Raw genomic sequence first — 131,924 nt, 5'->3', positions numbered from 1 at the left:
ACAATCGCGACAGAGAGAAGTTTGTGTGTTTATTTGGCAACCTGAGAGGAGGGGGGATGAAGGGGGGCTCGCTCGCGTTTACGGTCCCCTTCTCTCAGGTTGCCAAACAAACACACAAACTTTCTGTCTTACACAGACACAAACACGCACACTCAAAAACACTGCAGGCACTAAGACCCAGCAGGGGAGACGATAGGTCTCGGCTTTACAGCTCCCCTTCTCTCAGGTTGCCAAATAAACACACAAACTCTTCTCTGTCGCGACTGTTTTCAAAGGTGAGGAGCTGTTCAATTTTTGTTGTTGTTGTTTTACTTTACAGTAGTAATCCCGTTAGTATGCACTTACGCGAGTGTGACTAGCGATGTTCCTTGCTAATTTTTAAGGGTTTTAAAAACGGTCTCTCCGTTAATGTGTGTGCGCGCGCACACGCACGTCTCACACACACACACACACACACACACACACACACAGCGCGTGTGTGTATTCACCCAGCAGGAGAGACGATTACCTACAATTCTGCTGCAAGAGAGAGAAAAACCGTTGGCTCACTTGTGATAACGTAACGCTCGTTGTTAAAACAAGAAGCGCATGCATGAAACATGATACTCGGTGCTCGTTAACTAAGACAATGCTCGTTTTTCAAGTAAAAAATTATTAAAAATTGTTGCTCGTCTTGCAAAACACTCGTAAACCACGTTACTCGTAATCCGAGGTTCCACTGTACTTCAGGTTAAAGCCCACGTACATGTCTGTCTTTCTGTAGAGCAGATCTCTTTGAATAACTTATTAATACAGTGGAACCTTGGATTACGAGCATAATTCGTTCCGTTTTAAGTAAAAATAAAAAAAATAACCTACACTTTACCGTTAAAAAAAGTAAAAATAAATCCCGACAGATAAGTGTTTCTGTTTATGCGTGCAGGCGCTGTTTGTGTGTGTGTGTTTGTGTAAAGCCCCTCCAGTCCCGAGAGAGTGTGTGAAACGGCACGGTCAAAATATGCGCACACACATAACAGAGGCTGAGGGAGAAAATGGATTTTTAACTTTCCAATAAACCTTTTTTACCCAGTAAACCTTTCTTATTTGAATTTCACATAAACACACATTAATGGAAAGACTGTTTTGTCGGAAAAATTAGCAAAGAAAATAGTTAATGACACTCATGTGAGCGCAGACTAACGAAATCACTGCTGTAACAGGAAACAAACAAACAAATAAACCTGCACTTTACCTTTAAAAAATATTCGCGACAGAGCAGTGTTTCTGTGAAAACCAGAGAGTGTGTGTTTTTTTTGTGTGTGTGTAAAGCAGAGAGGGGGTGCTTCTTAAGGCGAGAGAGAGAAAGAGTGTGTGAGCCCCGGCATGGTGTCAAATTACGTGTGCGCACACACAAGCTCACACAGGCTGAAACAGAGAGGCTGATGGAGAAAATGGGTTTTTAACCTCTGAGACTTTCTTTTGCTTTACACGCGCGCACACACGTGTGTTATAAAAAACTGTACACACGCGCTTACAAACACAAAATAAAATATGTTTTACACAAACACATGGTCACAGTGTTATAGTAAACAATACACACGTGCACAGATGTGGATTATACCAATGAGAAACGCGCACTAGGACCCAGCAGGGGAGATGATTACCCCCAATTCCGCAGCGCAAGAGGTAAAAAAACTGTTGGCTCAGTTGTGATCACGTGACGCTAGGCATCAAAACAAGAAGCGCATGCATGATCCATGATACTCAGCACTCGCAAACTAAGACTTGCTTGTTTTTCAAGTGAAAATTTATTAAAAATCTTTGCCCGTCTTGCAGAACACTCGTAAGCTGCGTTACTCGTAATCCGAGGTTTCACTGTACAAAGAAATACAATTTTGTATAATGTTGAGTATGTTACACCTTGTTTACGCCAAGTTATACCTCTTTTATCGTCAGCTAAATACACTCCCTGTTTGTTAATTAGAAAGTGAACCACAGATGAGAAATTAAATAAGAAGATCGGATAAAGATTAAGTTTTGTCTTAAAACCACTAGAGCATGTTAAAATTCACTTATACAACATCAGTACTGTTATTTTAGTGTTGAAAGAATTAAATAATACCAGTAAAGAATATAGTGAGCAAGTTTCTTATTTTAAAGTAGATTATTATATCTGGCACATACTGTAACTGTTCATAACATCGCTTTTGCTCAACATGTTGATTTTATTGCTTAACACTGCATTCTAAGGTCGGGTATTTTACACGCCCTTACCTCGAACTGATATTGTCCAATTATTTTTGAAGGTTTAGTTTTCATAGTCTACTAGCCTTTTTTTTAAGTAAGCCATGCTGTATTTAATACAGTATATCCACGCCCATTTCCCTTAGAGGGATAAGATGCTATATGCTGTGACATAATTTGGCACATAACTGCTCATAACATCCCTTTTACGTACTCTGAAATCAAAATCCGGCTGGACAGACATATAGACATACATTTTTCAGGTTTTGGGTCCTGTAATGTATAAAACATAAAGATATCATTGAAAGAGCGTGTTCTGACCACTGTGTTATTTCATGGTATTTCTGGCATGTGTAAATATTTTTACACCATTCCAGTTATGTTAGAAATTAATAAACTTATTAGGTCTTAATTGACTCATTAAAAATAATTAGGACTCTCACATGATAAAATAATAGTAAAATTAATTTTTAGGGTTAGTACATTCTCTTCGAACCCTATGCTAACACTTAACAACCACAGGCTTCTCCGAAAAGCTGACTGAGGACCTAAAAATGAGGCTAATTGATACCTACAAAGTAGTGGAATGCTATAAAAAATATCACAGCGCTTCTAGCGCACAATTTCCACTGTCAGAAATGTCAATATGAATAGGCAGTTAAGGAGAAATGTGGCATTCAAGGCAAGAACTGCAAGCCGAGGAAATATTTCAGATAGAACTGCATGTATGCAACTCAACTGCCTCAAATTGCAGCAAGGACCCACTGGAGGGTTTGGCTTTCACAGGAGCAGTGGAGCTTCTGTGCAGAATCGCTTGCACAAATATGATCTGCATGGAAGAGTCGTCACAACTCATAAAACAAGAACATCTGATGTATGCAACACAATATCTAGACAAGCCAAAGGCATTTTGAAAACAAGTGCTGTGGACTGAAACACGAACTGTGTATTGATATTTGCAAAAAGCTTTATTTTAAACATTATTTTATTTTAAATAGGTTGCTGCACAGGTTGTCTTTGCCCTTTCCCATTTCAACTACATATGAATTATTTAGTAAATATATAAATGTACCTTTTTTCCTATTTTCAGCTAAATATTAAAAATGGACACAAATTTATATTCATTGATCTTCAGCAACTGTTTTATCCTGGTCAGGGCTGCAGTGGAATGGAAGCGGTTTCGGAGTTGTTTTTTTCTCCAAGGTTATTGCATTGCTTTTCTTAGAATTTCTATGATAATTTTACCTGCACAGTAGCCATTACAAGCAGTCTGTAAACACTTTGATACAAAAAGAAGGCATGATGGTGTTTTTATAAGGTTCTGTTCTAGGATGCTATTATACCCTACCTGGCACACTCCAAAATTTCATTCAGCCACCTTTAGCTTTGATTACAGTGCATCTGGAGGATAATTCACATGTGAAAATGATTCCTATGCTCCCAGAACCATTTCTTTCACAACTTATGTCCTGGAACATTACTGTGCCATCAATAAATTAGAATATCATTGAAAAGTTGATTTATTTCAGTAATTGAATAAAAAAAAATTAAATTCATATATAGATTAATTACATTTTTATTTCTTTTAATTCTGATGATTATGGCTTATAGCTAATGAAAACCCAAAATTGAGTATTTCAGAAAACTAGAATATTATAAAAAAGTGCAATATTGGAGACTCGTCATGCCACACTCTAATCAGCTAATTAACTCAAAACACCTGCAAATATTTCCTGAGGCTTTAAATGGTCACTCAGTCTGGTTCAGTAGGCTGGCTGTGTTATACAATAGAGTGCCGTATCCAAGGACATTAATGGAAAGTTGAATGGAGGTAAAAAAATAGGTGGTAGAAAAAAGTGCACAAGCGACAGTGATAACTGCAGCCTTGAGAGGACTGTAAAATGATACCATTCAAGAATTTAGGGGAGTCAGTGCTTAAAGAGCCACCATGCACAGATGTATCCAGGACATGGGCTGGACTGTCGCATTCCTAGTGTCAAGCCACTCTTGAACCATAGACAACATTAAAAGGTGTCTTCCCTGGGCTAAGGACAAAAAGGCCTGTACTGTTGCTCAGTGGCCATAATTTTGCATTTCATTTGGAAATCAAGGTCCCAGAATCTGGCGGAAGACAGGAGAGGAACAAAATCCAAGTTGCTTGAGGTCCAGTGTAAAGTTTGCACAGTCAGTGGCGGGATGGGGAGCCATGTCATCTGCTGGTGTTTTATCAGGTTGAAGGTCAGCCAGCTGTCTACCAGGAAGTTTTAGAGCACTTTATGCTTCCCTCTGCTGACCAGCTTTATGAAGATAATGATTTCATTTTGCAGCAGGAGTTGTGGAACAGGCACCTGCTCACACTGCAAAAAGTACTAATACCTGGTTTAAGGATCATGGTACCCTTTGCTTGATTGGCCAGAAAACTTGCCCAAACTAAACCCCATAGAGAATCTGCATATAGAGTGTGTGTATACATTTTTTTGGCTGACTCAGTAGATTCTGAACAAATTGGCTGTTAAGCAGTATATCATTACTTGCCGTTTTAAAAAGTCTATTTCTTCTGAATCTATCAGCTTTATGATTGCTTTGCATATAGTCTACAACTCCTGAACTGCCATAAGATATATATGCCATATGATTTTGCTAAGATATCCCAGTTGACAAGCATACTTGTGCCTTTCTGCTTGGTAAGCTAATACGAGATGGACCTGTGCTATAGAGGAGAGCAGATGGTGTGGCAAAGGTGCCAAAATCAGCTCCAAGATGGTCATAGCAGTGCATGCTTTCCCTGATTCAACTCATTAGCTAATTAACGAGCCCTTGATGATCTGAATCAGTTATGTTACAAGAAAGAAGAATAGGGAAGGGGTCACTCAGGACAAGAACTGACAGAAACCATGCAGGCTTTGTATTCCAGAGAAATTCGGTTTCAGATCTTTTATATACTGCGTTTCATAACAGTGGACACAAAGCACGTCTAGACTCCAGTGAGCATACCAAAGGCAGCAGTGCCAAGGACTAGCCATTAATTAAATCCAGAGAATGTCAGTTTTCTTTTGATCAGAACCAAATAAAAAAATACAGGGGGAAGTGAGTGAAACCGAAAAGGATTGGTTGCGAGAAAAGTCACAAAGAGGAAATTTATCAGGGCTGTGACCAGGATAAAAATTTTAGTGCCGTCCAGAGTTGATACATCACAATGCTGGATGTGCTCTTTATCAGGTTCCCTTTTCAAACCTTCCTCATCTTCCCTAAGTTGCCCTGACTTCATTTTTTGGAGCTAAGTATTTAAGCAACATTACACGAGAGGGAGTGCTGATATTCATCACTACAGCAGAACCACAACTGTGATACTGATTTATACAACAGTTCCGCAAAAGCTGTTTATATTCATCCGATTAAGATTTGTTTGAGTATTAAACTAGTTATTTTGCTCCACCAACACATATCCTGGTGGCTGATAGTCAGTGTAATTGACATAGGGTGAAAATAGTTTTAAACCAGTACTATGTAGGCAAAAACTGAGGAGACCATTCATTAAACCATGAAGATGGTGAACAGTCCTGAGAAACCCATGAGATTTACTCTTTTTCACTCATTCCGCTTTAAAATATCAGCTAACGATTGGGTTGCGGTGTAAAATCAAAAATGGCGTTAAATGGAAAGCTAAGGCATTTGTGTATACGATCACTTGAATACAGTTCCATGCACCTATTAGTGCCCTATTAGGGATTAGAGAGGGATTTGGAATTCAGCCTTGTGTTAGAAGCTTGTTAGCTTTGAGGCAAATGCTAAGGAGTCATAGTGTTGTTTAAGATAATGTCAGAGGTGGAAAGTAACAAATTACATTTACTTGCGTAGTTTTTTTTGTACTTCTACTTTTTAAAGTTGTTTTGGTAAAATCTGTAATTTTACTTTTACTTAATTATGTTTTGTTTGAAGTATTGTACTTCGCTACATTTGAAATTATATTTGCTACTGAGTAAAAAATACATGAATAAAAAACAATAAAAATAATGCAACCGGGAAGGAAAAAAATTGCACCCCAGAAACCGCTGCACTGATTGATTGATGGGCGGGGAGAACAAACACGTTAAACTCACAAGAACGATGGAGACAAAAAATGTCTTATGAAGCAAACCCCTGGCCATTGTAAAGGCCACTTATATGTTGTATACCACATTATGTATGTATGTACAGTATGTGTGCGCTGCGGAGGTGTGTGTGCGTGGGAAGGAGAGAATGGAGTAGGACCTCAGGTGTGCTGCTCACCCCCAAAACGCTCTATTCTTTTACCTTTACTTTTACTTTATAACGCTAAAAGAGTCCGATGAAGTTTTTGTGCTGAACGTTATTCTTGGCTCTGAGCTCTTTTCCCCTCGGCTATACGGCGCAAAGCGTCACACCATATGTAAGCGACCACTTTGATTTCAAGCACAAGAACGGCAACAGCTTTATTATGCAAAGGCGTTCCTTCAATTAAAAACAACTAATTAGAGATTTATATCCGCTTCTCTTTTTTAAACTACACTAGACTCTGCATAATGTTATCAGATGTATTTTCCTGCTGAAAGTGCTTCTGTGACTGGTTTTGAATGTGGTTTTGGCAGGCAGCTGCTCTCACCTCCTACCAGTACTGTGGACTAAACCGACCTACTTCCACCAATACTGGTGACTGACAGTGTAATTAACGATTATTACAACACCTGTGAAGCGGACTGAGATATGTACTGTAGTTAAACGTCCCAGTGCTGTGATGCTCTACTTTGAAGAATGGTTCATCAAATTGCTGGGTCTGAACTAACTCGTGTACATTTTACAGGACAGCTTAAGCTGCCTGTTTATTTCAGACTTCAAACATAGGTTTCACTATATGTTAGTGCTTTTTTTTTTTTTAAGTTTGCTTTATTATGTCCTAAAAAATAAAAAAAGACACTGAATTGAACCTTTTAATCAGGATTAAAACATACCACTTACTTATAGGGCAATTTTTTATGTTTCTTTGCATATCCAGGGAATTGCTTTCATATTAAAGAACAATAGAGTAAAGTAGAGCTTTTACTATTAATAAATCATCCAAAAACTGGGGGATTTGCATATTATAACCAATTTCCATACAAACGGGCTGTTTTTTTCTTCTTCTTCTTTTTTTTAAACTTAAATTAGCATTCTATTCTAGGGAAAAGATTCTACTTTATGAAATATGTTAATTATTGAAAAAGTAAAGTATGCCAATGTAAAACAGGTAAGCCCAGTTTTAGCAGCTTAACTACAAAGAAAAGCCAGAAGGTAGCACAGGCATGAGAGCACCCTGAGACGTTAGCTCATCTCTCCTCCGCCATCAACAGTTTCAAGTAAGCATGTAAGAGTGATGTGCACTGAAGTCTCTGTTATTCCACTCTAGCACCTTCATACTCTATGCTCATGAACTCTGAGATACACACCTTTTTATTTAAAATAACATAGGTTTTTAGCTTGTAGTTCTAAAAATGAAAACTAGGACACGTAGCAGGGGGTTTTGTACAAGAAAAAATGGTTCCCTATACTAAAGTTTTCAAAATGTGTGGGTACTGATAGCAAGCATGAAGTTAAAGGTTTTAATGTACACTTTTTTATATACTCTATGGCAAAACCCACTGAAACCTATTTGGATCAGTAGCAGTATTTGTAATCAACACCAGAAGCCAATGTAATGTTGATTGCTTAGGAATGGTATAATCAGAGTTTCTTGTTCTAGTAATGGCTGTGGGTACCGCCTTCTAGACTACACTGAGTTCATTTAGATTCTTACTGAAACATCCAGACACAAAGCGGTCAATAATTAGCCAATAGATAAAAGAAATCAGTCCCAGTAATGTGACTTCAGAATTTGGGGTAAATATTGGCATTTGAAGCAAACAGTAATTATTCTAGATATATTATACAAGAGTTAGTTTAGATCAAGTAATCTAATTGGACAAGTCATTCCACGAGTGGTGATAATACACTATATTGCCAAAGGTATTTGCTCGTTATGAACTTGTGTAACATCCAATTCTTAATCTATAGGGTTTAATATGATGTTGGCCCACCCTCTGCAGCTATACCAGTTTCATCTCATTTTTAACCATTCTTCCAGAAATGCATTTGTGAAGTCAGACACTGATGGTAAACAAGAAGGCCTGGCTCACAGTCTCCACTCTAATTCATCCCAAAGGTGTTCTATCTGTTTGAGATCAGGACTCTGTGCAGGCCAGTCAAGTTCTTCCACACCAAACATGTTTTTATGGATCTTGCTTTGTGCTCTGCTATGCAGTCATGTTGGAACAGGTGTGGGGAAGTCTTAATGCCTTAGCATACCAAGACAATTTAGACAAGTTCATGCTCCCAACTTTGTGGGAACCGGTTGGCGATGGCCTCTTACTGTTCCAACATGACCATCCACCAGCTTGGCAATCCAATAATTCAAACCAAACACAGAAGAACATTTAGCAAGAAAGCACATCTGATAATGTTATATCGTCTTAAACATCACTTTTCTCCTTAGTAATTGCTTCTAAATTGCCTTTAAATTGTCTGTGTTGTTTTATTTACTCCTAAGGCAAACTACAAAGTTAACTAGCTTGTAACACAAGTGGAAATATAAAGTAAATCTTTTAAGTTTCTCAGGATTGTTTACCACCTTCATGGATTATTCTCCTCAGCTTCTGTCTACAAAGTACTAGTAAGAATTTAAAACTACTTGCATCACAGCCGTGGTAATATTCCTTACAACAGTACTCCCTCTTGTGTGATATTGCATTTCCGACAGCATTTCTAGCAGCCACAGTACTGTTTAAAATTATGTGAAGAGCATCTTAACATCCACAAACCTATCGGGGTGGTGTTTGTCTTATTTGGACGATGCATACAGGGGTGTTTCATCAGCATATGACAGAATACTCTGTTTTGAGGATAACTGCTCCCAGGAAGCATTTGTAATGAAAATATAATTGGTCCCATACCAGCAGCTTGTGGGACACCATTATTTTAATTTCATACAAATAAATGAAAGTAAAGTTAATCATCATGTAGATTTAGACAACAACTAATAAGCAACCAGTCTCTACCTGGAAAATGGCATTGCTGTGATTTAAATAAGCTTTTTAAGCCTGTCCACTAGGAAATCAGGTAATTATGAAGAATAACTGCAGAGCTACTGTGGAGTTTAGAGCTCAGATATATAGCAAGTGTGCATTTGAGCTATACCAGCAAAATTGAGTGTTTTTTTAAATAAAAGGTTTAATATATGCAAAGCTGAAAGCATTAAGAAAGTAATTAAAAAAAAGTTCCAGCTGAAAAAGTTCCAGCTGTGTAATGGTCAGTAACAGGTATGGTGCAAGGTTTAAATGCCTGAAGCTGAATGACAACTAGTCTGACGTACAGTATAATGACTGTCAGACTACCTTTTAACATAAAGTCCTTGCAGATTATTATTAACACAAAAAACACTTCACCTTTTTGACATCTAAGACTCACATCTGTAATTTAATTTTAGAATGGAGATTGATTTGTTTAAAAAAAACATATATTTTAACATTATTCATATTGTATATTTTTTGTACGTATGTACCAGTCAAAAGTTTGGACACATTTTTTTCAAAAGTATTTTTCTTTGTTTTTATTAACCACATTGTACATTAATACCAAAGACATCTAAACTATGAAATATCACATATTGAATTATAAAGAAAACTAAAAAGTGTTAAACAACCCAGAATATGTTTTATATTTTATATTTTCAAAGTAGCTACATTTAGCTTTGTTGACAGCTGATGGCATTTTCTGATCAGATTCATAAAATAGTCACCTGGAATGGTTTTCAATTCACAGGTGTCCTCCTACCTTACCTGGTAAAGTGCTCGCCCTATCATCCGGAGATCGTGAGTTCCCGGGTGATGCTTTTTCACAGGGAAGGGATGAGACGTACTTAGTGCTCCCAAATGAATCCTGGCTCTACTGTACATCCAATCAGGGGCGTCTGTGAGTTCATGCAAGCGGAAGGAGCAGATAGCACTGTCCTCCGAGTGTGTTATACTGCGCCCAATGGTGAGTGAGTGAGTAGGTTTTAAAAGGAGCAATTAGTTGGCATCACATGGTTTCAGAGGAAACACGTGATGGTTTTTCGGCCCTCCCAACTGAGTGGTAGTAGTAGCTTAACTGTGGGAGCCCCCTAGTGACGGGAATTGGATTCGACTAAATTAGAGAAAAAATAGGGGAAAAATCCAAAAAAGATAGGTAGACATGCTGTTTAATTGTGTCTTCAAGTTTGACTAAGTCACCAACAGTGTCAACAGCAAAGCACCCCCACATCCTCACACCTCCTCCTGCATCCTTCACAGTGGGAACAACACATTCAGGAACCGTCAATTCACCTGCTCTACATCTACAAAGACACAGTAATTAGAACCAAAAATCTCAAATTTGGGCTCATCAGACTAAAGGACAGTTTTCCACTGATCTAATGTCCGTTCCTTGTCTTTCTTGGCCCAGGCAAGTCTTTCTACTTATTGTTCTTCCAAAGTAATGGTTCCTTTGCCGTAATTCGACCATGAAGGCCTGACACACGCAGTCTCCTCTGAACAGTGGATGTTGAAATATGTCTGCTGCTTGTACTCTGAGAAGCATTTATGTGGGCTCTAATCTGTGGTGCTGTAAATTGAGCTGTTTCTGAGGCTGGTCATTCTAATAACTTATCCTAGCAGAGGTAGCTCCTGGTCTTCCTTTCTCGGTACGATCGTCATGAGGGCCAGATTCATTATACTGTAGAATTTGATGGCTTCGCTGACTCCGCTTGGGGATATTGGACATATTATGGGTTGTCTAACACTTTTTAGTTTACTACATCATTGTACAGTATATGTTTTTCCATAGGTTGGACGTAATAAAATAAAAAAAAGAAATAAAAATAAAGAAAAACCACTGAGGGAAAAAATGTGTCCAAACATTTTACCAGTACAGTATATATGTATAGCAAGTAAATCTGATGTATGTTAAAAATAGTAATATGGAAATTCATCTATAATTTTAGACATTTCTACAATTCATTATTTTATCTTGATGTTAATTTTTTTTTTTTTTTTTTTTTTTTTACCAAGCTTTGAAAAGCTGCAATCAGCTTTTAAGATCTGCCTGATAAAGCTGGACCTCTTATCTAGATCCCCTCTGATCAGCAAAATGGACTCTCATGGTATCAGTCCAAAGCGATTCAGCTTTCCTTATGTATGAGTCACACAGTTTCATTATATAATTATAATTTAACTGACCTTACATATGACCTGTTTTGTTCTTTAGTTCATCCAGGATAGTATATAAATTTCTGAAAGTCAATCTAATCAGATTATAGTCTAGATTTTAAAACTAATATAGTCCACTTATTTTATATCAAAAATGATATAAAACAGAAGTATATATAAATATATTTTAATTTTGACATAATATTCATTTACACAGTGTTGTTGTTGCCTCATATTAACGAGAATCTCAGACTGGTACAGTCCCTGGGGCATTATAGTTGTTTTATGACTATGTAGTAATGTAGTAATAATATTTTTATTATATAAGTGAAGAATGCAATAATGTTTGCTATATTTGTATTAGTTTGTTTTATAACAGATATAAAAAGGTTTTGTATAATTTCTTAAGATGGTATAATTTTATAATTCTCTCTCTCTCTCTCTCTCTCTCTCTCTCTCTCTCTCTCTCTCTCTCTCTCTCTCTCTCCCCTGCAGCCAAAGGCCATCTGTGGCCCTGAAATAGATCTGGAGCGTCAGCTCAGCCGGTACACCCACGCAATCTCATGCCACATCTTTTCTTCAAAATTTGACAAGAGTATACATGAACATATATGCTCATCGCCTCAAGGGAAGGTTTGCTGTCATGTATCTTCTCCAATTATTCATGATCTAAGCTTTATCTCTCTCTTTCTGGTATCCCTGACTGCCAGATGAAAATGAATATTCCTTCTCCGCCCCCTGTCAGCTTCACATCCCATGCTGTTCGGCTTCCGGGGAGGGGCGAGGGACATTCCGGAGGTTTTGGATGGAAATCGGAAGTGTGAGAGTGCAAGGAGGAAGGAGGAGCTGGAGGGAGATCAGACACTGAGGGAGAAGTGAGTGGGAAGCGCTGGTCTATATAAAGCTTCTCTAGAAGAGCTGCTGGTTACAAGCATCCAAGACAGAGACTGAACAGCAAGGACTGAAACTCACAGTTTTTTTCTGCCTCCAATGATTTAAAGACTTAGAACTGGCTTTTTGTCAGACCTTCTGGACTTTCTACGCCAAGGGAAAAAGGATCTGCAAGGATTTTCAGTGACTACCACAGACTCAGGATCTAAGGCCTCACTGGAGATGACAAAACTCAATGGTTTGCCTGATCACCTGGTAGCGTTGGCCATGGAGGAGTTCCCTCAACCCGTGGGAACTCAGAGGGCCTTGGAGTGTGAAAATGGCCGACCTGGATGGCATCACAAGACCCGCTTCGTCTGCAGTAAGATCGCTGAGGACGTGGCTGAGGAGGGGACTCTGGATGAGGATAGAGCACATCGAACCTTTCAACAGTCCCTGGAGCATCTGCGCAGATGCACTCAGACACGACGGTGGCTTGCGTATCAGGACTCCTCCAGCATCTCCGCACAAAGCAGCGTGGACTCTAGTGACCCTGAGACAGCATGAAAGAACTGAGAACCGACCACAGAAACTCTGTAGAGTGATATTAGTTAATAGGGAGCGTCAGGGTAGTTGCTTCACAGTGAAGCCAGACTGACCGCCCCCGAAAATGTTCGTCTGTGTATTTATGTTAGCATTTGACAATTTTTGCACAAGACTGGTATTGTATACAGTATCTTCTGAAAATGCTTGATGAATGTGTAGCATGTTGCTTAGCAGTGCTGAATGCTCAACAGACAAGCTCTTTGCCATGGCAATGCCAATGGCGTCCCATCTCACTGATCTGCCCTGAACAGGATAAAGTGCTCACTGAAATGTATAAACGAATGAACAAATGGATGAAAAAAGTCATGCTCATGAACCCTTTTGTACATTTTCTGACCTGTTTGAATAAATCAACACTGTCTGAAATGATACATCTTTTAACTTGTCATCCTTGTAATGCGATAACTGCTGTCTTTTTTTTTTTTTTTTCCTTTTCTTTCCCCCCTTAGCAGTTATTTCTGTGGGGTAACTTTGAAAAAGCACATTAGATTGTTGATTATAATAAGCACCTTCATATAGTACACGCCTACTCATGCATGTTTCTTTCGGGCCTCGGCTGGTGGAGAAAGTGCGATGCTGACGGAAGATGAGTAATCGTATTGCTCAGCACCGAAACGCAGGGAAATGCTCCAGATTCTGCTGTGTAGGTGGGCTCTCCTGTGTGGGAGGATCAGGATGTGTGTGTGTGTAATAAACAGGGTAGACAGGGATAGATCACATTCGATTGGTTTTATATAGTATGTTAGTGACAATGCACAGCGTTGAAAGAAATACCAGTTTTTTTTTTTTCCCTTCTCCTTTGCTGTAGTCTCGCAGACCGTCTTCACTGACAACAGTGAGTTGGAGTGCTTTAGGGATCTGAAATGTTCTTAATTTACTTCTCAGCAGGCATCCAGAGCGATCGTTTCCCCCGAACATCAAGAAGAGAAAGCGACCATCACTACATCTTTTGTCCAACACAGCAGATGGTTGATATTTGAGAGTCTGAGCCATGTTTTATTGGCATAGATCTCTCCTCATGCTTTTTTTTTTCCCCCTGTCTGATTCCAGATTTGCTTCAGCTTATGACACCACACGGTGATTAACTCTCGCCGCCTCTTTTGATCTGTGGAGAAAATGTCAGATAATTACACCCTTTTGAAATTTGCCAGAACTCTGAGAATGAGTAAATATTAAACTTTAGAGAAAACAAACACGAACGCACACACACACGAATGCACACACACACACACACACACACACACAAACACAAACACAAATCACCTGGGAGTCTCCAGCAATTTTTATAAAAGCAGTATTACCCCTTTAGCATGATAAATCTTTAAATACCTTGTGTCCATGTTGTTCACGCGGCTTTAGCACGGCACGGCTGGACCCTTGCAAGATCCTTACTCTTACGAATGGTAAATACATGCCATTTTTTTTTCATACTGTAAGTTTCACTAAAGATGCTGAATAATTCATAGTAGTTACTGAATAACACGCTTTCGGATGAATATTTAATCATAAGCCCGGAGTGTAAAGGGTTGCCAGAGCTGTTTTTCATTTCAAACTGCAATGTGCTGACCTGTAGCATGGGTCATTTCAGAAACGTGTCAAGCACCCACACACACACACGAACACAAACTGTGGATTTGCACAGCACAACATGAAGGCACAAGGCGGAAAATGGCTTAATTATTCATGCAAGGCAGGTGCGTTGAAAGCTACTGCACTGCGATGATAAAACAGGGCTTATGGAGGGGGTGCTAGTATTCGCCTGTGCATTATTAATGTACTTCACAACAACCTGTTAATGACTGTGGTATGTCAAAGCTTGTCATCAGTGTGCTTGTAAATATATTTTCAGTCTGCTATTCAGAATCACAGCATGCTTTTTTTTTTTTTTTTTTACATTCCATCTCCTTTCAAGGGAAAAGAGAAAAAAAAAATTTGCATCGTTGATTGAATATGTAATTCCTTGTCGCTGTAAGAATACCTGTTTGTTTTCTTATTCAACCCAGGTGTCCTCGGTATGAAACTTTTCCTCCTTTTTTAATCTGCTTTCACACCTGTTGAGAGGAGCGTTTCTTTCCATTGGGTGTCACTGTTGTCTCGTCAGAATTCCCATCCAGCTCTTCACAAGCGTTCTGGTCCATGTGTTGCTATGACAAAGACCTTCAAAATCAGCTGTGATGTATCATCTCTGTGAAGAAGAAGAAGAAGGGGGAAAAAAAACAAAAACAAACCGAAGTCTGAGTTCATTTGGCTTGGGTTATACTGGTCTGAACCATCTGACACAGAAACATGGCAAAGCATCATCACGGTCGATGCAGAAATTGTAAAAAATAGACGACTACAGTGGTACATGGAGCCCTTTTGATATGCTGCCAAAATCTGCACAAAGCTTTACCCTTATATGCCTTACTGAAGCTAATCCGTGTAAAACATTGATTGATAGCTTTGATCACACGGGGGGATCATTATGAGGCTGAAGAGAGAGGTTAATCTACTCATTATTATGGGTCATCCCCCATTAGGACCTCCAACCCTCTATGCTCAGTGTACGAGAATTATCAACAGAAGTATTCCTACTTGCCTCGAGCTTGGCTTAGGGTCCGGTTAACGGATGGGCGAAGACAGGGGAGATATATAATGCATTTTGAATAAGCAGTACACTCATACTTGAATACGTGTAAATAAATCCTTTCATTTAAATGGGTATCAAAACCAGCCGGACAAAAGAAATTATGCCTCAGCAGTGCATCTCTTAAATAAACCCTAAATAGACTGTATTCTTTAAAACGAGCCATTAATAAACCCCATGCTTCATCTACAGGGATGATATCGAAAGTCTTCAATTATGACGCCTCTATGGTATGCGTTTATTTAATCCATTAGCACATACACTCCTCCACTGACCACGCATATCCTTGGGGCAGAATAAAACGCTTCACAATACTCAGCTGTCATTTTTTTTTTTCTTCTAATATTATTATTATTATTATTTTTTTTCCTATTACAATTCACCTAGTTTAATCTGAGTCCTGAGCATATTGGCAGGGACATTTGAGAATAAATTGAGTGTGAAGATTGAAAGGAATTAATGTGTACTTGACTATGAACAGAATGCTCAGTGCTGTAGAGTGAAAAGGCTCGGTGACAAGGACAGGGCTTGTACGGTGATTTGTACATTAAAGGTTGACTTAGCAAAGTCAATAATTGCTCCCTACTCTGGGGACGTCTCTGTCTCCAAGCAATCAACTGCCTTTGTTCGATAGAAAAGACCAGAAGACAATTTCCAAAACAAATAATCTCCCAGAAGCCCTTTCTTGACCACCATCAAATTTCATAGACTGTCAGGCATTAGCTGAAGTGATGCCCTATTTTCCTATTCAGAAGCCTTAGTTATGACTTAGCTGGCAAATCGACCGGAGAACTGAAGCGAGGGTACGTGAGCAGGTTATGGCTGCGTGTCCGTGTAATAAGTTTAGAAGCCTGGTCAGGCAACATATCTCTCGAAGTTCTTCGGAGCTCGTTATAACATAGTGCCTGCGTGTTATACATTATACGTTATACTGTACATATATAACGTGTGCCTACATATCATACATAGTAACTCGGGAATGGTTGCGAAAGTATATCATATGAATAAGTCGAATAAATCTTTTTAATAGTCTATGATATTGATATAGGAAATGAATAAAACATGTGATTAGTGGTATCAGGAAGCACAGTGGGTCTGCCTCATAGCTCTAGTTTGATCCTGAACTCTGGTTACTTTCTGCATGGAGTTTTGCATGTTCCCCCTGTGTACACTTCTCCAAGGCTGTCCGGTTTCTTTCCACCTCCGAAAATGAGGCTTGTAGATGGATTGGCCATGCCAAGTTACCCTTTAAATGTGTGACTGTTTGTATGTGCGTGCACAGTACCCTGTGATGGACTGGCGTACCATTCAGGTTATATTCCTGCCTCATTCCTAGACCTTGGATCCTGACCAGAATAAACCAGTTACTAAAGATGAATAAAAATGTATAGATATATAAAATATAATGAATGAATAGATATATAAAATATAATCTGCATAATGGAGATATATATATATATATATATATATATATATATATATATATATATATATATATATATATATATATATATATATATATATATGCTGTAAGAAAACTTTACAAAAACATATCCCAAAGTGGTGTTAATACCTCTAATTATTTTAAATTATTAATTGACTAATTAATCCACTGTTTAGAGTTAAATGTAACATAATGAAATATCTGCAAAACAAGCTTGTTCCTTTTATCAGCTATACACAGTTGTTCCCTCTGCACTCTCTCCTGTTTTCTCTCTCTTGAAGTTAATGAGACACAGCTTGTCAAGTGACTGAGAACCTGGAAAATGCAAACCTCCCCGTCCTGACTTTCACGTGTCAGGATACTTACAAAGTGCTGACATCAGAGACTCTTTCTATAATAGACACGTTAACATTTCCCAACCAAAAAAAACAACTACATTGATGATAATATAACAGTTACTGTATAGTAGGTAGAGAGGCATTCCTCGGGTGGGTTTATAGAGCACTGGGACGTTTAACTCTATGTATCACTCATTGTCAAAGGTGATCTAATAATCAGTAATTATACTAACTGTCAGTCGCCTGCGTGGGTAAAATAGGTTAGTACTGTATAGTCTCAGTGCTGGAAAGATGAGAGAGCAGCTGCCTGCCAAAACACACACATTCAACACCAGTCCCAGCAGCATTTACAGCAAGAAAAGACATTTGATCATGTTCTTAATGCTTCTAAGTTATTTCGGATTGCTCCTCTGCATGATTCGTTGTTTTGGTTTATGGTTAATGCGAACTACAAAAGCTAACTATCTTCTAACACAAGGCTGAATCCCAAATCTCTCTCTAATCCTTGATACTTGGTGTGTCGAACATTGGGATTGTACACCCTACATGGCACACTAGCTTTTAATTTAATGCTATTTGGGATTTAACCCTGAAAAATCTTGTAAGTTTATTCGAACCGTCCACCACCTTCATGATGGAGAACATCGTATTCCAGTACATCTCAATGCACACTCCTATCTAGTGCTGCTAATATCCTGAATGGCATCTACGCTAATTCTTTTCCACCGGTTCTTTTCTTGCCACTTGCAACCCTTGGCTTGCTCATCAGGGACAATCTCATTATTGTCTAGACACATGTATAAATAAAATTGAATTGAATTGAAGTTATTCCCATTTTAATTTGTAAAGGAACCCAAACAAACATTTTTGAATACTATTTCCTGCAGAAAAGTTTTTGCGTTTTTGATATGCTTAGGGTTGTGCATGAAGACTGTTTAATTCAGGCAACATGTCTAAACCTAAAGACTGATTGCAAGTCAGTTTCTGCAACTGTGTTTTCTATATAACATTTCTGTTATTTTGATACTATATATTTGTTATATATATTGTTTTATTTGCTTACAAATGTAATATTTTCTGCGGTTGTTGGAGTGAAAAATTATAATTATTGCACGTATTGTCCCAATTTCAGCCCCATTCCGTGGACAGGTGCCAATACTTCTATTTTTGACGGCATGGAAAACTAATGGAGAGATCTAGTACTAGTGTTTTGAGGTCGTATCACAGGTGATGAGCTATAGAGGCTTTCTGCTGATGGGCTTGTCACAAACGTTTAGCCATCAGTGCAGAAAGGACTTGGTTTCATCTTGTGAAATCAACACCCTGGATGGCTTCATGAATAAATACACCTGCATAATAGGAAAGCGAATCTCAAAGCAGTCCCGGTTCTCACACATCTTCAATCATATGCTGGTTAGGCTGCCAACTATCATGTCTTTGTATTTTAATATCAAGGAAATGTGTTTCTGTAGATTTTTCCTCTCTTTTTTGTACTCTTTTCATCTTGAAATTGCTGACATAGCAAATCCGCAGTATTGTTTGGGTGGGAGATGAGATTCTATGGGATGACTGATAAGGGACATTATGATCAGAGGTGTCAGAACTGCACAGGAAATTAGGCAGTGAAGCTTATCAGATTTCTATCTTTGCCTTTCAACAAATGATGGAGCATTATCTGGGGCAGTAAGGGGGCTGGAGGATGGGGGCGGATTGGGGAACACACCCTCAATATTATTATGATGCCCTGTAATAGAAAACAGAAAGAGCTGGCGTGTACAGTAGGAGCTGTCGTGTGTGATATTTAGAATTTAAATTCACAATTGAATTTATGAAGAATAAAAACGCAAGATGCACATCACAAAGTGTTTTATTCCACCTATGCCATAGCAACTTGCCAATGACTAGCCTACATGTGGTCCATAATTTTTCATACGATTCTTATTTTGTCTCCACCCTTGTACTCTCATTGGTTTGGCCATCCGAGGGTGTTCACCTGTCCTATGTGAGCCCTAGAATAATCCGTCAGTATGTACCATGTATACTCTGTATCGTGGCAGATTTTGTTGTTTAAACCTTTTTTTGTGTTTCATTGTACTTCCTGGTTCTGACCCTCCCCTGTTGTCTCTTGAATATGGAGTAGGCTTTTCGGATGCGTTTTGAAATCCAGCCTCCCAAAGCATGCATTTTTTATTGTTTACAGAACAAAAGTCATAACTTTTTTATGGATATAAAAACGATAGTTTGTTATGAACTACAGTTAGTAATGAACACTATAGCAGCTACTTTTGGGACCTTTGCACAGATGAAGCTTCTTTCCTTCCTAAGAGGTTTTTCATAGACTACACTGACAACCAAAGAACTCTCCATCAATCTATATTTAACTTTTTTTTTTCTCTCATCAAGCCGCCATATCCTAATTCATAAAGTTAATGAGTCAAAAAAACAAAAAAAAAAGCTTGTTGGGTTACTGCGAATGTAATATGGTGGCACAGTGGGTTAGTGGTTAGCATCGTCATACAGGGTTGGGGGTTTGAACCTCACCTCTGCTCTGCTCTGCTCTGTTCTATCCAGGTACTCCTGTTTCCACTTACAGTCCCCGGACATGCACTGTAAGCTGATTGGAATTTCTAATTTGCCCATAGTGAATGTGTGTGTGTGTGTGTCTTGGATTGTGATGGATTGGCACCTCATCCAGGGTGTACTCTGCCTTGTGCGCTAAGTTTCCTTGGATAGGTTCCAGGATAAGCTGTATAGATAATGGATGGGTGAGTAGATGGATAAATGTGATGTACTATACCTTTGCCTTTTTTTTTTTTTTTCTTCCTGACACTTATTTTCTCTATGACTCTATTACTGAAGATAGCAATACAGCATATAATCTTTGTCTCTGTGGTCATATGCAGTGACCGAAATCGTTCAAACACTGTAATATGAAATGTAAATGTGACATTCTCCGTTATTGAAAATACACTGAAGGCTCATTGTTTGGTCCGTTCCAAAGTTCTTCCATCCCATTGCAATGGTTCAACACAAGGGCACCCGCTCCTCTTTTTCATTAGCTTCCTTTATTATGCATCAGGTTTGCCAGTTGACACGGTATTCTGTGTGTAATGAAATCACAAGACCTCTCATGATTAGTTTCCTCACACCCCTGGGGAACTAGCAAAACAGGAAATACATTAATCTACATGCGTAAACACTGATGAAGTACCTCTCTTTACAACTAGCAGAGCACATTTCACACTGAGGTAATCTGAGCTCTAATCACCATTGGATAGCAAAAGCATTCGTCTGCTTAGAATTCAGTGTGAGTGCGGGGGTGCTTGTCAAGCTCCATCTCACCAAAATGCATACGGAAATAAGTACTTCGAGCTCCACTACTTCTTTTGTGGAAGCAACATTTCTTTCTTGCACTTTTCAAACGCGCATATACCTTCGCTTCAGGAAGTGTTACTGTACACAACTTTATTTCCAGGCCTGTGAGTAAAATATTTTTAGATGGGAATGATTGACAGAGAAAATGTCTCACCGTACTGTAGATCTATCCTGGGTTATCCATCTTCAAATTACTGCCGTTAAGTTCAGATAATGTCATCTCATGTCTAATCAGCTAATGGAACCCAAATCCTTTTTTTTTTTTAAGGAGAGTTTGTCTTTCTGTCTTACACCAACACAAACACAAAAATCATTCATATTAAAGGCAATATAGATAATTAATAATTAGATATGGTTTATAGCCACATCTCATCCAACAAAGCTGAAACAAATGCAAAAACAAAATGGAACAAGACAAGTACATACACACACACAAAATTTCTTTTTTGAAAATGAGAATAAAAAAAATCTAACTTAATCATATAGTCTAAATTAATTATATATAACAATATATATATATATATATATATATATATATATATATATATATATATATATATATATATATATTGGTTTTATTCTTCTAAAGTTAATCAAAAAGGATTTACAACACAGAATTTCTGAAACATGACGTCTATGTATGCACACAATACTTGTTTGGTGCTGCTTGAGCAGGAATTACTGTCTCAGTGTGTCATGGTATGGAGACGGTTAGCCTGTGGCACTTCTCAGGTGTTAATAAAGACCAGGTTGCTTTAATAGCAGCCTTTGGCTCATCAGTATTGTTGGGTCAGGAGTTCCTCTAGCAAACCAGTTAGTTATAGTTTTGGCACAGTTCTATTGTTAAAGGAAATCAGCATCTTTGTAAAGCTTGTCAGCGGAAGGAAGCATGAAGACAGCTGTGTTGACTGTGGACCAACATTACCAGATGCACACCAAATCATCACAGACTGTGGAAAGTTCACACTGGACTTTAAGGAACTTGGATTCTGTGCCTCTTCACAGTTTCTACAGACTCTGGAACCCTGATTTTCTAATTAAATGCACCATTTACTTTCATCTGAAAAGAAGACTTTGGATCACTAAACGTTGGTCATTTCTTTTTCTTCTTAGCCAAGCTAAGATGATTCTGATGTTGTCTCTGGTTTAGGAGTGACCTAACACTAGGAATGCAACAGTTTTAACCCATTTCCTAAAGATGTCTGTTCACTGTGGCTCTTGATGCACTGACTCCAGCCTCACTCCACTTACTTAATAATTTTTTTAAAGACTTCCGTCATTCCTGTTGCTTATGCACCTTTTATACCACACTGTTCCCTTCTAGTTTTTAGCCATAAATATGCTTAAATAAAGCACCTTCTGGGGCTTCAGCAGTCTTTCCCATTCGTATATTAAACTAGACAGAAAGATATTTATGAACATTATGCCAGTAGATCCTTTATGTGCTGTAAGTTGGAAAATGGATCAGACTTGTTTGAGCAAGCACATGACATTGATGCTCAAACAGATTGAGATCTGGGGAACTTGAGGCGACAGATCAACCACCTTGACTCTTTGGCGGTTAAGATGCATACAGAGCGAGCTGTGAGTTTTGATACCTTACTATCATAGCATTGGATTTTCTGTCACCAGTTTACTGATATATAATTCATTATTGATGCATGTGGTGTTAATGTTATGGCTGGACATATATGTGAAATATGCATTGTTTCACACAACTACCAAAAACTTTTACACAGTATATAAATGTGAAGTATGTGTGTGTGCAGTACTGTGTACAAGATTTAGGCAGGTGTGAAAAAAATGCTGTAAGGTAAGAATGCTCTCAAAAATAGTGTCAATAGTTTATTTTTATCAGTTAATAAAAAGTAAATGAACCGGAAAGAAATCCAAATTCAATCAGAACATGGCATGACCACCCTTTGCCTTTGCCTGCAAAATCAGAATCAGTTTTTTTTTTTTAGAAACTCGGCAGGAAGGCTGTTCCAACTATCTTGGAGAACTAAACACAGATTTTCTGTGGATGTAGGCTGCCTTCAATCCTTCTGTCTCCTCATGTAATCCCAGACAGTCTTGATGATTTTGAGATCAGGACTTTGTAGGGGACATCACTTCCAGCACTTCCTGTTCTTCTCTATGCTGAAGATAGTTTCTAATGACATTGCAATCAGTAATCTTGATAAATCTTAAACTTTAAATTGCAGAAATTTTGCAAGGAATCGCAACCATGCTTCACTGTAGCCTCATTATTCACTAATTTCTGTACTGCTCTCCAGCCCTTCGGCAAACAACCTGCTCCAGCCAAATGTTTTACATTTTGACTCATCAGTCCAGAGCACCTGCACTTTTTTGCACCCAGTTCCTACGTTTTCGTGCATAGTTGAGTCGCTTAGCTTTGTTCCCTTGTCTGTGGTATGACTTTTGGGCCGCAATTCCTCCATGAACACTTCTGGCTAGACTTTTCTGGACAGAACATGGGTGTACCTGGGTCCAAGTAGTTCCTGCCAGTTCTTTGCTGATGGAACTACTGGACATCTTCCAATATAAATGGGAAGTGAGCATGATAATGGTTTCTTGGCTGAATGGTTTTTATGACTGCATCTATGGTCCTCAAATGTTGCCTGTTTCTTTATGCCTCTTTAAAAATGTTTGAACAGCACATATTGAAACCACAGTCGGCTTTGAAACAATTGCCTGGAAGAGACCTTGCTGATGCAGTTTAACTACCTTGTGTCTCGTTGCTGTGCTCAGCCTTGCCATGGTGTATGACCTGTGACCTGACATGAAGGTGACATTTCAAGCTTCTTACACAGGTTATAATTGGTTAATCTTACACCTGACTCTGATCCTACAAAATTCCTGACTTTTTTTTTTTGAAAGTGTGCATGTTTAAGAATTGATGCTGGTTTAAAGCCAAAGGGTGGTCACACCAAATATTGGTTGGATTTTATTTCTGGTCACTTACTTTGCATTTTCTAAATTCATGAAAAAAAAAGAAAAAATGAAACATTAAAAAAATATATAGATTTGAAAATGTTCTTACTTTACAGCATTTTTGTATGACAGTGGTGGCCAAAAGAATTAAGAAAACCTACAGTATGCCATGTATTGTAGTTCTCCCTGTGAACAAAAACGGGTGATGTCACTCATTAGTTCTTGCCTATCTGGCTGAGGATTTGTGCTAATAAGAATCAGCTGGTTTAGTTAATGGATGGAACAAATATGTGGCGGAAATGGACTTTTACTTTCTCAAGTGAACTTCTGTGCCAAATTTCTGCACATGATCTCAGGAAGCAATCAAGCAGGTGTGGATTAAAGAAACCAAAGTATTGCAGAGGTCTTATTGAATAAAGAACTCCATACTAAATATTGTTTGTTGTACAGCAATGTCATCACATAAAATAACAAATTATTCTTGTCATTATTAAAAAAAAATAAGGATATCATTAAAACATTGAATTTCATGTTTGTCTCAATGAAAGTCACTGTATGCTGTATATCTGTTACATTAAGTCACTCTCTCTCTCTCTCCTGAAATTGATGATACACACAAACAAAACTCTAAGTACTTCATATTGTACTTGAGATCTAATTGTTTTTCCATTTTTAAAAACTTACTGATCGTTACAAAGTGCTGACATTTTATCAACATCTCCTTGAAGAATGCTTTACCATATAAACGATGGTACGCTTTTCTGCGTTAACCCCGAACATATGTGTAATCTGTTTATTTTTAGCCTTACTTGACATGATGTGCCCGCTGTGCACGTCCCCATGAGTAAGTTGTTACTATAGAAACGATTAGGATGAATGCATTACCATTTACATCTGTCATTTAAATTACAATCTGTGCTAATGTCAGTGCTGCTCTTACACAAAATTAATCAACCAGGATTTGAGAATTCAACAAATTTAAGCAATGATAATAGATATTCTTTGCCTGTTTTGTCTTTGTTTAGAAAAAAAAAGAGTGTTTCATGATTTAAATTTGATTACTTTCTGGAATTAAGCAGAATATGAATTTCTTCGCTGTAGATTCCTCACATGCTTCTTTAAAACATGCCGAGCACAGTGACAGTTCTTGCCACAAGCCTGTAGAGCGTAATTAGCCTTATCAATGTTAACAAACGTGAAGATCCAAGAATAGGCTGGTGACTAAAGTGCTTATTAATAGCAGGCATGCAGGCGAATGCCAGCACAGGGAAGGTTTCGTCAGTCCAGATGTTTAATTCCCGCTGGTTTTCCCCTTCTGTCAGACAGGGTTAGAAAATGAGAAAAACACACAACCAGTAAGCCCCATTAAAATGATATCTTTCATACACTTGTTGTTAAAATATCTCAAGATACACTTACTTTCCGAAGATTTTACGCTGTTTGATCAGATCAACCAGTGTGACTAGATATGACACAGTGTGGCTAAGGTTGCATTTGCATGTTCCACATGAACAGGGATATGACAGGAAGCTAATAAACAAAGCTAAAAGTCACTTTTGGCACCCAATTGTTCATGATGAAGCTGCTCCCCTCAGATAGCACTAATCATGCCCTTTAGGTAAAGATATCTCTTCCGGTATGTTCCTGCAGTTTGGCTGATTTGAATTGTAAATTGACGATCGCTGCTGCTCTGGGCAGCTCAAGTTTGCGCTGTTTCATAATTTTGTCTTTGTGCTTTACTGGATGTGTGCGAAAACGTTGGACGTTTCAGCGAAATGCAAAGCGAGTAGTTTTACTCGTGTATGCAGAGCATACTAATACACCTTGTCAACAGTTTCCCAACCATCTTTTTTTGAGCTACACTGACCTTTGACTAGGTCTTATCTAACATGCAGATCCAGCAACTCCAAAACACATGTAATACTTGGTGCAGTATTTGTACAGAATTGAATAATATTCCGGTAAAAGGCTGAGTGTTTGGCACAGCATGTGTGTGTGTGTGTGTGTGTGTGTGTGTTTTTTCCCCCTCCTTCTCATCTGTTCTAAAAACTAGCAATGGCTCAAGTGTTCTGTCCTGAGGTGCCTCTGTGTCTCCTGGATTCGGTCCATGCGTTGCTTTCATGGTCATTTCATTTAGCGAAGCAGGTGCCAAACACTTTTAGCTAATAGCTAAGCCCCGAAGAGGCTTAGCTATTAGCGAAGAGGGTGTATCTTATAATCCAGCTCGTAAGTGAGCATATCTTTACAACAGTGCTTATCTGTTCTTATCACACTATAAATTATATATTGGACAAAAATGGATTCAGAGGGAAGAATGTGTTAAAATGAATTATTAAGACACACGAGAAGCGTTAAGATTAACTTCTCTTATCTTATTCACCACTTTTGAGCGAGGGCTAAAAGAATTATACTTAGCAGGGATAATCTTCTTAGAAAACCTGAAGAAAAGTGACTCTGATTGTGATCAAGACATTTTATTTGCTATAGGCAAACTGAATTTTTTTTAATATCACTTTTAAGGTACTGCAGGGATGGGACAGCACATTATTTAAAGAGCGTTTAGTTGGATTAGCAGATCTTCTTCCATGCCCTCCTTGCTTCTCTCGCTCCTCAAATTGAGTGCTAGGCCGACTCGTTTTCCACTAAGGCGACAAGATAATGAAATGCATAGCGGGTAATTTAGTGACCGAATGACCTTTCTCCGGCCCCGATAATTAGAGTGACAGATAAGGAAAGTACGAGAGCGTGGAAAGCTGAATAGCGGCCCTATGCATGAAAATGGGCCACATCACAACAGCCTGTCAGAGGTTCACTTTCGCTTGGAAGTGACTGGTAATGGCCCGGACTCCCTTCGCTTCTCTCTGGGCGCTAAAGTTGACAGAAGTGGCCGCGGGTTTGAGTGGTATCATATTGCCTCCAAAATTATTGCCTCTGACAAGGATCCTGACAGCTATTTGATATGCATGAGCAGAACCGAGCAGTAATGGTGCTTTTTTTTTTAATTATTATTATTTTCTTTGGTAGATCCAACTTTTCACAGTCTGAACCTCCCACTTCTTTTATTGAGAATATGAATCATTAATAAATGGCCTCATATTTTAAAAATACAACTCTCTCATATTTATGCAAATGAAGAGTAGCAAGTGTCATTAATTGCTAAGTTTGCTGGTTTTTTACTTCATTTGCCTTCACATGTTGTAGCAGTTGCGAACGGTTTGTTGTCCAGAGAACGGAATATAAATATTCGAGGAGAAATTAAAACGCGGATGTCACGAGTCTGTTGGAACGCAGGATAATTCAATCGAAAAAGCGGGAAAAATAGATATGCAGGCTTAAAATGGCATTATGCAAGCATCAGCTCATTACACTAGTGTTATATATCAAATTACTGTCAGTGTCAGTTATGTAATTAGGTTGTATCATGCACCCCTTAAAACGGCTCTATCTTCAGTATCATTTCGGTTTACTCCATGAGAACGTTCATGCCAAATCAGGATTTGCCTTCACTGAATATTTATTTCACACTCCCTCTCATGCATCCTGACAGCCCTGCTATTCACTGTTTATCAACTTAAAGTCACACCCCTAAGGTGAAAATCACATCTGACTCAAATTACCGAAAGCCTGACTGCGCGAGTCTTCAGAGCTTATTGATGCTGATGCTGAGCTGCTTTCAGCTTGAAAATAGGATGGGCTCGTTTCATGCAATCGCTATCAGTGTACGCTTTGCAGTTGTAAATTCTCTAGCTTGCTTGAAGAAATCTGCCTGTTGCAGTATTGATTCGACTTGTGTTTTAATTTAAAGCCTATTTGGCTCAGAACTAGATTGTGTTAAGGCTGCGGAGCATTACCGAGCTGAAAGAAAGAAAGAAAGAAAGAGAGGAAAAAAAAAATAAAGCTGTTTCTGAAATGAAAAAAGTGTTGCTCATCCTTGATCCACTGCGCCGGTAGTAATTTGAATTCATTTCTATTTGGAATTAATACAATAGGCATCTGACTGATGCTCATACGAATATAAAAGGAAGCCATGATGTTAATTAATTTAATAATCTTTTTTTTGTTTTTTTTTGTTTTAAATGCATTGAATCTCTTTGCACATGTGTTTGTTCTATCTTAAAACAGCAGAAACTTCACCAAAGACTTAAAAAACAATTTTTTTCCAAAAAAACTACCTTGTAAAACTGTAATCCCCTGGCCTGCTGCAGATTAATGACTCGGCGTAATTGACTACCGGATACGAAGCCAGACCCCCAAATAGATATTCTGTAATATGTTGTTATCGCTCTGACGATGAATCAAGCTTTGTGTCATGTCAGATTACAACCCAAACATGCTGAATCTGGTTGTACGTGCATCGGCTAAAATGTTTTCATCCTATTAAGCATCAGTTGTAAAAATCCCGAGTACAAGCTTGATCTGGATGAAACGCTCAGTGTGAAGCCTATAACCATCACAGCACTTCACAACCATGACTGCAGATCTGACTCGGGTGCTTTCTAGTTTTGTTAACATGCCAGAAGCCGGGCCCACACACACGTCATACTGGCACACACATGCACATGCATAGATGCACGCGCACACACACACACACACAAACACACTTGAGTGGATGCCAGCTCTTCAACCACCCACCCATCTACTTTTACCCTAACATCTCGACTCTACTCTTGTTCTCAACTCCGGCCATATCTGATCTCTTTCTCTCTCTCTTTTACTCATGATTCCTCTCTCATCCTTGACTATTAGCCAGAAATCCTTTCACTCTTTAACATCACGCTTGTAATCCTTTTATATCCATTGCTGCGAGCGTAGCATCGCTCCTGAAGCTGTATATCTTTTTTTTTTTTTTTTTTTGGTGTGCGAGTGCATGAGAGTGCGTTAGCTTTCTCTTGGTGAAGTTACATTGTACTCCCCGCGAGCGAGATGAAAATTATGTTTCTATGGCAACAAGTGCAGAAATTTTTTGGAGGTCAGAGACAAATACAAGGAGGACAGACATTAGGGTATTAAAAAAGAATGACAAAAAAGGCAGGTTTGCTCATGAATAACACATGAGCCATTATGAAATCACTCAGTAGGTATTCTTTTAATTTGCTCTAACTAATTTGGAATATCTAGTATTTAAGCTGGAAGGCACAAACACAAGGAGCAGCAGAGGGATTTCTGGTCATCTCTGGCTTCACAGAGAGATTTTCCTAACTGTAGTGTCTGGGATGATTGATGCCACGCTGTGCCTATAATCACACATTTTGCTATCAGACATATCTCTATCTCTGTATAAGTGTGTGTGCAGAGCAGTAGCTATTAGCCCGGCTCTGCTCAGCCTTATTCCTGGATCCGATGGAGGCTGCGCCAGCTACATCAATATCAATGCTGAGCAGTGGCAATAACAAAAGCTCTTTTGACACCGGCATTAGTCTTCTAAATCACCCATCCTGCCCCTCAGCATAAGGGTGTAATGTTTGTGATTTCACGACAGCACAATTTAACACCCACAGTTCACACAAGGCCACTGCCCACAGGACCGAACACGGTCGAGCGACCTCCTCAAGCCATTAACGCATCGAGAAAAGAAGTGAAAAATGAATTTGATTTAAAAAGAAATTAGGTAATCCACACAAGAAAAAATAAATAAATAAAAGCAAAAACAGCGAGTACAGACCAGCACCTATTAATGATCTGATGTGACTGGAATACAATTTTTTTTAAAGGTGGTACACAATTTGTCTCAGAGAAACACCGGACTCCGATTCCGTCCTCATTTTTATTCCCGAACAGGCCTGTTTAAGAGGCAGGATGTTATCTGACTAATGTTATCTCACAGCTGCTGATTATTACAGTCCGACATTTGAAGGGAGCCTCCTACCTCCATCTGAGATGAATCAACGTGTAACGTACACCGAATCTCTCATCCTTTTCACGTCACAGTGCAAACGCATTGATTCGAGCTCGGTAACACCTGTTGTTGTCAGATCAGAGGCGGAGATAATGCTGAACCTGATGCTGCTGTTTTTCATCCTGCTAGAAATACAGGACATGTTTAACCCATGCCTCCTGAGAGCTCCCGGTTTGGTCATTTCTGTCAAATCTACATGAAAAGGGAACGTACAGGACGGTTTAACCATAAATTGTAATGCTTGTTTTAAATAAATATCTGTTAGGGTTTGTGCAAATTTCCCGTGCCTCTATCTCTTTGATCTGTAATATGCTTGTGAAGCAACCTCCTCACTGGGCTTCCTCAATTCCTTACATGGTAAGACTTCCTATGGCTCACCAGGGCGCTTTTGTTTCTTTACAATTTGCGAATGACCTTGATGTACAGTAGTAGACTCTGGAAACAGATTAATGCTTATACACCTCTTTTTTTATGAATAAACTAGAGAGAACATTCAGACACTATTATGTACACGTGTATGAGTGTGCATGTGTCTCTTTCCAAGGCATCAAGTGCGTCATAAGCATACTGAGGTATGGTAGACACTTCAAGCAATGAATACAAGATAAAGCGGTATAGAAGATGAGTTAAAGTGAGTGAGAGTAAAACTTAAATGTCATAAAAATAATCATAAAAAAATCTTATTTTTGTATTTTTTCATTTTTTTTCATGTATTAATGCAAAAATTCTTTTTGGAAAATGAGCAAATCCATCCCTATAAAATATTTATATTTGACATAAAGTCGCATCTTGTAAGTATTGAAGGTCATGAGAAGAAGAAAAGTAAATCCTATTTATTTTCCCTTTTCTTTTTAGAGTTGCTAATTCCTAAAAGAATAATAAAAAAAATCCTCAAAAGAAAAATTGCCAGCAACCTTGTATAAAAAAACCCGTACCCCAAGACGAGTGATTATAATTTCAAATGGTTGAATGAACGAATATCTAAATTGCTCCTCAAGTACCTCTGATTTAACCACTTTGGATTACAAATTGAAATAGTTTCTTCCCAATGGGAAAAACCCCCACCTGTTATAAACGACAATAGAATTGTCTAAGCACTGTGTAATGAGAATTCAGCAGCACCGTGAGAAAAAAAAAGCCTTATCCAGACAGGTACATAAGTATTAACCCCCTTAAATTTCTTGAACCTATTATACAGTATAAGCAAGTTAAGACTTGCAATATGTTTTTTTTTACTTGATACATTCCACCTTAATATTTAACGTAAATAACGTCTATAGTACATCCAGAGTTAGTGCTAAAAAATATGCATCATGAATTGCAACTGAATTAAAAGCATAAACTGTAAAGGATAAAAAAAAAAAGATGTATTCGATAAACATTTGTTGGCTGGCTTCTTTTTTACAATAGGAGGTCATTTAGATGTAAGTTTGCTGGTCAATATGTCTTTATGCAGTCGAGTGAAGCCACAAATTACAACTCGTTGTGAAAAAAGAGAAGATGTAGCAAGGAGACCCATTTTTATCCTTGGCACTGCCCATAGACTATTTTAAGTAGGGCGTTAAATACCATCATATGCTAAGTAGATCTTTTTTTTGGTATATCGCTAGTGCTAAAATAACAAATAAATTAGCAATACTGTTAGAAATGCACTTTACACAAGTTCAGGTTTTTGCCATGTTGGCATTTAATTTTCACAAATTACACGAGATGTCATGCTCCCTGAGACGTGTTCGGGTTCGAATTTCAGGTCAGCTCTGGTCAGGGTGTGTGTATGTGTGTGTGTGTGTGTGTGTGTCCTTTCTGACTGGCTTCATCACACTGGTAACAGGGTGGAGGGAGGCAGTTACTGTGATACCCCAGGGTTTTTGCTTTGCTCATCTCTGCACACAATTGCTGTCCCTTCAGCATGTCACCTCACACCATTCTATTAAACTGTCACATCTTTCCAAATGACTTTTCTTCATCCGCAGAAAAGAGACGATTTTAGTTCAGAAAGAAGCTTGAGCCAGAAACCGGGCAAATTCACCATGCAGAGGGATTAGCACAATTGGGGTAGAAATGGGGTGAAAACCCATTACTTTAAAAGGTAAAAATAAGGGGATATGCAAATGTGCTGCACTTTGAGTCCTCCCTTTTTTCTTTTTTTTTTTGCATCACTTGCCGTGTTATAAATGAGCTCCTGCCAGCATTGTTTCTGCCTTTTATTAGAAATGCAGGGGCGTCCTTGTTGTAGCAGGTTGGAGTGCAGTCAACCCAGAGTGTAGAGCTTCAAAACAATAGAGGAGTGCTATCAGAAAGATGCCAGGGTGACGAGGCTGCAGGAATCCCATTCTTCCTTCTCTGCTTGTCCTTCAAGCTGAGAATAATTAGACCCTTTCATCTTAGCACTGGGTAATACTCGTCACCCGCCTGAAAGCAATTATTCTGAGAGGACCAATCAGATCATGGTCAGCTGTGTCGAACAAAAGCCGTTGCTCGTTCTTTCGGCTTGCATTTTACACCTCGATCTGTCACTCAAAATGTACCGGCGTGGGTGGTGAGGTGGCGTGATGTGGCCTGATGTGAGAAATGAAGTTACTGTTAAAAACCATAATGTTGATTATTTTTCAATAACAGGCTGCCATGAAGTGTTTCCGTCCTCTTCCACCGTAGCAATTTATTTTTTGTTTTTGAATGATTAATGAACGGTTTCGTCTGGGTATGACGGTTTCCTCCCTGGGTCCAAACTAGGCATTTTTAAAAGTGTGCATGTGCATGAATGTGTGTGTGTGTGTGTGTGTGTGTGTGTGTGCGCGCGCGATAGATTAGCACCTTGTCTAGGGTAGGGAGTACCTCACCCAGCGCCTCGAGTTCCCTTGGGATAGGCTCCAGCCTACACCCCATCCCCCACCCACCCCCCACACAGGATACAGGACTTACAGGATAAGCGGTATAGAAAATGAAGGAATGAATGAGTTATTAGTAAACATTTTACCAGTTACAAGTTAGTTCTTATCACTTATGCTACAGCAATAGTATTTTTTTTGCAGTCGTCTTCACTTCTCTATTGGTAGCAGCATTTCTTGTTTCCTCATTTATTATGCAGAAGATGAACTTTATTAGTGTCATGCCACCAAACCAGCAGGGGTCACTATGGCATAGGGCACATAGGGCAGGAAGTGTGCTTATATAGTGTGTCCTGAGAAACAAAGACATGCACATGAAGATTTTATGTCAGTATTAGCAATAAACACCTTTCAGCTGATATGCACCAACTCAGCCTGAGTTCATTTCACATGGAAACTAAAGCAGTCCAATTGCTGAATGGGTGATTTATTATAACATGGCTGGTTTGCTAACTGATAAAAAGTATGGAATTCCATTTATGGATGTCATTACCATGCTAAATGTGCGGACTAATCTGAAATAGACCATTGGCTACTCACATAAAATACCTTATTACACATTTCGGCAGAAAGCCCACAAGAATGGAAGCCACTGTGATATAATTTATATGAACTCTCAAAGCAAGGTTATTATAACTTTACAAAACTTAAAAAGTGAAATAATAAAGAGTTTCTTAGTTATTGCAATCTGATTATGCATCAAATTTATATTTATTTGACGTATATTATCATTTTCTGCTCCTATCCTAGATAGATATTATGTTGATTAATGAGTTTATTAAGAGGTACCTGTGTCAAAAAAAAAAAACATTTGTCATTGTCAAAATACACTTTTTTTCATTTAAAAATAAATAAAAAGATCATTTTCATAAAGTAATGATCTAAAATATTTTCACACAAATACATTTTACATTTCTGAATGTCTCTAGGGGATATCGCATAAATGTATTTCTTAAATAACAGACATGTCTCATGGCTATATTAATTTATAAATAACTCCAAGGAGCATTTCTCATGGGGATTTCCCTTGAGTATGTCTTTCCTTTTAGAGATTTTATCTGTTCAGGATAATGAAAATCCTTAGGTTTTTATGTGCACTCCATGTTGCTGGCATGGAAGGAGTGCATTCACGGAGATATAGCCAAATAGTCAATTTGCCTGTGAGCTCAAATCACACAGTAATGTCATTTTATAGAGTTCAGGTCTCTTTCTAATGCTTTAAAGGGTTCCATTGAAATATTAAAGACTTTTCCCGTGAGTGTAACAGCCTTGGCTGTGCCCAGTATACGAAAGGTTCAGATGATTGTGTTAGATTTTTTTTTTCAGCTTGAATGCTGAGAGTGTAAAGTGTAAACTAAATTCCATGGCTGAAATATGATTTTTATTGATGAAAATAGGTGCCCTGGATTTTCTGCTGACACAGATAAATAATAAAAAAAAAAAGGAAAAAAGGAAGCCTCTTATTCTACGTTTAAGCTCTGAGATTTGATCTGATGTTCATGGGCTTACAACGTTTTTTTAAAAGACAAAAAGTAATGTTGAGTTTAGAAAAAATAATTTGTCTACTAATAGAGAATCTATGTAAAATTGATTGGGGGAAATAAAAAATCAAACCAACTTGATGCATGTTGTATCTGCATTCCCTGTCAGAGCGGGACAGTAAATGAATTGAACTTACAGTATGCTGCGTTATTCATAAACTGATTATGAATCACCCAGCACCTTCTGAACACAGTTTTTGCTTGTTCATTTATTTTGCTGGTACACACTTCCTATAGCGAGGGAGTGATGAGAATGCAGAAATTCAGAATTGGGGTATCCATTTCAAATGACAATATGGGACGAGCTGCAGGAGACTTTTATTCCTTCTCTGCCTCTGAAAGCCAGTGGAGGGAGAAAATGATTAACAAGCTTTTCCCAGCCAGTACCTTTTCACTCAACTGCTGCACATTTGTTTTGCATTGTTGTATGGATGAACATTTCTTTTACACTTTTTTAAATTACATTTCACCATCCCTCCCATCCCCCGCCCCCGATTTTATTCTTCAATTTGGTCATGCCAATACACAAAAATATTTCCTGTGCTTTATGCCTCTGTTTAACCTTTCTGACCAGATTTGTGCAAAACCTGGAGCACTATGTTTGACCACATCCATTGGAATGTCATCTGCACACATGCTTCAAAGGAATGAAAAAGCCTTAATAAATGCCTAATCTATTGTACAAAGGAGATAACACAGTCAATTTAGTCAATTTAAATGTAAATAGCAACCTAGATATAATGCTGAAGCTGTTAAAGATATTGAACACTTCCTTTTTTTTAAGCAAAATGCTAAAATCTAATTTTTTTCCTGTCTCCAAGCCCATACGTATATATCTTATGCGAACAGCCCAGTGTTTCTAAAAATATATATATTGTGCATCTTGACTGGATTTCTAAAGAATGATGAAACTTCAGGGTTTTCTTTTGAACTTAGGGATTTTAGAGCCAGAAAAGTCCCAGTGCAAATCCTAAAAGAAAATAATAAAATGCAAAAAATCACTGAGAGAAGAAAAAAAGAAATATATTTCCTTAATAAAAGGGCAGTTGATGCCTGGAAGAAAAAAAAAAAAAAAACCAGATGATTTACTGCAAGTGTAGGTTATTAAGAGATTGACAGTGCATAAATAAACAGTCGTTTATTTGTACATGTTACTCCAGCTCTCCTGGGACTCATCATTCAGTTGAAATATTATAGACATCACATTAATATTCATTTTTAATTATGTTTTTTCTTCTTTGCCTTTCCTTTAAATGAAAATCAAGGAATCTGTGACATCTCTTGGCAGGTCAGGCATGACAGGCAGTGAGTGGTGCAGCAAGCTTCCCACTGATTTCCCCTGTGCTGATGGTCCTTTCTCTAACTCTGCCACCTCCATATGTCCAACAAGCTGCCTGCATAACAAAGCCTTAGTAACTTGGCTATCTATCAGGATGTTTATACATCAGTGGCTGAAGCTTCAGAGACAGGGTAGAGACATTGCTTAAAAGGTGCAAAGGTGCGGCTGTGATTGAAACGACTCTTTATCTATATAGAGGATGCCAGTTCTGAGAATTTTCATCATCTGAAATGCTTTCAAAGAGATGCTATCTAGGAGTTGTCGGCTCCATTTGAATGTCCAGCGGAACCATTGACGGATTTACCCTTTACTGCCGGTAATTACAGCCGGTTTCTCAGATAACAGACCAGACAGTCACTAAAACAACATTTGTTAAGTAATCATTAATAGAATTTATTATTACTTAACATTTCATCCTGAACATAGTTTTTTTAAGCCGGTAGAAAAAGTTTATTTATGGTATTGCTACAGCAAACATTACATGTATTTTTTTTTTGTAATTTTGGGCTAAATCTCTTAGGTTCAAGTAAACACAACTAAATCTTAACTAGAAATTACAAGCAAGGCTTTAATTTATTAGCCTTTTGTTGAGGATTAATAGTGATTAGTGTAGTTAGCTAAAATAGCTAATATTCCAAACCAATTGTCTGAAAAAACAAAATCCTTGACTTTTTTTTTTTTTTTTTTTTTTAAATATATATACAGATGTTCTGGAATGTTCCTGATTTCCCATCTGCCCAGTATAACACTTACCCTTAGAACTGTTTGTTTTTGTTCCTTTACTAGAATGTTCTAGTTATTTCAGTGTTGTTGCAGCAGCATTGCAAAACTGTATGAAATTCTCAAATAAAGAACAAGTTGTAAAGTAAAGCAAACAACTAACTCTATTACTTATGTTTTCAAAATAAATGTGGTTGAATAAATATCCACCACCGTTGGACCATATACGCTCATATATATTGACCATATTTATTGATGGATTTACCCTTTACTGCCCGTAATTACAGCCGGTTTCACAGATAACAAACCAGACAGTCATTGAAACAGATTTTATTAAGCAATTATTAAGATGAGTTATTATTACTTAACATTTCACCATAAACATAGATTTTTTTTTTTTATGCTAGTAGTAATATGTTTGGATTACTGCTATATAGACAGGGATTGCACATTTCATTTTCTGTTATTTATTTGTCAGAATTAAGCACAAACAACACAATCTTAACAGAAAATTACAAGCAAGGCTTTCATCTTATAGACTTTTGTTGAGGATTATAGTGATTAGTGTGTTGCAGCATTGCGAAAGTGTATGACATTCTCAAATGAAGAGACAAGACAAAGCAAACAACTGAACTTTATAACTTTATGTTTTCAAATTCAATGGTGTGGTTCTTGTAATATATTACATAATGTATATGTTCTTTTCAAAGAGAAAAGGTTTATGCCTGGCAACCCCTCCGAACAAACCGTTCAATCTTCTTTTATTTGTGCTGTTATGGACTTGAACATTTAACATACTCAGTGGGCATGTAGGATTTGAGATGCAGATCATGTCTTTTTTTGTGCTCGGATGTCCATTTCTGTGAAGATTGGTAAATGTCTTGAATGCTGTTCACTTGTAAATATTTTTCTTACTGTAGAACGTTGAATTCCAAATGGTTTTAAAACCCTTTACAGATTGATATGTAACAAATTCTGTGAGGTCATTGCTTTCCCTCTTGGCATTGTGTTATCACACACCTGAATGCGCCAGACCAGCAAATTGCCAAAATGGTCAAGACTGCTTTTATAGAGATCTGCACACCTGATGATGATCAATAAGTGAAGGACTGATGAATAGCTGCACCTGGCTGCAACCCTCTTAAATCCTGTGGAAACAGTAAGAAGTACTTCGTAGAATTTAAACCTGTGTGCATATTTCTCATACATACAGTAACAACACTGTCAATGCCTTTATGAAGCCACTTTAACATAAATTTGGCCACTCACTTTTTAAATTTTAGATGTTTGCATTAACTTGTGAACCTATTTATCATGTCATGTTTGAAACACCCTGTACCTCAGGGGTGTAACACCCCTCCTTAAAAAATGCAGTGAAACTTTTTCTCACAACATTTAGTTAACAGACCTAAAACCCACTCCCCTATACCATTTATAGAATATGTTTTCCTGAAGCTTATAAAAAGAAGAAACTAAGCTCTCTTCTTTTACTCTTTATTTTCAGTGATTATGTGATCTTGAATGAAAGTGCATTGAAAGTACAAACCCCTTCAAGTAAGTCATTAACAAAAAAGAAAAATCATTAAAGCATTAATTCTACTTAACTACAAATGTGTGTTTTTGCTAATTCCGTGCTAACACAGTGGTGTTATTCATTTAAAAGCAAAATCTAATCATCGTCAGTAAAGAAAGCTTGACAGATTGAGAAAATGTAACAGACTTTTAAATGGTTAAATGAATCTTTTCTTATATTCAGTTAGGCTGTAAAGCATTCATACCATTGTTTACGTAAGATATTTGGAATTCGTGAAAATCATTTAAATTCTGTAAAACTCATAATCTTTGTAAATTCTAACACACTGGGAGTTATTGCCATATTACCTGTACAGTACTGACCTCTCTCCAAACCATTTGTACATGTTTGGGCCATTATAGGAGTTCCTGGGAGTCCAGCGTTTTATGAAACAGATAGTCCGATGATGGCTCTGGCATACTGGGAAAACTTTCTACCTTAATCGTATCATAGTGAAACACTGGGATACGAGTATTTATAGATTTTAAAGTATTTTGAGGCAAAAAAAAAAATACTTTGTACTTTACAAGTGTTTAACATACTGTATGCACACAAATATGAAGAAAATAAGTGCTTCCAAAAATTTTGCACACAACATTAATAAAAGAGGGATAAATGAGTGAATTTAGTCGTCAAGGTTCAATGTGTTGTCACTTCCTGATGTGTTTCACTACCTGTATAGAGTTGGTATAACTTTAACTGGAGAATTGTAATACATGAAACTTACAACAAACTAAGGTCCTCTTATCTTAGACATAACACATATCTGGAAATATCACACAGTTACATTTAAGTATGATGATGATGATGATGATTGCTTCAATTTTCTTCCAAGTTGCTCGCCGCAGTCAGGAATCATGAATTGCCTGACCAACCTAAAACTAAGGGTAACATTACCCTGTAGGTGGGCCATAATAAAGCAAATTGGGGTAATTAAAGCGCACCATCGTGTTGAGTTACTCTACCAGTAACCCAAATGTGTGTTGAGATTAACCCAGTGTGTCTTGCATTATAGTGACCCGGTGCTGTGTAAAGGAAGGACTCAAATTGGTATACATTTAGCCCCTTTTAATCGACAGCAACATTTTGATGCCATAGGTATCCATACAGTAGGTATACACTGTATATTGTGCTTGAGAGACCATGTTATCAACAATTTCCGAGCCTGTCTGTACTTGAACACTGGCTAGAATCTCTTTCTTTTCCAATAAGCCTGTTTTCTAGAGATGTATCAAAATGGTATAATGAGACCTTTGAGGGAGGCAGAGCTTTCCCATTATCCCATGCTGTATCTGAGACACTACATACCTCTAATGATCTACCAGCCCTCATTCCCCTCGATTTAATCATCAGAGATTCAGTAAAGGAGGAAAAAAAAGCCAGCTTAAGCGATTGAGTGCAGCACAGCAGCCATGCCCGGGCTTTAAAGGTCTGATTTGATAAGTGTGCTTCTCCCATTTAGAAATGCTGCCGCACCCTAATTTGTCAACACACTCAGGTCGTATTTTGCTCAAGCCAGGAAACTGGAACAAAATAAATTACCAGCGTTTAGTATTTCAGGAACTGACATACAATTGATAATAAAACAATCTAATCTACCCATTGTTACTCTCAGGAATTAAATCCATTTAATTTGATACTTTTGTTATCCTGGTGTGTTACATGTGTGCCGTGCATGTCATAAAATAGGAAGACGATTCAGTACAGGTGGTTAGGTTTCAAGGATTTCTCTCTCTCTCTCTCTCTCTTTTGTGTGTGTGTGTGTGTGTGTGTGTGTGTATTCCCAAGTGCTGGAGCAATTGAGCTACTGTCTGGATGCTCAAGATGTGAGTGACTCATGACTTTAAAGAAAATCATGTTACTTATCCACCTATAGCCATGGGCCCCCTATAACCAATACACTATTGTTTAAGGCTGTGCCCGGCTTACCAGAATGTCATGAATTTATGCCTTGGCATAGTGAAGCTGGCATAGTGAATATCTTTACCAAAGCTCTTATCCCTCTCTGCTCCAGGGTGCTGTATTATGGCTGAATCTGCAGTCTGTAGGGTCCTGTTGTGATTCCCATTGGTTTTGCTTTCTAGCTATGTTAATAATAATAATAATAATAATAATAATAATAAAAGTAATGATTATTATTATAATTGTTGTCTCTAATTAATATATTTGTCCTTCAAGTATACACTGCTATATGTAAGCTGATAGCACACAAAGGTGGGTAGAGTAGGAAAAAAATGTACTCATGGAAGAGTAGCTGTACTTCAAAATAATATTACTCAAGTAAAAAGTAGTCATCCACAATATTACTCAAGAAAGAGAAAAAATTTATTCGTTGCAATATTCAATAGAAATTTCCGTTTTTTTAAATTATGATATATATTATTATTATTAATAATATTATATATACAGTATTTTTATATATATATATATATATATATATATATATATGTGTGTGTGTGTGTGTGTATATATATATATATATATATATATATACAGTGTATATATATATATATATATATACACACACACACACACACACACAGTATATACTGTGTATGCTGAAGTGTGTGTCTGTCTGACACTGCAGTATGAAGCTGTTCTTTTGCAAGTGAAACATACTTTGTATATGACAGATATATATATGTATATATATCAGGGATGTAGCGTGGAACTTTTGTTCGCGCATGCGCAGTGAGCGTATGTAGGACGGATTCACATGTAGGATGAATTTATGGAACACCTGCTGAAGATGTGGTTATTGCGGCTGATTGGTCAAACGGAGTCATGTGATCATTGTTGCTGCGTCTGATTGGTGAAACAGTCATGTGGTAGATCTATCGGCTGCATGCGTAGAATAAACGGTTAGAAAAGTAACGGAGTCGAATAAGAGTCGCGTTTCTTCTTCACAAAGTAAAAGCAAAGTCTGGTGCAGTAAAATTACTCACTGAAGTACATAAAAAAAGAGACTCAAGTCAATGTAACAGAGTGAATGTAACTGGTTACAACCCACTTCTGATAGCACACAGTACCTGGACTCCTGTGAGATAGTGAGTGACCTGTGAAACCCAGGGGTAAGTAGTGTGCCATATATTTAGGCAACTTACTGTATAGACTAAATTATACTTGTAAGAGTAGTTTTACTAATATTTCACTATTAACCTCCTGAGATCTGGACTCTACTGTTGCGTACAGTACATGGCAATATTTCCTCATGGTTTCCTATTATCAGCTCTTGAGCTTAATCAATATGTACAGTATATATACCAGTGATGGTATTGAGACAAAAGTGAAATTCAAGGACAAAGTTTAATGACATTGTCAAATAAAAAATTAATTTCAATGTAAAATAATACCAATAAGAGTTATTAATATTTTATGTAAAAAATCCCTACAACAAACAGTATTTAGTATGAAAATCCTTTACGCTTCAAAACCTGCTTTATCCAGCTGGAAATAGAGTCAAAAAGACGTCTGCAGTACTGCAGTGTCACTCACTTGATCCATGCCTGCCTGATTGCTTCCTAAGCATCGAGTTCACAATTTATTTGAGAACTCCCTAGTTTTAGGCTTTTTTTTTGTGCAAAGGTGAACACCCTGGCTTCGGAAAGTAAAAGTCCATATCCGCCACATATTTGTTTCATCCATTAACCAAACCAGTTGATTCTAATTATCAGAACTCAAACTTATTAGTGACATCACATGAAGAACTATAATATTCGCTCAAGAAAAACTATGTTGCTTTAATACTTTGGCTACTAGTGTATATACTGTATATTCTCTGGTTTCCTCCTACTGTCCAATGACATCTACATGCAACAATGGGGTTTCTGCATGAAGATCTCAAAGGAGGTTCATGTCTGTGTATAATGTCTAAACCTGAAACAAAATCCTTTGTTTACAAGTAAATAAATAAATAATTTTATCTAATTACAATGAATCAAATTTTCATTTATTTGAATTGTTTTGATTTCAATCAATTTATCGCTGCTCAGGATCTCACTGCTCAAGATTTCCCCGCTTGCTCTGAAATGGAAAATAATCCTGTTTAACTAGTAGTAAGATGCTTCCTGAATAGTTTAATTACAAGATATTGTCTCAGTCTTGCTCATATTTTCACAGGTATGACTTTTGATTAATTATTTAAGTAACTGAACACATTTCTTTTGTACCCGTAATTTGCCATAAGCAGAAGTTGCCATAGGAAATATTATTATAATATTAAACACAGAATGTGACCTAATATACAATGCATATAATATAATATAATATAATATAATATAATATAATATAATATAATATAATATTTTAAAACTCCCAGTACATTCCCTTTTTGTAGTGTAGCATTTTTGCTTTTCAACATTTTTACAGCACCTTTAGAAGACGTTGCACCATTTTCTATTTAAAACTGGCTGCAACTGATGAGTGCACTCGGTGATTTATAAAGGCTTTTGTACATCCTCTGAGTATGAATGGATGGCTCTCTCTTTCGCAGTTTGAACATATTAACTGACTACTACTTTATGGAGTTGTTGTGCTCTGTAGATGGGGTCATCGTGGAGGGAACAACTCCCATCATGATGGAAATTGTAGAACAAAGATGATCCATCAGATAAACTTTGTATTGATTTGTAGTGATGCGTTCATGTAAGTCGACAAGTGAGCCCAGCAACAATGTGCATTTGGCATAAAAGAGCAACTTTGCCTTTAATGAAGGTTTGGTCCAGGGTCCTACTAGACTTAGCCATGTCATAAATTTCTAACACATTGAGCAGATAATAGCTTCACAGTGGAAAACAAAATGTGTAGGGTGGATCGTTAATTTTTGTACAAGCACAATTTAGTTCCAGATGATACTTACTTGTGAACATCTGTAATTGATTTCATTGCTGAATTCTGAAATCAGATTGATCTGAAGGTGTTGATTAATTTTCTATAATAGCAACTCTGACAATAATGGCCAGATATAATTAAAAGCAAAATGTTTTATGCTTGTTCAGATATGCTATTGTTTTTATAATAACCTCTCATTCAGAGAGACATTTTTTGGCAGATGCTTTGTGTAATTTTACCCCTTAATGAATGGATTCAAACGCCTTGTCATTTAATGAAGATGAACATATAATCATTGATACGGTGAAGATTCCTGTAATACTATTTAGTGCCTGCGCTTTGAGACTCTTCAAAGGAATGTGTGCTTTCTGACTTATCTCATTTCTCATTTTTTACTCCCTACATAATGCCACAATGGTTTCTCTAGTTACCTTTTCATTTTATTTTTTTTAAGTTGTGATTATAGTTTTTCATTTCTTTGGAACTATTTTAGTTAGCTTCTGTGTGTTAATTTTCATAGCATGTTTTTTTTTTCTTTTTTCTTCATTGTTCTGACATCTTTTTGGTCCACGAGAAACTTGACCATGATTATATAAAACAGAATAAAGGCTGTACTTACATGCATTTCTGGCTCTCATTACATGACCTTAACCCTGTTCTATTGTGCAAGCCTTCTTGCTCTGTGGCAGACAGGAAATATAACTGACATTTTTTTCTGTTACGTTTGGCAATGTTATTTGTATTACACAGTAGGAAGCACTCTGATTATCCCACTTTTTGGCAGGTGTTGGGTGATTTTTTTTAATTTTTTTTTCTTATTTTTTTATGAGACCTCAATAAGAGGTGCTTGCTGGATCCGAAGCATAATTTACTTATTATCATTAACTATTGGTGTCTGTCCACTGGGAACATGAAAATTTCAGCATGCAATCGTTAGTTTAAAACATACCTTATAAGGCTGTGCAAATTGCTCTTTAATTTACTGAATATTTAAAAAAGCAGCATTCAATGGACATTGCTTAAACAAAAATGAAGAAAATGGGGGTCTGCTCTGTACCTATATTCCTCTGGGTCCTATACTGTAGAACAGTCATAACATTAACATCACTGGCAGGTGAGTTAAATAGTATTGATTATCACTTATATACCAGTAATCTGACAACAGTATCATGGGCACCAGAGGCCCATCTACACCCATGTGGACCAAAATCTAGCCTGTATGTCCTGATCCCACAGAAAAAAGTCAAGGCTGACATCACAGCCTGCCTCTTACAGGGCCCAGCAGGCAGTGTTCAAGGTTGTTGACCTCCAAATTCCCCAGATCCTAATCCGATCGAGCATCCCATCAGCTGCCCCAGCGGCACAAGGGAAGCTAAAACCTAGGTGATTTTCAGGTTAATGGTTTTAAAGTCATGGCTGATCTGTTTTGTTGTTTGTTTTTGTGCAAAATTTGCAACCAAATTTGAATACTAGATGCATAATGTTCATAAGGCAAACTGCACCACTGTGTCTGCAAGGATGGCAGAGCTATTTCATGAGTTCAGTATGATCAGTGATTCATCATGATGTTCAACATAAATCTAAATACCAGAAGCAGGTGCCACTGTATTGGTGTCGCTGAACGTGTTTGCTTTTGTTGTTTTTACAGAGATTAATGACATGCAGTGTGTGATATCCTCCGCAATCTGTTAGCTCGCATACTGCATGGACAGGCACAGGTGACAAATGCTGTGGATGCAGCCCTCCATTACTCACGCCCATATCACATATCCATCTCTTGTAGTGTGGACTCTCACCCAGAGAAATGTCAGTGTGACAGCACCCTCATTGTATTCATGTCCGACACGTCCCTTTGAACTGAACCGGAGTGCTAAGGTGGACCTGTCCCACACGTCTCAAGCTCAAATTGGATTTTTTCCCTCCCATCCCCCATCTTCTGTCCTATTATAGCTATGTGGGTTGTCAGGCATTAAGATTGCAAGCAAAATGATGTCTGTACCACTGTAGGTCCTGCTGCTTGTCATCTGTGATATGGATTTATTGAGAAATTGGATGCTAATTTGGTGTCGTTGATTGAACCAACCTGTTCCTTATCAGTCAGTGTTTTTGCTCGGCTCCTCAAAGGCTGTTGTGCTAGGCTAAGGCCTTGTAGAGTATTTGATGTGGCGTATTATTTCAGTCCCTTATTTGCAAAGCTCTTATGCAAAATGCATTTTAAAAGGATGAATGCATAAATAAGTGACAATAAATGAAAACAGAATTACCATGCCAAACCATCACAATGCTCACTCCTTTCTTTTTTTTTTTTTTTAATAAAGCAATTAAAATTCAAAGCGCCATCATTATGTTTTTGTTGCAGTGATGAGCTCTGAAAATATGTTACAATGCTGGTTTGGTGAGAAGGTGACTTTATAATTACATCAGATGGTCTGAACTACAGCTATGCTTACAATAATGCAGTCATTATAAAATGTACTTAATATGAATTTGTGCAAATTAATGTCAGTTCTAGTGTTAAACAGTTAAGCTGAAAATTACATGCTTTCGCACATTTGCCCTTAGATGTACAGTACTGTACAAGTTGACTTCCTGCGTCTCAGAGCATCGGAAACAGATGACCAAGTTGGGAAGAAAACGGGGAAAAGTTACATACTTTAATTATATGTTTAGCAATACGTCAAGTGTGTAACACAGTGTGTTAACAAAAACTATTTGTATAATAGCAAGTGTCAGCTGGATTGAAACTTTCTCAAAAGGTCTTGGATGGACACCATAAATTAATAAATGATTTTGCAAATTAACTTCCTGGCCAAAACAAACAAATAAACAGAACAAAAAACATTGCAGACTCTAATTGTGAAATGTCGCAACACTTTTTTTTTTTTTTTTTTGGCCAAGTTTTTGCATTGATGAGAGTACTTGCTCTGTAAAGTCTTCTCCAGCACAATGGGGTGAGGATCAGGACTCTCTGCTGCCAATTCATCTGTGAAAATGTTTCTGCATTCCATCATAATCAGAGCCAGTGCCATCAGGGAAGGAAAAAGAAATCATTGACAGCAAACCCTGGGCATAATGTACGTTAAATTCAGGTGTTCAGCTGACTTCATTTTATTGCCACATAGTGTTGCTCAGTCTAGACCTAACTAACTGTAGCAACCCCAGATCATACAGTAACACTGCCTCCGGAGACTTGTACAGTGGCCACTATGACCACATGACCTTTTTTTCAGTGTTGCTTTTTTTTAATTCCAAGTCCAATCTTTCATCTAGCCTTGGTAACAAGTGATTGTCTTATAGACACACAGCTATTTAGTCTAAATTATGTAAGTTCTTATCACCTTTGTATGTATGGAAATGTTTAACTATTAAACATAGCTGTCATTTCTACTGTCTTTCCCTCTCATAATGCAAATTCACCAAGTGTTTAAGTGATCTCCAGCAGAGGTCATTCATGATTTTTTTTCCCCTCATCACGTTTTAATAATGTATTGGACAGCTTATAGCGTAGGGTCCGTAGTAGCTCAGCTGGTTAAGGCTCTAGGTTTTTGTTTCGGGGATCTGTGAAGCTGGGTTTGAGCCCTGGTAATAGTGGTTACAACATTCCATACTAGACAGCCACTGGATGGACCGGAGTACTGGTTCCAATTGAGGAAAGAAAAAGAAGGGTTGTGTCAGGAAGAGCACCTGTTCTAAGTTGTGTGTGGATCACATGGTCTGCTGTGTCGACCCCTAGATGGGAGCGGCTGAAAGAAAATTGTTGTTGGACAGTTCAATTTCAACCATCAGCTCTTTTCTTTGCTCGATGCAGGCCAGTAATTTGACCCTTCTGAAACACGATCTTTTCCATCATTTTCATTTGTCTTATGACACAGTTGGTCAAGAAATGAGAAGCTGCATCAGGTATGCATCAGATAGGGTTCAAAAAGTATTGTCAGTTGAAACATCAACTGTTAATCACTGCTGTCATAATCTAAGGATAATAATAAAAAATGTCTATTTAAATACTATGGTGATCTTTTTTTTTCTTTAGCCAGCACAATACTGTAAAACACTTGTGTCTTTGTTGAAGAATGTAAATCTAAAATTCGAAAGAAGCATCTTGTTCTGAATGCTGTTGAGTTGACGGGTGTGTCTAAGTTATTGATAAGATTAATGCTCGATGGAAACCATAATAGTGAATAGTGCAAATAATAAAGTGACAAAATAAATGTCATTTCAACGACCGTGATGAATTATTGCCGGTGGATTTTACAATTCACATCAGCAAATTCCTACCTTTGGTCTGAATATGAGGGAAAAAAAAAACGTTTGTTGACTACTATCTTTGAAAATTTATGATTGTATGATTTATGACATTTAAATAAAAGACCACAGTGTGGGAGTGCTGCTAAAATGTTTTGATGGAAAGATTTTCAATAGAGCCAATTATACTTTGTCATCGCATTTAGTAACATTAATTTTTACTTACAGCATGCTATGTATTTCTGATGCTTCTTTGTCCGTAATTATCCCTCTATTCATGTCAGCAGCTTGTGCTCAGTGCAGTAGCATTATTCAGATCTTCCCCTTAAAATTCCTATAATATATATTTATTATATTATTTGATAAGGAAAGCAGTATATGCTGGAGCGATTCAATAATAAATAGGTATTGCATGCATGGCCATGATGCATTCCAATCTGAATATGTTGGTTGGTAATTTTCTACCAACCAGCACAAAACAAGCACCAAAAAAATTTATAGTTTTCGTTACTGACGTTACAAATACATATAATGCGAAGCCTTCTTCTATATTATACAGAGCAGGTGTTTCTCCTCTACAGATGGCAAACACCCACCTGTTTCTTTTTTTCTTGGCAAGAGCATTAAAAAAATGCTCAAAGCATACCAAATTAGGTGCCAGCATATCATCAGGAACTAAAAACCGACGCTCATCGTGTGGCAATAACTCAAAAAAATGTGGTTGCATCACCCTCGTTCCTGCCTTGTAGTTCCAGAGCAAATTTGTTGCAAAATTATTTGCATCAATCCTACCCTGGCTGCTAGGTAGACGATCCGTTCGCGGGGGGATTCACACACACACAAACTGAACTGTGGCTTGATGCTGTTGTTTGCCATCTGTGACAGGGGAAAAGTAATTAAAATGTGATTAGAGTAGTGAAACAAACAAGGACACAAAGGTCTGTGCAGAATGTGCAGCTGGAAAACAGCAGAAGTGCCAAATCAAACATCGGCAAGAGAGAGAGAACCACGTCGTCATGTGGCATCCGTAGAATAAATACAAAAACTCTTTTGGCTCAGCGCATAGCAAAGTAGCTCCGGCCATATGCAGCACCAGGATGCTTAGTTCAAATTGGTTGATCTGGCTTGGCAGAAGATGAGATTCAAATGGAAGGAGCTTTGTGAACTGAGTTGAGCGAGGATGAATAGCACATTGGATCTGCATGACCACATTTAATGAGAAGTGCAAAGGCCCCTCTCTGTATGGACAACTTGACAAGCCATGTGGTGAAAACAGCATACAAGTTAATGTCCTGTTCCAACCCCAGACTTGAGATAGGAACGATGTATGTGCAGTGTTTTTTTTTCTCCTAAATTTCTACAGCATACAGTAAGTTCGTTCCCAGATGAGCTTAATGCGTCCCCTTGACGATTGAGCAGCGCTGTTGTTTTTGGGGTTGATTTTAACACTTGTCTCCCTGAGGGTTTTTAGTAAATTAGCTAGTGGAGACCTCTGGAGGATATCTAGCCAGGAAAGACCTGAATAATATTACACCAGCAGATCCCAATATATTATTACTGATTCCGAGATAGATTCCTGTAGAGGCAAAGAGGATGAAAAAAATATCCTGAAACGAAAATATATAAACTCCTCAAGTAACTTAAACGCCTTAAGCTCTTCAAAATACTTCATGAAAGTGTTCCAAGTGTTTCTCTTTTCACCGTGTTGATCTTTCCAGTGCCGTGCCGCTTTTATGCACAATCCAGCTCGATGTGACTCTTCATTTCTGTGAATAGGGGCGGTACTGGCAATTACTTCAATTTGTACCCAAACTGGTAAACCTGAAAGGAAGGTTGAATGTTTAGCTGAATGTTTTTTTTTTAACTTCTTCTTTTTTTTTGCGAGTTCTCGAGAACACTATAGTATCAAAACCAAACAAACTGCTCTCATCATACTTTTTTCAGACGGCTGAGTGAGGAATGCTAATTACTCTGAACGCCCCCTTGGAGTAATGGGACTTGTAATTACAGTTTAGCAGCAGACAGACTCCTCATGCTCGCTGTTAATTATTCTTTGCCAAAGATGAAGAGACTTAAGATAAGCATTACAATCACAGCTGCCATTTGCAGGGGGATGCTACGACTTCAGAGTGCACGGAACATCAGTTCCCCAAAATGGCTACCCCCTGGGTGGAAGAGCAATCTCTGTGGATGTTTCAGGGTGACCCCTGCCTTCAAAGCACAAACACCCGAGCAGACGAACTCGGCATGGGGCCCGCACAAATTAGCCATATCAAATTGCGGTCGCAAATTGCCAGCCACTTACTCAAAGGCAGGATAAGCAGGTCTTTGATTTCACACAACCACAATGCTGAAAGCTGTTTTTGTTGTTGTTGTTGTTGTTGTTTTGGAGCTGATATTTTGGACGGGTTAAATATGCATTTTTTTGTGTAGGTAGTAGGCGATCATTTAAAAGTACAGTAAAGCTCTTGCCTTATGAGCTGAGACAGTTAGGAAGTAAACGTTGGATTTTTTTTTTGACTCCATGCAAATGAATGCAAATGAAGAACGATGAAGCAAATGGAAAATATAAATATTGATCTCGGGTTTGATATTTTTATTTATTTATTTTTTTTTAACATGGATAACCAACTGCATTAATTTCATGTTGCTAACCGGCAGTGCAGGCTGGGCTGCACTTGGCAGGCTTCTCCTCTCTCAGAGGATGAAGATTAATTAATTTGACACCTAAATGCTTCAGCTGGGAGTAAAGTGTACGCACTTACTGGCTGCATCGGCTTGCTGTATTTCATCTTCCATGATGCCAAATTGCAATATACAATTATAACTTAGCGCTATTTCGGAAATAACTATATTACCAAAATAATGGGATCCGGTCCCTAATTGATGATGGAATTCTCATTTCCATTTATTTTGATTATCTACAGATAGATAGACGTATAGATAAAAAAAATAGAAAGATAGATAGATATATAGATAGATGGTGCTACTTCAAAATATGACTTGTGCCGATTCCAGCTTGTGCCAACTGCTGATTGCATTGCATTGCATTCATTATATCTGGTGCGTGTGAGTGCTAGGATAGGCAGACAATCTGATGGCACATGCCTGCAATCCCTCCACCTTCTCTCAGTGCCTGGTGTGGCTAATGGCATTGTCCAGGCAAAATTAATTAACTGATGTACTTCCGTCTGTCAGTGCCCCCGCACAATTAATCACATAGCGAATGAGACAATGTGGGGTGCCTATAAATTTTATTCACAAGTGTCTGGTTTCATCGAGACTTCAGCTTAAGCCCTATGGATTAGATGTCAAGCATCTCATAATTCAACAGGAGGTGCTGTAAAATCAAGTCCATCTTAAGCCAAGATGCGTCTGTTCATGTCTAGAGGTCACTCGTCTTTCGCCGTGGTGCAGTGGGGTGCCAAAATGAACGATGAGGCTATGTATGTGTGAGAAGAATATTTTCCCACCATCTAGGTGAAATAATGACTTGTGATGGCTTGTTTTTGTCATCGAAAGAGAAGCTGACTCATGGAACCCGACGATGGAGTCGAAGCCGTCTTCCCGATTCTTTATCCCACACCAGGACTGCGGCGATTCCTTTCCCATATATTTCCACTAACACACCTGTGTTGACTCTTACTCTTTACTCAACAGATGCATTAGCTGTATGCAATAAAAGCGGGGCACATATGTCGAGCTTATAATTAATTGATGCACTTTGATGCCCTTCCCAAAGCCATTTCCGACTTGTCAAGGTCCCCTTGGGGTTTTAATTCACTCGAGCTGCCATTCTTCAAGACATACAAGCTAAATTGAGCCCCGCACGGACAATCAGGGAACAGATGCTGAATAGCTTGTATGCGTGGGATTAACTACTTCCTAGAATTACTGCTGATTCACATGGTCATGAGTCATGTTGCTATTTGCTTCATAAGGCATATAATGCGTATCTCTTTGTGAACTGTCTCTTGCTCTGATTACACCAGTTAATTGGTTTAAATGAATCATCGAATCAGCAGGAACGATGAATAAATCTAATCAATCAGTCATGAATCAGTGATTATACATCTTGTTTTTTGGAGGGAATATTTATGAGATATCAGAGCGAAATTTGTGTATCATAATTCCAACATAATGGGAGAGAGAGAATTCAATTATATATTTAACATTTATACAATCCAGCTGCAAGAAATGTCCAAATGCTAACCCCGCCCCCTAATAATACCTTTTAAACCTTTTTTAACTTGAATTATGTACATTATGTACATTGCTATACATTATTACAGTACATACAGTATAAATATATATATATATATATATATATATATATATATATATATATATATATTATGTATATACCTACCGTGGGAAGTATATACATAATATACATGCTCACACGGATACCCGTGATTTCAAATGTGTTACTGTGATGGACAGGGGAATGAGAGGATGTGTCTTCAAAAACTATCCAGCATCACTTAGCCAAATAATTGCATATTTGCACAGCATCATTACAAAAACTCCTGAATAAATACTATACGGATAATAAATAATAAATAATAAATGATTGTTCCTGGAATAAAAGAATGCCTTTAAAGTAGAGTTTATACATGTAGTGTAGTGCTCCAGCACTGATCATCCCTTCGGGGATTCCCTGTGAGAGTTTATACCAAATATTACTCTGGCTCTGGAGAAGTTTATTACAGGTTCAAGGTGGGGTGAGTTAAGCATCCAGCCCGGCTGAGATGAGCTAATATTCAAGATTCACAGCCTTTTTTTTCCGGCTAAAAAATTGTGAACAGTTTGCACATATTACATTATATAAAACTATATGAGACGTTTATGTTTATGAGTGCCAAAGGTCATCGAGACATAGTTTAATAAACATTTTCTCAAAACAAATATTTTAGCAAGATTAATAAATCAAAGACCCAACACTTAAAAAAACAGTTTATTTACATTTACAGCATGTACTGTATGAACTACAATCTCTGGTATTAATAAATGTGTTTTTTTTTTTTCTTTAATGGTTAACCTTCAAATAAGCATATCCCGATATTATCACTGACTGATTCGCATATGGACTTCGAGATGTTGCTGTTAACGCTTGAACAGTCCGTGTAGAAATCTTCTTCTACTGGAGGAGCACATATTCTCTCGCTCGAAAAAGAGATAAAACACCAGGATTCTTCACTTCAATTCATCATAGAAATCTAAAATGAGTTACCAATAACAAACAAATCACAACAAGAAAACATAACGGAAAAAAAAATAAAGAATTCTGCTTAATGCCATAGATACACGGTGAGAGTCACGTATGCCAGGATGGTTTAGACTCGGTAGCTGTCACTGCTGATCATGAGCACTGGAGCAGATTGAGGAAAGTCATTTTTTGTCACTCAGGAACACACAGTCACTCTTTTTTTTTTTTCTTTTTTTTTTCTTTAAATGGCCAAAGCATAGTTCATTTCTGTACACACTGACTGTAGATCCTATTTGAGTTTATCTTTGAAAACAACAAATTGACTGGAAGATAAGCAGTGGGTTCTCATTAGTTTCCACATATCAACATATACAGTATGAATTCTTATAAGCCCTGCAAAGAATTTTTGACTTCGATGGAAATAAGAGTAAAAGCCATGAACAAACAGGTTACAGTACATACTGTAAATAAGTATAGGACTTAATATATAGTACACATGAGGAATTCATGAAATCTTCAACTGTTTCTGAATCTGTCTCTCTCTTTTTTCTGAAGAAGCTGATACACCAGTGGCAGTAAATGTTTTCGAACAAATGTTTCATACAAAACAGTTATAAAATAAAATCAAGATTACAAAAAATTAATCTATTTTTGGCCTGCTTTAATGTTTATTATGGTAAACTCTTAAAAGACCTTAAAAAAAAAAACTATTTATCCTCGGGTTGGTAGTCTTATTGTTAAACTGATGATTTAACATGTAATAATCCTGAAAATCCTCCTGAAGCTCAAGCTGGCAAACTGAAGACTTTCTCTTTAATCTCTGAATTAGTATTCTGACTCACATTTCAAAGTTACTTAATGTGTATGATAATGAGGTGGATATTTCCATCATTTTCACAAGTCGTAAAAGAGTGAAAACAAATTTTTCGACGCCCGCACACACTCCAAGCTCATCATCGCTCGATTCCATCGTTCAGGCAAAAAGGAAAAAGGGACGAGCGGCAGAGCATGTGAGCGAGATAGTGCTTGCTAATTGAAAGTGTTATTAAATGAATGGCAATTAATATTCCTAAATGATAGTAATTACATCGCACACGTGTACACGCCAAACACAAACCTCGACAAAATCCCTTCCTTATGCCATCTAACAGCACGAGTGATATAGCGTAAGATCCTTACTAGCACTGGGAAGTAACCCAATATCCTACCTGCAAGGTAAGGAGTTTCCACAGAAATGGAAATGCGCTACATGCAAGATTAAACAAAGAATTGTGCTTTCTCTTGCAAAGTATGACACTGCTGTTTATCATGGCAGCTAAGCATTTTATTATTATTTATTTCTTTTTTTTGTGTGTGTGTGTGTGATTCAGTTTTTAAATGTGGGCGGTATTTCTTTGTCATTTGATCTGACCTCTCTAGGGATTTATAGCAACTTGACCAACTTGATTTATAACAACTTGACCAAGGGCGAATGACGAAAAGCAAGTTCAGGATGAGATCTGCCGTACCGGAGGCCTCAATCTCATTTCCAAAAGGTGTTATGAGGGTCATTAAATGGATTAGAATACTAAAACCTTACCAGTAACCCATCTGAAAGGGCAACATTTAATGCTTTATCCATATAAGTCAGCATTCCTTTATACCTTTGTCCAGTTATTACACTCATATGTTGTATGCTCAGGGAATTAAGTACCTGCGAAATGTACAGAGAACATCATTTGCCACCACATCATCTAAACCATTGTATTGAAGGCTTTTCTTTTATGCTCCTGCACGACATACAGTATGCTCATATTGTGGGGAATGGAAACAATTGATTTTCCCTCTCTAAATTTTCTGCATCCAGAACCAGATGGGTTTATCACATCTACTTACACTAAATTATTTACAATCTTAAATCCTTAGTGGCCATCTTTTTTTTTTTTTTTGCACTCATTTCACTAGAATGTGAAAAGATGAAGTGAAATGCTTCAGCATGCCCACGGATACAACAAATATGTCATTATTATGATTGCAATACCTCGTAGTTTGTTCACTGGAGGCTGCCAAAAGCATGTTATTTTACCTTGAATTCACAAGTGTGTTGTTTTTCAGCAGACCATTCATCCATTAAATCCCAAATTCAAAGAAAATTAGGAGGAGGAAAATGATATGAACTTTTTTTTTTTTTTTGATTTCTTAATTCAGCCACTAGACATATCTTTAAATAAATAATTTTTGCTTGTAAACACGTTTGTTAAAATAATACATTACATCCTCAGTGACATGTCTTCGTCCCATCTTCGTTGTCATGAAATGTCTGCCACCAAAGCCAATAACATTGTTAGTACAGATCAACTTTTCCTGTTCAAAGCAAGGAAATTCAAATTTGTGTCTCTTGCACGTTATCTTTTGAGCTGGCCTGAATTAGTAAAGGTTCATGCGCGGAGCTATGCAGTGAGCCGAGCGTCGAGGCGTGGTTGTAAGCGCTCTTGTATGAGTTGTAGTGGTTATAGTGCTCATGCTCCAGTGGAGGAAGAGTGAGATGGCTCTCCATCGCAGGAACCCCTGTCAGTTCGTCATCTACGTTGATGATCTCAATTGTGCGAGTCGGCCCGTTGTGATCTTGCTGGTGGTGCTGCTTTCTCATCTTGTAGAATATGATGAGCATGACGGCAGCCATAAGTGTGATGGCCACGAAGCAGCCGATGATGATCTTGGTCGTTTTCATTACCTCCTCCAAACCATTGATAGCTCCCTCACTGTCTATACCCGTCACAGGGATGGTATAGGCTTTCTCTGTGGAAATTGGGGTCGCTCTGGTAGTAGATGATGCCACCCAGCCAAAGGAAGGCTGTTCGGGTGTTCGGCTCATGCCGTCAACTGGGGACTCGATGGTCTCAACTGTGACTGTGGTGAAGTAACTGACCCCACTGTTATCTATGGAGGTCACGTTTAGCACTGCAGAAGCTGAAATGTTTCCCAGCATGTTGCTGACCATGCAGGTGTAATTCCCCGTATCGTGCATTGTAACAGTGGTGAAGTTTAGTGTTCCGTCATTCTGCACCATGACACGGGCCTGGGATACCCCATGAGTCATGATGGAGCCATTTGGTGTTAGCCAACTGACTGAGGTCAAAGAATTTGTCCGACATTTAAGCTCCGCTGCTATCCCCTCAGTAACATTGAGGTCTGCAGGAGGCTCAACGATGACAGGTGCATAACACTGAAAATAGCTCTGGTCTAGCTCACCGATGTAGCGCCCCTTGAGACTTGGAGGAGAGTTACAGCGGGCGCAGCAGCTGGTGTTAGTTGGTACGGTTTCCCTTAGCCACCAGCTTAACCACAGGATGTCACAGTTGCAATTCCAGGGGTTGTGATGTATGTGTACTCTCTGCAAATGGCGCAGAGGAGTGAAAAGGTCATGGGGCACAAATGTGAGGTTATTGTGAGCGAGGTTCAGCTCACTTAATGACTGAAGATCATCAAAAGAGTTCCTTTCAATTGTCTGGATCTGGGAATGCATCATCCACAGCTTCTGGAGGTGGATAAGACCCTTAAACGAACCAGGCTGGATGACCGTCAGCTGGTTGCCTGACATCTCCAGCTCGTCTAAGCGAACTAAGGGCCTAATGTTGGGAACCTCCTTAAGGTTACACATTCCCATGTTCAGGTAGCGCAAGTTACTTAAGCCCTCAAATGCTCCATCTGAGATATAGGAGAGACGCTTGAGCTCCCCCAAGTCCAGCCTTCTTAAGGATGGTAAACGATTAAAAGCATAGGATGGTATACTCTCAATTGGGTTATTTCGAAGCCATAGTTCTTTAAGCTTGGAGAGATATTCAAAAGCTCCATTCGGGATGGTTGTGAGGCGATTGTCAAAGAGCTCCAGGGTGTTGAGGCTAGTGAGCCCATTGAAGGCGCCGATCTCAATGTTACGGATATGATTTTTGCTAAGTTGTAGGATCTCTAAATGACGCAGATGCTTGAAGCTGTCCACTTTGATGACCTGGATGAGATTGTCCTGAAGGTTCAAGTAGCGTGTGTTGGTGGAGATGCCGTCAGGGACTTCCCTGAGTCCTCTGCGTGTGCATATGACCTTGCTAAATTGGTTGCTACAAGAACACACAGAGGGACACGTCTGGGCCCTTACTAATCCTGCCACTGCGAGCAACTGCAGAGCCAAAAGCAGAAGGAAGAAGGGGTCGAACCAAGCCCCTTTCCATCTAGGACCTCTCATCATCTGATGCTGATGGTAAGAGGTCATCTTGTTCAACATTCATAATTTATTGTCTGCTGGTTCCATCTTCTCAAATGAAGCAGCCTGGAAAGCAGAAAATAGTTGCATGTTAGTTATGTTGTGATTGAGATTAAGGGTTTTTAAAATAGTATGCACCACTGATGATCAGTATCACCTCTGAGACAACAACCGTAGTTCTTGCTTCAATTAAAGCTCCCAAGTACATCATCATCATCATCATATATATTTAAGAATCCTTAAGGACCATTTTACAATTATGGACCTAATATGTAAGGTACTAAAAGAACTTCTTTACAAAATTAAGAGAATCACAGTCTATACTCCCAGATACTTAACTAAATAAAACCTTTCAAAATGACATTTCTATATACAGTATGTGCATTTGTAATGTTAAACAAGTAGTACGATGACCACCAAAATTATTATGGTTTACATCCTCTCCAGTATATTTTTAAAACTATTTTAGCGAATGAAACAGAACTTAAGTACAGTCCAACAGTCTGTGAGGAAAAAATAATAAACATATGGAAATCTTGAAATAACAGACTGCCAGATAAGTGGAAGAAGCACACAAGCCCCTGAGGAGTGTTCCACTTCTGGGTTTCTCTACATACAGGATGCGACTGGCCTAATGCACCATTCAAACCTACTAGAAATTTGTCATTACTGGAGAACAGAAACATGATTTTGTACGAGTGTTCTCATGGAAAAAATCTGATTATTACTTGTCATTTTTAAAAGTATGTGCTAACATCACTCAAAATTAAATTGATAGTGGTGGAGTGTTTATATGAGCGAGAACAAGCGACAGAAACAAACAGACATGAGGAAAACATTATGAGATCTGGCACACCGGTCACTAACCCAAACGCTGTGTAAGTAGAGTGTGCTGTTAATTACAGGTTTAAATTAAAGACCAAAAATGTTCATATTTGCACTGTACAGAGCATCAAATTAACACTTATTAAATCAAGTGGGCTTTTTAGTGCAACATTTTCAACGCAATAATAAACCTGTCCATAATTTAGGCTAGAGGCTGCACCGTGCTTTTGTTTAGCCGCATTTGAGAAACACACGAGTCTATCAGCTCAGGAAGCGCAGAAATGCTGAAATGTGATTGAATTAACTGTGTAGAGACATACATGATTAATCTCTGCATTCAGCAGCGAGTGTTAGTTAGCAGCAGTATAATTGACACAGCACTGTGAGCTGCTGAGAGGTCTTCCAGGGGACATATTCTTAATGGGATGCACGATGTAATCAGGCCACATCCTAGCAGGAGCTCGCGTATTAATACCAAAAATACCCGATGAATATCGGAGTGAACTTAAATGTTCTCAGATGTATGGTCTGACTGCGGAACCGGAGCCTATATCCGAAAACCAACGGTTCCATCTCAGCATCAAGTCTCACATTTGTTAGATACTAAAAACAAAACTAGACTAATAGTCCATAAATAGAGATTAGTGCACACCAAGTTTCCGTCTACCCACACAAGCCTGATATAGACTGCGTGAGACATCTCCTGCTGTTCCTGCATATACTGTATGGATCTCAAGCAAAGCTAACAAACATCGATCTAAGAATCACAGCTGCATTGCTTATATAACATAACAACTCATTTTTAAAATAAACCCTATCGCATTTCTATGCGGCATACCAATATTTATGTATAAATAAGTGTCATTTTATTATTGAGTATGATAAAACAATTATTAGTTTATGCAACTGTTATCTGCTTTATATCACTATACATCACTATTTACCATTCTATCAATATTCATCAACATTCTTAGTGATAAAAACAAGCCAAAAAAATCCTCATAGCCTCATCAGCAGTCCTGCAAAAAAAAAAAAAAAAAAAAAAAGTAATTAAAGGAAGAGTGGTAAATGTCAGTTGAAGCTGATAAACTTGAGCCAAGGGAGAGAAATAAATCAGGGCCTGACATATTTCGCAATTAAAGCAACCTTTTAATCAAATGCTTTTGATTTTAATAATAATAATAATAATAATAATAATAATAATAATAATAATAAAATATAAATATATTGTAATTTAGTTTTTTCATGCATATTTTAATTAAATAATTTTTAGCAATTGCTAGGTATACAGATTATGTATAAATAATTATAAATAATAATATATATATATTACTATTATTATTATTACTTCAAACAAATATATTAGTGCATTCAACAAGCCATGCCATGAGTCTCTCCAAGGACCTGCTGTCTGCTTCCTAAGTCAGACTGGTTCGTTCAGTCATTCAATTACCCAAGAATGTCTGACAGTAAAAAGCCCTATTGATCTGCAGGAGTGGCTGCGGAGGACAGCATCTCTGATAGAATGGCTATAACGCTATATCAATCATCCACCACATTTTACTTCACAATCAATGCCTGACATGGTCTTTTCACTGCACTCTTGGACATTGGAAAAACGTGTCATTTTGATTGGAAGACAAAAAACTTAACAAGAGGACGGTGGCAGAAACCTTCATTCTTTGCACTTTTGGACTGCTGTTGAATGTCAGGTGTCTTTTCAGGTATTGAATTTGTCGTACTATCCATTGTAAAAAAAAAAATATATATATAGTACACTGATATGCATGTTGCATTTAATAATTATTGAATTTTTATTTTCTGTCATGGTTTATTCTCTAGGAATTTGACGCTCCATTCTTGTGCAATTCGTAATTAAACAGGTGATTTTCTTTTTCACTGGTTCCTGTAGAGGACAAATAGACCAATTTGCAACCACAATATGCAATATAATCACTAATTAATAAGTCGTCGAATTCAAGGTCATAATTCAAGTCACGATCCGTGAATATATTAATCTCCATTTAGAGAACAACTAGCCTCCAAACACAATCTCATACCTACAGTAATTGAAGATAATTTTTTTATTTATTTTTAATTTTCTTTCTTCCATTCTCCAATAATCTCTTCTCACAATAATAAATTATTTTGTGGTCATATATTTATCCTCCTTTTATGCAAACACTTCAAAATTAAGGTGCTCACACTCACCCACACACACACACACACACACACACAGCGCAAAAATTTCCTAAGCTGATATTACCTCGACTGAATCACTCAGTCGTAATTTTGGAAAGCACTCAGCTTTGTTTGCCCTACAACTATGAAAGGACAAACACCACACAAAAGCAAGTTCTCAGGAGACGTTGTGTTTGGACGGAACCGTCGGCTTACACAGAGGTTTGGCTGCTGACAGGCTGACTGCCAAGGTCTTTACTGAAATTGGGAGCATTTGCAGCAGCCAGAAGAGAGGCTTTACAAAAGGAGGGAAGATCTGTAGAATTTACAAAGACTGAAATGTAAGTGTAAGTGCATTCTGTTTGCCCTGAGTGGAGGATAATTCTAATAACCGGAAAAAGACGGATTTATACTGAATCATACACCTACCGTACGCACGCTTGAATGAGCATTATAGGCGCTATTTCCAGTCTTTAGCTTGGTTCCTTCTCGTTACCGCATCACAGAGCTCCTGTTTCAATGAAAGGGGAATTCGTGAATGGTGTTTAATTACAATTGGTTTTAAATCCAGTTTGATGGTCGGGTCATTCCAGTCTATCCGATGCAATTTAAATAGAGAATTATGCCGCAAATACGGCGATGAACATTGCATAACCCTGCCACTCAACGCTGAGGGCTGAGTACCTCTTTGCTGTTGTGCTGAAACATGTAAAAATCAATACTTTACTTGCCTTCCAGAAGAGCTCTTCAAGCTGTTTATTCTAAGAAAATAGGCACAACTCTAAGAAGTAATGCACATTCCCCATCCTCTGGAGCCCTGTTCTTGCACGTCAAGTAGGGGTCCTGCTCTAGCGGACTAGTTCAGCGTCATGCTCCATCCCCTCAGTGCCTGGGGCTAGGTATAATCCGTATAATCATCAGATTGTGCTAAACTAACTTTGTGCTACCTCCATTATCATAATGATAATCAGACAAAATGGCCACAATCAGGCGTTTTTTTCTTTCTTTCTTTTTTCCCCCTTTTGTCGGCTGTGGTCGTGTCAGGTGGCCGTGGGTGGATTAGTCTGCAGGGAACGCCAGTCTCACGCTCCTAATGTTCCTGCTGATTAGCTCCTAATGTCTGGCCTTCTCAACATACTGGACCCATGCAGAGTTGTGCAGAGCCTCAGGTGAGAGTGTAACCTCAACGCAGGACACACTCATTAATGTAGGTGTCAACACAAATGGCGGAGGCAGAGCCCAATCCGTCGGCTCACGGGAATCTGGCTGCGATCTGATAACTAAAGTTAAATATGAAGCACAAACAGATCATCTTGGCCGGTTGAATCTGTTGCATTTTTGTTAATAGGTTACAACGGCCCGTGAGTGAAAAATGCAGTAATAAACTGCAAACGCATAAACGAAACTTGAAACAAATGATTATTGTTATGATTATAGTTGAACATCACATGTTCATTGGAATGGAATGATATAATGGAATGATGTAATACTAAAAAAAAAGCATTTGCTCCCGCTCTTTCACACACATTTTCTATACCGCTTATGTTGTGGGAAGCCTGGAGCCTATTCCAGGATACGCGGGGCACTAGGCAGGGTGTGCCCTGGATGGGGTGCCAATCCATCACAGGGCACACAAGCACACACACACACAAACACACTACAGGCAACACCAGTTAGCTTAATCTGCATGCCTTTTGGACATGCCTTTGGACTACCAAATACGGGGAGAACATGCAAACTCCATGCACACAGACCTTAGGAGGGATTCGAACCCCGACCCTGGTGGTGGTTAAACACTAAGCCATAGTGGCGCTATAATGAATGGTCTAATTAAGATAACACAGTAATAAATTCATCTTTCCATCCTTTCTCACTTTCATTGCACATTTTATGCACACAGACCGAAGGAGGTAATCGAACCCTGACCATGGTGGCCACAGTGCTAACCAATGGACGATACAAAAAGAGTATTATACAAATAGTAAAGACCCAAGAAATGTGGATTATTTACTCCTCAATATAACAACATGCTGGAAGTAAGCATGTAATAAAATGTTTTTGCTAGACTAATGAGATAACAGCCTAGAACCATTGCTTGTAATAGATAAAAGCCATATCCAGTAGATAAGGACCTACCCTTTCGCTTTTGTTTTTATGTTGTGGTTTTTTTTTTTGCTGCTGTGATTTTGGCTTGTTTTGCACTTGCGCTGCTGTATTGTACATGATCCCAGGTTTTTCTTTCTCTGGTTCCTGGATTCTTATAACTGAACACAGCATTTTAAAAATGAGCCCACATGCTCCTGACAACACAAGCTTACAAATTAGCAGGGTGAACACAATAATGTAAAAAAAAAAAGAAGAAGAAAAAAAGTAAAGTAAAAAAGAAAAAAAAAAAAGGAGTATTTTGTAAATTGAATATTTATATTCATCATGTTATACTTGATCAAGTGTAAGATTTATTATTTACTATTACATGCAGTTACCAGGACAGTAATAATATTTATGTGTGCTGGTATCCACCGTAATTTAGCTCTTAATCATATTCTGGCTGCATGTTTATTAAATCTCTCTCTCATCTTCATTAGCTCAGCTTCTGTGCTCCTTCCATCTCGGAGTGGCTCTCGGCATTGGAAATAAAATATAAAGCTTGTACAGCTTTATAATGAATTGATTCTTTCGTTTATTAAATTAAGCAAATAAAGTTAGTGGGACTTGCAGAACCTACAGCTAATTAATATAATCAAACTATATTCCGAACAGACCGGAGGAGTCGAAAAAAAACAACAAAAAAAAACAAAACTATTCGATTACATACGTGTACCCACAAGATGCATAAAATCCCAGTACGGATTGGGTGCAGCTGTTCGTCTGGCATCTCCAGTTCAAGCAAAAACAAATGGTTTTTCATGAAATCTTTTATGCACAGTGAATAAACTATTGCTGAACAGACTTGCTGAGTGGCAGTTTTACAGACTCACAATGGCTTTAGATATAGACATCAGTCACTGAGTCATGACACTGTGCAACATGCAGAGATCTTCTGCAGGAGCTGCTCAGTCAAGCGCGGGTGTAGATGTGGAGCAGGCAGCTGTGCCACTGCATCCGCCATGTGCTCGTCTCAGACTCAGGCACACACCGCTGGGAGGAATACAGGAGCTATGCATGAGGGTAATTTATCGCCCGTGGGTCGGTGTACCCCCATGTTTTGGAACTGTGTGAAACCCTTGTTAGTGAAAATACCGGTTCACTTTTAAACTGTCAGGATCAGTGCCAAACTGCAGCCCACGACACTGCAGGTGAGGATAAAAAGTGGATTAGTGAGCAATCAATCACAGACTCGCTGCTCTGTCCTGCACATCCCAAGCTGCAGCCGGAATACCACTGGGAGCAAAATTAAACGTGAGCATGTATACTGTAGCGATATGCAGTCGGTAAACACTGCGGCGGAAAGCTTCGCTCCTTACAAATTAACGCCGGCCCTGTAGACGGTGCTTCGGAATTTCCGTCAGGTTATTCCGAGCGTGGAGTTGAGCACAAGACCTCATCAGATTTGCGGCTTGTGTAATGCTATTAGTCATCTTCGCAACAATGGACCTTAACACCATTGTAGCAGATAATCTGTCCATGGGGAAGTGTTCGTGTGCTGCTCTTCTACCACATCCCACAGAGAAAATCTATAACATAATGGGGAAAGAGCTTGAGGAGGAATACAATTACTAGACAAAAGCTCTTCAGTCGCTGCTTTGGCAGCCGCTCTTCTTGCTGGAAATACACAGCTCGCGAGAAGGCAATCTTGCATGTTCTTATTGTTGACTGGCGGAATTTTTAGCAAGGCGTTCTCACCCTCTGTTATTTTGCCGCGCGAGTCGACACAAAAGAGCTGAAAAACATTATTCCGCACCACAACAAATCACTTCACCCGAGCAAAGCGGCAACAACCAGGCACATATTGTAAAAAAACACTTTCTCTTCTTTTTCCCCTCTCCCTCCGGAAACAGTCACAAAGCGAAACGCATCTAATCTATGGGAGCATCCAGGCGAGATAGGCTCTTCATCAAGATGATCCAAGTAAAGAGTGATCTCGCTGGCCTAGACCCTTCGGTTCACTATCGCTATTCAGATAAAGAGAATGAAAGAGGCAGGATGCTGACTGGGTGAAAACACATAGCAGACGGCGCGGTCGACCTTAAGACCCGCGCCCGATTTAATTCAGCCCCCACGTGGGATCCAAAGCGTGTCGTGTGCACCTCGAAGAATGAAAAGTAGTACACTTCATTCGAAACTAAATGATATTTTACACAATTTGAAGACGACATAATCTTGTAGCAAAGCGTAACCGTTCTCTGCATGTTTCATATGGAACGCCGGGAGTCCTCGCAGATCGGGAATGCTTCATCTCGGTGGGATTCCTGCAGCATGCCGAGACGAACCATTCATAAATGTTTATCAAATCTGAATCAAGGGCATTTATATTCTCAGGCTGATGTCAGAATTTTAAAATAGACCTGCTTGGTTGCTGACAAGGAATGGCTCATTGATCATCACTTTCATATCATCCTTTTTTGTCATCCCAAACCTTTCGGACCTACGGCAAGAGAGGCTGCGATAAATCCTCCAAACATGCACTCTCAATGACAGGGCTGCACATATGTTTTAGTGGTTTTTAATCCTAGCACCTGCTCGGTGCCCTCTGGACAAGATGGCGAGGGACGTCTCGGAGTAAATTCAGCCTAAATATTATGGTCCTCTTGAAAACTGTGCTGTGAGCTGCTGCTGGGAGGCCTTTGCCTTTCAGGTTGCTGTGTTTCTAATTCAGAGAACGGACCTCACATTGTGTCCAGACTGTTGCACAGCGGTGGTGACTCAGTGCTCTATATACATGTGTTACACCCCTACTATTTCTCTCTGTCTCTCTCTCTCTCTCTCACATGCACACATACACATACAGAGACACACACTGCCTGCTTAGAAATAATTCATGCTTTTGCATTAGAGTCACTTTTAAACATTTGCTGTAGCAAATGGATACAGCATTTATAGTGTCAGGACAAAACCGTGCCCGTTTTAAGCACATCAACATACCACCAAGCTTAATTCCCCATTAAATAACTAAACGGTGCCCCTTTTTAGAAACTCCACAGATGGCCAATCATAGGTTGCTCTAGCAACTGCACTATAGCATTATAGTGCACACGGAACAAGAATCCTTTCTCTGTATGCTGAGAAGAGTGAAAACGTTTCATCTTGCAAAGCTCAAAGCCGCATTCTCTTATATCCGAACTCCCCAAGCCGATTGTTACCATGTGACAGCTTTCTCTCCCTACACACACACACACACACTACAGATATAACCCATTTGGTTGTCTGACCTCCTATTGCTTGGCAATTGCATCTCGAGGTCAAACTCAGCTGAGCTTTGGTTCCTGAGCTTCTCACTGCAGTCCGGCTAACAATTTTAACCATTATCGCCCTCTAATGATATGAAAACATTGACACGGTTAAACCTAGATGGTATACTGAACTAAGGACACTGTCGATCGTGCACCATGTAGAGATGAAATGAGGAGTTGGAGCACTGCATTAAAAGTCTGCGCACATCGAGCATAGAGTCACATTCATTATTCATTAACTAAGTCACTGTGCATTGTAATTAAACGCGAAATCTAAACCCGAGATTGCTTTTGTCGACAACTCCTTGTCGAACCCTAGTCAGAGATACTGTAGGGTCGGCCATCATTCGAAAACGAGACAAAAAATTCTGCACAGACTGTTGACTTTCACAATGTCTGCACAGAGAGACAGAAATACCCATCATAAAAAAAAAAGAAAAGAAATTCGAATTCTAAAAAAAAATCAGTCACGCTGTCCGTAAGCAGCTCAGGGCTGCTCAAGTTAAGGGTTGCTATGAAAACTTCGTGTTGTGACATGCAGTTTTATCTGAGATAATGAAGAGCGCACTGCTAGCATGCAGGAGGAGAATAGGGAGGAAAAGCAGGGAAGAGAGGGATGGAGTGACCCTCCTGCATGGGCACAAATGAGGGAGCCACAGCTTGCACGGCACTCATCCCCTGCATACAGATTGCATTACACAGCCAATCCTCTGAAAGAGCCTTTGCTGCTCAAAACGCACTGACATGCTTCAGTGTGTGGAGGTAGCCAGCCTCATATTCAGCCAAGTAACCTCTTAAGGGCAATTAATACAAGGAACATTACTTTATTCATCTGCCACCATGCTCGATATAATACACAACATGTTAGCAAAACTATTTGCCTTCATTATCACACTTACTAATGGGTCATGTTTGGCGATGTCCTGCGGAGAGGATGATACCGCATCCGATGTTCTGCATACTGACTCTTCAGGGCCTGCATTCAGGATTTCAAATGAGAAGGCTCCCTGGTGATGGCAATCAATCTGATTGAGTGATGCACCCAATGGAGCGATGTATGGAATGCCCTCCCGCTGGCCCATGGATTACTTGACTGGACATTTCGCTCCCATTTCCTGACCTTCAGATTATACAGTTCCGTCTCGGGATATCGGGCATCAAGTTTTGACAAAGCAGCTGGCGGTGTAATACATTTATAGGCCCTACACCTCAATTGTGCTTTAAAATGCTGAGACATTTAGAAAGTCAATTTATGACCAGGTGTCAAATAAGACTTTATCATTCTGTAGGACTGAATGGTGCCTGGTTTTATAAGGTTCTGTCACTGCATTTTTGATTAAACTTGCCTCAGTGTGAATAGACAGATTTAAAACTTTGCAGTCCCTAAGACTACATATCATTTCATTACATTTCATTTTGTGGATTATCCCTTACTCCTTAAGCATCATACAGTAAGTCCTTACTTTGTTAGCTACCACAGATAAACTCACTACACACATTATGGTGGCTGTTTCTTTTTGTTTTGTACTACACATCAAGTAAATATTTATTATTTAAATATTTAAATGCTTTCTTTTTTACAATCTATGTTCCAAAGTCACAGCACACACCTAGAATTTACATTTAGCAGACACTCTTATCCAGAGCCACTTACATTTTTTATCATTATACATCTGAGCACTTGAGGTTTGAGGGCCTCACTCAAGGTCCCAACAGTGGCAACTTGGTGGTCATGGGTTTTGGACCTGGGACCTTCCGAACCGTAGGCTAATGCCTTAACCACTGAGCTACCCCTGACCCCTTACTCTCAACCACCAGATTATTTAATTGTGAATTATCTAATTACCTGAATTATGTTGGAAATGTACCAGTAACTTAGTATTTGTAAATATAGCTTACATGTGGGACAAGCAATAGTGACCAGTGACTAGACACTGGGAAATCTGTTATTTAGTCTTTGGGGGCAACAGTGATCAGTGATTGGTTGTTAGAAGTGACTGGGAACAATGGTGTTGAGTTGTTGGAACAGTGGTGTCCAGTAACTGATCATTTTTTTAACAATGGCCCTCAGAAAAAGGTGTAATTAGTAATTGGTTCTTGGAAACAATGCTGATGAGTAATCGTCCATTGGGAACAATGGTGTTGAGGTTTTGGTCTTTATAAACAGTAGTGGTCAGTGATTGTTTGTATGGAGCAATGGTAATTAGAAACTGGTGATTGGGAACAATGGTGTTGAGTTATTAGTCTTCAGAATCAGTGGTGCTCAGTGATTGGGAGCAATTTTAGGAGCAACGGTGATAAGTAATTAGCCACTGGAAACAACGGTGTTGAGTTATTGGTTGTTGGAACAGTGGTGTTCAGTAACTGATTGTTGGGAACAATGGTCCCTAAGAAACAGGTGTGATTAGTAATTGGTCATTACGAACAGTGGTGATCAGTGATTGGTTGTAGGAAGCAATGGTGATGAGAAATCAGCCATTGGGAACAATGGTGTTGAGTTTTTAGTTGTTGGAACAGTGGTGTTCAGTAACTGGTTATTATTTGGTCTTTAGTAACAAGTGGGATCAGTAATTGATCATTAGGAACAGTGGTGATTAGTGATTGGTTCTTGGTAACAATGCAGATGAGTACTCAGCCATTGGGAGTTATTGGTCTTTAGAAACAGTGGTGGTCAGTGATTGGATGTAGGGAGTAATGGTAATGAGAAATTGGAATTGGGAACAATGGTATTGGGAGCAATGTTAAGGGCAATGGTGATAAGTAATCAGCATTTGGGAACAATGGTGTTGGGTTATTGGTCTTTAGGAACAGTGGTGGTCAGTGATTGGATGTAGGGAGTAATGGTAATGAGAAATTGGAATTGGGAACAATGGTATTGGGAGCAATGTTAAGGGCAATGGTGATAAGTAATCAGCATTTGGGAACAATGGTGTTGGGTTATTGGTCTTTAGGAACAGTGGTGTTCAGTAATCCATCATTGGGAACAATGGTCCCTTACAAACAAGTGTGATCAGTAATTGGTCATTAGGAACAGTGGTGATCAGTGATTGGTTCTTGGGAACAATGGTGTTGAGTTATTGGTTGGCAATAATGTTTAATCAGTGACTGATCATTATTAACAATGGTGTTGAGTCATTGGTCACTGGGAACAGTGGTGTTCAGCAACTGCTCATTGGGAACAATTGTGCTTAGGAACAGGTGTCATCAGTAATTAATTGGCCATTAGAAATAGTGATGATGAATGATTGGTCATTGGAAATAAGGAAAATCAGAACAATGGTGATCAGTGATTATTATTTGAATAAACTTGTGAGAAATAGTAATAAGCTATTGATCCTTAGGAAAAATTGTGATCATTACTTGGTCACCGGGAACAATGGCAATCAGTGGTCAATGGTGGTCAGTGATCGGGCATTAACAAAAAGTAGTAATCACTAACTGGTTATAGGGAACAACAGCGATCAGTGATTGATCACTGGCAAACAACAGTGAGCATGATTATTCATTGGGAACACAGGCTTGCACAAGCAGAATTTAGTCCGGCTTTATACTCTAGTGAATCAATCAGACCTGCTATCTCAGCTTGTATAAGCAGCAACTGTGAGTGAGTTGGAGCATGGACTTTTCACTCTTATTTTTAATTAACGTTGTTTAAGTTGTTTAAGTCTATTGACAAATTACTAAATTTGCAATGAAGCTTTGTTGTAAATTGGTTGGCTCCTCCCTTTCTGACATGCAAAGCAAATACTTTCCAGGATTCTCCACATTATTGAGCAGTTCATGTATAATCATATATGTATTAATATTAAACCTAAAATCTGCTGTCCTGTTGGGACCATTATAATGTAACAAAAAATAGATAGAAGTATGCCATTTGAAATGTATTTACTGCTTTTCTGACATGACGTGGATAATCGTGATTAGGCTTCATCTGTATCCATCACCAAGTCACACTGGATCCTGATTACTTGGCTGTGAAGGAGCCCGCCTTTTAAAATTACCCCCTAAACAAGAATAACACCAATGGAACATGAAATATGTACCAATGAAGTTTACATGCTGAATCCATTCTCCTGCAAAATGCCAAACAGACCCTCATAACGCTAAGATCACAAAGCGTGGAGATGAGGTGCCGCCGAAGTGCTGCCTCAGCTGGTCCATCCATCACGCCTGGTGTCCGACAGGAAAGAAAATAAATAAATAACACGCATGAATTATAACGCAAACCTCAGTGACTAGAGGGGGGTTCTACTAAGCACTGAGCATTTACATTCATGCACAAGTGATGCTCTAAAGAACCCTGATATCATCTTGCTTCACCGGTCTGGTGGACAAAACAGCGTAAAATGCATTCTGCTCGGTTTCCCTCGTCACTACCGCATTGTATCTATTCATCCCTCAGCCGATATTTTGCACACCTACATGTTGCTACGGGCTGCCTGCATTTTCCACAGTTCAAAACAAATACATCTGAGTAGTCATTAGCCTTAATGACTATATAATACAGACAATACAGCATGGAGATGAAAAGGGGCAGACCATGGTAACCATTACTTTCCTTGCCTGAGATGACAATAGAAGGGGTTGGGGCCTCAGAGCTATAATCATACTGTGGCCATATAGTCTCCTCAGTCATTAGTATTGACTCAGTATGAAGCCAAGCCAATTGAAGCACTCAGCTGCTTGCAGGCTGCACATATAAATTCTGTGTGTTTGGGGCCTCGACGGGGTTTTCTGTGGATCATATCTATTCATCCTGCTCACTTACACTCTGTATGTGCTAAAATACTGGATTTTTCGTTCTGCCACCAGCATCCAAGCCTAAGTGGTGCAGAGGAAAAAAAAGTCATTCTAATTGCTGAGCAAAAGACACAAAAACAAGTCAATAACAATTTCAGTGAATAAACACAAACACACCACACAGTAACCGCTTAAAACATTGCCATATTAGCAGAAGGTTTGTAGAGCTTAAGCTTGTTTTTTGACGGTACGATTTTAGCAGGCTTATAAGATTACTTCTCAGCACACAAGACAAAATATTAATAGAATCTTAGCTGAATTTTATACCAGTTTTTGTCAGTCTTCCGGCTGCTCCTGTTGAGGGGTCGCCATAGCGCCCCGTCCATTCCACACAGCTTTTACGCTGGATGCCCTTCCTGACGCTACCCTTCCATTTTATCCGGGCTTGGGACCGGCACTGCCGGGTTTGGGCACTAGATTGGGAATCAAACCCCGGGCTTTCCGCACTGAGACACTAATGCCCATCCTGATTGTTAGATAATTCCACAGACTGTATTATGTTCTCCTTGTTACTGTATACAATAAAGTTGCTCTAATGATAGACATCAATCATCATGTTCTGGGCTTGTGCAAAAAATTGGGCTGAATGAATAGAAATATTCTTCATTGTCGTTTCAGGTAATGCAAATACAGTACATTTTGTCAATTTTTAAACAGTGGTCAGTACTGCCGCCTTGCACCTCCAGGATCCGGTTCAATTCCCGCATCTGGTCTGTGTGCATGTTCTCCTCGTGCTGGGTGTTTTTCCTATGGGTGCTCCAGTTTCCTTCTTCAGTCCAAAGACATTTAGATTAGGCTAACTGCCGTTCTAAAACTGCCCACAGTGTGTGAATGAGTGTGTGTGTGTGTGCCCTGCGGTGAATTGGCACCTCATCCAAGGTGTACCCTGCCTCATGCCCTAAGTCTCCTGGGATAGGCTCCAGGCTTAGGATAAATGTATACAGGATAAAGCGGAATAGATGATGAGCGGGTAGTGAGTTTACGTTCCACAATTGCCCCTACTTGTATCTGCCCTCAACAGGAGGACAGCATAGGATGAGAAAAAACTTGTAGCTTGTCCCGTGAGTTCTGTCTCATGCTATGCTGCATCCTATTGAGTGAGCTCACACTGCGATTTAAACAACAACAAAAAAAACCCTCTTATCTCAGCTGTCTCTGGTTTTACTGGCACAATATGCATTTTAAGACAAGCAATCTCAACTTACAACTAAAGTTTTTTTTGTGTGTGTGTTTTTTTTCTTTTTTTTTTTTTTCTTTTTACTAGATGCAGTTTTTTTGTCTGGGATGGCAAAATCAGGACAAAGATTTTACAAACACGGCTTTAGTCTTCCTTGCGAGCACGCGCTCCACGTCTCCGCTTACACCGTGTGTCGTTTTTCAGATGCCGAATGACGCATATCTGCCTCCACCCGTTGTTGTGGAACAAATTCAACTCTGATTGTCTGCACCAGCATGGACTCCAGGCACCCCGTGGTATATGGGCCTCTCAAACACGGTTCCCTTTGACACCCTTCTGTTTCAGAATCCATGCCAACTGACCTGAGAAGCTTGAAAAAGCCACCTGCCCTCCGGTTTCTCTCCAATCTCAAAAGCGTGCTAAGGCAGAGAAGGAAAAGACGTCTTTGGGGAAAGATGTGAGAGAGGTGTTTCCAAAATAACTAACAACCCGGATTTGTTTGGGAATCTCTACGCCTACACGAATAAACCGTGTACACGAGGCACAATGATACTCCCCAAGCAGCTCCGCTACCTGCGGAACCCATTCCTATTACGATTTACACAGTCGTGGCATTAATGGGATATAAATGTTTACTGAAGCTTCCTATATTAGCATTCAGCAACCAGTCTGTCTTTTCACTCATGAAATGATATCGACTGGAGCGCTGATTAAATTGCAAGGGCAGTGTTTCCAAAAAAACTCCAATATATTTATTACAGTCACAACTCCTGGAGGCAGCAAAGCATCCAAAGCCCATTTATTGTTTAAATGAGTCATTTGCTTAATAAGCTTCTCTGAGGGTGTGCGGTCTATATTCAGAAGCCTTTTAAACAGATGAACTTTCACCTTTGCGTGTGCCTGTATGTCTGCGTGTCTGCAGAACGTTCTGGACCTCCTCCGGAGTGCCATATGCCCCTCAGACAGGGTTTTCCAAAGCATCCACGCGTGGAATCAGACATCTGCTGTGGGATTTAAGCTATCGCGGCCTGTTCAGCCTCGTGCTTGTCTGATATAAATTGGGTGGAATCTGATTACACTGAAGTCGCTATACAGTATGTCTTCTGTAGGTCACCGTGCTGTTATTATACATTACATAAGGTGAAATGAAAGCAAATATGTGCAGCTTTGTATCGTTAATTACTGATATAAAATAATACAGGCGGAGGTAAATTGATGCACCGGCCAATAATATCAATTATTAGAGTGATTTCATCAATGTCATTTATATGTTAAAGTAAAAACTTTTATGAAAACTTGCATATAAGCATTAAATAATGTAATTAATAAGATTTTAGGCATAGAAATATGACTATGGCATGGTGACATTAAGGACATTCTTATGATATACATATTTCTATGAACTAATTTTTTATTTTAAGTGACAGGTTTGCATTAAATCAGATAATATCATTAAAAATATGAAAACAGAAATGTACTTTTTTTCTTCTTTCTTTTTTTCTTGCGATCTTCAGGAAATTAAGATGTGGTAACATCCTGTTGAAGATGTGCCATGTGGAATATTTTGAAATATCTCATAAGGGTGAATGTTTTCTGATAAGATTGTTCAGTGGATGCTGTGCAGTGGAGGGATGGTTGTGTTCCCGTATACACACAATATTGCCATATTATGAAGTCATATTATAAGCAATGTACGACCTACTGTATGCCAGCACAAACGTCTATTCATCTGCATCTTAACTATAGACCTAATTGAAGTATTGATGCAAGCAACAGTGTCAAGTGTAGGCTACATACTGTGTGTGAGACATGGATTGTTTGCAGTGATTTGCATGTCATGGATGTTTGCCTACATGTTGCACTTGTAGGTCCCGAAGTTTAATTATAATTAAGTGTTAATATTCAGCACACATTGCTTATAGTTGAATTTTAAGGTAGTCATTATAAACTGCTAACATCGTTACAAAAGATGTGATTGCGCACTCTGTAATCATGGGTTATTCAAGGTTTATTCAAGGTCAGAGGTATGGAACAGCATCTTTATCTAATAATCCGGTTCGCCAATGGTGCATTTGTAAAGTCTTAACAATGTAAACAATTAATTTTCTGCACCTGAAAAGTTAGAAAATCTCTTAATGTATAAACCCAAAAGCAACATCACACAAGGCTCTATCTGGAAATAAACATTACCATGACAACCAGAAACAGGCATGTGCTGCTTAACATTCTGAGATCCTGACTTTACTGTATTTCAACAAACTACTCAGCAAATACCATTGTGTCTGTTCTGGATACCATTATTTAATAAATGACATCATACAGTACTGTTTCTACAGCTAATGTATCTGTCAAAGTATGGGTTGAGTAGGTTAATACTGTACCATATGGTGTATAGCAATTGTAGAACCCTGGTGGTTCAGAGTGCACAGAAGGACTAATTTAGGCTAAAGATTAGTTCAGGTCATGCTTTTCAGCTTGCAATAGACTAGACAATAGCAGCGTGTACGTAGACATTTAAACGTAAAAAGATTAACAGAAAAATATGATTTTTACACTATTTTAGTCAAAAGTACTCTAAGCATGTGCAGAACACCATGGCCGGATGTTTTCTGAATTCACCTTATGTGACACGTTAGTCGTGTTCTACAGCATGGAGATCTCTGACCTTTGATGACAACATTATGACAGGAAAATAGGCTAAATTATGCAACACTTAGTTCTGTTTGAACAATTTATTGATTGATTTCTGATTGGACACGAAGCATTCCATGAGTCATGGGTCGGGAGTCTACCCGTCGATATTGCCTACTATTTCTTCTATGCTATGCCTACTATGTTGTGTAAGACTAAAATGCACAGTTTTCATGACCTTTAATGAATGAATGCAGTCATGCAAAAGGATGTTTTAAGCACGCAATGTTAAATGTACTCACAAATTCATGCAAAAAAAATAAATAATTTGATGTCTTTTAATAATATTTTAATGTTAAAAATGCTGAAGTACAATAGACAGGTGAATTATTTGAACAATGTACATAGATTATAATAAAGGACAATTTGTGGTTGACATTGACAGCAGTTTTAATCAACTTCATTAATTAATTTGCAACATAAATGTGTACCCATATTATTCTTTGGATTTAAAGCGTATTATTCCATGGTCTTTCCTGATTCATGCTTAAGGCATCCAAAATGTACAATAATCTCCTTTGAACAGTTGATATTGAGATGTATCTGCTACTCATGCTCTGTAAAGCCTTCATAACGACTCTAATCTGTAGTGCTGTTTGTTAATTGGTAATTTCTAGGGCTGGTAACTCTAAATGAATTTCTCCTCTGCAGCAGAGTTCTGGTCTTGCGTTCCTGGAATGGTCTTCATGAGAGACAGTTTCATCATGATGGTTGATGGGTTTTGCCAATGCACTTAAAAAATACTATTCAGGAATTATATCCGTTTTTATACACGTTTTGATTTTAGTAGCTCATAACTAATGGAACAAGCTAACATAATTACAAACATGAGGATTGTCTTTAATACTTAAAAAAATCAGATGCTGTCAAGGTCCGCCTGAAGTCTCATGGACATGAACAAATGTTGAGGTTCTTTACTCAAGTTGCTTTACCCGACCTGCATCCTGCTGCTGCTGGATTGAGGGTCTTTCTGCCTTTAGTCTTGTCTTCAGTACAGTATGTGAAACAGGTGCTCTATTGGCTTGCGAGTTTGTGACTGACTCGGCCAGTGAAGAATATCCCATTACTTTGCCATGAGAAACTCATGGGTAGCTTTCACGGTTTGTTTCGGGTCATTATCCATCTGCGATATGAAGTGACGTCCTATCAGATTCGCAGCATTCGGCAATATCTGAACAGAGAATATAACTCTATACATTTCAGATTTCATCCTGTTACTGTTATCACCAGTCAGGTCATCAACAAACACCACTGACCTAGTTCTACTGGTAGTCATACCCGCTTATGCCATAACACTGCATCCACCATGTTTGACGGATGATGTACTGTTGTATGCTTTGGCCCATAAGTTGTTTTCTTCTTTCTCTATACATTTCTCTTCCCATCATTCTGTTACAAGTTCATTTTGCTTTCCTCAGTTCAAAGAATCTGCCAAAGTTTAGTCTGACCTTTCTGTTATTACCAGCAAGTAAGTATTACCAGTGGTTTGGACCTTGATTTGAAGGCTCTGTATTTGCTTCATGAAGCCGTCTCTTGACTGTGGACTTTGACAGTGACACCCCCTTAAGTGTGTTCTTTACTTGGCTAAATGTTGTGAAATAGTTCTGCTTTACCATCTACAAGTTTCTGCGTTCATCCACTTTAGTTTTATTTAGCCTTTTATGGTCTTCCAGGGTTTTTCCTCTTTTTGCTGAACTTGCCAGTTAATAGCTTCTCTTTGAAGAATTCTCTCAATGTCTCTGAGGTTTATTTATTTATAATTTTTTCCAGCCAAATATAATGGCCATATTCACTTTCATGGACACCGCTTTGGACTTCATATTGCGAGTTCACGTGAACAACTACCAAATACAAATCTAACACACAGAACCATCCCCACGCCTTTTATCTGCTAGATTAGTTTTGACATAACGAGGGAACAGGTCACACCTGGCCATGCAACCACAGCTATTTGATTTATTACTGATGAGCCACTCAGGATTAGGGTTTGCATAAAACTGGGTGTAAAGCCGGAGGAGTTAATGCCACACTTTTGGCAATTCCCTTGAAAGTTAACTTCCTGTAATGTGCAAGTGGTGTTTGTTAATGATTATGTGTATAGTATATATAATATACAGTATATAACTGATTATAAATTTTCGGCAGGATTGTTATTCACTCTTTAAAACCTTTGCATCATTTAAATGTTTTACTACAGCTGAGATTCTACATCACTGTACTGTGGTGGATGCCTTCTGTAAATGTCAGTAGTTTTTACGCCTAAAGACATGAAAAATGTCCCCGGTTTGAAATAATTACTGTATATGTACAGTATATAATATTATACAATGTATTATACAATGTAATAATTATTGTTAATTAATATTTCCATTAAAGCTAAATTATCTTTATTATTTAGAATTACGGGAAAAAATTACAGTGAGTGAGTTTGTAAATACTGTTAAAGGGGCCACAACACCGAGTCACTACAGTACTACAAACTTATTCCATAAACACCAAGCACACCTTCTATCTGATGCATAATGCATGTGAGATTGACATGTAAAGCTCTGTAAAGCATTCGTTCAAAAGCCCTGTGGATTGATGATTGGTTCACTGCATCATCCTGGGCTCTAGGTCGGCGTTAAAGATGGCTGAGCTTCGCACACACGTGCCAAAATCAGCAACCCGTTATATCCTGCTGAGTTTCTTCAGTAAAGCGTCCTGGCAAATATCAGCTATTAGTGTGACACATTTGGCTAAACAGCCCTTTTCATATGTGGAGGGTTATTTTATATATAGCTGGATATTTTCCCAAGGCTTTTTTTTTTTTCACTTAGTTTTCTTATTAAAATAGACTACAGTAACAACTGGGGTTTATTTTTTCCCCTTTGGTCTTCATCATGTACCTATATTTCACATCTAATTAAAGGAGCAGAGTATAGATTTTTATATGGGTACACATAATTCTTGACATGTTGCTCGCGAGAACATGTTATTAACAGCCAGAAATATAAAAGGGCAGTAAAGCAACATGGAACAATGACAAATGGATCAATAGGCACAACAGGATGGAACCGAAATCCGTGTACATTTCACAAAAGTCCAGAATGGTTTTGATCCTATAGTCTTGGTCCACATAAATTAAAGTATTTTTACCATATGAGTAGCGCCTTTGATGCTCAAATTATTCACAAAGGAGTACTAAAGAAAGCTGCATGGTTGATTTAGATCCTTCATGAGCAAAAAACAAAACAAGACAACATAAAGGAGAAACATAGAGAGGAACCGGAGTATAAAAACAACACCAACACGACAACAGCACCTATTCTTGTCTGTATGACCCACAGCTGAATTATAAATCGTTCCTTTTCCTTGAACATTACAATATGTGTTAAACAGATGCCTAGTACGAGAATTTTACTCTTTATGATTACAGCAGCGGTTGGTTCTTAAGTCTAAAGTATCCAAGTGAGATTATTAAGGGTGGGGACTTTGGGATAAACAGCTTTGGGATGTGCAATCTTTAGGGTATTCATGTGCCAGCCACATATGCAGGAGTGAGGCACAAGTGCATCTCAATTGTGCCAATTAAAATTCCACTGGCAGGCTGCTGTTTTATATTTTGAAGAGACTGATGAATATGGGGCACGCGGAAGCTTAGTTTCTAGCACTGCCGCCTTGCACCTCCCAGGTGCGGGTCCGATTCCCACTTCGGGTCTACGTGCATGGAGTTCTCCCCGTGCTTGGTGGGTTTCCTCTGGATTCCTCCCACAGTCCAAAGACATGCAGATTAGGCTAACTGACTTTCCCCAAAATTCCAAGTGAGTGTGTGTATACGTATGTGAGTGTGCCCTGTGAAGGATGGGCATCCCATCCAGGGTGTACCCCGCCTCGTGCCCTAAGTCCCCCCCACCCCCCCATGTACCCTGTATACAGGATAAAGCTGTAAAGATGATGAGCAATAGTGAGTAAGAGATGAACATGGGGAAAAAAAAGAAAGTATTTTCTTTAATGACTAGAACACAGAGCACAGCTGGGTGACTGGCAAGGTCTTGTCTCTATTACCTTAGCTGAATTGAGGATTCAGTGTGGAAATGTTTTTTTTTTTTTTACCTGAATGAATCTGCATCAGTGGATCCTTTATCCGAAACTGCTTTAATTAATTTTGTTCACTATTTCTCTGACCTCTTTTTACCATTTTTAAAGAAGGCACTACACATGATAACTGCTGTCTGCATGTTATTTAACTTCATAATGTTTTTTTATGATATTAGGTGAGCTTCCTACCTGACCTATACTTGAGAGGGCCTTTTATACAGTAGCACTGAAAAAGAAAGCTGCATTAATTTAAATGGCAACGGATAATTAAATTAAATGCGTGCTACTGTATATGGCCTAAAAAGTTCTTATTCCAAGACACACCCATTTTACGGTGGCGGGTATTTGGTGCTGTTTTTTTTTTCGCTTAGCTGACACAATCAACACATTAACACTCATCCTTGCTGTGGACTTTCAGTCCCAGGACTGCGCACTAAACCTTGTTTCTCTGAGCTGCCTGTGAGGATACACCATCAATCAAAGCTGCACTTTAGGGGTTTGTAATGTGCGGCCCATGAGTCAGGGCTAAACTCAGGTCATCACCCTGAGAAAAAAGAGCAGTGATCTCTGTCTCTATCTTGTGTAAATTAACCAAATGGTGATGGTACGGATTTGTGATTTTGGTTTGTTTTTATCTCCATTAAACCATGATGATTGTGCTGCAGTTACCTGGTGATATTGCAATTAAAGCAAGACATGCAATTTCTGTTAATTCATTATAGCAATAATCTATGGATATGATGAAAAAATTATTTTTAACAAAGACCCAATCTGACCGCTTATTTAATTTCACGAACAGACCACAACTTCAATGGCAGCAAACACAGGCCTCATTGTACAGCACAAAAAAACAACAACATGGCTCTAAGGAAAATCCAGAGTTGAAAATTAACACTCACACCTTAATCTGTTCCATAGCATTTTCATACTGAAGTGTAATTTAAATCAATGAAGCCCATGGCAAAGTGGCAAGCACCAAACTGATCTGAGTCAGTAACATTATCATCTAAATGTGATTATGCTTTTAATTTTTAGCAGATTGATTTGGTCTCATCTGCGTTGGGATTTTGCTCCATTTATTTAAGCTGGATAAGATGATTATGGAGCAGAATGCACTGAACTAAATAGAGCAGCTGTCAAGCATGTTCCATAAAAGCCATTATGATTTTTGCAGCATTTGCAGTCGAAAATGAGTAATAATGGGCACTTTTTGTTTGCAATCTTGCTAATTAAAACTTTAAGTCTGTGAAGTGATTCTGCATACGCAGAAATGTATCACCTATCCATCGTTTGTAACGTAGATACCAAATGCTTGTTTTTTTTCCTTTTTTTTTTTGTTGCCACCAGTCATTGGTTTTTGATCCAGCAATAACATTTGCTCTGCCGCTTATCCCGACGAATCATAAGAACAAATATATAATTATAAAAGAAACATAAACATGGGAGGATATTTATATTTTCGAGCTGTGAATAAAGCATTCAGTGTTTAATTCATCAAAAGACGTGCCACTTGAGATAAACCGCAGGCAGCTTTATCAACTTGCTTCAAGTGTACATGAACTGCACTGTAGCTTTCTGATCATGAAAAGAACAGATCTTTCTGACAGACTGTAGGAGATGACATTTATAATTAGTGCATCATTTCAGGAACTGAAATAGATAGAGCAGTGCCAGTTAAAAGCAATTATCTCAGATGACTGCTTTTGCTTGATGTCCTTACAAGCAGGCACTGAAACAAGGAACCGTAGCTCCTAAATCTTGAATGCATGGATTTCAAGACTGGCATGTTCTTCTACTTTAGAAGATTTACCTACAAAAATATCTTAACCATCTTAGATAGCTGAAAATGCAAAAGGATGTCTGGTTTTCTATGGTTTTATTTTCCCCTTCATCATTATTATTATTATCACCAGCTAAGACGGAAGCTCCTGTCAAACATTCATGCGCAAAAAAAAAAAAAAAAAAAAAAGTATCAGGGAAGCAACAACCCACGACCATGAATCATACACAGCAAATGCGCAGGCTTCTGGTACAACCCAGAATTCCTCCCAGCGTGTCAGCAATGTAATGCCTGCCTTCACCTGGCTGTGGTCTTACCAACAGGGTTAATTGTTGAAGACACACGGTACAACCCTGTGTGTGAGCTGCCACCCTCGTCTGTGCTTTTTACAATCACCATCCCAAAAAAAAAAAAAAAAAAAAGCCCTGTAGGAGACGGCATAAGGATCCTAGGATGTGACCCAGCATGCAGTTAGATGAGTAACAAGCTGAACACAGGATGTACTCAGGATGCCTTTCACCTCATTTACTTATCAAATGCAGCAAAGTGAAGATGGGAACAATCGCAGGCACACGGCGTCTCTTTTTTCCTCCTGTGTCTTTTGCGAAAGCCTGCACATGTGAACGGAATATGAATGACCCAACGCCATATTCTAGCAAAAGTAACGCTAAGTGGAGCAACAGAAGGGGGGATGGTGGGGGGAGGGAGGTGTTGGGATCCAAAATTCTACCAGCTTATTCTGGCACCAGCCTTCAATCATGTAGCCAATGACAAGATAGAGAGATTTAAAGATGGGAAGATGGACAGACTGGCTATCCATCTGTCTATCCATCTGAATAGATAGATGGATAGATAGATAAACAGATAGATAGATAGACAGACAGATAGATGGATATGTAATCTGTAGATTACATGCGAATGCATAAAATGCATGCATGCAACTTGATTAGAGAACGAAATCTCTAGAATACTTTCCCATCACCTACTCACACATTTTCCTTCTTTATCATTATTTATTTTTTTAATAATAATATATCAGCGATAGCAGTATGGACAGATGATCCTCTGCAGCCTCAGCCTCAAGTTAATGTGAAATCCATGCAGGTTTTTTTTTTTTTTTTGTGAGATGTAAGAGAGAGAGAGAGAGAGAGAGAGAGACGGAGAGCCTTTTGCAAGCAGTGCAGAAAAATATTAAAACGATAGAGAGAGTGAGATGAGAAAATGAAAAAAAAAGAAAAATATATGAAAAGAATAAATCTATCACCTTGTTGGTGCAAACGCAGAGCAGCTCTGATAAATCCCACATCCACAGCGTGTGTTCGCAGCAGGCTCTCTCTCTCTCTCTCTCAGGCTTTATTCCGATGAAGAAAAATAAAAAATAAAAAAAATCCCAAATCCAGCAGTTATTATGAGAAGGGTCCTGGTGTATCAGAGACGGTGATAACGAAGCGCGCGCGATCCATGGCTTAAACACGTAACATGCTGACTTGGCTGATGCTTTAATGCCGCTCTCTGTGTGTGTGTGTGTGTGTGTGTGTGTCTATCTATCTGACACACACTTACACATACACACACTTCTTTCCCATTCTGCGTTATAGCCCGATTGCAGCCAGTGCACGGCTCTAATGCGGATTATTGGCTTCGGATTTAATTAATTCATTCATTCATTAATCAGCCGTTCGCTTCTGATCGCCGCGCGCGCGCGCTCGCTCGCTCGCGCTCTCTCCTCTCTTCTTCCCTTCTCAGGCGAACCGCAGACGCGACTTGAACTTCCTCCTGAATCTTCACTCATTCACTCATCTTCATTCCGAAGCGTGCGTGGGCGCACTTTCTCTCCGTCCTCTCCTGAGAAACAAAATCTATATTCATATTTTATGAACGCGTTGGTTTTTTTTCCCTTTCCTTTCCTTTCCTTTTCTTCCTCCCCTTCTGCAAAGATGAAATCAGGCAAAAGCAGACTGCAGCCGCCTACAGTGATGAGCATCGAGAGCTGCAGCAGCGACTCACTGCTCGACAGGGTTGCCAGATTGGAGCTACAAAATCACATCCTTAGCAGCATCATCATCATCTCGTCGTCGTCGTCTATACCGCTTTAGCCTGCGTGCACGGTCGATCTCTGGGGACTTAGGGCACGTGGCGTGCCAAATCGCCACGAGCCACACACACACACTTAATCTGCATGTTTTAGGACTGTAGGAAGAAACCGGAGCACCCTCAGGAAACCCACCAAGAAAATTCAAACCCCATGCACACCGGCCCTGAGACGCAAATCCCCGAACCCGGATCCTGGAGGCGCAAGGCGACAGTGCTAACCACTGCTCTGCCGCGTCCTTAGCATCAAATCACTCACTTATCGTCTTCACCACTTTATCCTGGTGGCAGGAAGTCTGGAGCCTATCCCAGGAGAATTAGGGTACAGGGTGGGATACATCATGGTGGACAGGGGGCCAATCCATCGCAAGGCCAACACACACATACACACATTCCAGGCAATTTGGGAACGCCAATTAGCTCAATCTGCATGTTTTTAGGAGAAAATCGGAACCTGAAGTAAGAGAACATGCAAACTCCACACACCCAGACGCAATTCGAACCCGGATCCCAGAGGCGCAAGGCGACAATGGTACCCACTAAGCCCCATCCTGTCACGTGCTTAGCATCAAGTCATCAAATCAAATTTAAGTTTTTTTTTGGTGGGGTTTGAGGGGGGAAGTTATTATGGATTATGTTCCATCCATCCCGGCAGGTACTGTAGCACTGCTGCATCACATCTCTCGGTTCGATCCGTCTGCATGTTCTCAACATGCTCACTTGGGTTTCCTCGAGGTCCCCCGGTTTTCTCCCTCTGTCCAAAAACAAGCAGGCTACAGTAAATTGCCTGTAGATGTGAAAGCGTGTGTGAATGTGTGCCCAGTAATGAACTGCCACCACATTCTGGGTGAATTTTCCCATCCCACACTCATTCTTCCTGGGATCAGCTCCAGATCCACTGGACCAGGCTTAAACGATTACTAATAATGAATGAGTAAAAATCCATCACCCAAATCATACTTATTTTTGGAATTACAATACCTGCACTTGGCAACCTGGGTCTGAGGAGCCTGTCAGAGTGTAGAGATGTTTTGTTTCTTGGCTGAATCCACTATAGAAGGCCAAAGAACTTGTGTCTGTTTACAGAGAGCCTTTTGTGAGCTGTTTGAATTGCATACATTTAATTCATTTCATTAATGTCTCTCTCTCTCTCTCTCTCTCTCTCTCTCTCTCCCACTTTGGATGTGTGTATCACGTATTGTGTGTATGTGCGTCATGTGTGTGTTTTGATAAGACTGACACAATGATGTAGGATTGCCACCTACCGACATCACCTCAGTCATTCTGCTTTTTGCTCAGTGAAAACCTGAATCATCACCGTATGTGGTTCTTTTGACACAAAAGCGTGGCAGACATTGAGGTTTTTTTTTTACATTTCATTTATCCTTTCTACAAAAAAATAGAAAAAACTAGCAAGGTGTGATTTTTTTTTTTCATCTTAAAGCTAAGTGTGGACTAAACTAGTTTCAAGACTTCTTTGGGTCATAAAGCATTTTATTGTTAGTTCTAGTCGCCAGTACCCAGCTGACTTTTTGAAGGAACATATCCCAGATGTCCACCAATGGATTTTTTAAAAGAAAATACTTATTTAAATTTATTTAAATGCAAAAGTCTAAGACAGTCTTCAGTGGGATTCCTACTCTACAACAGTGGCCCTCATTGTGCATCCCAAAGCCACTAGTGGCTCCTAGATGGAAACCTGGCATCCCTTGAGTGAAATCCTCTGTCATGCAGTAGAAAAAAAAATGTGGTCTGTGGCGGCACAATTCTTCATGAACTAGTTCTTTTTTGACTTAATATTGAGAACATGGATCTTATTTGTGATACTTTGACCGTAAGAAACAATATGCAAACATGAAATGTTTATAATAAAATAGCAAATGGAAATGGTTTCTCCATGTTTTAGAAGCATGTTTGTGAATGAAGACTCATCTATATTTTAAATGCATGGAATGAGCCTAAATCCTGAAAAACTATTCCTATAATTTGGCATAAATCTTATTAAGGGACCAATGGCAATGTATGAAAACCAATAATCCTCAAAAATGGGTAACCAATTAATAATGGCAATTTTGTTTTGTTTTTCTGCTGATTGCAACATGTGAAGCTACTTCTGGACAGATAAACATGCTTTACAGACAATGCACCAGCAGGACAGTGTTGTGAGATACAATGTGCAGCTACGGTATGACTCACTGACCCCGCTCATGCATTTCATATGTTCAGTATGTTATATTTAAGCAAGTGTTTAAGTCATGTAAAATATTCACCCACAACATTCTGATAATACTCTTTTATTCTGTAGATTCCTTACGCTAGAGGTGCATTCATAAGCTCATACTGTAGGTTACAATGGGAATGGTTACATGAATGGTAAGGGGGAACAGTCTGTTTTTTTGCCATGGTTACCCGAGAGCAAACACGTTCAGTCCTGTACGTATTGTTATTTGAACTGCTTTGAGAAAAGAATAATGAAAATAATTTATTTAAAAGTAGACATAATTATAGAAAAAATGACAAGCTCTAATTGGCAATAGTACAGTACATCGTCTTTCTCTCCCTCTCTCACACACACAATGCAAATAAGTAAAAGATTGCATCATTTTTTTTGTCATTACCTACAATTATAAAGCCAAATTTTAACAATACATTTTGTAGAAATAAAATGCAAGGGCTGATCCAAAAATCCACTTGGCCATAAATTAAAACCAGAGTTTACTTTAAAACCAGGGGACACTTAAACACCTTTTTGACATTCAGACAAAGTGTTTTAATTTATGTTATTATTTTTTAACACTAATTGTTTGGAATAATAGATAAGGATAGTTATTGATGTAGTTAGAGATAGTTATTGTGAAGCATTTTTTTTTACATTATTCAAAATACAATAACAAAAAATAACAGTATTTACAGTAAGTAATAGGATAAAAGAGTAAATGGGCAGATATGATGCTTAACGATGTAAAGAAGAACGATGCAGTGCGAAGCATTTACAAGCTTCAAGCAATTATCCTTAGTAATTGCCTGGTTTGGATTTCAGTGGTTCAGCTGAGGCTACTGCTTGGGGCGTTCAGGTCACACCGGGACTTGTGATTAAATTTCTCATGATTGACATTTACATGAGACTTTTAGCTGCACTCCAACATCTGAATAATGCCAATGTTTTAAAGAATATCTGTGAATAACAATCCTGGCTGAGGTGGCTCGAAGCCCACTGCAATTGTTCCCATCAGCATTCAGCAAGTGGCATTTTCACTCCAAGCCATTTCCACATGTTTGGGGCATTAGAAGAGTTCCTGGGAGGCCAGCGTTTCGGTAGCGAAGCATGCAGTATGATTTTTGCTCTGTTGTACTGAGAAAACATTCTACCTTGATGTTATCCAGTGAAATTTCTAGTGAAACCCTGGAAAAGTGCATTAGTGTAGCAGGGGATTATATAGAGAGTTTTTACTCTTGTACTACTCTTTTACTATTCTGCACACTCCTGTTTGACTTAAATACCCCACGCACTTTGCTTATGTTGTTGTGTACTTGTTGTGAACTTTCCAGTGCATCTGTAGGCCGGCTACACAGGGTTTGTAGGGTTCATCGCATTTTATTCACAGCTGCTTCTGGTTTAAATCCGAATCCAAATTCTAAAAAGCAGACACAGAAATGAATCTTGAAACCATTAAACAGATTGACATAATGACATTCTGTTACAACAGACTGTTCACACCGCTTACATTTCACAGGTGCTGAAAAATGGCAATTCGCGAACGCCGTGAAAAACATTTAAGGCAAACTTGGCCGTGCTCCATTAAATTTATTCCAGAAAAAACTGTTCTAGCATCAAACTATAATTGATGTGCCTTTACAAAACTATAGCATGTACAGTTAAAATGGCACAGTAAAAATGTTAAGGTAAGCAAAATCTTATGTTCTTTCGTCCATATAATCCCCGTAAAGACTGCCACCCGGCCTTTTCATTTCCTCCTTTTTTGTCTTATTAAAAGGTGTCATGTATTGTGTAGTACCTGCAGTTTGTCAGGAGAGCTCCTAAGAGGCAGATTTTCTCAACCTATTCAATGAAAATGAATGTCTTCTCTTAGTAATAGACTGGGGTTGTATACTGCAGAGCGTGCTGCTTTTGTCTCCGCTGGTGCTCTGCTAGCCTGAAAGCAGCCATACATGAAGTATTTACACGACAACAAAGTAACCCTGTTATATCAAACCTTCTCTCCCTAACATTTCAACCAAAAAAAAAGCCTCACCTGCTTCTCTCTTCATTACTCCCTCTGTGTTTTAAGACTGTACGTAAAGTCATACATCGACTGTACATTGCAACATGATAAAAAAAAAAATTAAAGTGATCTGATGAACACTTTGTGCAATCAGACCATTATGCACATTTCTATCTCATTACACATCCAAACACTTGAAGGCCTTACTCAAGGGCCCAACTGCGGCAGCTTGGTGGTAGTGGGGGGGTGGAGGGTCGAACCTGGAACCCTCTGGACCATAGTCCGTAGGGAATAAGTGTTACAAATACCCAGGTATTACATAGATGCAGATGTATCAAAGAAGGCAAAGTGTTCACTTCACTTGTGCTGATGTTACACACACAACACTGAAGGCATTACACAAGTGCAGGTATAACAGAAATATAGAAAATGGTTTACAGATCCAGGTGTTAGACAAACGCCGACAATACACAGCTGCTGACTTTAACGCTTCTGTTGGTGCACGGTACTTCAAATTCAAATTCAAATTTTATTTGTCACATACACAAACATACACAGTACGAAATGTAGTGAAATGTATTATACGACTGCCATTGACCCTAAAAGAGAGTTAAATTTTACAAATAAGAAATAAATATGAATAAAAGAAATACGATAGAAATTAAATTACAAAATTAAATTAAACTAGGAAAAATAGAACTAAAAATAAAAATAGAAATGTGCTATGAAAAAATAGAACTAAAAATAAAAATAGAAATAGGATGTACAAAATAGAAATATACAGTGCAAATTGAAATATACTTTACGGTGTGTGCAAATATGCATGGAACAAAGTGTCTTAGTGCAGAGGTTATTAAAGTGTCTTTGTGCACTGGTCCAGGATGTAAACGTAAAACTGTAAAATGTAGTGTAGTTGTGAAGGTAGGTGTGCAAAGTTATTAAAGTGTCTTTGTGCAATGGTCCAGGATGTAACGTACGACATGTAGTGTATATATGAAGGATGGTGAGCGTGTAATTGTCCATAGTGTTCATGGATGTAAGAAGATTGATAGATTTGACCAATTATGAAAATATTGTGTAGTTCTGCATAGTGGTGTGGTTGTGGTTGAGAGACCTTATCGCCTGCGGGAAGAAGCTCCTCCTCAGTCTCTCTGTGTTGGCCTTCAAGGAGCGGAATCGCTTCCCAGACCGCAACAGAGTAAACAGTCCGTTATTGGGGTGGCTGAGGTCCTTCACGATCTTCCTGGCCTTGGTCAAGCACCGCTTGTTGTAGATCGAGTGCAGGTCAGGGAGCTCGATGCGGATGATGCGCTCAGCTGATCGCACCACCCTCTGTAGAGCTCGTCTGTCCTGCATGGTGCTGTTCCCGAACCAGGTCGTGATATTTCCCGTCAGGATGCTCTCGATGGTGCAGGAGTAGAAATTCCTGAGCACCTTGGAGGGCAGTCTAAAGTCTCTCAAGCGTCTGAGGTGGTAGAGACGCTGCCGGGCCTTTTTTACCACGGTGTTGATGTGACAGGACCATGCCAGGTCCTGCGTGATGTGAACACCGAGGTATCTGAAGCTGTCCACTCTCTCCACTGGGCTCCTGTTGATGACGGGGGTCTGGTAGTTCCTCACCTGCTTTGTACTAAAGTCCACTATCAGCTCCTTTGTCTTACTGACGTTCAGGAGGAGATTGTTCCTCTGGCACCAGTTCTCCAGATTTCCAACCTCCTCCAGGTAGGCCGTCTCATCATTGTTCGTGATCAGGCCCACCACAACAGTGTCGTCAGCAAACTTGATGATGGTGGTGGAGCTGGTAGTGGCCACGCAGTCGTGGGTGTACAGAGAGTACAGCAGGGGGCTCAGAACACAACCCTGGGGGGCTCCAGTGCTGAGAGTGAGAGGGGCTGAGACATGTCCGCCCATCCTTACTGCCTGTGGTCTGCCAGTTAGGAAGTTGGAGATCCACTGACACATAGATGAGCTGAGTCCCAGGTGCTCCAGCTTGGTGGTAAGTGTGGAGGGAATTATGGTATTAAATGCAGAACTGTAGTCGATGAAGAGCATTTTCACATAATTCCCCCTCCGAGTGTCCAGGTGAGTGAGAGATGTATGGAGGAGATGAGAGATTGCATCGTCCGTGGAACGGTTTGGACGATAAGCAAACTGTAGTGGGTCGAGTGTGTTTGGTAGTGAAGAGATGATGAAGTCTCTGACCAGGCGTTCAAAGCACTTCATCACTACTGAAGTGAGGGCTACAGGGCGATAGTCATTGAGTGAAGCAGGATGAGGTTTCTTTGGGACAGGAACAATGATGGACTCTTTGAAGCATGTGGGGATCACCGACTGAGATAAAGAGATGTTGAATATCTCAGTGAACACAGGTGCTAGCTGGTCTGCGCAGGCTCTGAGAATACGGCCTGAGATGCCGTCTGGTCCTGCTGCTTTCCTGGTGTTCACTCTCTTGAAGGCTCTCCTCACGTCATGCTCGGTGATGATGAACGCGCTTCCGGTGCTGGCAGTGACTTCCTGTCTGCAGCCGTTAGCGCCGCTAGCATTAGCATCGCTAGCGTCCTTAGCTGCAGCCTCGAAGCGAGCATAGAAAGTGTTCAGCTCATCTGCCAGAGACACGTCTGTGTTTATCATACCGGATGTTGGTGCTTTATAATCCGTTATTGTTCTCAATCCCTGCCACAGGCTCCTAGAGTCACTCTGTTGGAGTTGTGACTCTAGTTTTCTCCCGTAGCACTGCTTCGCCTCTTTCACCGCCTTCCGGACGCTGTATGACGCAGCCTTGTATGGTTCCATGTCCCCCGACGCGAGTCCCGTGTTGTAGGCAGCGGTGCGAGATCTCAGAGCGTCGCGGATGGTTTTATCCACCCACGGCTTCTGGTTGGGAAACGTTTTAATAGTCTTTTTTTCTACGGTATCGTCCGCTAATTTCCCGATGAATCCCACAACCGCTTCCGTAAACACGCTGACGTCACCATCGGAGCTGTTTCTGAACATGTCCCAGTCTGCGTCATCGAGTGCGTCCTGTAACGCGGCCACCGATTGGTCCGTCCAGCGCGCGACCTCCCTCTGAACCGGAACTTCCTGTTTCAGCCTTTGTTTGTATTTTGGCATGAGGAAGATGGCGGCGTGGTCGGATTTACCAAACGGTGGACAAGATTGTGCCTTGTAGCCGTCCTTGACCGTTGTATAGCAGTGGTCCAGTGTCCTTTCGCCCCTGGTGGGGCAAGTGATGTGCTGATAAAAGTTTGGCGCTGCACGTTTGAGGTTGGCACTGTTAAAGTCCCCCGCCACAATAAGCGCAGCGTCCCGGTGTTGTGTTTGGTGCTGTGTAAGTGCCTCATGCAGCTCGCATAAGGCAGTGTCCGTGTCCGCTTGTGGTGGAATATAAACGGCGCTGATTATGACCGATGTAAACTCCCGAGGAAGGTAAAAAGGACGACACATGATGGACAGTAGTTCCAGGTTTGGTGTGCAGGAGCGTGTGAGAGGAACAACGCTCGCGCTGTTGCACCAGCTGCTGTTCACCATTAAACACACGCCGCCTCCCCTTGACTTCCCCGAGTCCCGCGTCCTGTCCATGCGGTGAACCGAGAAGAACTCGGCCGGCTGGATGGCGTGGTCCGGCACCGCTGGGTTCAGCCATGTCTCGGTGAAGCAGAGGAGATTGCAGTCCCGTATGTCTCTCTGGAACTTTACCCTGGCCCTGAGGTCATCGAGCTTGTTTTCCAGTGACTGGACGTTGGCGAGCAGGATGCTAGGCAGAGGTGTGCGGTGTGCACGTGCTCTCAGCCTGTTCCTGACGCCGGCTCGTTTCCCTCGAGGCCGCCGCTTCGCGTCGCGTCCTTTGTTGTCCCTCAGGATCTCACTCGGCCAGCTCGGATCCGGAGTTAAAAACGTCGAATTGTGAGTACATTGTATACCAATAGAAACAAGAGTGTCTCTATCATAACTAATGTACCCCATGGTGGTAATTTTGCCGGTTTTAAAACGCTGTAAACTAACTTAAAGAACAAAAACAAAGAAAAGGTGGTCGGAGCAGTCGTGACGGCAGCCGACCTCACCGGCGCCATCTTGAACTCGCCATCCATCACCGGCGCCATCTTGAACTACTTACAGTATGTGCACACATAAGTACATGTGCACATGTCGAGATTGTGTCGCAAGTGCTGTTGTGATACAGTACCTAGGCTGGTTGTACCTGAGTGGTGAAGTTACTATACAAGTGCAGTTGGTACACTGGTGTTCATTTTAAAGACATGCAGATGCAACACACAGGCAGATCTTATACAGATGTGTGCAGGTGTTAGACAGATTTTAACAGAAAAGTTTAACAGATGTAAAAGTGCTGGGCCCGTATTCACGAAACTTCTTAGACTTCTCTCAGAGAGCTCCTATCTTACTGTAGCCTCTGTAAAGGTTTTAAAATGCGGTCTTTGTGAAAATAGAATATATGATAATAGAATAGACAGTGAAATCATAATGTTTGTATATGAAGAAATTGTATAATTATGCTACAGACTACTTTATGCAAAGTTTCTGTTATAGGCTAAATATCTTTAAGTTAATTAAAACAGCCAAATGGTGAAAATATGTCTACCTTTGAAGCAACCAATTTCCACACAGTAGTTACTATATTTAAGCGCTTACATTTATTTATCATACTGATTTTATTTCAGATTGATGAGAGCAAAAGGGCTCACCTTTTACCAATTTACATGATTGCAGGACAGTCTATTTACGTTGCACTTTCGAAGGGTATGTAGTCAACAATCCAAGAGAGATGGAAGGGAGTAAAACAACAAGAAAACCAAATTGGACTAAAGAGCGGTGTTTACTTTAAGCTTTACATTCAGTGTTTGGAGAATATTTCTTCTTTCTGTAATTTTGTCCCCTGCTATAGAAACTCTTAAGCCTGTTAAAAGTCCTCCTCCCAACTCTTAACAATTTTTACTTTAGAAGCTAGGTCTAAGATGTTTCGTAAATCATTTTTATCTTTACTAAGATTTAGTTCTAAATTTAAGGGGAAATTCTAAGAAAATGTCATAATTCTAAGAATTTTATCACCAGTAGCAACTTTTAGGATTAAAACTTGTTCGTTGTTGTGAGAATAAAAAAATTAAATCAAATCGTTTTGGTCTTGCATGAAACTTGAAGTAATAATTATAATAATAATAATAATAATAAAACAAATCTCATATACTGTGTGAAACTGTCTGAGTTAGAGTGAGGGTTGGTAAGGTTATACAGTGGATTTTTCCTTTTTTTTTTAAAAAATGACTTCTTCCTTTAAGAATCCCTGTATATTTCCAGTGATGCCAAGTTACATGTATAGAAAGCAATCAGATTTAATTTCTCCAACCAGCAGAGAAAAACTGCACCTGACCGACAGTACACCTCTGAGGATTTCTGGAGTCACAACTAAACGTTCGGCAGCATTAATGGTTTCATCGCAACCGTAAGTGGAGCAAAGACCAATAAAAAAAGTTTCTTATAAAGAGGGAAATCAGTGTGGGTAACGGTTATATAACGCTCAAGTAAAAAATACTCTCATCTTTAAGTTGCCGTGATGCATTTTGACAAATTTGCTATGCTCAGCAGTTAGCATATGCTCTGACAAATGAATAAATAAATGTTATTTTTTCTGAATTGAAAATAAAGTGAGTGACAAATAAAAAAGCAGACATGCTTGATAGATGTGTGGCTCGGTCCGTAACTGGTTTGAAGGATGGATGGATAGAAGGGTGGATGAATGGATACTGAAGGCATTCACCCGTGCCTGGATTTGTTCGAAGGATTAAGAGTGAGTGTGGATGGGATGTGGTGTGTTTGTGTTTGTGTGCGGTTTATGGGAATGTAGGGGTACACTTTTGCACATCTATCCTAATTCGTAACACATTTCGCATTTTGCATGCATCTACTGTATAAAGTTTCTCGGATGAACTTCAAGAGGTGATAAGGCAAAGCGAGAGCCGAGCCTGTCTAAGGACTAACTGCTAAGACTGACACTGAATTATTAACACAGCTGTCCCTCTGCTCTTGTCTTTTCCCTGTATGCTTAATTATTAAATGCCTCTTCATAAAGAAGAAAGTCCATATGGTAAGGCTCATGCAGAGAGCAAAGGATGAGTTGCCTTCTCTAAACCCTTCAAGTCCAAACCCATAGAGAGTACTCTGCTTCTATGATGATTGTATACAGTATAAAGTAAGACACACGGGTCCTGTGGTGGTCTGTTCGATCAGCCACGGATTGAACCATGAAGTGCCGGGATTATGAAACATACTCTTCTTTATGCTTTTGCATTCATATCACATATACGGTTGAGCGTATGTGCAGAATGTTCCTTTAGAGAGCAGAAGAGAAAGTGTGGTCAGCGTTTAATATTTCAGGGAACGTCTTCGCTACCTTTTCAACAGCATGTCCTACTTTTTGCTGAATGAACCAGTACACATTTAACATAATGTGTTTTTTGCTGAACATTCGTTCAGTTGTGTAACAGTGCAGAGATACTTTGTGCATTTTCTGCTGTGTGCTACCCACACTGTGATCTGTCAAACATGTACTGGAAAGGAAAAAAGGAGAAGTAAATGCCAGTGTGGTGTATGTTACATTAATTTGTATTTCATTTCGAAATGAAAATGTGAAAACAAAGACAGCTTTTTAATTATTATTATAATTTTTTTGGCACACACTACAATAGAAAATTTTAAAAGTATTTATTATATATATATATATATATATATATATATATATATATATATATTTCTTTTTTTACAAAAATAGATTTTTTCTTCAATTAAACAAACAGACAAATTTTTAATTGATTCTATGAATCTAATCTAATTAATTTGTAGCAGTTATTGTTTTTTTCTTAATAAGGGTGAAAAACAACATTTGGTAACTTTACAAGCACCAGCATCATGTGATTGTCTAATTAGATATTTGTGTTAACAAGCAGTTGAACAAACAGATGAGCTCCGATTATGTGACACTGGTGTATACAAACACTCACCGTCTATACCGCTTTAACCTGTATACAGGGCCGTGGGAAGCCGGGAGCTTAACCCAGGAGACTTGGGGCACAAGGGTGCCAATCCATGGCAAGACACACACACACACACACACATACGTACTCTGGGCAATTTGGGGAACTATTCTGCATGTATTTGGACTGGGGGAGGAAACCCACCAAACACAGGGAGAACATGCAAACTCCATGCACACAGAGACCGGAAACGACCCTGGCCAGGAATTGAACTCAGACCCTGAAGGTGCAAGGCAACAGTGCTAACAACTAAGCCAATGTGCCACCTGTATACAAACAATTGTAGGAAATAAACATTTTTGTATTTTTGCACATTTTTTTGTTTATGATAATGTCCTTCAACTTTATCTGTTTTTTTATTATTTTATTATATATGCACTTTTTGGAAAAAGGTTATTAGTAAAAGTTATTATAATTTTTTTTTAACCTATACATGGTAAGGAGCCATATACAGTATGTACTACACTAACCTTAATTTGCAACATAAAAATGAATGAAAAACAATAAAAAGTGCTTTTGGCAAAAGTCTAAAAATTTTCAAGTATTTAAATGGGGGCCCTATGAAGGGTTGAAGCCTAAACAGGCCCGAAAAATCTGAATCCGCAGAAATGTTTCTGCCATTAAAACTTACAAAAGAAGATGAAAAAAGAAGAACAGCACTAGACTTAACATCAGTCTACTTTTTTCTCTGGAGCCCGATGTCAGCAGTCAGAATTGGCTCAAAACAAACACTCATTGCGCTAAAGAAGGAATTAATCTCTGCATGTAAAAACTTAATTATTGATACATAAAGAAATTATCTTGTATTTAGTGTATATACAAGTGACGCAAAGTCAGATTTGACTTGAATTTGTCAATATTATTAATTATATGCAATTCTATGTACTGTATATAGTGTACTCACAGATCACTCCATTGGCTACACCTGCTTGTTAATACGAATATCTAATCGGACAATCACACGGCAGCAACTCATTGCTTTTAGGCATGTACTGTAGAAATGGTCAAGATTATCTGCTAAAGTTGAAACCAAGCAACAGAATGGGGAAGAAAAGTGATTTAAGTGACTTTGAATGTGTAATGGTTGTTGGTGCCAGACAGGCTGGTGTGAGTATTTACGAAACTGCTGATCTACTGGGATTTGCACACACAGCCATCTCCAGGGTTTACAGAGAATAGTCTGCAAAAGCGAAAATATCCAGTGAGTGGCAGGTTTCTGGAGGAGAATGGCCAGACTGGTTCATGCTGATAGAAGGGTGGATATTTTCTCTGGCACACTTTGAGCCCCTTAGTACCAGTTGAGCATTGTTTAAATTCTACAGCGTACCTGAATATTGTTGCTGACCATGTCAATCCCTTATGACTACAGGATACTGCACCATGTCACAAAGCTGAAATCATTTCAAACAGGTTTCTTAAACATGACAATGAGTTCACTGTACTCAAGTACTCAAAGTGCTCAATCCAATGGAGCACTTTGGGATGTGGTGGGACGCGAGAATTCGCATCATGGAAATGCAGCCAAGAAATCTGCAGCAACCGCATGATGCCATCATGTCAATATGGACCAAAATCTTTAAAGAATGCTTCCAGCACCTTGTTGCTGCAAAGAATTAAGTCAATCCCAAAGGCAAAAGGGGTCCAATCCAGTTCAGCTAAATCTTGGATTGCGAGCATAATTTGCTCCGGAAGCATGCTATTACAGTGCATCCGGAAAGTATTCACAGCGCATCACTTTTTCCACATTTTGTTATGTCACAGCCTTATTTTAAAATGGATTAAATTAATTTATTTCTCAGAATTGACTTTCTCTGTGTGTAGAAGTCTGAGGAAAAAAAATATTTAATCCATTTTAGAATAAGGCTGTGACATAACAATATGTGGAAAAAGTGATGCTCTGTGAATACTTTTCGGATGCTGTATATTAAAACACTCGTATATCAAAGTGAATTTCAAAGTAAAATAAAGCAAATTTAACCAGAACTTTACCTTTAAAAAAATCCTGATAGGGCAGTGTTTCCGTTAGTGTGTGTTGTGTTGAGCTGAAGTAAAACGAGAGGAAGAAGGGGGCTACTGTGTAGGATGACTCCCTCCTCCCTTCTCGCATCTTCCATAGTAGCCCCTTCCGTCCTCTCCAATAAGAGAGGATAATAACGCATGGGCGCGGTGTTGACTATATTGCCTTGACACTGAGCATGGGAGACAATTATTCACAATCCCGCAGCGAGCGAGAAAAAAGAATCATTGTCTCAGTTGTAATCACGTGGTGGTCGGCAGACAAAGTGCATAAGGACTACTTGTATATCGAGACCTTACTGGTTTATTAAGTTAACATTTATTTTTTAATTTTGCTCGTCCTGCAAAACTCTTGCTGAAGTTACTCGCAATCCAAGGTTCCTCTTTACTAGCAAAGTGTACGTAATGAAGTGGCCAGTGGGTGTGTCATACCATTAAATTTGACACAACCGCCGAATTTAATAATTTTTAGTTGTTTTTTGTATTTTGTAAAGTACAATGTTTAACCATGCCAAAGATAACTAAACTATGAAATAACACATATGGAAAAATGTAATTAAGTAAAAAAATAAAATAAAATTACAGTCTTTCATTACCTTAAGACATACAGTAAAGGTCAGTCTGACATGGAAAATGCAAGGATTTTGAAATGTACAGTATTTTTCAAGTGCAGTTGCAAAAGCCATCAAACTCTATGATGAAACTGGCTGTCAGAAAGATAAAGACTTTCCTTTGCTGCAGAGGATAAGTTCATTTAGAGTTGAAAACTTTTGACTAGTAGTGTGTGTGTCTATATATCTACAGTATGTGAACTTGTGTATACTGTACAATGAATACAAAGTCATTGCACATTTTCTGATTTTACTATTTAGATTTGTCTTTAGTATCACTAATGAATGTACAGTAGAGGTTACAGTACAGTAAGGTCAAGTGACATTGCAATTATTTTTTCTTTGAATCCATTCTATTTTTAAATACAGCATTTTATTCATCATTATTGTTCCTGGTGAAGATTTAATTGTTCAAAGGGAACGGGATCATAATGTACTTAAGGAGTAATTCAGAGAGCTTTAGCTGGGGATTGTTGATCTAACAGATAGATTTTAGAGAAGAGTCTCTGTCATGCTCTGTATGAATGTAGTTATTTCCATCTAAAGTGGAAATGCGTAAAAACAATTCATTGTTTTTACAAGAACTGGATGAATTTTTAGAAAAACACTTTTGATTCTTCTTTCTGTTCGTTTGGTTATGATTTCCATTTATGTTTTTTATAAGTGAAAGTGTTTGTGTTTCACATAAACACTTTTATACATATTTGGACACACACTAAAAAGTTCTATATTTTTCTATATTTGTACAGGATTTTTTTTCCCTCCCAGTATTGTACAGCTAGTTTTTTATTTTATTTTTATTTAAAAAATTTATTTTGTATTTGTACAGCTAGGCTTTTCGTATAGTTTATACTTTGTCTTATTTTTGATAAATATTTTTTTCTTTTAGCTAAAGTTATTTTCTATATTTTATTTCTTATTTTATTTTATATTTATTTTCTATTAGTTATCTTTTTTTTAAGGTCACGGACGGTCATTTAGGCATTTCACTGCATATTGTACTGTGTATGAAACAAATAAAAATTTAATTAGAATTTACATTTGATAACTGATTACATCACTTGTTCTATACAATAAAAAAAAATTAAAGGATAAAGGATCAAACTTTGAAATGCCAAAATCAGTGGTGGGATGAACACAAAGACAAGTGCTATGTGCAATAAGCATTAAAAGCTATAAAATAAGCATTTGACCCTTATCAAAAAGTTCACAATTGATGACTTGACCCAAAGTGACTTTTTGAATATCGCCCCACCCCACTGACATGTCTCAGCACTCAGTTCCCCATGTCAGAGACAGGGGGTGAAGAAAGCAAACACTGAAACACATTAAAACAGTGCCTGCATCCAGCAGATTAGCACTGAGGCATGCATTAAATCAGAAGCGCCAAACAATTCATCTATAATTCATTTTAAGGGAGAACATATCATCCTCAGGAAGTTCAGGAAAAAAAAATCACTTTACCACTATGGGAGAGGGGTGTATGATGCCTTGTGGATCTGTCGGAACATTGCAAATATTTAGTAGGCTGATTAAACAGCAAAAGACCATTCAAAGTGAAATCAGTAAGGAATATTAAATAGAAAGCAACTTCCTGTAAACATACCCTCATGGTATGAAAGATGAAAAAAAAAAAAAAAAATGAGGACCCTAGAGGGTCTTCCTCTGAAATTTGCTGAACCGGTGACTTTAAACTTTTGCAAATTTGTTTCATGTGCTGCATAAACAATGCTTCAGTCTTGTGATGTTTTATATAATTCCCTTTGCAATTTGTAAGTGTTTTTTTTTTATTAATTAATGCTAAAAATGTGAGTATGAATTAATTTGCGTCATGAACTTTTGTGGAATTAGCGAAAATACAAAGCAATGGTACTAAATTAATAAATAAATAAAATAAAATATACAAGATAGAATCAGTGATGCTATTAATTTACACTGTAATCGTTTGTTATTACTATATACTGTACCAGCTATCTTATATACTGTAACAGCTATCTTAGGTTTAACAGTTTACCTAGAGCTAGTGGTTTTGCAAATGAAATTTAAATAAATACCGCTGCTCTATTGATTTTTTTTCCCTCCAAAGCCCCAAAACCCACAGGCATGTGCTGCCTAGACTAGAAAGTCTGAATGCTAGTTCAAAAGGAAGATTTTCAAATGGAGTTCTGACAGGCAACATGGCTGATAACAAGCAGAGATGCTTCTTTCTTTGTCCCTATTGATAAGATGTTGGTGGGCTGCATATTTTTATTTTTTTCCTGTTTTCTGTTTACATGGCCCGGAGCAGCACATGGACCAACTTTTCTGCTTCAATGTGGGAAAGAAGTTGTTACATCCTACACAAACTTACCTTTACCTCTCACCTAGACCATTTAAACACATTCAAATAAAAAACTGTTTATAAGTCCCATTCCTTCCAGAGATGCTCCAATTCTCCAAGATTCTGTGAAATGTGTTCACATGAGAAGTCAAGTGAGAGGATGAACATGCTTGGAGGAGACCACTAACTGCGCTAACTTCTGCTTATACAGTAGTAACCCACACAAATATCCCTTAAGCACAAATCTAATTTTCTGCCCTCAATCAGACTTTTTCAGGCACGAATCTGACAGAATAATTATTTTTTTTTACGACATGTGAATTTAATGCTTTTAAATTCAATCTTTTTAAATCAGACCTGAGCTACAATCAGAAGAAAACTTGCAACATAGAGGAACATAGTGAGTTTGGATTTTGTGTTTCTCCCTAAAGTGCATAAGCAAATAATTGCCGCTGTCATTAACCATCAAGACAAAAATAGCAAACCACTGTGAAGAACAGAGTGATGTAGTGAAACAATTGCCATAGATATTGATTGCTAATAACCACACCAACATCGCATGCAGTAAAGACTGTGAACCATTAAGATAGACAGATCACATCTAAAAACAATTCAATCAAAATTAAAGAAAAAAATAATTTTAAAATGGAAGCTTTTTAAATGTGAAAAGTTCTTCTGCTGGTTAGTGTAATTGACAAGAATGTTCAGACAACAAGGCCATTGTTCCAAACAAAACCAAAGCCAGTTGCTTCACTTAAACCTGTACTGGTGGCCAAATAAATACAAGTTAAACCCTACATACCCAACTACATCTGTCAATTAAAATTTTCATATATTGTACTAAATATACTGTACAGTATATAAACACTGCACGGACAAAAAATGGTCACCATATCAGAAGGGTCAAATTATTGACATGCACCAAGTAACGAAAACAATTAAGGAGATTTGAAATGACTGCAGTTGGGTTTAGAAACCTACAACACACTATCGAAAGCTTAAGGACTGTGCTAAAAATTCCAAAAAAGTTTAGGGAAAAAAAATCATAGACGGAGATACATGATAAAAATAAAAAAAATAAAAAAAACATGACAGTAGATATACTGTAACAGCTATAGTTAATAGTTAAAGTACCGTAAGAGCATTTCCACATTTCCACTTCAGGGTAGGAAGGGAAGCACATAAAGCGATGCATCCATCATGCATAGTGCCCACTATACAAGCCTCTAAAGGCAGTGTTATGAGCTAAAGTTGCTCCAATTGGTCAGATCTAGGCACAGCAATGTTCCAAAAAAAAAACCAAAACATATGCAATGTTGACCATTTTGACACATTTCTATTGGAAGTAGTGTTGACTATTTCAGCGATTTGAATAGCTTATCTACTGAATTGGACAGCAAGGGCCGGCCTTCGCTCCCCATATGCATCCAGGAACCTTGGCCACCCATGACTTTGTCGCTGATTCACTAGTTTTCCTCCCTTGGACCACTTTGGAGGCTTTTAACCACTGCATGCAGTTTTGGAGTTGCGCTGACCTAGTTGTTTAGCCATCTGCTTTCAACACATCAACATCAGGAACAAAATGTTCACTTGCTGCCAAATATATCCCACTCACGTCAAGGCGCCACTTTAATGAGATAATCAATGTTATTTACATCACCTGTTAGTGGTCATATATGCACACCAGATTATGACCTTAGAGATTTTAGTCCATTTTGACATGATAACATCATGTAGTTGCTGCAGGTTTGTTGGCTGCACATCCATAATGTGACTATCCTATTCCATCACGTCCCCAAGGCTCTATTTTTTTTTTTTTTTTTTTTAGATCTGGTGACTGTGGAGGCCATTTTAGTACACTGAACTCTGTCATTTTCAACCCAGTTTGAGATGATTTTACAGTAGCTTTGTGACATGGCCTGTTACTCTGTGGTTATAAAGGGATAAACATGTCCAGCATCAATACTCAGGCAGGCTGTGGCATTTCAATGATGCTCAGTTGGTACTAAGGGGCCCAAAGTGTGCCAGGAAAATATCCCCCGACACCATTAAACCACTAACAACAGTCTGAACTCGTTGTTATGACCCTACCATCCGAATGTCACAGCAAAAATCAGGGGGGCAATGTTTTTTCAGTCTTCTATTGTCCAATTTGCCCATGTGAATTGTAGCCTCAGATTTCTGTTTGTATCTGACAGATGTGGCAAAAAGTGTGTTCATCAGCTGTTGTAGTCCATCTGCTTAAAAGCTTCAACATGTGTGTTCTGAGATGTTTTTCGGCATACCTCAGGTGTAACTAGATGCTATTACTATTGCCTCTCTATCGGATTGAACCATTCTGACCATTCATCATTCACCTCTGACCTCTGCCATCAACACCTAGAGAACTGCTGTATAGTGCATATTTTCTCCAGTATAAAATCCCAGTAGATCAGCAGTTACTCAGATTAGCCCGTCTGACACCAACAGCAATGCTATGTTCAAAGTCACTTAAATCACCTGTCTTTGCCTTTCTGATGCTCAGTTTGAACTTTAGCAGATCGTCTTGACTATGATCACATACAGTGCTTTGAGTTGCAGGCATGGGATTTTTTTATTTATTCGATTTTTGTGTGAGCGAGCAGCTAAAAAAGGTGTATACATACACACACACTATATTAACAAAAGTATTCGCTTGCCTGCCTTCACATGCAAATGACCTTGAGTAACATCCAATTCTTAATTCATGGGATTTAATATGATGTTTGCCCCGCCCCCTTTGCAGCTATAACAGCTTCAACTCTTCTACAGTAGGAAGGCTTTCCACACGATTTAGGAATGTGTTTATGGGAATTCTTGACCATTTTTTCAGAAGAGCATTTGTCAGACAATGATGTTGGACGAGAAGGCCTGGGTCACAGTCTCCGCTTTAATTCATCCCAAAGGCGTTCTATCGGGTTGAGATCAGGTTCTTCCACAGCAATCTCACTTATCCATGTCTTTATAACCTAGCCTTGCTTTGTTTTGCTGGTGCGCAGTTATGGTGGAAATGGTGTGAAGTTGTTTTTCAGGAGTTGGCCTCTGCCCCCTACGTTTTGTAAAAGGCACCCCTAATGCTTTAGCATGCCAAAAGATTTTGTACAATTTCATGCCCCCATCTTTGTGGGAACAGTTTGGGGTTGGCCTATATGTGCACCATATAGTCATATGTAAAACAATAAAAATCATTTGATCATAGCGGGCCGCAATATTAGGAAATACAACCTCAGATGGACAAGATATACTGTAACTTTTTCATAGATTACTAGAATAATTGTTACCTGTATGACTTTATCAGTCATTTAAATCAATTTGCTTTATTCTTCTTTACAACATCGCTTCAGGTCCCTTCAGGTTTTTGGGCATTTGCTTACGCACAGCTCTGTTAATGTCTTGTCAAAGCATTTCAATTTGGTTGAGGTGACTACAAAGTACCCATGGCTTGTGGCTTCAAAAACGAGCCCAAATCATCACCCCTTCTCCACCATGCTTGACACTGGGTATGAGATGTTTTTGCTAAAATGCTCTTGTGTTTGTATGGTAAGTGAACTTTGGAATCACCTGGACATGTGACATTGTTCCAGAAACCTTGTGTTTTTTTTAGATGCAGTTTTGAGAACCTAAACCGTGATTCCAGGTTTTTTTTTAGACAGAAGAGACTTTCTCCTGGCAACCCTTCCAAGCAACTATACTTGTTCAGTTTCTTCTGATTGTGGTGCCATGAACACCACATTTAACATGCTCAATGAGGTCTGTAGTGTCTCAGATGTAGCGTTTTATATAAATATTTCTTTCTTTTTTTTTCTTTTTTTCTCTGAGCATTGCCCGGTCTGACCTTGGGGTGAATGTTCTGGGACATTCTGCCAACTGTCTTGAATGATTTTTTACATCTGAATAATCTTTCTCACTGTACAATATTGAAGTCCAAATGGTTTTATAACACTCTTCAGATTGATGTGGAGCAACAAATTGCTTTTCTAAGAACATTGCTTATGTCTTTCCCTCTTGGCATGGTGTTAACTCACACCTGAATGCTCCAGTTTGTAAACTGCCAAAACTTATGCTTTTAGAGAGATCTGCACACCTGCCGATGATCAATTAATCAGTGGCTAATGATTAGCCGCACCTGGCTGCAACTTACCCTTAAATCCTTAAATAGCTTAATAACTTTAATAACTTAATAACTTAATATTGCCTACATGTTTAGTTTTATTCTATTTTTGCTTTTGTTTTTGTTAAATTAATAGTCAATTAAATAAAAAAATGTTAAAAGTTAAATGTTTTTCAGAGGTTTTATTTTCCTAATACTGAGACCTGCAACCATCAGATGATTTTTATTAAGAAATATATATACTCGTCCTCTGACTTTCAACTGTTTTTACCTTCAGTAAACTTAATGTGTAAATATTTGTATGAACACTAAAAGAGTCAACACCACAAGACTGAATGAAGGGAGGCTCGAAATCAAAAGTACCAGTCAGTATCTGGTGTGGCCACCAGCTGCTTGAAGTACTGCAGTGCATCTCCTCCTCATGGACTGCCTATTGCGGACAGTCTGAGCACTGATGGAGGGATTGTGTGTTCCTGGTGTGACTCGGGCAGTTGTTGTGGCCATCCTGTACCTGTCACGCAGGTGTGATATTCGGATGTAACGATCCTGCGCAGGTGTTGTTACACGTGGTCTTCCACTGCGAGGATGATCAGCTGTCCTTCCTGTCTCCCTGTAGCGCTGTCGCTGACATGGCGATTTCACAGTCGGTAGACAAGTCTCTTTAGTGTCCTGCGTTTTTAGAACTGTGACCTTAAATGCCTACTTTCTGTAAGCTGTTAAGGTCTTAATGACCATTCCACAGGTGCATGTTAATTAATTGATTATGGTTAATTGAACATGCATGGAAAACATTGTTTAAACCCTTTACAATGAAGATCTGTAAAGTTATTTGGATTTTTACAACATTATTGTTGAAATGCACAGTCCTGAAAAAGGGACATTTTTTTTTTTTGCTGATATATATACCTGTGCCTAATTGAATTAATTAGACATAATTAGGGCAGCCTGTCTATATAAGGTGTCGATGGTGTATGTCAAAGTAAAAAAAAAAGGCATGAGGTAAAGAGAAATATCTGTAGTCCTGTAAGACAGAATGTTGTCCAGACACAGATCTGAGAAAGGATACAAGAAAACATTTGCAGCTATTGAAACTGCCCATGAACATCACAGCCTCCCTTACTCTCAAATGGAAGAGATTTGGAACAACCAACATTCTCCCCATATCTGGCCACCCACACAAACTAAGGAAGACAAGGAACCAAGGACCCAAGGGTCATCCAGTGTTTCCTAGTGGAGATCGGAGAGCCTTACAAAAGGGCAACCATCACTGCAGCACTCCACCAATCAAGCCTCTATGTTAGAGCGGCCAGACAGAAGCTATTAATCACTAAGAGGCACATGACAGCCTGTTGGGAGTTTGCCAAAAAGCCCCTGAAGGACTTGAGAAACAAAATCCTCTGGTCTAATCACACAATTCCCCATGTCTTGTGTGGGAGAAATCAGGCACTGCAGATCACCTCATTAAAACCAGTCAAACATGGTGGTGGCAGCATTATATTGTGGCAGTGTTTTTCTGCAACTAGGACTGGGAGACTAGTCAGAATATTGGGAAAAATTTGATACTGAAAAATAAAGAGCTATCCTGAGTTAAAACCTTCTCAAGATTACTCAGGATCTCACACTGGGGTAATATTTGCATTTCAACATGACAAAGGCCTTAAAGCATTACGCCAAGAAAACATGAGTGGCTTCAGAACAAACTCTGTGAAAGTCCAACTGTCAGAGGCCAGACCTGAACCCAGTAGAACATCTATGGAGATACAGTACCTGAAAATTACTGTGTTTATCCAACCTAGTTGTTCCTGAACGATCAGGCTATGAATGAAAAAAAAAAACTTTTAAAAGAAAGAAGTGCCAAGCTTGCAGCATCATTCTTAAGCAGATTTTAGGCTGTAAGTGATGGGTCTAAATCCTTTTACATATGGGATATTTGGAAGGTGGTCGAATGACAACTCTTGTGATTTTAGATCCAGATTCATTTAAAACAATAGGAAACACAACCATGATGCATTTTGAACTGAAGAGGATAAACAATATACATGTTAAACCAAATAAAAGTTTGAACCTAGAAATGGTACAGTATTATCACTGAAGTGATGAGTCACTACTTAACAAGAGGGCTGCGATATGGACTGACAGGCCACTAAACCAAAGACAAATTAGGAGGTTTAGTCAGCAGAGTGGCAAACTATAGCCCCACTGTTGGTTTTGTGCTGAGACAGACAGCATGTAGACAGGTTTCAATCATACCTGACACTTCCAGAGGCTTCATCCCTCAGTGGCCTCTTGAGATCTTCCTTTGGATGTTCTTATCTGTCAGCTTTCATTACAGCAGCCCAGCCCTCTGTCCTTTCCCATGTAGCATCAGGGATGCCAAGATAGAGGGCAAATGAAATCAAGAGAAACCCATGAAAGTCAATGTGTTCGCTCACTTGGTGCACTCCTTGCCCCGAGATTGAATATTTCTTTTTCAACATTGCTTCATTTCCCATCAAAGATTGAGGTCATGAAAATGAAGAGTCAAGGCAGGCTATATGTTAGGCACTGTAAATATTATTGTTCTGTATGTTTAAAAGTATAGGGGCATGAAATGCACAATAGCTTTACTGCTAAAGCAGTTAGACAGTGTTTATGAAGAATGTAGACCAGATGAGCTGTGCTCTGGAATGCTCTGGTCTTGCTCAGAGGAGTAAATAAAACATTGTGGCTACATCGTATTTCACAGCCCACTTATCTTCCACTGAAATGCACTTAATCTATTCCCCATAATTTCGAATTTTCTTATTAAACCTCAAAACAAAAATAGTTTAGCCTACAGCTCTCCACACTTTTTGATCCCCCTTATGTTAGATCAAGTGCTGGTGCTGTTAGTGGCCCACTCTAATTACCAACCAGCTTAGAAGCTGATGAGTTGATTAGCTTGATTATGGCATTCATTCTGTATTGAGTCATTCTGATGAAGGTGAATGCCCCTGAAGATTGGATTTTCAGGCGCTTAGACAGACCTCATTATGTCAACCAGAAGAACTATTTCATCAGTTTGCAATTAGCAGTTATTTCAAGCATCTGAATGATGATCTGTATCTTCTGCTAATGTCTATATCCCTTAATATCAATCAGATGAAAATTAAAGATAGCAAACAGGAACAAGAGACGCTACAATCCGCTTCCCAAGTCACATGCAGTAATGAGCATTTACATGCAAATATATGTGCATACATTTGCATAAACACGTTTGTGTGTGCATTTCCTTCACTTGTCACAAAATGCCATTTTAGATAACATCTGAGAAAAGTATATTAAGATATAAATGCCTGTTGAATTACATGAATGAGAATGATCTGATTGGGGCTGGTGGCACCAACCATGCTTTGTTTGCGTGTTCCTTCATTCATTCATTCATTCATTCATTTAATTCCTGCACAGTAATCATCTCACACACATTTATACACATCTGGTGCTGTAATTTAGAGCAGCCAGTCCAGCTGCTACCATGTTTCTGGGACATGGAGCTGCAGGAACCCAGAGGAAATGGACACGAATACAGGAAGAAAACTCAAAACTCTACACAGACGGTAACTTGCGCTTAGCATCAAAGTACAGGCCCTGGAGCTAAGAAGCAAGAACACTACCTGCAGTGCTCTAGGGCATCTTTGATTGCAACTGCCTGGGTATAAATTTAAGACCGCTACACTTGGGCATTTTTTATTCATCTGGATATGATATTTTAAATATGATATCATAAAAGTTGCTTTTGCTTACTAGGCAAGGTATAGTAACCCAGGCTGCTTATCAGCCTTATCGTCAGTTTCTACAGCTGTATAATGGTAATCAGAGGTGGGTAGTAACGAGGTACATTTACTTAAGTAACTTAAAAGAAAAATCTTCAGCCGTGCTAGACAGTGAAGGGAACATGTCACAATGTTAAAATATATAATTAGCAAATAAGCTAGCGGCTAAAAATATAATTCTTCTTACATTTGTTTATGGTAAAGTGAGACCTCTTGTACATGTTCTAATGTTATTTTCTATCTGCTGAGACATTTGGAGAGCAACTGAATATACAGTGTATCTTACACTGGAAATAGTTTACACTTCAAACATACATCTTACATACAGTAGGTATCTGTTTCCAAAGCTTCATGTTGTGAAAAAAGTGAGATTTGTGTTTCTCGTTCCTAAATTTGCTATTATGTAAAGATATTCAGTTTTCTTCATTTATTTTATAAAATTAATTTTTTTTATTTTATTATTTGGAAATGTCAGAATTTGTACATTATTTCATCATTTTGTTTGGCTGCTTACATAATTTCTAAGGAAAATAATAAATCGGAGATTACGATGAAACAGTTACTCAGTACTTGTAGTCTTTTCACCGAATACTTTTTTACTCTTACTTGAGTAATATTTTGGATGATGACTTTTTACTTCTACTTGAGGAATATTATCTTGAAGTACAGCTACTCTTACTTGAGTATAATTTTTGGCTACTCTAACCACCTCTGATGGTGATCAAGCATTACTTTGGTTGGTTCAAATGTAGCAAAAAATTGGTCGTAGTTGGTCGTAGCTGTGATCTACAGTAGGTGACAGTTAATATACTGTACTGTTGGGGTAACCTGTGCCAGAAGTTAACAATACCACAGTCTCAGACAACCTCAGACATCTAGCCAGACGGATCACTCGATCTGATATCTTTGTACCGCTTTCTAGCCACAAGCCTCTAAATCTTGAAGACTGTAATCTGATCAGCTCTCTGTTGTGTCTCTTCTGTGTAAACAGATTTTCAAACATTGGTTTCCATCACTGTTCCAATGTTTAAATTATGCAAAGATTTTTTTTTTCTTTTTTAAAAAAAAAAAGGTGCAGTATAATTAATCACTAGACTGAAAAGAAGACAAAAGGATGCCCTTATAAAAATATGAAATATGTTTGTTCAGAGCCGTCAGTGGTAAGTAAATCTTGATAATCTTGCCTGTTGTTAGAAAGGCTAGTGGAACAGGTCTCTAGTTGGCATGTCAGTAAAGTTCTTTTTTTTTGTTAAATAAAAGAATAGACATGTCTTCCTCTTATCCACTTATCATTTGTAACTGCTTTATTCTGTTCAGGGTCACACGGCCTATCCTGGGAACTCTGTATGAAAGGCAGGATTCTTCCTGGGCCTTGGTTATGTTTAATAATGAAGTGGACCAGACTCTGGTACCAACTTTGGCTTGTGAAACTAATAATAAATAAATAAATTCACTGATTCAGCCATTGAGTTGGCATGAGATTTGCTGTAGGTGGTCTTCTAATTCCTATGCAATTATGATCAGACAATGTGTATCAGGTGGGGGCGTGGTTTTAGTGGGAGTCTGTAGGTGGAGGGAGTGTTTCGTGGGGATATACACTCAACATGAGTGAAATGATTGACACCAGATCTAAAGATGCTCTGTGTCTGATGTTTTTTTGGGAAGTAAACATTCCATTTGTTGCTAAATGGACAGTAAATTGATACCAAATGTGTTTTTCCCCTTAAATTGGGTTACATTACATGATGAACAAGATGATTTATGACTTAACAACACACCTTCATCTCCAAAAGAAATAATGAAGGCATGATGATGGATTTTCCATTTTTTAAGCTACTGTAACTTATAAACATTATAATCAACCCTGTAGCAAACTTTCACTGCAATAATAATAACAGAGCTATATTGATTTAGCTAAAGGTACATCAGAGATTGCGCTTTCATCTCACCACCATTGACTCTCCCTCATGTAACAACAGGAACAATCAATCAACAAAGTAGAATTTAAAGAAAAAAACAATAAAAAAACATGAATCTCACATCAAAAATATTAAAGCGACCATGACCCCCCCTCCACCAAAAAAAAAAAAAATAATAATAAATTAAAAATTCCCCCTTAAAACAATCCTGGGGAAGATATTATAATATGTTATGCTATAAATGATTAAAGTCCTTACTTCAGGGCATGGATCATTCTCCCGACAATTCTCTCTCTTTGTTTTTCTCGCTTTCTCTCGCAAAACAATCCAGGTACAGTAGCCCATGAAACTTTCATTCACGATGCTCTGCCTTTTATCAGTCGTATCCCCAGGCAATGACGGCATACCAGATGTCTGCTAGAATCAAACAATGTTTCTCCCAAAATGCAGTCCTCTTGTGACTCAGCTTTACAACTGGAGATAACGAGAACTCCTGTCACTGAGACTCACACTTGTCCTCACATATTCCCTGTTTGGGCTTTAGGAGAAAAACAGAAGAAAAACGAAAAAGGAAAATAAGTAAAATAAAGAGGATGCTGTAGTCCCCAAATTTGATTTGCTGTATAAAGCGTGGCATAGTTCCCTTGTTTGGCTGATGTACCTGAGGAACACAAGGATATCATTGTTGTCGGTGTACTGTATACCATCTTCGATAAATAACACAGTGCTGCACTGGATTCTGTTGTGTCCCACATCCTATGTCGCCTCTCCTCTCATCTGCCCACCATCTCTTTTTCTTCCACCCTCCCTCTCTGGCTTACCCTCCCTCTCTCTGTCTATCTCTTCGTTCCTCTCTCAGGCACACACAAGCAGGGACTGGAGGAGAGCCTCGACTACAAATCAGCTCCACAGCTCATATCTCTTAAAGACATCCAACACTTTATGGTTCTCAGCCAAGACACCAGAACATATATGAAGAAATATGTCATCACTCCAGGAACAAGCATATATCTGAAAATGCTTGACTGGATGCAGGTGTAATACTTCAGCTCGTCTGTTTATCATCTGAAATATATAAAAATTTCAACTGTGGTTTTAGGATAATTGGAGATTCTGCATCAAGAAGGAGTAATTTCTGTTTTAGAGGCTGTTCCTTATACACATGCAGTCTTACTTTATGGGAAGGGTCTATCTACAGGTCATCAGAGACATCGGGCAACGGATACTCCCCACGCTGGCACGGTATCCATCATTTCAGTGGGACGGTTTCTTACAGCTGACAACCCAACGGCTGGTTGTAGCTGAGCAGGTGAACGACCTTGCTCAACTGTAAGACATTCTGGTGGATCACTGATAATTTTGGGAATATTTAGCATCTTGTGGTCCAGTGTCTCTTGGAAAGATTTGTGCATTCATAAATACCAAGGGCTTTTAGCTCGAACCCTAGGTAAATTACCTTGCTCAAGGACTGAACCATAGAAGCTCGGTGGTGCTGGGGCTTAAACCAGTAGTCCAAAACCTTAACCACTGAGCTACCCCTGCCCAATAAATCCACTGTAAGTGGTGCAATTGGTAACACCCATGAGACCTACTGTACTAAATATTAAATTCATGCAAACAGGTTGTCATCTGGGAGGCATGGTGGTTCGCACCATCACCTTGCACCTCCAGGGTTCGGGTTTGATTCCCGCTTTGAGTCTAAGTACATGGGGTTTGCATGTTCTCCATATGCTTGGTAGGATTACTCCGGGTACTCCCACAGTCCAAAGACATGCAGATTAGACTAATTGGTGACCGTGGTGTGTGAATGAGCATGTGAGTGTGTGTATTTGTTTGTGTCTTGTTATGGATTGGCACCCCATCCAGGGTGTACCCCGCCTCTGCCCTAAGTCTCCTGGAATAGGAATAGACCCAAGGCCACCGTAGTGCTGTATAGAGGATAAAGTGATATAGGTGATGAGTGAGTGAGTGAGTGAGTGAGTGAGTGAGGTTGTCGTTCTTTAAAAAAAACATTCCCTTCTTTAAATTTTTATAATTCACAAAGTTTTTGCTTTTAAATACAATGTTTGTCCATGGCCCATATGAAGCTATAAACATGTACAATCGACTAAGACCATAAGGAAAACCAAGGAGCTTTTAAAACATACCATACAGGCACATAAATGGATAAAGGAATGCATAAGCATTGAACAATAACTGTATAAAAAAAAGTATAATTGGACTTTTGAACATCTTTGGACTCTGTGACCTTGGGAGCATATTGTAGTCATGATGGTCATGATGTAGATTCTGCAAAGCAACACTTTGCATATAGAAGATATGCATATAAGCTTGATTTAAATTATTTAATTTCTGCTGTTGACTAAATGTTAGTTATCCACCATGAACAAACATTCTGGTTAGGTTTATAGATGCTGATCAGATGAACACAGTATATAATATCTAGCTTTATTCTGCCTGCTAAACTATTTTCTGTGGCACAAGCCGCATTGCCATCTGTCATAAAACATCTTTTTTTGTTAATGAATTGGTTTCATGAATAATAATAATTATGCAGAATGTGGATCAGACACAACAGCTATAAATACTTCCTTTTTTGAAAGGTTTTTACAAAATGCAAAACTTTGTCAGTCATACTGTAACTGAAACAGAAAAATTATTATTTTTTTCCTTTGGCATATTTTGAGAAAAATTGGCAACGCATACAAAAAAAAAAAAAGCCCACATAACCACTGAAAGATATTCTGGTGGATCACTAATAATTTGAGAATATTTGGCATCTAGTAGTCCAGGATCTCTTGGAAAGGTTTGCGCATTAATAAATACTAAGGTTTTTTTTTTTTGCTCAAACCCTGGTCCCATTCATACAAATTGCATATTTTTTTATACTAATTGCATATAAGTGTGTTGCAATAACCACATATTCCTCTTCAGAATTTTAAACCGTAGTCTTTAAACCTTGCATTGTAGAGGAGAGTGCTCGCTCTATGCCTAGGTTCATTTCCAGAGAGTATCTATAAATACAAACTGACACTATGACCCATTCTTTAAAAAGATTAGGTTCATAGCAAAGACATGGATTTACCAGCACACTCGAGTTTGAACTCACTCACTGCTTTCCTTTGGCCTCTTTTGAAATAATAAGAAAGCCATGTGATATAGTCATCCATCATGAACTGGGCTGTATGTATGAGCGACTCCTGGGCTGCACTCTGAGACGCTTGATGGATGGTCTCCTCCTCTTTGGCCTCCTCAAAGCTCAGAGCCTCGGTCAGGTCTTCCCTCCTGCCATCATGCCTAAATCAAGACACAGGCGTCCTCCTCTACTTTCTCTCAGACCGGACAGCAAAGGACAGCCTTCGGGGAGAAAAGGAGGGAGTGCGGGTGCTCTCAACAATTTCACCAGACACTGTCGCCCCAGTGTTGTAAATTCAATATGAGTACCGTTGACATCAATTCTCTGGATTCATGACGAGGTCGAAGAAAATTTTTCTGGACTGGGATGGAATGAAAAATTGTAATAATAATACAAAAGAATGCTAAAATGTTGAGGCTCATTAACGAAGAAAAACAACTTCACTGCCATTGTAATGGCTAAATAATGCTGCAAATGGCAGCACTATTGTCTATTGTATACGTGCCATTGTAATGACTAAATGATACTTAATCATAGCGCAAATGGTACTGCACCAGGACACAAGCGAGCGTTCCCTCAAGTTGATCAAGTGTGGCTGGGGGAAGGAACATTACGGTCGCAAATCTTGAGAAAATGAGGCAGTAATTCAAAATACACACTAGAACTGCATTATTTTATTACACTAAGTGGGCATCACGAGATATGGCTAAAAGAAAGTGTTTGCTAAATGAACTCCGCAAGCCATACGAAATCCGCGGTTCCATTTAGCCAAGCAATCTTTGCCTCCTCATTATGCATCAGGCACAAACAGCTCAGTCTATTCCAGTACCTCTTTCATTTTATACCATCTCATCATGACACCACTATCCTTAGCTTTCTAGCTTTCTATTTGATATTTGCTATTTGATAAGTTGCATCCCTGAGCACTTAAATGCTCCCTGGGGTTTGTGTCTGGGAAATTTGTTTTCAATTTTCCCCAAATAAAATGGCTGCTGAAAATGTTCTTATAGTGCAGCCTGTCACATACGGAGAGACAAAGCAGGGAGAAAATCTATTCACATATAAGCAGCATTAGACAAACGTATTAAAGAGAGATTAATTATGCACTTAGACTATGACTTGGTCAAATGGCATGCAAATGTCTAATAAGGACATCTACAGTATGTAGTAATCCTAGCGACAACACACACACGCTCTCTCTCTCTTCAACATATCTTTTCGTTCTATCTTTCAATCTTCCTAGTGTTTTTTTTTTTTTTATTATTATTTTGATTTGCCTCGTTGTGTTGCACTCTGGGAGTTTCAATGGCTCTGAGGAAGTGCAAGCCTCCTTGAAGGAGAAACACCTCGCTCTGCTAATTCACAAACACACCAGAAAGCTGTTTTGGCCCCAGCAGGAGGGGAAAAGCCCTTCTAACTAGACTGACTACAGGGGATGAATGCGTCTTACCCCACTCTCCTGCATGATATCCCCAACAAAAGATTCAGAATGCTCAGTGTTCATTTTACAGCACAGTGAAAACTGACTGCGATTGCTGGAATTAGATTTCGTGTCTGACAAGCAGTTACCATTGGAGACAAAGCAAAACTCGACGGAGCAAAGAGCGAAAAAAATAATTTATTCTTTCTTGTTGACATGGAATCGGGCCAGTCTGCTGTAACTGATTCAGGTGGTGCTGAAATCAAATGCACAACAGAAATGCATCCACCTTATCCGCAGCAGATCAAGTTCAAATTTCGAAAAAATGCCAAAGCCATCTGTGTCTGGGAATCCGAGAAAGCCAAACTCAATCTGTGAGAGGGAAGCATGGCATACAGTCTCACCTTTCAATTAGAGCAACAGTAACCAATCATGGGGATTTGTTAGCTGTTGTATGCTGGAAATGGTTTCCTTAATTGTGTTCAGCCACCCTGAGAGGTAGAATGAGCATCAGATTGGTAGCTTCGCATGTTTTCGGGTAAGCACACACTTAAATTCACCCTCCTTGGTAAGTGTTGAGTGAAAAGGAGAACTAATGGGTGGGAATTTGCAAATGACCAACTTGGGATAAAATGGCCTAAAAAATTCCCACAGCACTAAGTAGCTATTTGTGTTTAACTGTGTTTGCTGACAAAGTGTTACTTTTTACACATGCCTGGGCTACTAATGGGGCAATTAGAAAAAAAAAGTCTAATGACTTCAAAAACTTAAGGAAATTAGACTCCTTTATAGAGCTTTCACAACAATCTAATGAAAAACAACAACAGCCGGTATTGAGCCATTAAATCATTGTCAGCAATTATATGAGCAACCAAAATGGCACGATCATAATGCTCAGCGATCTACCCAGGCCTGACATCTGTGAACTTCCATAAATCCATTTAGTGTCTTGTCTGTTGTGAGCTAGAGCTATCTGTCATTGCATCTCCCCCCACCATCCATCTGCCTGGGGAGCAAGAGGTGCCCGAAGCTTATTCATTTTTCACAACGGAGGTTCACTGGAGGACTGCAATGCATCCGACAATTCAACAAAGAGCAAATATAGACAGGAAAATAACAGACCTTGAACTTCGCAGCAAATGGGTTTCTCCATCATAGGCAAACGCACAGCTTTCAGAAAAATAAAAACCCACCGACAACAACAACAACAACAACACACACAAAAAAAAAACATGCTTCATGCAGTATGAACTAACAGACTTCCTTTCCACAATCACATGTTTAATTTCTCATAAGGGATTTCCATGTCACATAATTATGAATGACCAGGATATATTAAGCCATATATAAATTAAAAAATTTATGAGCATTTCCTTCAATGTCCTACTGTATGACAATGTCCCATTGGTGTTTGGTGCATAATACCTTTATAGGTATAAAAAGAAAGGTATAATTATTCATATACAATTCAATATTTTTAGCAGGTAAAGTGAGAAGAAAATCAGAAATGTGGTGAAATATTCTCTCTCTTGCCTGGGAATGTGGCTAATCTTCTAGGGTTGCTGGAATTACTGCTGAAAGGAAGTGGCATATGGTTATCAGATGGTAGAGGCAGTGAAATGACATGGCTGTTCAGACCAAACACAAATAAACCAGGTCAAATCAGAAGAATCTCAAATCAGATTCTCTGCCCTGGCATCACCACTTTCTGTGCACACACATTCGCCTCCAAAATCCTCTCCTTGTTTCATGACAAAAACAAATCTTTGATATTTTTAGTTATTATTATTTTGAAAGAAATTGATGTGGTGCACTCAATGAGCCTTTATTACAACTAGATTTACAAAGAACTTTTCCATTACTGCTTCAAACACTGGAACACTTTCAACAAAGCTTTTTACTCATGCAGTTATATACAGTACTTCTTTGTAAATACTGTATGTTGACATAGAGCCAAGAACAATGTATCACGATCTTTCCTTTCTATGCATAAATCCTGGTGAATTGTATTGGATAAGTTTTTTGGGAAACGTCAAAGGTAAATATACTGTATGCATTAAAAATGGAAATGAACATGAGCTTTCCTTAAAGTTCTTTGTACAGAATAATTTGTAACTGATGGCTGATGGAAAAACAGTCATTTTATACAAATATTATAATAATGTTAATATAAGGTTTATTAATAAGTGTATAATATTATATTATTAATATTTCATGATAATAAATTAATCCTTGGTGGCTCAGAAATAATCAAGATCATTTAATATCCTTTACATTATATCTGATGTATCAGTTAACTATGATAATAGTTACACAGGGAGTGCTAATATAAATGGGCCAGCTGGGCAATGGCCCTTCCGAGTCTTTCAAAGACGCCTGCCCTCCTGACATTTTTCATCTTTATTGCCATATTAGATGTGCTGGTGTGAAAGTGTTATATTTTGCACACTGTCTGTAGTCCAAGATTAGATTTCTCAGTTACTGTAGATAAATCATCACTGAAACATGTAGGGAACATATTTGGTAAAGTGTTTTCATTTGAAATCTGTAAGCCCAAACAGGATTTGATAAAAATGAAAAATTCTACCAGTAAAACTAGCCAAAAAATGTACATCACATATTCCGATTCCTGAGTATCATCACCTCTATCTACGGTACTCTTATCATTCTTAATTATTACATTATTACATTATTTCCACCACAGTTTAGTTTTATCTTTTTTTCTGACTTCCTCTAAGGATATTTCTCGTCATAAAAAAATTCATGACAATACAAAATAGACTCTCAAACATACGGGCTAAAAGGTTCCTGGTATAACATTTTACATTGTATATTATACACAATTTTAAGGGAGGGGTCTACCAGTTAACATTGTCATTGAAATAATGTAAGTGGCACTCATCAACACTCTGCACCAAGCAAATGTCTACCTGACAGGAAACAATATGGACAAAAATTTACTGTAGGTGCAGATTTGTCCTTAATAAACATCATGAAGGAAACTATGCTAAATTATGCATTAGTTTTAGCACTTAGCATTAATACTATGCTAAATACAGGAACTATGATCTGGGAACACTCAATAAACGCAACAGTTGCTCAAAAAACACACTGAAAAACTAAATTGTGAGCATAACGAGACAAACAAGTCTCAGGTGCATGACATTAGAACCGTGCAACATGCAGCAGCTGCAGGAGCGGTAGTACAGAGCCCCTATGGTGTTAGCATGACATTGTTTTGTGCGTCCTGTGTGCACACCTCTACTGTAGCAATGACTAATTATTTTGGACGAAGCGCAACATAGCCACAAATGGATGTGTGACAAATATATACAGCGGAATGGTATGAAGAAGTAAGGTTATGACTGATTTCCCACTAGACCCAACTGTAGATCCATGCAATGGATCAATGACAGTCATATCAGGTGACTACTTATTCCTGGATTTCATGTGCATTGGGCTGATATTTTCCAGTCCAAGTCACCCATGTCTTCCATAACGCTACTGTACATCAGCAGTGACAGAGAAGTCTCACGGATATGAAAATAGATTCCCTGTACTGAGTTGGGACAAAGTTGGTAGAAATCTGACCATTATGTCCGTAATGTATGTAGTTCTTTCTTAAACTGTTGTTGTAGTAAAGTTAGAAGCACATATTTGTAAAGGGATGAGTTTGTAAGCTGTAGCATACAGTAGCATTACAAATTCCCTACACTGGAACTAAGACGCCTGAACATGTGCTAGCACGACAGTGCCCCGAGCACAAACTGAGGTCCATGAAGACAAGGTTTGCAAGGTTGTTCTGGAAGACCTAGAGTAGCCTGCAACAGAGCCCTGTATGTAACCCCACTCAACATGCTTGGGATGAACTGAAACATCAACTGCCTCCCCACAGGACTTCTTCCCTGACATCAGCGCCTGACCTCACTAATGCTTTTGTGGCTGAATGGGCAAATCCCAACGGCCATGCTCCACGATCTAGTGGAAAGCCGACTAAATCTGGCTGTGATGGACAAGTATCCACACACTTATATATGAAGTATATTACAAACCATTTTGATGGAGTTTTCCAAAAAAAAAAAAAAAAAAAAAAAAAAATGAAGCAGTTAAAACATTCAGCCGAAAATGAATTATTCACCAGTTTAGATCATTCAAGATTCTAGTCAAGTCTTCTATTTTATCACTCCTGTTTGCTATGCCGCTCACTGTACGTGAATGGCATAGCATCGAATGCAAAGTGAATAGACAAAGCCATACTCAGGCACTCTTCTGAACAAGGACTTGAGAAGGGGGATTTAACATGCCCTTCTGCAGGCCTGTGAAGCAGCATGGCAGGTGAGTGACAGGCTTTACAAAACAGCAAATCCATCCTGCTCCCTGGTCCTCCTTCCACAGCTGCTGTCTGAGAGAACAGGCCTGCTTGCATCTCAACAGCTCACAGATGTTACCCGAGTCTCTCCAGAGCTTAAAGCAGCGCCAAGTTGATAAACATTTTAAAATATGAATGTGGGTGTGCATTATTTGAAGATGTGTCATTAAAGTGGGTGGGACATGAGCATCTGAGGAGCTGTGAATAGAACACACAGAACTGGAGTTTCAAATTTCTTGTTGAATGTTTTAGTGAGAAAAATGTCATACTATTGCTATTTTTTTGTGGATTTATTTTTAATGGTTTTCTACATTATTTTCTAATTATATTCAATCCACCTAATTTGACTCGAACTTATACTACTGTAAATAAGGTGCAGATATACAGTAGATAATGTTAATTAGGTTATATAAACCTTCAAACATCACAATACTGTAAACCATTTATATGCAAAAGTGCCTCAAGTCTCTAACACATCAGTGTTTTTTTTCTGATGATTATTGTTTTGTGTCTTTATTACCATCATACATTTATACACTGTACTTACAGACGTCTGTTGCGTCACTTACATTATTAACACGAAGAAAATGGGTGATAATAAAGATATTAAAGCTATGCAATAAAACATATGGGGAATTTTTGCTCAACCCTTAAAACTCAACCTGCCAGATTGACTGTCCCAGCAACATGGCACTGGTTAATGACCAATTTTAAATAAATCCAATCGCTTGTATGGAATTCTTGTCAGTGTGGGTGTTGACGGGGGACTCTCCAGATATCAAACTTTGCACTGGGGTAGAGCAAAGTTATCATTTCATTCCATCAAGAAACCTCTATAGACATGTGGAGGCCAGTGGTGACCATTGTATTTATTCCCATTATTACAACCATGGTAAGACCTCTGGTCAACATTCACATGCGTTCGCACACTACGGGCTGTTTGGGAATGCCAATTTGCCCACTCTGGATGTCTTTGGACTGTGGGAGGAAACCGGATAACCCAGAGGAAAACCACCAAGCAAGAAATGCAAGAAAACGCAAAATCTTTGCACACAGACCCCAAGGCGGGAATCGAACCTGGACCCTTGAGGTGCAAGACAACAGTGCTTATCACTATATTACTCCGAAAATTTTTGTTTCTCTAGGGGATATAGAAATTATTCTGCAAAAAAACTCACCATATTTATTTTTCCCGTCTTGTATTTACAGTACTATTATTTTTGGTCATAAAAAAACATACATAAAAAATGTGATCATGTGTATTTGTACAATTTCTATTCTTTTTACCCATTAAAATTTTTATTGCTCAGTCATCTTTGTATTGTTGGTTAGAATGTAATGAAATTGTATTAATCATGTTTCTTAGGATGTGCTGAAAAAAGGATATGTCACTCCATATTGCACAATGCTAACCCCGTATTTATATATGGTCTGTTACCTAATCTGTGCATCTCTTGTGAGTTTAGCCTTTAATTATCTTGTTTATTTCTACCTTCTGATCTCAATATGACGCCTTGTCTATTGTTTCATGCATTAGTAAGTCTTGTTTCCTAGCTCAGTGTTTTGTGTCTAAATCTCTGCATGTATTACCATTAATGATTATGAATATTTTTTATGATGACCCTGCCTGCCTATGATTTGACCTATGATGTAGATTACGCCCATCTTTACTGCACGTTGTCATGACACTGAATGTTATTTTTTCCCCAGCTGTTTAGTGATTTTTTTTTTTTAGTTTACATTTTATTATGAAAGCCTGTAGCATTGGAATTGCAGAGTTACAGTATGTTCATTAGCAGTCAGCTATAGAATCAATAGTCAATTAATTATAATGCAGGTCGCCCTGAAAAGTGTCATATAATAAGTGTTATTTGACTCAGGTGTTAACCTACAGTATATCCCAAAATAAAAGTTTTTTTTTATAAAGATGGATGCAAATAGTCTAAACATTTTAGAAAGCGATTATGTTGGTTTTATTTATCCATCTGAACATGCAACTTATTTGAATGCGCTTGGATGAATCACAGTACTTGAACAAATTTAATATAATCATTGTTATAGTACCAATGAGGCTCTGGACTGCATTAATCATCAGCCACACTGTCACGCATCACTGATCAGTTTTACCTGTGTCTCTTTATTTCTGAGTATAGTGTAACATCACTCTTTAAGTGACAGTGTCCTTTATTGTGCATATCATTCATTGCTTTTCTGTATGTCCATAGTTTGGTTAACCCATTGTACCCATTGTAATCATTCTTGTAAACATTGAGCAATCTGATACCTGAAAATCGATGGATAGCTTGTCACCAACTTGCCTAAGAGATGGATCTGTCTGTGGGAACTGTACACATGATCATTTACCAACACCACTTGGACATCACAGGAATTTGGACACATTCCGCTTTTCAGTCCTGACTTGCTCCAAGCCATTTCAACATTAAAAGAGTGAGTGCCTAGAAGGCCAGCCTCCTAGACATGAAGCCTGGTCATGGGGCTGGGGTACTAAGAAAACTTTTTACCTTGATGGTATCCAAGCACTAGTGAAACACTAGGATAAGTGCATCAGTGTAGCAGGGAATTATATAGAGAAATAAAAGGAGTTTTTACTCTCATAACTGCGTTCTATCAATGGTCCCAGTTTGATGTGAATACCCCTTGTATATTACAGGCAAAAATGCATTAGCAAATTATGACACTCCAATGTTTCACTGGTCCATTTATTCATTCCACAGTATTCCTCTTTCTGTCTCTACAGATTTCAGGAGGTTTACTTCATTCCCGAACACTGAATTCCTGCGCATCTATACACGTTATCATCTTTTTGCTCTTGGATTATGTCTTGCATATGTAGACTTTTCTTCCCAAACCCTCTTGTTAATACAGAATCACATTACTTTCACTCCAGCACACCGCACTTTCTGTTATATTTAGTTTTTTTTTCCTCATCATCTCATAATGATTTTTCAATTGCTGTGTTCATCCTTGTATAACGTGCTTCTTGCAAATCCTGCCAGGAGTTTCTTCTTTTTCCCCTGGAGGATTCACGTTTGTTAACTTTATAACTTTTAATTTTAACCTGCATTTGCTTCAGTCTCATCTTCAATTTCTTTCTGAATTTAATTAAATGCAACAACTTAATTTTGATTAAGGTTAATGCATGTGTATAAATTTGGAATGAATCTGTGCCTGGGTATTAACTGCACTATTTACCATTTCATATATTTTAAATACATGTTTACTGAAATGACATTAGTGTATTTAATCCTGATTTCCCAACATGAAAATATTTAAATCATCTGTTAATAGCAACCCTTTAAAATAATAATAATAATAATAATAATAATAATAATAATAATAATAAATTATCTATTATTATTATTTTATTATTAATATTATTATGTGTTTTAGAATTAGTTACAGTTGTCAAAAGTGGGATAATGCGATATAAAAAAAATTATCCTATGCAATCATGAAATTTCTTATACAGCCGCACACAGTTATTAATACATTTAAATCTCTGACAATGCTCCATCAAATTTTTATGTGAATATTTTACATATCAAAAGCACTTATATAACACTAATATAAATACTCAGAACAAAGACAGAAGAAAAAGTCTATATTGTAATGTATATGGTAACATTGTTACTTTAGTGCAACATGTAATAAAACCTTCAGACATGTTGAATTTTACTTTTCGGAGCTCTATCTACCTCTTTTATGATTACTCACCTAACATGCTTATGTTAAAATAACAGTTTCTTTCAGGTTGGTTTACTGTAAGCATTCCCCAGAGTGAAAGAAAAATGCATTAGAGAATCATGTTAGAGCTGTCTAATATGGTGTTAGGGGTCGATAAGCATCCTGTGCACTATGGTTTGGAACGTGTTGAAGCCATTCCCTTTGGCCGTGTCCTCTGTGTTGAGCTTACAAGAGCATGTGTACAGTAGTGACCTTGCCTCACCTTGGCTCCATGAAATGAGCTTAATGGCTCCCACGACAGAGCATTTCAGAGAATTCAGCAACATGCCGGTGACCTTTTGAGAAAAGTAGAGTTTATAAAAAATGACTCAAGTAATAGTTAAAATTACTGTACTAATGAAATTAATCTACTTAAGTACACATTTTGTAGGGGTTTAATGTAAATATCTACAGTATACTCGGTTGGACACAGTAAAGTATTATCTGTGTTGGTTTAAAACAAATATTTCTATTTGTATTTCTATGCTCTACTGTATAATCTAGACTTTTTGTGTGTTAGTTTTTTTTTTTTTTTTTTTATAAATTTAGTCCTGTCCAATTCTTTTTTCCCCGATTTTCTCCCCAATCTAGTCGTGGCCAATTACTCCCCGTCACTAGGGGGCTCCCACACACATCAAGGCTACTACAACCACTCAGTCGGGAGGACGAACGCTATCCCGTGTTTCCTCCGAACCACGTGACGCGAGCCGACCGCATCTTTTCGAACTGCTCGCTCACGCACCGTTAGGGGCGGAGTAACACACTCGGAGGAAAGCGCTAGCCGCTCCTTCCGTGTGCGCGAGCTCACAGACGCCCCTGATTGGCTGTAGCGCCGTGACTAATGTGGGAGCGCAAGTACCTCTCATCCCTCCCCCCTGAGAGAGCTCGGCCAATCAGCTCTCTCTGTGCCTCCGGCTGTGAGAGGAAAACAGCATCACCCGGGGTTCGAACCAGCGACCTCCAGATGATAGGGCGAGCGCTTTACCACTGCGCCACTCGGAGGCCTTTGTGTTAGTTTTTAAATGTGAATCTAACAAGTACTGTACACCCATAAAACACTGGAAAACATTTTGAAAAAAGGAAAAAACTAAGCAAAACAATATTTATGGTAATGAACATTGTCTTTGAACATTTGCTCAAGCCCACATGAAAGTAAATCGTCTTCAAGTTAAATCATCTTAAAGTTATTGTTATAAAGTCTTGTGGTTACAACATATTATTCAGTAGAAATACCAGGTGGATACATTAGGAATATGAAGCATTTAAAATGCTTATTATTTGGTATTATTTACTGCTTGATTTACTGCTATTATTCTTCTCTTTCTAACCATGGTAATCTTAGCTAACCTTCTTAGTGAAGAATGTTCTAAGATAAAATAACTAATTAATGAAGCTCAATGCAGAAAGACTTTACATAATCAAAGTAACTATTTGACCAATCTTGGCCTGAGTATGTGTTTCCACCATTTATCCAATTTAACCCAGTTTGGCTGTGCTGCTGAAGAAAAAGGATGCACACACTGAGCCAGTTCTTCCCTCTTGGTAAAATCATCTTTGTTAGTAGAATGAATAACAAATCTCCCATTTGCAGTGAATTGCCTTGCTGAGATGATTTCAGCACAATGCAGGCTCATAAGCAATATGCAATATGTTTGTTCCATCTCAACTCATTTCCCATTACCAGTTGTGTGTATAAAGTAGCAAATGGGTTCAGCCGGAAGCTTGGGGCCTTTTGCTAAGAATTATGAATGCAACCATTTTATTTTCTCTATCAATACGGAATTTAGCTCACCCACTTAAATATGGGGTAGAATCCAAATATGCATTCTCATACACACCACAAATAAGAAAAAAAAAAACTATTTATTGGTAAAGCAAAGACAACTCATTTAAAGATTCAGTTACCTCAAAAAATGAATGTCAATCCTCAGGGAAGCTATCCATTTTAAAACAATGTCATAGCTCCAAGGTTTATTTGTGTAGCAGAAAACTGGTGTGGGCTTTTGTATTGAATGAATTAAAGCAGAAAAATAATACCAAAATGGAGAATCACAAAACAAAATGCAATTAAAATCCAAACAGACTCATTTTTAGTATAGAAACTCAAGAAGGCTGGTGGAGTTGTTTGGTGGAGTTGATGGTTAGTGGACTGGAGGTGCTGAGCAGGGGAAAGTATGAAATGGACTGAGACCACCACATAAATGAAATGGAGTGAGACTAGAGGTAGACTCTCATCCAAGGAAACACCTCCCAGCAACCAGAATGCCAACAGCAGAAGACTTACAAGATCCCTCATGACTAACAACTACCAGTCCATCAAGTGCTGAAAACACCCCCCAGTAGAGGGTCCAGGAGCATGCTTCAGTCTAAAGTGTAATGAAGATGTCTTGTTGATGTGCCAGTGAGTCATCTATGTCCAGTTTTTGGGACACTGCCTTTCCCAAGACATGAGGACCTACAGACATAAGTAATGTAACATTGAGATGAGACGAGGCACAAGTTGCAGTGATACTGTAGCAAACTAAATTGTTAGGAAATCTGGTTGACCTTCTGTAGAACCATTATCTCGGACCATTAATCACTTTAGTAGTATACCATTCGGTTTCCTGGATGGAATTCTTCCTGTATGGCCCTAATGGTATTGTTGGTGTACTCAGGACTGCCTCTGAGACACAAGCACCTTTAAGTGCCATAAGATGAAATTGAAGTACCTACTGCACCTTTGGAATAATCTGCATTTTTAATATATACTATACACACTGACTGGGCACAAATAAAATCACTATTTCAAAACAGTCAAATTATTGGGCTGCACCAAGCAAAGAAAACAACTAAGGATTTACAAAAACTGGAACTGGGTTGAGAACCCTTCAACACATTATCAAACACGGGAAGGATAGTGCTGAACTACTGAGTAAATCATAAATGGAAACCTTCATGCACACTACATAAGCCTGTGGAAACAGCGTTATGATATGTGATTGCTTCCGGTAGTCAGGTCTAGGCTAAGCATCAATATTATGTAGCTAAAGAATAAAGTCAGCTGATGTCATGAATGTACTGAATGACCAGGTTATCACATCAATGGTGTTTTTCTTCCCTAAGGGTGCAGGAATATTCCAGAAATAGTGGTTAGTGGGGAAAAAAATAAATAAAAAATTATATACAGTGGTGTGAAAAACTATTTGCCCCCTTCCTGATTTCTTATTCTTTTGCATGTTTGTCACACTTAAATGTTTCTGCTCATCAAAAACCGTTGACTATTAGTCAAAGATAACATAATTGAACACAAAATGCAGTTTTTAAATGAAGATTATGTTATTAAGGGAGAAAAAAAACTCCAAATCTACATGGCCCTGTGTGAAAAAGTAATTGCCCCCCCTTGTTAAAAAATAACTTAACTGTGGTTTATCACAGTTAAAAGTTCAATTTCTGTAGTCACCCCCAGGCCTGATTACTGCCACACCTGTTTCAATCAAAAAATCACTTAAATAGGAGCTACCTGACACAGAGAAGTAGACCAAAAGCACCTCAAAAGCTAGACATTATGCCAAGATCCAAAGAAATTCAGAAAAAAATGAGAACAAAAGTAATTGAGATCTATCAGGCTGGTAAAGGTTATAAAGCCATTTCCAAAGCCTTGGGACTCCAGCGAACCACAGTGAGAGCCATCATCCACAAATGGCAAAAACATGGAACAGTGGTGAACCTTCCCAGGAGTGGCCAGCCGACCAAAATTACCCCAAGAGCGCAGAGACAACTCATCCGAGAGGCCACAAAAGACCCCAGGACAACAACTAAAGAACTGCAGGCCTCACTTGCCTCAATTAAGGTCAGTGTTCACGACTCCACCAAAAGAAAGAGACTGGGCAAAAACGGCCTGCATGGCAGATTTCCAAGGCGCAAACCACTTAAGCAAAAAGAACATTAAGGCTCGTCTCAATTTTGCTAAAAAACATCTCAATGATTGCCAAGACTTTTGGGAAAATACCCTGTGGACCGACGAGACAAAAGTTGAACTTTTTGGAAGGTGCGTGTCCCGTTACATCTGGCGTAAAAGTAACACAGCATTTCAGAAAAAGAACATCATACCAACAGTAAAATATGGGGGTGGTAGTGTGATGGTCTGGGGTTGTTTTGCTGCTTCAGGACCTGGAAGGCTTGCTGTGATAGATGGAACCATGAATTCTACTGTCTACCAAAAAATCCTGAAGGAGAATGTCCGACCATCTGTTCATCAACTCAAGCTGAAGCGATCTTGGGTGCTGCAGCAGGACAATGACCCATAACACACCAGCAAATCCACCTCTGAATGGCTGAAGAAAAACAAAATGAAGACTTTGGAGTGGCCTAGTCAAAGTCCTGACCTGAATCCTATTGAGATGTTGTGGCATGACCTTAAAAAGGCGGTTCATGCTAGAAAACTCTCAAATAAAGCTGAATTACAACAATTCTGCAAAGATGAGTGGGCCAAAATTCCTCCAGACCTCTGTAAAAGACTCGTTGCAAGTTATCGCAAACGCTTGATTGCAGTTATTGCTGCTAAGGGTGGCCCAATCAGTTATTAGGTTCAGGGGGCAATTACTTTTTCACACAGGGCCATGTAAGTTTGGATTTTTTTTCTCCCTAAATAATAAAAACCATCATTTAAAAACTGCATTTTGTGTTTACTTGTGTTATCTTTGACTAATAGTTAAATGTGTTTGATGATCAGAAACATTTTGTGTGACAAACATGCAAAAGAATAAGAAATCAGGAAGGGGGCAAATAGTTTTTCACACCACTGTATATATATATATATATATATATATATATATATATATATATATATATATATATGTATGTATGTATGCGTGTATGTGTGTGTGTGTGTGTGTGTGTGTGTGTGGATTGAGAGACAAAGAAGAGTAGAATTTTAAAAGTGTGTATAACTGACTGTTATGCTGTTTCATGGTCTCTTTGCTCATTATTTTATGACAAATTAAGGAGATAAAAGGTCTGGAGTTGATTGCCAGTGCTGAAAGTGCATTTGGTAGCTGTTTAGAGAATTCTCAATATGCAATATAAAGAGGTGTTGAAGCCATCATTAGGCTGAAAAAGCAAAATATATCTATCAGAGAGATAGTAGAAACTGGTAAATGACTGGTTTTATTTAACCACTAGGAGTGTTTAAAAAACACACAAATATATATTTTTCATAAAAGGAATGCATTGGAGGGCTTAGGAAACAAAAGGCCTGGCAGACCACAAAAGACAATTAAAGTGGATGATTACAGAATTATTTCCTTGCTAAAGCAGAACATCTAGCCAAGTCAAGAACACTCTCGAGGAAGCGGGCGTATCATTGTCAAAGTCAATAATCAAGAGATGCCTTCATGAATATAAATATAGTGGGTGTACCTCAAGATGCAAACCACTGATAAACCACTCAATAACAAAAAGGCAATATTAGACTTTACTCCGAAAAAATGAAGGAAAAAGGGAGGGAGATGTGTGATCCTAAGCATATCACCTCATCTGTCAAACACGGTGGAGGCAATGTTATGGCATGAGCCTGTATGGCTGCCAGTGGAAATGGGTCACTGGTGTTTGTTGATGATGTGACTGCTGATAGAAGTGGCAAGATGAATCCTGACATGTATAGTGCTATACTTTCTGACTTTCTGCTCGGATTTAGTTGCTGTAATTCTGCAAAATTGATAGGATGGCATTTGGCAATACAGAAGACTGCACTCATTTACCTCTCACCTCGACATATTCCCCATCCCTCCTAAAAAACTTTAATAAAAGATCGCTTTACTTTTTCATAGACATCTGTCCCTTGCTGCACAGGGACTTTGCTGCATTTAAGATTGGTACCACCTGAGAGGAATGGCTGAAGGAGGGATGGGCACTATGGTATTTTAAAGAAAGCATTCATTGCCAAGAGAAAATCTCTTTTATCTAAAAAGAACAAGGAATCATGCCCGAGATTCACAAAACTGCATCTGTAAAAAAGCACAGACTGCTGGAACAATGTCTTATGGACAGCTGAGACCAAAGTGGAGTTGTTTGTCTATAATCCTCAACGTCATATTTTAGGAAAACCAAACAGCATTTCTCCAGAAACACCTCATACACACTGTCAAGCATGGCGGTGGAGGGGTGATGATTTAGGCTTGTTTTGCAGCCACAGGACCTGGGCACCTTGCAGTCATTGATTCAACCATAAACTCCTTTGTACAGTATACCAGAGTATTCTAGAGGCAAATGTGAGCTCATCTGTGCGACAGCTAAAGCTTGATAGTAATTAGGTGTTTCATGAATAAATGAAGAAAATGATCCTAAGCACGCCACTGAATCTACATCAAAATGGCTGTGGCGGGACCCCAAGATAACTGTGCTTATACAAATTCCCCTAAACCTCAATAAACTATAAAGCAATATTGTAAACTTTTTTTTCTTCTTCGATATTTCTATATTTTGTAATATTTTTATTATGCCCTTTAGTTTATTTTACTAGTTAAATTTATTTTCTTTAGTATTTCTCTTTTTTCCATATTTATTTCTTATGTATAAGTTTTTATTCTTTTTTTGTCTGAGGTTGCATTTGCGTAATACTGAGACCTGCTACAATCAGATCAGACTTTTACACATAACTCTATACTCAAAAAATATGTGGTAAATGAATATGTTGAATGGCTCCTGAGGTCCCTGCATCTAACACCTTACAGCTTTAAAACTTAATTTGCCTGGAAATTCCCAAATCCCAGTATCATAAGTGTGCTCAGTGGTAGGCAGTTTGGTTGAGACATTTTCCCATACTGTATAATCTCGAGGACGGCTGTATTGCTTGGATACGACTCTATCACATGAGGTGTAAATGGAAAAGAATAATCGTTTTTCCTGAAAAAGTGGCACATTCAGAACAGGGACATTTTTATATCACTCTTTCAAATAGGGTTTGTAAAATTATAAAATTAGAGTGCCCACCTATGTAACTGAATAACGTCTTAAGAAAAATGGAGGGAGATCTTTATTATTCTTAGATTCTTCCATTATTATTATTCTTTTTTTTTTTTTTTAGGCATTTAGATGGGTCCATGAGTAAGTCTCTTGAAATAGCAGGAATGTGCTGTTGTAGCCAAGTAAAGACTAAAATGTTGTGAACTGGGGAAGAGGTGACAAACAGCTGTGATGTAGGAGCCGGTTGGAGGTGCCATCTCCTACAGGTTAGTCATTTATACGGCAGGAGAAAAGACAAGAAGAACATTGTCTAAGTCAGTATAGTAGAATTATATATATATATATATATATGAGAAAAACATGATATTTGAACTGATTGTCCTTTCTTTACCTGCAGTTAGCTAGAAGGCATATGATTTGATTTTTATTAATAATTAAAAAATGTAGAGAATCTGAAAATGTTTTAACCTGAATTTGATCATCCCTTTGGAGTTTTTAGGCTGTACTCTTCCTGACAAGCAGACCACTGAAATGACTGATTAATAAAAAATATATATATATCAGCTTTATGTGACGTACTGTATGTGATTTACACATTGGCTATTAATATGTCTGAATAAATCTGCATGACATTTAATGTTTGTTTTGCATTTATTGCATGCCATGAGGAACTGGAACAAATCCAAATGTCCATTTGTAGAATTAGCAGCATTATATAAAGATTCTATTGTATTACATGAAGACCATGAAGGTTATAAATGGATTTGAGGCCAGATATACAGTAAAATAACCTTCGGTGATGCTGTATGCTAAATCCAATATAGAGTTATATACATTAAATGAAATAAAGGTTTTGTCTTTTGGTCCGAACTCACTATTTTAATGATATCTTTGTTTTATACATTGGAGGACCTGAAACCAGTCTCAAAGAAAAATCTGTTTGTGTATTTGTATGTTTGTCTATCTGTCTGTATGTCTGTTCCACTGATTTTGTCACAGCATCACGCAAAACTGGCTGAAGAGAATTTAATGACACTTTGCCAATCCTTAAGTATTTATCTGAAGTTACTGTAGATTTACGCCCTGAATAAAATCAAAATGTTGAGTAGAAGGTAAGTTATGTAATTTTGTAACAGGATACATCACAGCATGTAGCCTTTCTTTGACAAACATAGCACTTTTTCACAGAACCAAATCAATGCGATAGCTTTCCGTATATAAACAGAATATGCAGAAGACAGAAATGAGTATGGTGGCTAATAAGTGCAAAACAGAATAACAAGAACAAAACAAGTTCAAAAACAAAATAACAAAACCAAAAACAAAATAACAAAACCAAAAACAAAATAACAAAACCAAAATAACAAATAAAAAAACAAAATAACAAAACAGAAAAAAAACCACAACAAAACCTTTTTTTTTTTGTTATTTTGTTTTTCGGGTTTGTTAAATTGTTTTTTTAAATAATTCGTTTTGTTTTTGGTTTTGTTATTTTGTTTTGCACTTCTAAGCCACAGTAAACAATGATAATGCACCCAAAAACTCAAATCCTTACCAAAAACAAACAAAAGCACGACGTTGCATGGCTCTATACTCCAAACAAATGGGACGTACACCATGAAAACTGAATCTTGTGTCATTAATTAAATCAAAATGTTCAGTAAAAGGGAAATTATAAGCAATTGTGTGATGAAAAGATACTGATCAGCTTATTTTTAGCATTAAACTTTTAATTATTTCTACAAACTCTTTACCAACGGTGATTACTAAAGCTAGTTTTAAATAAATTTCTTTACAATTATTAAATATGTATGCATACTTTAGAATTCATCAGTCAAACCTGCATGAACCTTAAAACATTTAAAACTTTATTAGCTAATCTACATATGAATGAAGATCTAATTAAATTGGAAGAAAATAGGAAGTCCCTTAGGAAGAAAATATGAAGTCCCTTAATTCAATTCAAAGTGTTGGCCAGATTATACCTTATTTCACCTAGATGATGATTTATGATGAGCTATTCTAGAAGCTGACAAGCAAATAATCATTTGTCTCACATTCATATATGTCCCACATACAGAGGAGAAATGAGGAAGAAGTTCATCGTTTGCTTAAGAGCGACTTGCAATCTGTTCTTGCTTTAATTCCAGGATTGAGGGACGGGTCAATCCACAAGATAAATAAAGAAAATGGAATTTCTGCCAGTTGAATTCTGTCGGGATTCATCTGTTGATCTACACATGAGTGTGTTGGCATACTGTGCACCAGGGCACTAGGAGAAAATGGTCTGCTTAAAGCTTATAAAGGCTTTCTGGTGAAAAATGAAATCATTAATACTCTAAATTACTGAAAGCCTCTTAGAGACCTTCGCGCCATGTACAGGATATTTGATTTATTATTATTCTTTCTTTCTTTTTTTTTACATGGTAGCAAATCAATCCTTCTGAAAAAAGATAGGCAGTGTGGTATTGTTACCTTCTATGACCTACTTTGGCTTAATGCTTGTGATAGAGTATTCATCTGATATAGCTTAATAAAGACGCCTCGGCTTTGTTATACATCGTATTCTTTCTTTATCTCTTCTCACGGAAAATTAAAGGGTAGATTTGCAATAGATGCAATTTTCTCATATGCCACTCTCGCTCTCATTAAGCACAAATGACATTACCTCCGAGTCAGAGTCGCGAGTTTAGCTATTAGTGCACCAAATAAGAACAAGAAAGGGAAAAAGTAGTCAGTGGGAAGAAAACAAATGATATAGGGAGAAAAGCAAGAGAGAAAATAAAGGTTAAAATAAATAAATAAATTATATAGAAGAAAAAAAAAAGATCCACTAGATTTGGATAAAGTGCTTGTCTCTTGCTTTTCAAGGACACCAATGCGGAAAGACAAGCCGGTTGGGCTCAGGCATGTTCGGCTGCTGTTTCTCTGTACGACTGCATCTCAGCATGGTGACAAACACCTTTTGTCTTTTAGATGCCAATTGTGTTAAGAGCCAGCTTGAAATCTCAGCTCACGGTGTGACACAATTCAGCAGAGAATCGAACTCTTATCCTGAGAGCTCAGCAGCATTTCTTCCACATCACACGCTCTCAAAAGAATTAGGTTTGCAGCTGAACTTTTGACCTTTCTGTAGACCAGGCAGTGATAAAGCTCACAGACTGAAAGGAAAAAAGAAGGGCTTTCTTTGCAAGGTGAGATGAACAGTTAATGGATTTTGCCTGCTGCCAAAAAATTGCAATCCATGTCTCTGGGCTGCGTATGCAGATCAAGAGCTGGCACAACGTAAAACCTTGTTCCTGATTGCATATAGGGTAAGGCATGACACTACAGTACATTTTACAATGTCAATTGTTTTAGAACATTTTACATGAATTAGGAATGCATTCTCTTACACTGTAGCAAAAATAATTAATTTTGTAATCATTTTTGTCAAATAAAAGGAAATCGCTACATATCTACATGAAAAACTTCTCTTGATGGCTATAAAAAATATAGACTATGAAAAATGACTATATACACATCATAATTTTTTTACCTCGGCCCCCCCCCCAAGTCATTTTGCACAAACACTTTCTGTATCCAAAATCAAAAATCTATTTCTAGATCACCTGCATTCATTAAATTTTACAAGCCCTTTAAAATCCCTATGTCATGTCAACACTGGAATCCGTATTAAATTCTACCTCTCGGAGAACATCAGAGCTTATTCTCATGGTCGTCATGAGCTACAACACCGAGACCACACACTTCATGTCATGCTCAAGTTCACCCCATTACTGATTACTCACACCTGCACTCAATCCATCTCTCTCTCTCTCTCTCTCTCTCTCTGTCTCTTTCAGACACACACACTATTTAAAGATATTCAGAACACACAGTCACCATGAAGTATCTTCTACTGTTTAACATAAAAAGCTCGTTTCTCTGGTTTATGATCTCATTCCTGCCCCTTGCTTTTCTGATTCTTGTTGTTGACCAGTCGGTTTGCAGATTGCCTTTTTGTTTGTGCAGTATTTTTTTTTTTTTTTTTTTGGACATGTTTGCTTGTTTATTTCAAATAAAATCAACACTTGCAGCTGAATTTGTTTCTACTGCTTGACAGTATACTTCACCGTCTACATGGAGGCAGCAGGTGCCAGTGCCTCAAGGTCTTCTCGGTGGGGAGCAACACCAGCGGCTATCCATGATCAAAGTAAAACTCATGCAGTTCACCTGCACACTGACCCCATTACTGCTAGCTGCACCAGCGGTAGCACCCTTTGTGGCCCGCTGCTTAAGCACCTCGAACAAGCAACCAAGAGAGTGAATACCTCTACTTGCACCTACTCGCCTGTCCTTCTCATTTACTTTCCTGTTAAGTAATGAGATGCTGGAAATTTCATTGAGTGGACATCAAACTGAGCACCAAGTTATTGCAAAACCAACTTGAGTGAGCATCCATCGTGCACAGCACTTTTTTCATGCTCCAAGTCAGCACCTCCCAGTGTGAAAAGATCTCTGATTGTTGGCTTTTTATGGATGCAAGGTTTTCCTTGGCTGAGAGGGAAATCACCCAAGGTTCAGCACACTGTCATGCCCACTAACTTTACCCTCAAGCTCCTACCCACTCAAGAGTTCAAGAGTTCCAGCAGCCCAAGAGTTAGAATTCCCTCTGGATATTACTGCTTCCAAGACGTTCTCTGCAAAGTGAATGTCGAAACCTGGCTATTTACAGGCGCTACAACTGTGCCATGACACTGCTTTTTCACATCACCATCCTGTAGTGAATATAAAGCTATGGAAGTACAGCATATACTGTACAGAAGAAGCTCTTCAACAATCCACCTTTCATGCACCGGCAGGATTTTTTTTTTTTGTTAAAAGGAAAGGCTCAGATCTTGCGTAGATTACTGAGAATTTAGGAGAAATGAGATGATTTAATAATGTTATTTTCTGTCCCTACTGCTGTCTGCCCTACTGTATAAAGATCTACACAAAGTTTAATATCCATCCATCCATCCATTCAGGAACCTCTGTAGTCAACTAGGTGACTAAGGAGGCCAATTCTGATTACCATTGTAATTATTCCTATTTTATTAATGTGGTGTGACCTCGAGTC

The 131,924-nt window shown here is 38.5% G+C and overlaps 1 protein-coding gene across 2 annotated transcripts; it reads right to left on the bottom strand.

Moving 5' to 3' along the window:
• Window positions 1-51,697: 51,697 nt before the first annotated feature.
• On the bottom strand, window positions 51,698-107,950 carry lrrc4cb (leucine rich repeat containing 4C, genome duplicate b). Of its 2 annotated transcripts, XM_053491321.1 has the most exons (3): window positions 107,871-107,950; window positions 107,468-107,747; window positions 51,698-56,208 (listed from the first exon to the last, which is right to left on the bottom strand). In XM_053491321.1, exon 3 carries the CDS (start codon window positions 56,161-56,163, stop codon window positions 54,268-54,270), a length of 1,896 nt encoding a protein of 631 aa, XP_053347296.1. In that variant the 5' UTR covers window positions 56,164-56,208; window positions 107,468-107,747; window positions 107,871-107,950; the 3' UTR covers window positions 51,698-54,267. The 2 variants fall into 2 exon arrangements, with proteins under 2 accessions (XP_053347296.1, XP_053347295.1); XM_053491320.1 differs by lacking the exons at window positions 107,468-107,747; window positions 107,871-107,950 and adding an exon at window positions 80,331-81,024.
• Between the last annotated feature and the right edge of the window lie 23,974 nt (window positions 107,951-131,924).

The sequence above is a fragment of the Clarias gariepinus genome, chromosome 3 (assembly GCF_024256425.1).
Source record: "Clarias gariepinus isolate MV-2021 ecotype Netherlands chromosome 3, CGAR_prim_01v2, whole genome shotgun sequence".
NCBI lineage: Eukaryota > Metazoa > Chordata > Actinopteri > Siluriformes > Clariidae > Clarias > Clarias gariepinus.
Note: the sequence above shows the minus strand (reverse complement) of the source record. Positions and strands in the feature narration are given on the sequence as shown.

Excerpts from the sequence above, each read along its gene's own strand:
- lrrc4cb (XM_053491321.1), bottom strand. The coding sequence starts at position 56,163 with ATGTTGAACAAGATGACCTCTTACCATCAGCATCAGATGATGAGAGGT.